At 43.7% G+C, this 144,179-nt stretch overlaps 2 protein-coding genes, 2 long non-coding RNA genes and 1 pseudogene across 5 annotated transcripts in view; 4 read left to right on the forward strand and 1 right to left on the reverse strand.

Moving 5' to 3' along the window:
* Positions 1-2,923: 2,923 nt before the first annotated feature.
* Positions 2,924-7,434, reverse strand: LOC102538839 (uncharacterized). Its single transcript, XR_012067502.1, has 3 exons — positions 7,252-7,434; positions 4,022-4,150; positions 2,924-3,170 (listed from the first exon to the last, which is right to left on the reverse strand). It is a non-coding gene; the product is annotated as an uncharacterized lncRNA (long non-coding RNA).
* Positions 7,435-18,084: 10,650 nt separating this feature from the next.
* On the forward strand, positions 18,085-23,235 carry LOC140691966 (melanocortin-2 receptor accessory protein 2-like). Of its 2 annotated transcripts, XM_072956541.1 has the most exons (4): positions 18,085-18,184; positions 18,528-18,660; positions 19,012-19,064; positions 22,799-23,235. In XM_072956541.1, exons 2-4 carry the CDS (start codon positions 18,603-18,605, stop codon positions 23,186-23,188), a joined length of 501 nt encoding a protein of 166 aa, XP_072812642.1. In that variant the 5' UTR covers positions 18,085-18,184; positions 18,528-18,602; the 3' UTR covers positions 23,189-23,235. The 2 variants fall into 2 exon arrangements, 1 of the variants encoding a protein (XP_072812642.1); XR_012067573.1 differs by lacking the exons at positions 18,085-18,184; positions 19,012-19,064 and adding an exon at positions 21,291-21,403 and having other exon boundaries at positions 18,319-18,660.
* Positions 23,236-36,571: 13,336 nt separating this feature from the next.
* LOC140691971 (uncharacterized) lies at positions 36,572-86,591 on the forward strand. The gene is made up of 5 exons (XR_012067576.1): positions 36,572-36,707; positions 37,226-37,365; positions 61,551-61,775; positions 68,377-68,500; positions 86,126-86,591. It is a non-coding gene; the product is annotated as an uncharacterized lncRNA (long non-coding RNA).
* Positions 86,592-89,163: 2,572 nt separating this feature from the next.
* LOC140691964 (trafficking protein particle complex subunit 9-like) lies at positions 89,164-120,460 on the forward strand (annotated as a pseudogene).
* Positions 120,461-128,720: 8,260 nt separating this feature from the next.
* LOC140691967 (trafficking protein particle complex subunit 9-like) overlaps positions 128,721-144,179 on the forward strand; it is a 26,127-nt gene continuing 10,668 nt past the window's right edge. The window contains exons 1-2 of the mRNA XM_072956542.1: positions 128,721-129,330; positions 137,366-137,514. The gene's annotated coding sequence lies outside the window, so the exon portion shown is untranslated. The remainder of the gene's footprint in view (positions 129,331-137,365; positions 137,515-144,179) is intronic.

Below are 144,179 nucleotides of genomic sequence, written 5' to 3' on the forward strand. Positions count from 1 at the left end.
GTCTAAGGCGAGAAGCCCAAAGGAAAGTTCTGAGGAGGCTGTAAGGTATTTTCATTCACATTAATTAAAAAAAAACAAAAGCTTACCACAGGTGTGCGTGGAAAGGGATTTGTTATAACAAGGGAAGGCACTTGCCAAGGTCTGGCCATAGAGGGCTGGTGGGTTTGCCAGGTTGATGAGGAACCGAGAGGCCGTTAACATCCCCTGGGTCTAAACACTGCCTGAATTCCTCCAGGTGACACCTAAATGCAGTGAGACATGGAACCCTCTCAAGTTGTTAAAATATTCATGGTGAGCCATTCAACTCTCTCCTCATTCTTGGCTACGAAAGCACGATAAACACAGGTGGGAATCTCATTAGCCTGTTGGTTGGTTCACTGTCCATCTGGCGCCCCCTCTTGTAGGAGCCTTTATCACATCACCCGGGGCTGACCCATCTCAGGATTACAGCTGATTTTCCGCAGGTGGCATCACTTGCTGGTGACACGGAGGCATTTTAGCCACCTCCCAAACACTGAGGCTTCTCCTGGGAGGAGCCTGCAGACCCCCAGTCCAGCCTCTGCACAATGATGCTCCTCAGTGTCACTCCCGGCTTGCTGCCCTAGCCTCTAACTCTGGCCAGAACCTCGCTGGATTGTCGATAAATGTCACCCATGCACCACGTCTAAGCTTGGGGTCCAGATGTGACCATGGTTCTTATTTTCTTCCCATCGATGGATTGTTTGATCTTCTTGTAATCGTGTTGGCAGGAAGGCCAGTACCACCCTCTTGAGGCCTCCCCGATCCGCCTGTCTATAACTGTCCTGGCGCCCCAGGGGATCGGGTCTGAAGCCTGGCAGTCAGACACGAGGATGACAGCTGGAGAGACAGGAATCCACTCCTGCTGTGGCTTCTGCTGAGGCTCGATGTGGCCATACAAACGGATCCCACAGGCCCTGACGTCACTTGACTCGCTGCAGGGATGCTCCCACACTGCCCCATTCCCCCCAGAGACCGAGGGCTTTCTGCTTGTTCCCGAAGGCCCCATCCCCGTGGGGGCACTGGGTCCAGTGGAGCGTCCAGCCTGGATCCCCGCCAGCCCGTAGGGCTTTGGTGGGGCCTGGAACATCAACTACGCTCCCCTTAGTGGCCCGTTTATGCTTTCCAGCCAACAGACCTAGGTCATAAGCACTTTAACTCCCCTGAGGGTGTTTTCCTCACTTCAGGGGCAGTGAGGACTGGGTTTCTTCACACTCCAAGTGCCCCCGGTCTGGATGCAGACAGTCTGGCTCTCCCCCAAGTCCTGCAGGTCCCGGCCACACCTGCTGCTGGTCACTGAGTCTGTGCTGTGTTCTCTTCCAGGACAAGAGGTGCACTCTGCCCCCCACCCCGCCCCCACCAGCGGTGGCAGAGGCGGCGGACAGGCAGGTGAGCTGGGGCCTGAGACTGTGCCTGCAAATCAGCGCCCCAGAGGCCGCTGGTGACTAGAGGGACCACGGGGCAGAAGGCAGCATGGGAAGGGAGGAGGAGGAAGGTTCACGATAAGGAGATGTAAGGGGGAATGAATAGCACTGTGAGGACTTCGACCATGAAAGGGAAGAGACAAGACAGTGACATCTGGAGCAGTGTCGGCGTTAAAAGTTGCGGGCTTTATTTTTTTTAATTTTATTAATTACCAATATATATTGACAGATTTCTTATTTTATTAAAGATTATGTGCCATGTCATACAACAGGATATAGTATGTTATTATTTATTAAATAATACATAATAGAAAATATACTAGCATATTATGTTCTGTTTATTTATTAGCAGATAGTATATAATACATATGTAGGTGTTTATATACATAATATATCACTCATGCATCTATATAATATATAACCCATAACAAATAATGTAAGACTATGATTAATATATAATATAACAAGATTACATAACAACAATGATGTAATATTACCCATTGTATGTCTTGGTTCATGACACATTCTCATCATAGGTGCCTGTCAGAGGTATTTATGTATTAAAATTAATATTATAAGACACATTTATGAACATATCACCCAGCATCATAACAGGAATATTGACAGTGACATACTGTGTCCTCTTTCCCTATCCTGCTCTTGGCCTCTTCTCACAGGAAGTAACCAGCATCCTGAATCCTGGCTTACCCTTCCCTTGTGATATTTTCACACACACAATATTTAAGATCAGTTAAAACAAATGAACTGCAGGTACATGCAACGAAATGGATGAATCATACACTCTATGTTAAACTGAAAAAGTAAGCCCTAGAAGGTAGCCTACAGTGTGCTATGCTTTTAACTTTGTATATATATGTCAACTAAACTCACTAAATTAAGAACAACTACAGCTAGAGTGTAGGTGGGAGAGGGACAGATGAAAGGTGGTGAGCAGATTTGCTGCAGGTGAGCGAGTTTCTTTCCAGTAACATGTCATTCTCTCCAAAGCAGGAGGCAAGGCCATCTGCTGGGAGTCAGGGAAGAGACAGAGGGAAGCTTAGACGTGTGCAGAGAGCAGAGAATGTTGACACCACTGAGTGATAAGTGGGGAAATGTGCTCACAAGAGAAATCCTGGAGGATTGCCTGGCAGTGGCAACATGGTGGTCATTGATTTGTAGTCTTAGAAATCTGTGCTGGGAGAGCCTGCTGCCTGCAGGCTCAGAACAAATAGAACTGGGTGAAGCGAGATGGAAGTCGTCCTGGTGAGGAACTGAAAAGATCAAGGGTCAAGCAGAGCTGGAAGGTGGGGAAGTGGAAGTAAGAGGAACGTGGACAGGCAGGAAAGCAGAGGAGTCAGTGCTTGATGCCCCAGTGAGGGTGAAGGAGGGCCAGGGAGGCTGGTGGAGAAGCAGCTGGACGGCTAGAGGTGGGCACTTAAAGGAGACAGGCTGGACCTGGGTGGAGACACGCCCGGGCATGAGCCCGGGGGTAGGATGAATGGGGGGTGGCTGGCTCAGGCTGACGGAGAAGAAGACCCTAAAATGACCATACTGGGTGGTGGAGGGCGAATGAACATTGACGTCTTGATGGTAGGAGGTGAGGCAATACAGAGCTGGTGGTCCAGGTGCTCCTGACTGAGGCAGATGAGCAGGGAGGTCAGGGTGGCAGGCACTGCTAGGAAAGGATCTGGGTTTTCCAGGTGCTCCCAAGAGAGGAAGAGCAATGATCTGAAGGTGGAAAGTTAGCACAAGGAGGTCAACCCAGGCTCCTGATCAAACGGGGGTGTGTGAGGGGGCAAAGCGTCAACTCCAGAGATGGTTACCCAGGAAGCAGGGACCACGGGTGAAGTGAGGGGACACTCAGAGAAGAGAGGGAGAAATGTCTTCTGGGTGTAGAGGGAAGAGAGGCCCCAGGACAAAGGAGCACAGAGGCACAGTGATGTGGATGGACTGGCTCTATGGTGACACTGAAGGGATGGCTGGATCTTTGTCCTGAGGGCTTAGGTTCAGGGGACTACTGGCCTCATGAGGACTCCCCTCTCAGCAACCAGGACAGATTCTCCCGGTTCTGAGAGCTGTGTGGTCACCACTGTTCCCGGAGGGCCTCTGCCTCCATCTTCTCTTATCAGACTTTTCTGCCCAGCCCCCGACTGCCAGCGAGGGAGCCTGGGCCTCGCAGCTGCTTTCCGTGGAGGGACACAAGCTCCTTGGAGAAGCAGGCTGATCTCACTTTTCTCCGTAAACCAGAGCCTAGCAAAGCGCCAGCCCATGTGTGGGCCATGTAGGGGCTCGGATACTTACTAAACTAACTCAAAGCAGTAGAATAGCAGAGCTGGAGGAAGTGACCACTGAGCTCACAGAATTCGCTGCCCACACCCCCATTCTACAGATGAGGAGTCAGAGACCAAGCAGTGAAGCAGCCTTGGCCAAGGTCACTCTGCTCTTAAATGCTGGCCTGTGTCAGGCATGCCAAGTGATGAGCTGCAGTGAAGGCCTGAGAGAGGGCTCTGGGGCCAGACAGCTTGGGTTCAAGTCCCAGCTCTGCCATTATTAGCCGTGTGATTAATGAATGTCCTTACCTTTAAAGTGGAACTCATAGTGGTGTCAACTCATTGGGTTGTCGTGAACACAGCGTTCCTGGAACAGCAGGACAGAGTTCTGTAGGGTTTGCTATTGCTTTGGTTACTATTATTATCACCAAGTGAACCCTGAAATAAAGAACAAATGCAGCAAGAATTTTTATTTTAAAGGATTTTAAAATCCTCTGATGAATGTTTCATTTCATCTATTCAAGTTTGCCCTTGACCCTTACTAACAACTACACAATGGATGACTTTTGAGGCAATCTTGCTTCATGTCTTTAATTCTCACTAACGACACAGGCTATTTAACAGGCAGCAGTTTCTTTTCCAGGAAGAGGGACAAAAAGTTAAAAATGACTCAGTGCCTCCCGGTCCCCAGTGAGTTGGTTGTGACCTGTCAACCCAGCTTTGGGGAAGTGCCCGCTCCCCCTGGGCTCGCTAAGCTGCCCCCCGGACTCCAGGGGGCGCTGTACCCCCACATGAATCCAGTCTCTTGGTTCCTATCTTTGCTTCGGATTCCTCAAGGACTGCCTATGCCCCTCGGCCCCATCTGCCCCACCAGCCTTGGCTGCTGGACTCCAGGACACTATCCTGGGTCTCAACCATCCTCTGTTCCTACGCCCGCCCCACTACTCTACATTTTGTTCTTCAAGTGTGGGCTCCTGTGGCTCGCCACACAGCAGGGGTCTCCCTGTCCTCCACCTAGGGTAACTGCATTGTCCTGCATGGTGTCTAGCGAACCCGTGTGGAGGCAGGAAGAATACAGAACAACAGGTGCTCAGAGGGGCTGCCTTTCCCACTGCAGGGGCCCTAGAGAGCTTTCTTCCGGCTGGTTATTCACAGGCGCTGAAGCTGTGGAATCTCGATCTCACCAATTTAAAGGACATCATCACTAATTACAAAAGCAATCATTTCTTCAGTAGCAAAAGGAGAAAAGACTTTGTGTTCCCCACCTCCAACATTTTTCCCCCACCTTCAGATGTTTCTCATCTCTGGGCAAGGGTACAAAGAAACGCACAGAATATTATTTTTCAATGTTTTTTCCCACACTGAAGATTGCTTTCCCAGAACCGATGAAGGTTAGAATGGTTTAGCTTTCCTGGACTGAGTATTCAGAGGCCTGGGGGGGGAGGAGGGAGGTGAGATAACTCAGCAATATTGAACCTAACAGAGACATTAAAAGGTTCTATTCTAAACAGAAAGGAAGCAGGATGCTATAGAAACAGGAAAACCATAGTTGGAAATGCAATAACGAGTTACAAGGGAATAAACATAAAGATGTAAAAATGAAAAAGGACATCAAAATAAAAAAAGGTGGGAATGGGAGAGGGGAGCAAGAAAATATAGATTTTTTTTCTGTTTTTTCTTTGTTATTCTTAGGATGTGTTGGAGCCTACGTGATTATCAGTCTAAAGGAAATAGATATAGTAATGGGTTGATATATTTGAAGAATAAGGTAACCACAAATCAAAAGCATACAATAGAATCACAAAAAACCCAAAAAGAAATAAACTCAAAATGGCTTAAAGACTTAAATATTAGACAAGACACTATAAACTTCTCACAAGAAAACATAGGCAAAACATTATTTGACATACATCTCAGCAATGTTTTCTGAGGGCAATCTAAGCAACCCAAGCAACAGAAATTAAAGCCAAAATAAATAAATGAGACCTAATTAAACTTATAAACTTTTGCACAGCAATAGAAACCATAAGTAAAACAAAAAGACAACTTACGGAATGGGAGAAAATATTTGCAAAAGATGAGACTGACCATGGCTTAATTTCTAGACTATATAAATAGTTCATACAACTTAATAAGAAAAAAATAAATAACCAAATCGAAAAATGGGCAGAACAACTAAACAAGCAATTCTCCAATGAAGATACACAATGGCCAATAGGCTTATAAAAAAATGCTCAATATCGCTCAATTATCAGAGAGATGCAGCTCCAAACTACAATGTTATCATCTCACACCAGTCAGAATGGCCATCATTCAAAAGTCCACAAGCCATAAATGCCGGAGAGGCTGTGGAGAAAAGGAAACCCTCGTACATTGTTGGTGGGAATGTAGTTTGGTGCAGCCACTGTGGAAAACAGTATGGAGATTCCTCAAAAGACAAAAAAAAAACAAAACAAAACAAACAAAAAAAAGACTTATCACCTAATCCAGCAATCCCACTCCTGGGCATATATCCAGAGGGAACCTTAATTCCAAAAGATACCCGCACCCCAATGTTCACAGGAGCACTGTTTACAGTGGCCAAGACATAGAAGCAAACTAAACGTCTACTGACAGATGACTGGATAAAGATGTGGTATTTAGATATAACAGAGTATTACTCAGTTGTAACAAAAAAGGAAATAAGGTCATTTACAGCAAGTTGGTTGGAACTGGAGATTATCTCACTAAGTGAAATAAGTCAGACAAAGACAAGTATCATATGATATCATTTATATGTGGAATTTTAAAAAAATGATACAAATGAACTTATTTATAAAACAAAAACAGACTCACAGACTTATAAAACAAATTTAGGAGTTTGGGATTAACAGATACAAATTACTATATGTAAAACAGACAAACGACAAGGATTCACTGTAGAACACAGGGAACAATATTCAGTATCTTGCAACCTATAATGGAAAAGAACCTGAAAAAGAATAGACTATGTATATGTACAACTGAATCACTATGCTGTATACCTGAAACTAACAAAACATTGTAAATCAACCACATTTCAATTTAAAAAAATTGATAAGCTCTAAATACCTTTATTCAAAGAAAATCTTGAACTGTTCCCTCTTACAAAACTTAAAATGGGTAGTTTGAGCAGGACCAAATTATACTGGCTGGGCAGTTACATATCTTCTCCAGCACGTGGCCTATGCTACACACACATCGTGTTTTCCTACAGGTAAGAACAGCCCTGACTGCACAGGGAGTGAGTCCTTCTGGGACAAGGCCTATGTGGCAGTGTCCTCCTTGTCACTGCTCCATCTCACTTGGAGGCCAGGGTCTTCAGAGGTGAGGGGACATAGAGCTCCTACACTTCAAATTGACTTCCCGAAAAAACTATGGAAAAACCAAATTCACCTGCAGTGTGGGAAACTTGAGCAGGGCCCCTAAGCAGACCGACAAGCCCAAAGTAAGATGGCCCGATGTTCATTCGGAACCAGAACAACGACCACCTGGCCCCAGTTAAATGACCACCACCTCACCTGCAATGAACTGCTCGTACTCAATGTCAGGGTTGTTTCTGTTGAGACTTGGGAGGTCAAAGGAGTCGGACCAGGGAATCCAGACCTGGTTGATGTTGGGGTTCTGCCAGTGGTAGAGGTGGCCCCAAGGGGATAGCACCAGTACCGGCTCTTCCATCTCCAGCAGGGTCTTCAGGAGTAAGGCAATGTGGATGCAGACGTTCCTACGGAGGCTGAAGCCCTCTGGAGGGTTGAAGTCACACAGAAGGTACCTGGCAGGGAGCAAAGGAGGGCGGGTCTTCAAGGCCAGGCCTCTGCACAGGAATCCCGGCTTAGATAGAACAGATACAAAGGGAATCCCTGCACACCCCATGGCCTAGACTCCAGACACATTCAGCAGCTTCTGGTTTGTAAACTGGAGGCACTGCCCACCCATCTCCATGTGGCCAATTACTTCAAGTCCGGGAGCAGTTGCGGAAGACATCTTGGCATCCGTCTAACACCACTAAGCACCTGACTAGCAACTGAGAACCCGTTCTCCAGGGGCTCTCAAACTTCTTGTTCTACAGAACCCTATACACTCTTAACAATTACTGAGAACTCCAAAAGGCTGCTATTTATGTGAGTTAAATCTATCAATATTTCCTGTGTTAGAAGTTAAATAAGAAGTTAGAAAAAGTGTATGAATTCACTTAAAAATAATAACAATCTACTGTATGTTACCATTAATACTCTTAAACAAAATATAATTCTATTTTTCAAAACAAAAACCATTAGTGAGAAGAATAGCAGTGATTTTAATTTCTGCAAATCTCTTTTGGACTGGTGAGAGCTGAATTCTCCTATCTGCCTCTGCATTCCCTGTTTTGTGATATCACAGGCCAGGTTTTCCCTGGAAAACCCCACAGGAACTTGGGAGAGCAAGAGTGTGCAAAAGGCAGGTGACATCCCGGCGTTTCAATGAAAGTGGTCTTGCACCTCCGGGGCCTTGGATACACTTTCATAACTGCTGCCCTATCCTAGGCGAGACTCTTCTACACAAGAGACAGGCAAGGGTCCTGGATTCTGTAATGAGTTACCGCCACCACACCACTCCCTTCTGTGGGTTTCTCACAACCTCCATTACTGCAGATGAGGATTTAATCCTCAGCTGTGGCCTCTAATCCCAGAAGACTGCTAACTTCAAGAGAGAGGGTCCCATCTACCACCCCTACACCCCGCATAGTTTATTTTGAGTCAAGCCCTAGATAACTGCTTATCGGCACTGACCCTTGTGTCTTATTCCTGAGGTTGACTGAAGGAACCAACATCTGGATGGAACTGAAATTTCCCTGCAGATAAACAAGGCTGATAAACCACCCCATTCCAACATCTGATTCTGGGGCTCTTCAAAACCCGGGTAAGGCCCCGCTTCACCTAAGATAGGACCTCCGCCTGCCTTTCCAGGGGGGTTCTGGGAGGCCGCGGCCACCAAGGGCGACCCAGACTCGCGGCCCCAGCCCCAGGGCCTGAGGGGGAGGAAAGCTTGAGGCTGTGCCCAAGCCCTGCCCCGCCCCGCCCCAACACGCTCCCCAGCACCACAGCCCTCCCCGGGCCACCACCCCAACCCCGATCCCACCCCGGTTCATGTCCAACGGCCCCGCCGACGGCGCGGACGTACGTTTACCGTCTGTGGGACGCCGCCCCAGACAGGATGTCGGCCGCCGACTGACCAGGCCAGAACTAGTCGCCCGGCCGAGCAAGCCGCCATCCCCAGCAGCAAGCACCGCCATGGTCCCTGGCAGCTACACACTTCCGGAGCCCGCTCCCCGCCCCAGAAGCGCACGCCGGTCCGCGCGGAGCGCGGCGGCTGTAACCATGGCAACGCCGCGGGGCCCTCCCCTAGCGCTTGCGTCGTGCGTCCTCCCGAGTCTAGATGTGCGAGAGCAGAACTTGCGGAGCCAATGGGAGGCAGGGCGCGGCCAGGACGGGGGTGGGGGGAGGCTTATGGGACAGCTGGGCTGGGCCGTGGCGGGCGGGGCCGCGCGGAAGTCCTGACCTGCAGGTGGCGCCGGCCGGAGGCTGGGGCGGTGCTGCCACCAGTGGGCGGGGCAGCGGGGCAGCGGGGCAGCGGGGCAGCGGGGCAGCGGGGCAGCGGGGCAGCGGGGCAGCGGGGCAGCGGGGCAGCGGGGCAGCGGGGCAGCGGGGCAGCGGGGCGGGGGCACCCTCACCTGTCCGTGTGTGGGGATCAGCCTGGGCTCCGCGGCCTCCGCTTGCACTGGACGTGGACCCAGGCTACCGGTGGGCAAGATAGAGGACTGAGCCCAGGCACGCACGGCTGGCCAGGTAGGGTACCTGAAGTGCAGATCCGCCAGGCCCGCTGCCGGCCTTGAATACGCGCTGCTAGGCAGTTTCCAAGAAGAGTGGATCTGTCATAAGAGGGGAGGTAGGGCTGGGGTGCCAGATGCCGGGTTGGGTGCAGTCTCACAGGAGAGCCACGGTGAGAGGACGCAGAGTGGCCCCTGTGTTGGCGGAGCTAAGAGTTTGGGGTATAGGGTGGGGGTGGTGTGTGCCTTGCTCTGTGGTCTCCCCAAGAACCCTCACTCCAGAGCAAGGGGCTCTGCTCCCCCCACCCCTCACTGCACTCCCTGCCTTCCCCAGCACCACCAGGGGTGTGGTCATGTCTGGGCAGGGAAGACCCAGGGAAGGGGCTCATTCAGGGGCAGGGGCCACTCTGCAGGGATGCTGGACCTGACAGCGATGTGGTGCTTCGGAACTCCCCTGGGCTGGGTTTCTAACCAGTGGGATGGAAGGGCCTCTCCTTCCTGGGGTGCAATTGGGGGAACTAGATCCATCATGAATGTCAGCCCTGAAAATGGAGGCTGCGCTACATGCATTCCTGGAAAGAAAAATCAGGCCCCTCCAGCACAGGTGACTCACAAAGTCATTCAGCAATTTTCGGGGTCCCCAGTTTAGGCTTTCAATTACAGCTGAGCGGCTCAGGAGGCCAGATCCCTGTCCGTGGCTCCAGGAGTAGGCTTTCTGCTGGGGGACATGATCCTCACAAACACCTGTGTCTTTGTGGGTCACTCCCCTCTGACAAGCTGGGAGGCAGGGTGCAGTTGTGGGAAATCGTGTTTCCATGAGGAGAGGGCCACCAAGTGCTGGGGGCACAGGAGACAGTGAGAAAGAGTCCCACAGCCTTTCTGGAATCAAAAAACTGGCAAATGTGAAAAAGTACATAATTTGTTTTATCGAACAGGCTGCTTATGTACGTTTGGAGGGCCAGGTTCAAGGACCCTGTATCCCTGCAGGACAGTAGCCTCAAGAGAAGAACACACAGAGCAGGAGGAGATGTGGGGTTTCTCCCAGGAATGAGGCGGAACAGGGATTTCTGCAGATTTGCAAGGAGACCCCGACCACTGAGCACGGGCTTACAACCCCACGTGACCCCTGTCGTGTTTGGCTTGGGCTCTGGGTCTGGCCTGATCATGTATTCTTCAAGCTGAGTTCCAGAAACTCAGAGGGTAGACTTAGAGAGGCTGCGTTTGGAACCCGTGTGGAGACGGAGGGTCCTTTATCCTGAGTCCCCTCAGCCTAATCACTGTAGCTGAGTTCCAACACCACCCAGGCCCCCAGGGTGGCCGTGGAGGGAGAGCAAGCCTGGCAGGTGACCCAGGGGTCCCACTGCTGTTCCCCTCCCTTATCTTTGTTCCCTTTCACCCTGGAAGGTGTGATTGTCTCATGTCATGGTGACAAGCCATCTCTCTTCTCTGTCAGGTGGGGTCCCCACCCCCGCTCAGCCTTCTCTCTGCATGGATGCTGAAGGACAAGGCTCACTTGAATTTCTGAGCTTGAGCAGTAAGGTGGAAACAAAGAAACCAATGGAAACAAAGAAACAACTCTTTGTGGCAAAGCTCCCCACCACAGAGAAGCTGCCCTGAGTGGAAGGGAGGGTGTGGGCATGCCCATTTGTTTCCTGTCTCCCAGTGCTCTTCACTTTCTTATTGCAGATCTGCATGGTTACAACAAAATGATCTGCAAAACTGAAAATATTTACTCTCTGCCTTTTACAGAAAAGGGTGACCAGCCTCTGGTTCCCGGTCAAGTGATTGGAGTACCTTTCCAGTTTGGAAACATCTGGGCAGGCCCAGGTTTGCAAAATTCTTTGAGTAGTTACGGAGTTTTGCTTCTAAGCATTTTTACGGCTGTATATATCTGAGCTGAGGTTGTGCTGTATAATTCTGAGCCGGGATTTTCTCAAACTGTTTCTCATTTCTTATACCGGACACCCCTAAATTCCAAGGGGAATGGGATGTTAAGGAAGCCATGGAGTTTAGGAAAAAGATACAGATTTCATTTCCATGTAAGCATCGATGTATCTCCATCCTAGGCAGTATCGGTTCTGTGGTATTGATAGGGGAACTAAATAGCAACTAAATTTATAGAAAATAGTGGGTCATTGGGTACACAAGTTCTTCTTTTCAACATTTTTGTAATGTTTGCAGTTTAAGATGACCATTCCTGAGAAGCAGGCAGCCTCTTAGAATGAAATAGCATTTTCCCTGAACCATACTCAATTTTTATTTCGTAGACAGCAGGAAGGGCAATCACACATCCAACACTTGGGGACCTCAAAGATAAAATGCAACTTTCTGAGAGCACACTCCCCCCGTCTCCCTGTGCTCTTTTCACTGTCCCATTGTCCCTGAAGGCTCTTCCGTATCTTCTGCTCATGACTCCAGTAACTCTTCCTCCTCGTTCCTCAGCTGGTAAGTTTACTTTTCTACTTTGACCAAGCAAACTGAAGCCAACAGAAGAGAATTTTCACCAGCAACTCCCAGCACATCCGCTTGCCTTCTGATGTCTGTGACCTCACTCTCGCTGCCCCACCTCTTATTACAGGTGACATCGAAAGCCAGATCATCCAAAAGTCGCCAGGAGGCCTATCCATCCAATCTTCTCCGGGCTGTCACTCCCACATCCATCCTCTCTGTCACTACCTCATCTATTTTGTTCTCCTGCTAGTTGGCTCCTATCAGTATATAAAAGCCCCTCCTCTTAAAAGAAACAAACAGCACTCTTTGACCCTAATTCACCCCCACCGATTGCCAGCCCATGTCTTTGCAGCAAATCTTTAATGAGTAGTTTAAACTCACTGTCTGCATATTCTCCTGAGCCATCCCCTTTTGCACCCACTCTGGCTTTTCCCCTGATCCCTCGCTCTATGGAAACTGCTCTGTCAAGGCCATCAGTGACCCCACGTTGCTAAATATTGTGGTCAGTTTTTAGTCTTCATCATGCGTGGCCCTTTGGCAGCATTTGACCCAGCTCTGCCATCTCTCCTCCCCCGTGTTCCTGCTTTACTTGGCCTCCAGCCCATCGTTCTGCTTTCGATCCACTGGCTGGTCTTTTGCCAACGTCTCCTCTTTTTTCCAAACATGTACTGTGAATGTGCCCCGGAGTTGGGTCCTGGGTCTCTCCTCTCTCTCTCTGCTATACCTTTGGTGGAAGCAACCAGACTTGGAAATTGACATGCCATGAATTTCTCAATTTGTCCAAAACTCCCTGATTTGCCCTTTCCATTTGGAACTCTCTCCCTGATACTCATATTCTTTTTCTTTCATTCATCTTGCTTTCACATTCATACATATGTTCTACTGTGTAAATTACTTTTCCAAATTTTGAATCAGTCCATACATATCATGTAAAATGCTCAGATCTCTATTATTTCCACTAAGATGCTTATTCTACCTTAGAACCTTTCTGCATTTCTGTATTTATGTCAATAAAGTGAATAGTATTTCTGCAAGCCTTGTAGTTAAACAGTTTGTTGGTTTGGGGCTATTATGTAACATGAAATAATGATACATCAACACAGTCCTTTTTCATTTAATTTTATGTAACACCAAGATGAGGTTTTTGCACTGAAGACTGGTTTTATTGAAATTTTACCTACGTTATGGACAGTAAGTTTATGTGAAAGTGCTCATTCCTCCCCTTTTCTGATATATTTTCCATTTGGCTATTATAACATATACCTTGGCATGAAATAAGTTTCCAAATTCATTCACATAATTAAATTAATACATTTAAATTATATTTTTTAATGTTAAAAAGAAAGAAAACAAAAAACCAGACTCCTCTACCTATTAGCATTTCTGTGGCAATATCTAATAGACTCCTTAACCATGACATTGAAGAACTGAGCTGATTCCAGCCCCTTTCCACCTGCTCAGCCCCATCTTGTCCCATCCCCTGTGGATGGAGAGTACATCCATCCCATTTTCCAGGTCCAGATGTTGGAACCATGTTCTTTCTCTCTCTTTCTCTTACACACACACAGCAAATCCAGCTTGTTAGAAAATTCTGGCTACTCTCTCTTCATTAACCACCTACTCCCTGTTCCCCAACCTCCTAGGAGCCACCTTCAGCCCCTTCTTGGACACCAAATAGCCTCCTTCTTCCATCTTTGCTTTTCTACAATCTCATCCACACAGAGTCAGAGGGAGCCTATAAAAGCATACATTGAGGTGTTGGGTGTAGCTCAGTGATAGAGCGCATGCTTAGCATGCATGAGATCCTGGGTTAAAACCACATCACCTTCACTAAAATAAATAAATTACCCTCCCCCCCAATAAAAACAAAACAAAAGCATAAATTGGACATCACCCATCCCATCAAAACTCACCAAAAGGGTCACCATTTCATTAGGAGCCAAAGTCGTCCCAAATCCTTCCAGGATCCGGCGTGCTCTGCCTCTCCAACCACACTCTCCCCATCATTCTGGGGGCCTCTTGCTCCGGCTCTTCCTTCTTCCTCCGGATCTATTCTGCTTCAAGTTCATTACTCCGTGAGATTTGCCAGGATTGGCTTTTTCCCTCCTGCCTGCCTCCCACCCCACCAGCATCACCTGAGTTTGCTCATATCACTCTTATTTTTCCCCAAACTCTTGCTACCACCAACATGCTGCCTGTTTCCTCTGCTAAAACTCTGAGCCCCCAGTGATGGGGAGTCGTGTCTATTTTGTTGACTAATAAGGCCCAAGACCATTGGGAACGGGTATAGTTACTAGATTCCCATATGTAGTAGGAGCTTATACAGATTTGCTGAATGAATGCAGAGGTCCTGGTCCAATCCGATGGAGCATTTCGGTATCCTGCTCAAAGAATAACTCTCCTTTCCTCCTGAGAGGGGGTGACCACTTCCTTGGTGATCAAAGGCAAGATCTATTTTCTTTATGCTGTTAACCTTAGGCGGGGAGACTGGGGGATCTTCATTTATATTTTAAAATTTGATTCACTCTGCAGTTTGTCTTCTGTCTATGTATCCTTTTGAGAAACCATTTATGAGTGATCATTCTTCCATCAGACTGAACAGGATCCAGGGGGAAGTACTAAGCCTGTCCCATCGGCCATCCTGTGTGTCATGTCCTGTGACCCAGTGGATGCTCAGCACGTAAGTGAACCGACAGGAGTGAATGAAGAGATGGGAGCATCTCATTATTGTGGTGGCTGCACTCTGTCCGATGCCTTGAGGTTTGGGGAACGGTTTACAAGAGCGGATGTGTGAGGGCAGGGCCTCTGTGCTCTTCCTGAGTGCCCTGGCCTTACCCATTCCCCCATCCCCGTCTGGGCAGCCAAGCCCAGGAGCTGGGCCACCGGCCATTGTGCTGATCAATAATCAACCTCACCCAAGTCAGGGGGTAGGAGCGGCCAGCACAACTGGTTGTAGACTCTGGAGTCAGATCCTTGGAGGAATTCCTCACTGAACGATGTTTTGGACCTTTCATTTTTCTCTATAGCCTCCAGCTGAAGAAATAGATAGCCTTAGATACATGAAAGTTGAGGACAACTACTATCCCCATGGAGCCCAGATGGGGCTGGCAGTCTGCTGTTTGTACAGCCGGTGGGCTCGTGTTGCTTTGGGCATCCCTGTGCCTGAATTCCTGCTGTACACTCGGTGGTAAGAACGGGGGTGCCTGGCAGGGAGGGAAGTGGGTCGGGAGACTGCACAGCTGGGGAGACGTTAACCTGGGGTGAGCGGGAGCCTGCTGATGCATGGAATCTCGGCGCAGGGAACTCTCCACACTCAGAGAGGTTCCCACTCCCTCAGGGTTCCTTTGATCAGGGTGCTGGGCTGCCAGCACAGCAGCGTCCCTGTGAGGATCATGGTGCCTTCAGGCAGTGGGAAGTGAGGGGTCCAGTGGCACTTAAATTAACTGTGCTCCCGAAGCCAACCCCCGTGTCTTTCAGCCTGTTTCCTAATCTGCAAAACTGGAATGATGTTAACCATCCAGCAGGTTCGTTGATGGGCTGGGACACACTAGACAGCCAGGAGCTGGAATTCCTCTGTCCCGATTGTTTTCCTTCCTTCCCACTATTTGCTCTCACAAGCTCAGTCTGTCTCTCTCTCATTCACTTGTAACTTTCCCTCCTGCTCTGGTTTCATTTGATTCCCACCCTCCTCCCAATCCCCAGATGAGTGAAATTAATTTCTGTATGTCAGTTCCAAATTCCCGGGAAAGATGCTCTGTCCCCTCTGGATTGGTTGTCCAACCCATCAGTTGCAGCCAGAGGAGTGAGTCCCACTGTGACCAGTGGAGGGGCTCTGCCCAGCCCCCCAGCCATCACTGTGGGAGCACATAGCTCTCCGAGGAGGAGGTACTGGCTATGACTTGGTGTCACTATGTGTGAATTTATGTCTCCTCTTGCCCCACCTTCATCCTCCTAAACAAAGATGAAAATTAAACACTCCCGAGATTTGTGTCTTGGAACACTCAGGGTGGGGGCTAAGAGGGCTGGATTCCCTGCTGAGTGTAAGGGGCTACAGTGAATCCCCAACGAGAGCCTGTAAAGGGAACAGCACCTGCCCCACCGGAAACTTAGGGCGCTGAGTCTGCGTGACATTGAGCCAGGCTTCTGACCACAGCTCAGGGGTCTGGTCCGAACGGTTAGTCTTTGAAACCAACCAGCTTTGGATTCCTCAATCCCTCCCTGTGGTTTTACCTGAACTACCAGCTTCTGTATCTCTGAAGGCAGATGATGAGGACCCTTCACGTAAGCTGTTCGCACAGCCCTGTGCAGGCCTTTGTGCTGCACGGTCTGCCCGGCGAGCTGACCGAGGTTGGTATTTTACTGATCTTAGAAATAGTCTGGTTTCCTGATGCACTGTTTCACTGAACAAGCAACAGAAGCCACCTCTGGCTGATAAAAGCAAAAAAGGGACTTAATTAAAAGATACTGTTAGGGTGCAGGGAGTGGCCCGGACCAGAGCTGACCTGGGGGCCGTAGGAGATGATGGGGAGCCCCAGGCACCAGGCTGGGCAGGGTGATACCGGACCCCCTGCTGCTCCAGCAGGGACCCCCGCTCCTGACACTCCACCTCACTGCAGGTTCATGTCCCGGCAGGGCCAGGTCACACTGAAGCCACCAGCACACACCTCAATGGGGGAGTTGGCCCCGTCTCAGCTGAGAGCGTGCCTGATGTGGGGAGAGGCCCAGTTAGAGGAAGGCAGTTCCCCTACTGTTCCGAGTAAACGTGCAAGTCAGTGCCCATCACTCAGGAGAGCCAGGCTGGTCTGACCTCATTGTGGTGACTAGGCTGTCTGAGTTCACTTATTACTTTTTAGGTCGGAAGGCCCAAGAGGGAGAAGTGGAGGTTCTAGTACTTATTTTATATTTCCCATGTACCAGGTATAGTAAGCAAGCCACTTCAGACAAGGCCCAGAACAAGCACGTAAACAGTCCACGGAGCAAGTCGTGCAGTCAGGCCACTGCAGTCCCGAAAGCCGTGTCCTCATCAGCTCCGTAGTTACCAGTGGAAGTTGTAGGGATTTAGGGGACTGTGTGCTCCTGTGGGGGCTGGGATGTGTGTGTTTAAATCCACATCTTCAGAAACTCGGCTAGAACCACAGCCACTGATTGTCTGCATGGAGGCAGAGGAGGGGAGGCTTCCAGCCTCTGGTCCAGCTTGTGAGGAGCTCAGAAGTTGCTCCTTCTGTCCTGAAAACAATACCAGAGCTGAGGGAGCTGAAAACCCACTGGTCTTCTTAGATCCACAAGAAAACTGAGGGGGAAAGCTTCTCCCAACCCAGAGAGGCAGCCGGGCAGGCTTGGAGAGTCACAGTTCCCAGGGCAGAACCTGCTTTTGTAAGATCCCCGGGGGCAGGCAGATTTAGCAGGTCCCTGAGGCCAGCTGGAGGCTCAGCGTGGGGAAGTCTGAGTGTGACAACTCCAGGGGGCCAGTCAGAGGGGCCCCCTGTTCTTTTTCATGCATTTTACTTCCAGGACCATACCCTGTTCTCAGAGTGAAGATCATAGGAAAACTCCTCATGCTTCCTGCCAGGAAAGGAAAAAATAGCTCTATTGAAATACACCCAGAACATTCTTATCCATTGTGGGGGGTTGTGTTTTGTTTTGTTTTGTTTTTTAATGAGAAGTTATTTTACCGGAGCCTAACATACCTGGGAGAAGGGAAATATCTTCTGTGTCACCCAAATTGGGGTGGGGGGAAAGAGACACACTTGTGGAGGTCACAGCTCAGGGCACAGGCTCAATGAGAACCAATCACAGGACTACAGATGCCGTAATCTTTCCCGCTCCCCCAACACCTTACCTCCATGTCAGTAGGGCCCCTGTGTAATAACAGGAATAAAATTAAAAGAAGTAAATGTCTCAGGAGTGTCTAGGGAAAACCCAAAGACAGCGGGGAGATGAAAACAAGGACACACAGGCGGCTTTAGCCCCTCGCACGAATTGCTGTAGCAAACTACACACAGCCCAGCCTCAGTAGATAAACAGAAATCCTCACAGAAGAAACTATTTATTTTGGTTCTCCTACCCAATGCATTCCATGGTGCATCCTCGCCTAGAATTGCGTGGAAGCAAGTCCATCTCAGAAGGGACATAACTGAAGGGGAAAGGCTTTCCAGACTCTGAAGGGCAAAGAAAGCACCAGCCTGGGTTAGAGAAAGGTGAGGGGTGGGGTAGGGGGTGGGCTGCCTTCTTCCCCAAATAAGGAACCTACCTGAGGCTAGCACAGTGGGAGGGAGGGCCATGGGGTGGAAGTAGCCAGACTTCTTCCTGAGAACTGATAGGATGCCTCCAAGGGAACATTCAGGTGCCCAAACTGGGTCCTGAGGGTGGGAGCCAGTCGGTCTGCCTCAGAGCCCAGGACTGAGTTGGGCACACAGCAGGCTGGTCTTACTTGGCCGGATCCATTTCACTTCTCCGAAGCCCTGTGTAAAACATGAAGCGTGGACCGCCTGCTGAGCACAGCTCTGCCCTCAAGAGCAGTTTCAACTCCTCTCTTCCCAGAGAACAGCATCTCTGAGCCCGTCCTGGGTGACCTCCCAGAGATCACCCTAGTGGCCCAGGCTAGTGACCGGGAACATGTACCTTCCTGCAGCCAACCCCAGACGTCCACTGATGCATCATATACTGGCAAAGAGTGAGTCCCTGTGCATTGGTCTAACAGCAGAGACTCTGCCACAGGCCCAAGAGGTGGTGTGTGGGACATGCTGGGGTGCAGGAGTGTACGCAGTGCAAAGGTGTAAGTGGTGGCAGGGGTGCAGGGGCTGTGGAGGGTGCAGGCAGTTCAGGGGATGCGGGGGTGCAGGCAGTGCAGAAGTGCAGAGAGTGGCAGGGGTGCAGGGAGGTGCTCAGGCACGTGGCCAGGATCAGAAGGCAAGGGCACATCCTGGAAGTCAGCCTGACCCCGGGAGGCTAGTGCAATGGTTTGGGGCGGCGGCAGGTGGGAGGCTGCCCGGGCAAGCCGGTCGATTTCTTCTCTTCCCTGCAGCCTGGACTGGGGGGGCCTTGGCCGCCGGAGATTCGCCAGATGTTGGACTCCAAGTAAGCTTGCTCCTGGGAGGTGGGGCGGTTAGGTCAGCGGGCGGCGGCAGCGGCAGAGGGGCGGAGCGCGGCTGCCCCTGGCGAACTGGTGGAATAGCTGCCTTGTCCCGGCTGCCGGGCCTGGGAGCGGCCTCTGCTGCCCCAGGTCGCCGGACACACCTGTCCCACTCAGCTTGCTGAGTGGGGAGTGGAGGCGGTGTCGTTAAGGTGCGGGGCCCACGTTGGTAGGGGGCCTGCCGCGGGGGAGCCGGTCAATTCGCTCCGCTCTCCCCCGCGGTGGAGTCTAGGAGCGGCCTCCGCTGCCCTAGAGGCGGGACGCCGGCCTCCAGGTGTGCTTGCTCCTGGGAGGCGGCGGCGGCGGCGGCGCCAGGGGGAGGGGGGCCGTTCCAGGGAGCTCTGCTCCATTTCTTCTCTCCCTCGCGGCCTGGCCTGGGGGCGACCTCTGCCGCCGGAGATTTGCCTGAGGTCCGACTCCAGGTGAGCGTGCTCCTGGGAGATGGGTGCGGTGCGGTCAGGGAGCTGGTAAGGTGGTGGCTGCGGGGATAGGGAGGCTGCCCCGGGGTAGCTTGTGGATTAGCTCCATGTCTGCACCTGCAGGCGGCCTCTGCTGCCCCAGGTTCCGGGACACCCCTGTCCCACTTAGCCAACTGTGGGCGGGAGGCAGGGTAGTCAGGGTGCAGGGGTGGCGGGGGTCGGGGGCCTGCAGCGGGGAAGCGGGCCCATTTGCTCCCATCTTCCCCGCGGCTTGTCCTGGGGGCGGTCTCTGTTGCCCTGGGTTACGGGACACGTGTATCCTAGTCAGCCTGACCCCGGGAGGCGGGCGTGGTACTTTGTGGGTGGTGGCAGCAGCGGCAGGTTTTCCCATGAAGCCGGTCCATTTGCTCCCATTTCCCCTCATGGTTTGCCCTGAGGGCGGTCCCTGTTGCCCCAAGTTCGCCGGACGTCCATCTCCAGGTCAGCCTGCTCCCTAGAGGAGGCCACCGTGAGGTCAGGGGCAGGAGCGGTGGCTGATGCGGGGGGATGGGGATGCCTTGGGGAGTTGGTGGATTGGCTCCCGTCTCCCTTATGGCCTGGTGTGGGAGTGGCCTCTCCTGCCCCAGATCAGCAGACACACCTGTCCCATTCAGCCTGCTGGATAGGGGCGCCCTGGGCGGTGCCTTTAAGGTGCGAGGGTGGCGACGGCGGGGGTAGAGGACCTGCAGCGCGGAGCTTGTCAATTAGCTCCCCTCTTCCCCACGGCCAATCCTGGGGGCGTCCTCTGCTGCCCAAGAAGCCGGATGCCCGTCTCCAGGTCAGCTTGCTCCTGGGAGGCGGACGCGATGAGGTCGAGGGGCAGAGGCAGCTGCGACTGCCGGCTGCCCCGCCTAATGGGGCCACTTCTCCTTTCCCCTGACCTGGCCTGGGGACGGCCTCTCCCGCCCAAGATTCGCCTGACACACCACACCAGGTCAGGTTGCTCCTGGGAGGTGGGCGCGGTGAGATCAGGGGGTGGAGAGGAGAGGGATGTTAACTATTTCGAACTGGAGGATAAGCTCCCTTCTCTCTGGAGGCCTGACGTGGGGGCGGCCTCTGCTGCCCATCGTTTCCAGGTCACCCTTCTCAGGGTCATATTGTCCCGGGTGTGCGTTAAGGTGCGGGGGCGGCGGGGTGATGGCCAGGGTATGGAGCCTGCCACTTGGGAGCTAGTGGTTTAGCTCTCATCTCCCCAGCAGCTTGGCCTGGGGGCAGCCTCTGTTGTCCCAGGTCGCAAAGCACAGTTTCCCTGACAGCTTAGCCACCAGAGGTGGGCAGTATGTGCTGAGGGGGCGGAGGCAGCCACCAAGGCAGCGACGGAGGGTGCTGTCCCAGGCCAGCTGGTCTATTTGTTCCCATCTCTACCTTTGCTGCCCTCGTTTCGCAGGACGTCTTCTCCAGTTTATCCTTCTCCTGGGAGGTGGGTGCAGTGCATGCAGCCCAAGGTCTGGGCTCTCCTCTGGGGAGGGGAAGAACTCTCTTGTTCTCCTTTGTCTTTATTCTTCAGCGAAGGGGTTACTTGACCCAATTCTTAATCCTGAGAAAGTGTAGCCTGTGTTACAGAAGAGCTGATGGACAGTGTGGTTTTTATCAGCTGATGCCCAAGGCAGGCAGGAAAGCTATTACTCAGAGCTTCTTAGTGTGGAGTTGGGGGATGGCCCCACTGTCCTCACCATACTTTTTAAAAATGTGTTTCTCCCCTCTTTTTCCTAGGTGACATTTTAGGTTATTGGGTCACAGATTGCTGGCACACTCATCCCTGTTCTCAAACATCTTTTAAACTTGGGTGAAGTGATAAGTAGGGGAAGAAGATGATTTACTGAATGGTAACAATACTTAAATTTGCATTAAAGCTAAATTCTGTCAATCTTTCTCAAATGATTTTCCTCGGATTCAAAATCCATGACCTAGTGAATGTTGTACTCCTGTGTAAATCATTGATCTTCACATCACATTTGTTAAATGGTCAATGAGATTTGTTAAGTAGATTATTCCTGAAAGAAAAAGCTCAGGCTTTTGAGACTTCCTTGTCTGATGTCACCCCGGCAGTCACAGTAGAAGACAGAGCTGATATAAAAAATCCCTCAGCTGCCTGAACTGCAAAGCTTCTGGGATTACTGATCCCTGAAATGCAGGTGACTCTTGGTGATATTCTGGGGGATGGTTTACATGATCAGATTGTTCCAGTCCTGTAAATGGGTTCCGTGGCCCCAGCCCTGGGAGAACTGGTCATAAGGGCCATATCGTGAGGGGTGGGATGGGAAGGCAAGGTGTAAGAGCTGGAATCACTGAGATTCCACACTCGCTAAACACAGACTCCAGAGCCTAATTGTTGTCAGGTTCTGTTCTGGATTTGAGAGTGTGTTCAGACATGATTCTTGCCCTTCAGGAGTCACTGCCTGGGTGGAAGTAACCTTTACACAAATCTGGGAAGGATGGCAATTAAGTAGATGGGCTGTTATGGTTCTCAGTGTGCCCAGGCTCCCTCTTCAGGCACTCGTGGGACTAACGAGAGTCATGTTATTCACTCATTCACTGATTTATTGCCCTTGAATTGATCATTTGTCCCATAGTAAGTGAAACAAGGGATCAGGGACCTGAGTTTTGTCCCCTCTCCTATCACTGATTGTATCTGTCAGTCGGGCGCCCTGCGTATGCATTGTGAAGTGGTGGTATTTCTTGCCCAATGGGGCTGCACTGTCAGTTCTGAGAATCAGGGGAGTCTCGTGGGTAGGACAGCACCCTGACACACATGACACTTCCCCACCCCGTGAGACAGCATTTTCGATGCTCAGGTGACCCGATGTAGACGGCGGTGTTAAACCTGAGCGTGTTTAGTGATCTTGCTGGCTCTGAAAATACAGACTACCGGTCCCTACCTCTGGAGACGCTGAGTGTACCCCAGAATTCTGCATTTTAAGAGGCACTTTAACTAATTCTGATGAAGATGATCTGAGTGTCCCATTGAGAAACAGTGTTGTGCGGTACAGCAATATTGAAGATTCTCAGGGAAAGATGTCTTTTCAGGATGGTCCAAGGGCCCTCACTTGAGACTTTTGCCTTGGGTTTAATTGTATGTGTTCAGAAGTGATGTCTCTCACTTCCAGTGCTTGTAAGCGTGCTCTGTGCAGGGACTTGCACTCAGTAGATGGCAAAAACTATGATTCTTCAGGTCACTGAGCTAGAGTGTGAGCGATCTTTTATTTTGGTTTTCTTTATAGCAATGCAGAGTCTCCCAAGAAGAGATTCAGACTGAACAGCTTTGTGTCAGACTTTGGAAGGCCGCTGGTGCCCAAGGTGTTCTCTGGCAGTGCAATGACGAATCTAGGTCCCTCTTTCACTGCTACGTCATTGAAGTGGACCACTTGGGCAAGGCCAAAGCTGGTATCTCAACCATTGCCCTTGACAGGGATATTCGGCTCCAGGAAGCCATCAGATGCAGCAGGTGGCCAGAGGAGGAGCCGAACAGGCTAATGAAATGTGACATCCCCAACTTCATCAACACGGACCAGAACTCTTCCTTTGGGGAAGATGATCTCCTGTTTTTGGACCCACCAATTGTTCTAGAAGATAAGCCAGTTGCTCAGACCTCACACAAAGACTTGAATTGAGAAACGTGCTTTGTCAAGTGTCTTTCTGAAGATGTGAAGTCTGTCTTTGTATAGCAGGAATTCCCCTTTCACAAAATTGTATGTGTTTGTGTCTGAGAGAGAGAAATGGAGACAGACAGAAAGACGGAGGCAGAAGAGAGCCCCCTCAGAAGAGAGCTGGTTAAGGTGAGATTTGTGCCTTTAAAAAACATTTGGGGTTTTGGGGGGAACAAAGTATTTACACTGTCTCATTCTCCTAGTTGGAGACCTTGGCCCCATACTCATTGTTACCGGCCTTGAACGGGGGTTGCCATGGTACCACTTCCACGCTCTGCCTTTAGCACGTTGCTTTGCCTCTCAGGGCTGCCACCCTTTTAACTGTAAGGAGAGGAGTCTGGAGTAGGTGATCCATCCCAGCTCTGCTGTTTTGCAAATTTCTGATTTCATATTCGGATGAGGCTGGGATACACCCAGAGCAGTATAAACCAGGCCCTACCTCCTGCCTATTGCTGGGGCATCTCTCAGGTCTGTGCCTTCTACTCAACCCTTTACTGAGCCCAGCTTTTGTCAGGAGCCCAAGTGCCTACCGAGATGGCAGGGGACGTCTCTCGTGGTCACGGTGGCCATCGTTTCTATTGGTTGTGCTGAAACAGCTCTTCTGAGATCTCCCGGCCACTATTGCTCAAACCTGAGGACAACCCTGTCATTTCTTTCCTAGGAGGAGGATCAATGCATGGTGCATTTTATGACAATCCTGTCCCCAGGAATGCACGGAAGGTTATCAGCTGAGTGAGGGGAGGTGCCTCTGTGTCCCTTTGTCCCTGTATCTCTGTCTGCTCACAGTGCTCTGCCACCGGCTACTGAACAAGAAAAGTGCTTTTCACCATGATGTGTGTTTTGCAGACGTGTAGGTGATGGTCGTGTGGCTCGTGTGTGGGCTTTGAGCTGGGATGTTGAAGGGCTAACACATACCTCATCAACACGTATTCGAGGTGGCCTGGTGCCACACAGACTTGATTCATGAAGGCATCAAGCCTGCACACCGATTTGGAAACAACTTGCTTTTGATCAGTCACACTGCATGCATGACTCGCTGCTAATCTCTGGGTGGTGTTTTCATTTTAGATTTATTCACCCAGTGTCTTGCTTAAGCTGAAAAATACTTTTATTTCACCACAATATTCTCTGATTCTTTGTTTTCACACATCCAGTTTTTTAATTCCTTTAAAAATTGTTCTGTGTTTATAATGCCTCCTTATTTCTATCATCTCTAGGTTCCCAGTGGCCTGAGCCATGCACCAGATTTTATGTAGGAACTGTAACACCAAAAGGCATCCCCTCGCCATAATATCTTTTGAGGAAAATATTATTCTTGGTTAAGATACTAACATTAAATCGTAGAACAAAGCATGGAACATTTCTTGTAGTTAATACATGTTGATGCAAAAAGAAACTTGATATTTTCATTGAAGAATGTTGATTTTAATAAATTTTACTAATGTGAATATTATTATTCATAATTTAAGTAACCAAATAAAACCACAGTTATTTATTATTAAGATTGAAAACTACTTACACAGTCTCTCATTTAGAAGACTGAAGTGTATTTAAAAGATGGAAAAACACCCATGATGACACCATCTTTTTTATTAACTAAATATCAAGAACTGTGCAGGGTTAAGATTTGACCACCTGCAAGCTGCCAAGTTCGCATGAGGTAGTTTGTGGATGCTGCCAGAAGACAGGACACTCCCCCAGGATCAGAGACAAAGGACTTCCTGCCAGCACAGCAGGCAGCCTGTGGTTCATGTTCATGTTGGTTCCTGGGTTCCTTTCCTATTGCTGTTGTAACAAAGAACCACAGACTCAGTGTCATAAAGTAACACACATCCATTGTCTCACTGTTCTAGGGTGCAGAAGTGCAAAGTCAATGTCAGTGGGCTAAAACCAACGTGTGGCCAAGGCTGCATTCCACACCGAGGCTCTTGGGAGGGATTCATCTTCCTACCTTTCCCAGCTTGCAGAGGTGCTCACACTCCTTGGCCCAGGGCCCTGTGTCACTGTGACTTCTGCTGCCACTTCACATCTCTGTCTCTGACCAATCTGCCTCTCTCCACTAAGGACCTCCTTGATGACGTTTGCTTTCCCACAGTGATCTGCCATCCCAAGGTACTTGACAGTCACACCTGCAGAGTCCCTTTTGCCATGCACAGTGACATATTCCCAGGTTCTAGGGATCAGACCGTGGACATATTGGGGGCCATTATTCTACCAAGTTCTTCCCTTTGGCCCCACTGGTTCTTGTCCATCCCACATGCAGTATGCATCCACCTCATCCCAGCACCCTCCAGGGTCTCATTTACTACACCATCAACTCAAAGTCCAATATGTAGTCTAACTATTATCATCTCAAAGCCTAAATATTTTCATCCTCATTGCCTAAGTCAGGCATGATTGAGACCCTGGGTGTGATCTTCTCTGCTCAAAATCCTGCAATGGCTTCTCATTTCACTCAGTGAAGAAGCGAGAGTCCTTATGGTGACCTTACAGCTTTCCTCCCCCTCCCCAAGCTGAGCTCATCTCTGGTTTTCTCCCTGGCTCACTCCACTCCAGCCACACTGGCCTCCCTGCTGGCCCTTGGGGACATCAGACATGCACCCACAGGCCTGTTGCCCTGGCCGGTCTCTGTCCAACGCATATGCTGAAGTCCTAACCGCCAGGACTACAGAACATGACCCCATTTGGTAATAGGGTTGTTGCAGATGTCATTGGTTAAGAAGAGGTCATTAGGGTGGGCCTTAATCCAGTATGACTTGTGTCCTGATAAAAAGGGGCAATGTGGACACAGAGACATGTGTACATGGGAGATGACGGGATGAGATGTGGAGAGAAGACGGTCGTCTCCCAGCCAAGGAGAAAAGCCTGGACCAGCCTCTCCCTCCCAGCACTCAGGAGGAACCAGCCCTGCTGACACCCTGCCTGCAGACTCCCCGCCCCCAGGGCTGTGAGACCGTGAGCCTCTGTGGTTCACGTCACCCAGCGTGCGGTGCTGTGTTAGAGGGAGCTCAGCAACTAGCACCCCCTTCTCAAGGTCCTCAGTGAGGCTAGCTCTGGCCATCTCATTTTAAACTGGAAACTGCCTTCCCCTTGTCTCTGCCCCAGAAACCCCCTCTCCCGGATCATATTATTTCTATCACCCTCTATAATACCATATATTTCACATGACTGTCACGACTGTAGTTTATGTTCTGCTCTTCCTCAGTCCTACAGGGACAAGGATCCTTATTTGTTCACTGACGGACCTCAGGTGGCTTGAGCAGTACCCGTGGCACAGCAGTCAATACAAATTGGCCGGATGGAAGGAGGGATCGTTCCTTACATTCACAGGTGAGTGAACGAAGATTCCGGGGGATTGAGTGTCTCGCTCAGGCACAGAGCTGGTAAGTGTCAGGCCAAGGTGGGTTTCAGGTACCTATGAACCTGAGGGAGGCTTGAGTGATAACATTTCCATTGATTAGTATTTCTCAGGTGTCTCTTTTTCTGGCTCTAACTTTTGACCTCTTTCTGTTATTCTTCTAAGCTTTCAACCAGTTTTAAGTTTTAATTTTGCTTTGTCTCAGGTAAACAAATGAAATCTGTAAATATTTTAACTCATTATTTATTTCATCTAAATACATTGTGATTAGTGATGATGTTTTATTTCTGGCATCTTGTTTTGTGACTTCTATTTGCTTTGCTCTGCTATTCTCCTGCCTGTTATATACCTTGCAGTCATGGTTAAGAGCATGGCGTCTAGAGACAGCCTATCCGGGCTTGGTTCCCTCCCTTGCTAACCATGTAACCAGGATATGTAATCCGTTTGAGACTCACTTTCTTCGTATACAAAAAGTGGCACTATCCACCTCAAAGACTGTGAGCAGTAAGTGATAAAATAGATGAACTTAGAATAGTGACCGGCCTATTTTGCATTCTTCATTTTGACTCCTTTATTTTTATTCTCTTTTTAAACAATTACTTTAGAGATTTCTGTTGAATTTTAATGAACACCCTAGATATTGAAGATTAAAATGTTACTTAACCCATACATTGAATTTTATATACCAAATGATATCTGTATTTTGTTTCCATAAGTTCTGTTTAGTTCTTTAAAAAATTGATCAGTTTTCTTTTTCATGATGTCCTGATTGTTCATTACGTTATATAAGATTCATTTTATCTTCTAATGATTCAGTCATACTTATTTTATGCTCTCTCTTAGATTGTGTCATAATTTTAGGCTCTGGAATATTAATCATCCTGTGTTTTACAGTTAGCTCTTTCTTCCCTGTGGCACTTATTTCCTTCTGGTTTTAGTTGTGTGTCTGTGTGTGTGTAGAGTTGTGGGAGTTTCTCTATAGTGAGTACAATTTTTTTCCTATGATTGTGCCTTACATCCTGGTTTTTAAAGTTTCCCTAGAGAACAATTTTGTGTTGCTTATCCTAAGGCTCCAGGTGATATGATCAACCTTGAATTATTGTATTTTTTGGTTAGGGAATTCCGGAATCTTAAGTGGAGTATCAATTTGGATTCCACATTCATATAAAGCAGGGGCGTGGAGATTAGATTTTTTTAAGGGAGACTTTGTTTTTCCCTAGAGAACCGGTTGTTTCACCCCTTTCCTGTGTGCACATGTGGAGAACTTTGAGTCTCCCTTTCAGTGAAGAGGCAAGTCTTCCAATACGTCTTATGCAGAGGTTTCTATAAAGGAAGACTCTTCTACATCTGGTATGGACCCTTTTCCCTAAATGGACATTGTATCCCTATTTATGTGCAGATGAAAACCCCTTCCCTCCAGGGTGCGGTGGCATCAGCTCACAAGATTACCATTTTGGCGTTAAGTGTCCTCTTTGTATTGTCACCTGGGAACTTCTCTCTCCACAGTAAGCTCTGTGTTACTTTTGTTGTTGTATTTTATCCGGCATTACTGAAAGTTTTACTTCAAAGGGATCCTAATTAGCTCTGTTTACCTGTTTCCAGAGCTGAAAGCTTCAGTTCTAGAGTATCTGTTTGATTTTTCTTAAAAATACATTCCATTATATTTCTCTGGGGAAAGTCTTGACCCTGTTATCTATTCTCCCATCATTTCCTTATTTTCTTGAATATATTAAAAGTATTTTATAGCCTCTATTGGTAACTCTGATGCTTACATCACCTGGGGGTTTGTATCCATTGTCTAACGTTCCTTATTCTCATTTTATCTATCATATAGTCTTGACATGTTGCATGTCTAGAAATTCTTTATTACATGGCAGACATTGCAAATGAAAAATCCATATCTTATCTTCCGTGAGAGGTTTTCTACCTTCCCGTTAGGCAGACAGGGTGAGGGACTGATCATCTCACTCCAATCAGGCCCTGAGTTGTGTCAGGACAGAAGTGCCTTTTTTCTAAAGACAGCTTTGAGGTATACTTGGCAAAATAATTTTCACACATTTAAAGTGTACAACTTAATATGTTTTAACATAAGTATATCACCAAGAATCCATGACCATATTCAAGACAGTGAACATACCCATCACCCACAAAACTCTTCTCCTGCATTTTGTTGTCCCTCCCTCGCTCCCCATCTATTCCCCTGGAAACCATTGATCTGGTTTCTATCACAACATAGTGGATTGCATTTTTAAGATCATTGTATGAATGGATTCATGCAGTATCTACTCTATGTTGTCTGACTTCTTTCATTTAGTGTAATTATTTTGAGAGTCATCTGTGTTGCTGTATTAATAGCTTATTTTTCTTTTAGCAGAGTATTGCTTAGTTCTGAGTTTTTCCTGAATAGTTTATTGTGAGCAGTGTTTGGATAGACCATCCTTTGTTTCTCCATTTACTTCTTGATGGATGCATGGGTTATTTATAACTTGAGCTATTATAAATGATATTGTAGTGAATATTTGGTTACAAGTCTTTGTATGGACATATGCTTTTCTTTTCTAAAGCATCAGATGAGGAATGTCTGGGTTATGTGGTAGATAGGTGTTTACCTTTTTAAAAGAAACTGTTAAACAGTTTTCCAAAATGGTTGTGCTACTGTAAATTCCTCGTGGTGTGTATCAGTTCTGGTTGCTCTATTTCCTTGCCAGCACTTTGTAAGGTCGGTCTTTCTAGTCGTATACATTCTAGTAGGTATGTGTAGTAGTATCTCACTGTGGTTTTTAAAAACATTTCTCTAATGACTAATGGCATCTTTAATCAGCATCTTTTCATATGCTTATTATCCATCTGGGTATCTTTACTGAAGTGTGTTTTCTGGCCTCATTCATTCATTCAGGTGTTTGCATTATTATTGAGTTTTGAAAACTTTTTATTCTGGATCAGACACAAAGAGAGACATTTACCAGATATATGATCTGCAAATAGCTTCTGTCTATGGCTTGTCTTATCATTTGCTTCGCAGTGTTTAGAAGAGCTTTGAAGAGTCTTCATTTTTGTAATGTTCTATCAGTTACTTTTTAAAATAGATTATACTTCCGGTGTCATAGCAAAAAAATAGTTGCCAAACCCAAGGTCATAAAGCTTATCCCTATGCTTTTTCTCCTAGCTGTTTTATAGTTTTAGATTTCCTATAAAGATCTACAATCCACTTTGAGTTAATTTTTGTATATTTTGTGAACTGTGGATCAAAGTTCATTTTTTTTGCATATAACTATCTAACAATTCCAGCACTACTTGTTGAAAAGATCCTTTTCTCCACTGCATCCTTTTTGAGAATCAATTGTCTATATTTATAAGTGTTGGTTTAGTTCTGAACTTTCTATTCTGTTCCATTATTCTATTTTCCTGTTTTACACCAACACCATACATTCTGATTACTGTAGCTTTATAAAAAAAGTCTGAAAATCAGATAGTGTAAGCCTTCCAACTTTGTTTTTCTTGTTCAAAGTTGTTTTGGATATTTGGGATCCTTTGAATCTTTATGTGAATTTTAGAATCAGTTTTTAAGTTCCTTACATCCTTTTCTGCCAAAATTCCACCCATGTCTTTGGCCATCTCCAAAGCCACATTTTCTGAAGAAGTCTCTCTAGATCCCAGGTGAAAGGAATTTCTCTTTCGTCTGTGCTCCATTCACATTTCATAATATTTGATTACATTTATTCATATTTGGCTGTATGTACTTGTCTGATCTTACCTGCCATATAGTAAACCTCTCAAGATTAGGAATCTTGACTTGGTTCCCTATGTCTGCTGAGAAAACTAGTTCTATGCTTTGCAGGAGTGAGCCCTGTAGTAAGAGGTATCTGCAGCACACATCCAGCTCATTGCTTGCATATTGTCAAGGAATCCTGCAGATTTAGAATTGTTTATTGATTGTTGTCTCCCCAAGACGGCTCAGTCTTTTTTATTTCTATTACTACTCCTGCAGTTTCAAAGAACAATGGGCTAATTATTTTCCAAATATCAAAACGTAGTGTAATTGAGTTGTGATGCAAATTATGAGCTGCTGTGTCTTAAAAACCTGCTTAGTGTTCACAGGCTCCTTCACTCATGGAACTTTTGGGAGAATGACATATCCTTAGAGATAGCACTGCTGACTTTGGCGACCTGAGCAGCAGTATCTGAACTCACTCCTCCTGTATTTCCAGTGTCCCCTCTAGCCCTCCTCCAGCCCTCCATGGGGGGACCTGCAGCTCTGCCCTTGAAAAGCCTGTTGCTTCTCAGGAAGACTTCCCTTTGAAACATAATCATATCCTTCTTGTGGTGACATTCAGTCCAGTGACCTGACAGCAGGGGAAAATGTTTAGTCTGCTCTTAGTAGAGCCTAAACTCTTCCATACTTATTAGAAGCAAATCCAATGAGGAAATTGTGTTGGCATCTAACAAATCAGCATAAATGTCTGATGAGGAAGATCAGCTTCCCCATCCCACTCAGGCGTCATGTTGATGTGACACTCACCTTGGCTAACATTTTCTCCTGTGTGCAACGTAAGTTTCAAGGCATATGAATGGCTTTTTGTTTTTCTTCCTTGGTCTTTCCACATTCACTGTGTCTGGTGAGATTATATGAGTCCTGCTTATTTTCAGCCCAGCGCTTACCCTTTTTAAGGATCACGTGTTTAAAAGGCTAGTGGACAATTGGTTAGAAGATAGAAATCCTTAGATTTTGGTTCTAGAGTTGAATCTTGGTTGGGGTGAATGAAAGTTCCCATTAAAATTTTAAATTCAGTGTTACAAATTTTTAAAAATAGTTAAATATTAGTCAATTTCATTAAACACTTTAGCAGTTATTTAGTTTTAAGCCTGTTTCTGGGGCAATTTTGCAATGATTCCCTCCCTTTATTGATTCCCTCTTTATCAGAATCCTTGAGAGGCCCCTGTCATCACTGTCAGTATCATCATCATCATCATCATGGAACTGATTCCTCTGGAAGATTCTAGGAAAATAAAGAGATGGGTGGGGTTATGTGTAGGTCAGTGTGTGCATATACAATAAGAACAGTTATCAGACATTAGATGCAAGATATCCATTTTATTTGGAGAAGAATGTGGTCATGAATTCCTGATGTGGTGACTGAAGGAAGCAGTGGGAACATGATAGTCAATGGAAAGAAGGACGAAGTGAGTGAAGTGGGGAGCATAGATCCTTGGTTAGGCGATCATCAAATTGGTGTGAATGAGGGTAGAGTGGTGGCAGAATCATATTCCTCCCCCGCCACATGTTAGCCAACTGTGACATGTTACTGTACATGGCAAAAAGGATGACAGATATATTTGGAGAAAAATCTTAGAGGATTTCTGTCTTCTAAATTGTCTATTAGCCTTTTAAACCCATGGTACATTATTAAAGATTAGTGGAGGGCCACAAATAAAAAGGATTCATATAATCTCACCACACATACTGAATGTAGAAAGACTAAGGAAGAAAAACAAAAAGTCATTCATAAGTGCCTTGAACCTTAAATTGCTCATGAGAGGAAATGTCACACAAGGTGAGTGTCACAGCCACATATATAATGCCTGAATGCGAGGGGAGAAGGGGATCCTGAGATGAGACAATAGGTTGAGTAGCCTGGATTGTCCAGGTGGGCCGAATGTAATCACAGGGGTCCTTAAAATGGAGGACATAGCCCAGCTGAGTTTAAAATCAGAGGGAGGTGTAGCCATGGAGCAGTGTTCATAAAGGCTGCTGGCCATGAAATTGGAGGAAGTCATGGGGCACAAGCTAAGGAAGGTGGGTGACCTCTGGAAACTGGAAAGAAAAAACAAAACAAGGAAATATTCTCTTCTAGATCCTCTAGAAGGAAGGAACCCTACTGGTAACTTGAATTTAGCTCAATGAGAACTGTGTTGGATCTCTGACCTCCACAGCCATAAGGTGATAAATCTGTGCTGGTTTAAGCTGTTAAGCTTATGGAAGTTTGTTACAGTGGTAATAGAAAAATAACACAGTGAGTGGTAGTGTAAGGGATTAAAGTTCTAGGCTGGGGTGTGGAGAGGATTCTGACATTTACACCTAAAAAACAACCAGGTTCAGTGGGAAGGTGTTTTAAGGAAGACCTACCTGGTAGGGCTGTTAAGAGGACTGTTTGGTGTGAGGAGAGCATTGGAGTAGAGGAATCAATTAAATCTCTACCAGAAAAATAAGGAATAAAATATAACAGGGCTTCAGTATTAGTGGATGCAGGAATGGAAATGGGCAGAGAGATATAAACATTACTTTGAAATTAGCTACAGGTTTGATGATTGCATGTTGGGGAGAGTTAGCCAATGTGTGGACTGAATGTTTGCATCCCCTCAAAACCCATATGTCGAAACCCCATCTCCCAGGGTGATGGTATTGGGAGGCGGGGCCTTTGGATGGTGATTACTAGGATAAAATGAGGTCATGAGAGTAGAGTCCTCATGAATGGGATTAGTGCCCTTATAAAGGGTCCCAGATTGCTTGCTTCTCTCTGCTCTGGCCCATGAAGATAGTGGGAAGACAGCCATCTTCGAGCCATGAAGGCTATCCTCTCCCAGACACATTGACCTCAGCCTCCAAAACTTAAGGACCATGCTGGTTGTTTAAGCCACCCGACCCATGGTAATTTGTTACAGCATCCCAGACTGACGAAGACAGTGGAGAATGCCTCTGAGTTTGGCACTGATTGCCTGGAGAATGCTGAAACCCAGAGAAGTGGGCAGCACAGACGCTTACTCATTTAACCCTGGCAACACGGTACGAGATAGAGTCTACATATTCCTCGCTATTTAAAAGGGAAGGAAAAAGAGGCACAAATAACAACAACAACAACAGCAATAATTTTTCCAAGATTCACACAGAAACCCCTGGAGGCAGAGTGTGAATTTATACTCAGGCAGGCTGGCCCCAGAGCCCCTGCTCATAACTACTAAGTCAGATCACCTTGCTTATGTGGATCAATTTATTTCAAGTGTGATATGAGGTTACTGTGTCCAGTAACTTATAATTTCAAAATAACTCACTGTAAGGGAATCATTAGTCGCAGGCATTGCAAACCACAGAAAGTTAGACATACAAAAATAACTCGTTAGGGCAAGATAACCAATAATGTTTTTAAATATTATACTTGCTGAACCTTTGCAATAAAATGTGTATTTATAATTCTGTCTGGCTACAGAAAAACTTCATAATCCTGAATGTGGCTGGTGGCTCCCATGGTGGACAGCACGGGCCTAGAGAATTTAAGTGACTTGTCCAGTCTCGCCCAGGAAGCTTGTGGTGGGATCAGAGCTATAGGCTGGGAGTTTTCCTTCCTATCCAACAAGTCCTTCATGGAGGCTTAGAAGCTTCTCCTTTGGTGCCCAGCTGTCTATCCGTACTTATGACATCTTGTCAGGTGACCCAGCCTGCTCCGGAAAAACAGTCAGTAACCACTTCTGCTCTTTTCTGGCCAGGTAATACATTCTAGCAACTTCCATTGACTTCTTGGCATCAGTTCTTACCTGGAAGGGTAGTGCCTAGAGATGCAAATGTGTCCACATGACAGGGTTTTCATAAACATAGCAGGAGTTGTCAAGAGAAGAAAACGTCAGGAAGACGAGTGGAAGCAGGTCATTTAATATACCAAATGGGTACTTTCAATGTATTTTTGTGTTTCCAAGTCCAGACTTGTTCTGTTCGTGCATTACAGGCCAATAAATCGGGAGACCAGGTCTTGGGGCAAGAAATAGCGACTTTAATTTGGAAAGCCAGCTGAGAAGATGGAAGTCTAATGTCCTGGTAAACCATCTCCCCAAGTCAGAATTCAGGCTCTTTTTATATTAAAAAGGGGAAGCAGGAATGCTTGGTTGTTGCAAACTTGGTTTATGAATTCTTTGTTGTTAGAATCTTTTGTTCTTGCAGCTCTTCACCAGGGTCAGATCCGTGTAAACCTCCAACAGACAAATGTTATTTTCTATTCTGTAACTTGTTATCTTTATATGAGTGGGAAAGTGTTAATATCCTTTAAAGTCAGAGCCTTGAGAATAGGGTCTCCTATATAATTCAGGCTCTAGGCAACATTGTTTTACAAAAGGTGCAGAACAAACAAGACTATAACTAGGAAACAGGGCACAGGGTTAAAGTCAAAAGAACAGATCTAATACGGAGTCAGACTTGTTCTTTCTTATTTCAGTAGTGCCATGGAGAAGGCACTTTGGGCAGTTTGTTGTAGGGTCCTGGAGGCTTTCTCTCTCAGCCTCTGGGCGCCTATATTGTAAGCCCTTCATAGCTGTCTGGCCTGCTGGAAAACCACTCCAACTGTTTTGCCCGGAAGATGTGTTCTGTTTATAACTCATCTCTACAGCTTGGAAAACAACTCAAGAAAAACTCAGTTGGTTTTCCACCAGCCCTGGGCAGGGGTGAGGGATAGCATGTTATTATTTTATAAAATAAAAATAAAAATTAAAAAAATAATAAAAATAATAAAAGAAGTCTTAAAACAGCACTGGGCACATAGGAGAGAGTCAATAAATGTTTCCTGGCTTAAATTAAAAGTGATGGCTCAGTGATTCCATGGATGCTGTGTTTGCTGTGCTAGTTACTCCTTTGCTCCATTACAATTTTTTTTTAACTGAAGAAATACATGCATATGGTTAAAAAAATTCAAACAGAGCACAAAAATACACAAGTGAACGAAGTTTTCCCTCATCCTCTGTCCTTTCAGCCCTAACTGGAGATGCCACTGTTTATTTTCCTTTGTGTGCTTTTCCAGATATGCTATGCACAGTCCCACCTATGTATGTAAGTTCCTTAAACTTTTATTTATTTTTAACTTAAAGGGTTTTAAATCCTCAAGTGCCTTCTGCCCGGGTAATAGAAAAGAACAATACTGACTCTATACTAGATCTTTTCCTTTGACTTTAACCATGTGCTCTGCCTCCTAGGCTTCATCTTTCTTGTGAAACAATGTTGCCTAGAGCCTGAAATATACAGGAGAGCCTATTCTGAAGGCTCTGAACTTTAAGGATATTTAACACGTTTTCATTCATAAAAAGATAACAAGTTGCAGAATAGGAAATAATGTTTGTTTTGCTGGAGGTTTACAGAGATTTGACTCAGGCAGATAGCTGCAAGAACAAAGGATTCTAACAAAAGAATTCCTACACCAAGAAGTTTGCTACAACCAAGCACGTAGGAAAGGAGCCTGAATTCTGCCTTGGGGAGATGGGTTTCCAGGACATTAGTTTGCCATCAAGGTCTACAGAAACTTGCTATTCCATGCCCCAACACCTGGTCTCCGAACTTATTGGCCTGTCCTGCAATGAGGAGAATAAATTTGGACTCGGTAACACTCCTATCTACCTAGCAAGATGGGCACTGGAATTGAGGACAGCTAGCTCTCCCACACCCAGGGACCTACTGTGAGCCCTTGATGGTTCCCCTAGGGTGGGGTGTGGTTTACTCAGGAGTAATGGGAACTATGTACCAACACTCAGGCAGTCTGCTCTGTCTGGGGCTCTCATCTTTTACCTGCTGCCCCCTGGCAGCCCAACACCTGGGACATTGGAGCTAAGGCAGAGACCCTGCCAGCCTGTTTCCCAGCGTGTAAAAGGGGAATATGTACTCTTCCCAAGGTAGTTCTGAGCGACAACACTTGCGGGTGCTTGGTTCCCAGAGCAACAGGAAACCCAGCTCTGCGTGGGGGCAACGGGTGTGATCCCCGTAGGGGTTCTGCACAGGCCTTGGCTGGAGAGCTGGACCAGGGAGGTAAAATTTGAGCTGCGGGCCTTGAAAGGTTAGAGTAGGGTACAGACGCAGGACTGCCGCCTCTTTCGGGGTGCCCCCAGAGGTAAAGCTTTTTCTCTCCATCTCGGCTACTCCCCTCCCCCCTCCAGATCCCTCCCTTCTCTCTGCACCTCCTGTCCGTCTCCCTCCACTTTTCCCCTCCTCTCATCCTCCTCCCAACATCTCCCTCCCTCACTTCCCCAGCTTGTCTCACAGAACCCAGAGGATCGCTGGCCGTCCTGCGCATGCGCAGTCGGTGCCAGCTGGACCGCGGGTTGGAAGCTCCAGCTCCGAGCCTGGGATCGGACCCAAAGGCTTCTCAGCTCTGTCGCCAGGTAGGCCTTTGGCTTCTGCCCGGGGCCTGGGCCTCCGGCTGTGGAAGTGCAAGGTGGGGGGCTCACGGGAAAGGTTCAGGCGGCTGCGGGAGGGCGGTCCGCGTATCACAGCCCTCGAGGGCGCGAGTCACTATGCGTTCAGCTAAATTCCTCGGGCCAGGCCCCTCTGCCCGCACCACCTGCCCCGGCGCCCCGGCCACACCTTTCCAGGGCCAGGTGTGCATCTGCCGCCTCTCGACCCAGCCGGGCTCCCCTCAGTCCGCGGCTGGCGTCCCTTTCCCCTCTCCCGCCCAAGAGTCCTCTCCTCCCGGGCTTCCTCTCCTAGGCAGCCTACCCGTCCCCGCCCCTGGGTGGTCTGTGTCCCGGAATGTCGGGGTCTGCGGACCCGGACTGGAGGGAGCAGCTGGGCCTGGGAGTGGCCTCTGAGCGGGGCTGCAGCCCGAGTCCCCAACCCCCCCCCCGTTTTCCCTGCCCTGTCACCCCGGGGCTGCACTCCTCTCCCTTTCCCGCTCCCTCAGGACCAGCTCAGTGGCGTGGGCACTGCTCACCGGGCTGAGAGCCTCAGGCTGTAAATACCGGCTTCTCCTGGTGAAGACGGGAAAAGGGAGCGTCAGTGCTAAGGGAGCTTCCATCTCCTCCCTCAGTGTTTCTGCCACAGGTAAGTTCCTTGAAAACTTTCAGGTGTTATGATGGCGGTGCTTGATGATGTCACGTGTTTTTATAGTGAGGACTGTCGGAGCCAGCCGACAATCGATCAGGTCCAGAAACCTGTGCTGCAGGACTGAGAAAAGGAAAGACGTAACAAAGAGACAGCAAGACAAGACTAAAAGGTGGGGTTGAGAGGGTCTCACTCTAGCCCGCAAGACGCTAGGTCAAGAGTGGACGACGAGTTTATTTCTTGCAGTCAATTTATATGATTTTAACCCATTAGCTCATACATTCCTGCCTGGAGGCAAAGGTATTGTTTTAAGGCGTGTACTAAAACCATTAACTTGTATATTGTTACAGACATCATTATTGTTTACAGTTCTTGTAAAACTAAGATTAAGAGTTCCTGGAACCAAGATGATAAGCTAAGACATTGTTCCTCTAGGCTAACATCGTGACTCGTGTATATTTAGCTCAGGTGATTGTTCTCTAAAAAGATTACTGATTTGTGTGCCGATTGTATCTCTCCCTCTGAAGGTCCTTTGTGACTTAGTAGCTCAAGGGTATTTCCTCAGGCATAGGCGCACCTGGTGCATTCTTTAGTAAAAGGTGTGGCGGGACAGAGATTGTTCTGACTCAATTGACCTTTGAGCCGGGCGCCCCGCACTGTGGGAGTTTAGGCCCAACCTTTGTGCTCAGCAGCCTCAATCTCAGAGCCTGGCGCCCTGCACTTTGGGGTTTTACGCCCAAGTTTTGTGCTCGGCAGCCCTCCGTCATGAGCGGCTCCCCGCAGAGGACGATTACAGTGTTGAAAGCAGGGCTAGGTTCAGTTAAAAATGAGCTGAAGGCATGAGTCTGTGGCAACCTCCAGGCTTCCCTCTACCAGGGTGAAACGTGTGACCATCGATTTTAGAAAGATAGTTACAGTCCCTAACTAGTCCAGCCCAGCTAGTGTGTGTTAACAGGAACAGCACCACCAGAGGCGTTGGAGACCCAGGGACATTGCAGTCCTAAAGAGCTCCTGGCACAGTTTGGTTTGTTTTGGTTTTTTGTTTTTCTTAAATTGTGCGGCAGACTAGTTGTATACAGGGGAAAATAATTATCAAGAAATATTTTTTTCATATAAGAGTTTTATTGTGATATTGTTCACACACTATGAAGTCCATCCATTTAAATGGTACAATTCAGCAGCTTTTAGCATATTCACAGTGGTGCAACAATTATTATTCCAGAACGTTTTCATCACTTCAGAAAGAACAGTGGAAATCAATGACCTATCCACCCTTCCCCAGTGGTGGTTCTAAAGAAGTTTCTTGGCTGTTCCTGACCATAAATTAACTTGTTATATTTCATGAAAAATCTGGTAGGAATTCTAAACAGAATTGCATTGAATCTGTCTATCAAAACAGGAAGAATTAATGCCTTTATGGAGTAAACTTCTTCTACCCATGAATATATCTGAGACCCTATCTTTTCATCTGTCCAGAGCCTGGCCCATGGGAAGTCCTCACTAAATTTTGGGCTTGTGAATGATGAGATTCTATACATTGTTAGTTGCAAATGTAGCCTTTCACAGAACAGAAAAGTAACCTCAGTCAAACCAAGTGACTCTCTGATGGTCAGAAATGGTGACAGTCAGTGCTGGAGTGATCCAGTGGACTTGCTGCTTGCAGACAGACTTCTGCACCACCTACAGCTACAGTGATTACAGTGTTCTTTTATTTTTTTAATGACTTGCTATTATTTTTCTAATTATTTTTTATTGAAGTGTAGTTAACTTACAATGTTAGTTTCAGGTGTACAGCAGAGATTCAGTTGTAAACATATGCATATGTATATACATACATTTTTGATTGCTTTTTGTACAACCCATTACAAGAACTTGAATATAGTTCCCTGTGCTATATAGCAGGTCCTTGTCATTTATTTTATATTTATTAATGTGTATCTGTTAATCCCCCATTTCCTGCCTGCTAACCACAGTTTGTTTCTATGTCCATGAGTCCATTTCTAGCAGCACCGTTTTTCCTAGTTAATATAAGGTGCTTGGCTGCTTTCAGTTTCAGTAATTCCATCTTATCTGTGGGTGTTTTTCTTCTGGTGGGTCTGTATGTGGTTTGCACACGTGGTAATAGAGATCTGTATTTGGGAGAACTCCAGGCCTTGTGTAGTCCCTAGTACAGAGCGCCCACTGACATGATGTTTGACCTGGGAAAAAAGCATAGAAATTGTTGGAATTTCCACTATGCTTGAGACTTCCAGGTTTGTATAACCTCTCTAGCCCACCTTAATGTTGGCTGCACCCATACTGGGTAATTTGTTGGAACTCCATGGTATGGTGATGTAGAGACAGGGCCTTGTATGCTTCTCCTCTTTCCTTTTTCTAACACTCATTCTCCTGGGCCTCCCAGATCCTCCCAGAGCAGTGCCAAGGGCTGGCTTGGTGCTGCACTCAGGCAATATTTGTTAATAAGACCCTTTCCTCATCTTTTTGGAGCCTTTGTTTCCTTCTCTGCACAATGAGACCGTAGACTAGATAAGTCCTTTTCAGTTTCTTTTTAAGCCATGTTTCCTTTGAGAAACAGAAAATGCAAATCTCTCCTCCCATTTCAACCCTTTAGATTTTGATAAGTCCTCCAAGGAGTGACATAGCTCTTTGTGGAAAACTGATGTGATTGTGATTCCAGGTGGCACAGAAAAGACTCTTCAGAGATTTATTGCAGGGAAAGGGCAGGAAAGGGGCAGAATGTCACACTTTCTAGTGTGAGCAAAGGAGCAGGGGATTGGGTTTAAATACGGTATCTGATGTGGCCTCTCTCTAATTTTGCACAATGTGATAAACCTCTCTCCATCAGTTTCTTCATGTGTCAAGTTGGGGTGATAGTATTTTAGGGTTTTTGTGAAACATTATACACATAATCCATTTGTGTCTCGGTAGAATCAAGCCTTGCTAGGGAGTCAGTGATTTATTTAAAAAAAAAAATCTTATCCATAGTACTCTGTGTGTATTTTGAAGTTCCTGGAGGGTGAGTGTTGAAACTGAAGTCCATCGTGGGACAGGTGGCCCATGGTTCTCTGTGCCCCAGATTGCCCCCTCCTCCCCAGTCCTCTTCCCCTCAGTCCAGGATGAAGTTCTCTAGTAGATTTACACAGAGTTCTTGTGGAAATGGCTTTTCATTTTATTGTTTCACCAAGAAGGGCTGCCATCATGATCTCTGTGGTCATGTTTTGGTGACCTGAAGGCTATGCAATTGGGGGACCCTATTTAATAAAAAGAAAAAAAATTACAAATACAAAGTTAGACCTAGGGTCGTGACAGGGGCTCTGGGAAGTGGGGACCATTAGCTTTGTTAGCTTCAGGTGCAGTAGCCTCTGGCCACGGGGACCCATCCTCGTGCTCTGAAGTTGGAGGGACCAGTGGGTTCAGTGGGAAATTTAACTGAGTGTATCTCATGGTCTAGGTATTGTCCTATTTGTGCTGTGTGTTCCTTATTTGAGACAGTGAGCTCATTTAACCTCAATAGCCTCTTTAAAAAATTAGACTTTTAATTTTGTGATATAATGTAGATTCCCATGTAGTTGTAAGAGCTAATATGGAGAGGGCCTATGGACACTTTGCCCAATTTTCCTTAATGGTTCCATCTTGCAAAATTCGGGTACAATTCATTACTGACTCACTAACCCTTTGAGGTTTGTGTTATTGCCCTCATTTCTATTCATGATTAAACTGGGGCTTAGAGAAGCACACAGGCCTGCACAGTTCACCCACATGGTTAGTGTAGAGTCGGGTGAACGTGGGCTTGGGATTTCCAGGCAGAAACATTATGATGGTCTGTGGCAGGGAGCAGCATTCACTTTGCTTGTTTATTCATTCATTCAACATTTATTGAGTAACCTCTGTGTGTCAGATGCTTTTATAGGGTTATCAGATTCTTCAGCAGTACTGAGAATCAGGTAATGTTTTCTTTTTTTTAATCTGAGAAAATTAGCTCTGAGAGGTTATAACCAGCCCCCAAAAGTAATATAGCTCATAAAGGAGGGATAGTAAATTTGTACAGTCCCCCCTTTTTATGCAGGTTGTAACCTAGGCATTTTACATTTGCAAACTTCCGTAATCTAGATATATTCTTGTAAGGCAAGGAATTTTTTCTAATTGAAGTATAGTCAAGTTTACAGTGTTGGGTCAATTGCAAGGTGTTTTTTTTAATTTTGAATTAAAAAATATTTTTTGAGGAGGGTAATTAGGTTTGTTTATTTGTTTCAATTTTTAAAGTGAGGTACTGGGGATTGAACCCAGGACCTCGTACATGCTAAGCACGTGCTCTAACACTGAACTGTACCCTCCTCCCCAAGGCAAGTTTTCTTATCCATTATTCTGCAGCTTAGGAGTTCAAATAAATTAGAGTTGATATCCAGATGTTTTGATCCACTGTGGTTCTTTTCTTTATATTCTGCTTAAAGGGTTGTGGAAAGCAGTTCCTTTGTTCATTTTTTTATTCAGCAGTTTTGAGCACTGACTTTGCATCAGGGTCTTGCTAGGTGCTTGGAGCAAAAACAAGAAATGACCCTGCTCTGCAGGGGCAGGAAGCCTAGACCAAAAGCTGGGTAATGTGATCCGAGCTACGGTAGCCATTTGCATACACTGAGGACAAACTGTACCCCCGGCTTTGCTTGGGCTTCCCTTGCCTTCTGGCTGGTACACACCATGTCACCACAACCCAGAGGGGCCCACAGCCCACAGCAGAGTATGTATCTCGATCACCTCTCCCCTCTCGGCAGGGGCTGCAACATGAGCATCCCTGACTATGTGCAGTGCACTGAGAACGAGCAGATTCTCCTCGTGGTGGTCCAAGTCGTTGGGAGCATCTCAGAAGAGAATTTCTTTCGCATCTATAAGCGAATCTCCTTGGTGAGCCAGATCAGCCCGTGCGGATCCCATTGGGCACTCTGTATCCACTACAGGCACCACTATGCGCCCGAGAATGGGTGGAGAAACTCCCAGACCCACAGCAAACTAGTGGGCCTTGTCACCATTACCGACTGCCACTCGGCCAAGGCCTTCGAGAAGCTCCAAGTGCAGAGGAGCTGTATGGCACCTAATTAATGACTCTCAGCACTTTGTCTTTGTGCTGCATGGGGAAGTAGCCGAGCAGACACGCACTGACCTGGCCTTCAATCTACGAGGACTGCAGGTTGTTGGAGAAGAGGATCGAGGACTTCACTGAATCACTCTTCATCTCGCTCAAGTCCAAGTGGCTGGATAGGGCCCCCAACAAGTCTGGGGACAAGATCCCCCTCCTCTGCACATTGTTTGAGGAGGAGGACTTCATGGGACTGGACACAGACATCAGGTAAGTCTACCTGAAGGCCCGGCTGCCCTGGCTGTGAGCCGGAATGCTTCCGGACATCCAGGAAGGGATCAGCAAAGAAGAGGGCTGTCTTGTAGCCAAGGGTGGAGGGAGGTGCAGCCCGCAGGTTTACAGACATTTAAAAGTGAATCTGCCTTTGATTCAGAGAGATCCTTTTAGGGTTAGTGTGGACACTTACTCCCGCTTTTCAGCCAGGACCCCTGGTGGGACCCTTGGACTTGCTGTCCAATAGAGTAGGCACAGCCACTGATGTTAGGTGTGCTGGGGAGTAGGCTGGTCTGAGCTGACATGTGCTGTAGGTCAAATGCACATCAGACGCTGAGACTTATCTAGTAAAAGGAATGTAATCTATGTTGTTACTTTCTATATTGATTATATGTCAAAATGATAGTATTTTACATACAGTAGAATAAGTGAGATCTGTTCTTAAAATCAGTTTCAAGCAATTGTTTTTTGTTTGTTTGTTTCTTTGTTTACTTTTTAAATATGGCAACTGGGAAACTTTCTTTACATGGATCTCATTTCATTTCTGTTGGGCAGCCTGTCCTGGGACAGTCTCATCCCTTTGCTTATAGATGAGACGCTGAATCCCGAGACGCAGAACGAGGCTCTGGTTGAGCTGCGGGTGGTGCCGGTGTCTCCTGACTCCTAGGCCCAGCACCTGCACGGCTCAGGCCCTCTCTTCATGACCAAAAGCCACCATGCCAGGTTAGGACATCAGAAACACCGCCAGGGACCTCCGAATGAACTCCTTACACAGGGAAAGGCGTGTCACAGGGTATGGGACAGAGCAGGGAAAGGTTCCTCCTCACTTTGTCCCTGTGATTAGGTCAAAGGCCTCACTTGGCCTAGGGTGGAGGGCTTTGGAAGAGTTTGGGTTTTACTAGAACTGACACAGGAGGCAGTGAAGGGTGTCAGCAGGAAGTGACCCTCAGGAAAGGTACTTCTGGTTTTGCTTCTGATATTCTACAGGAAGTAGGGTCGGGACGGGAGACAGCAGGTATGTCTCTCCCTTTGAGACCCACCCCGTCATTCATTTATTCATAACACGAGCACTTCTGAGTGCCTAGGGAAGAGAGGGTGGACCCACATTAGTAAGCAAAATGTATTTGCTTCTTGGGAGCTTAGCAGTGTCAGAAGTTGACTTAGCCTAGAATGTTCTAGGAACAGAGGAAGAAAGTGCGGAGGTTGGAGGGAGGGAAGGCTTCCTTGAGCAATAGTCAAAATGAGCCTGGAGGCAAGTGGGAAGTAGGAGCAAGTCAGGGGGCCCCTGAGGTCACTGGCGACCTGGGTACTGAGGAGAGGCTGGGCGAGCAGGGTCAGGGTCAGGGTCAGAGGTGGGGCTAGAACTCTACCAGGGAGCTTGTGATTGGTTTGAAGTGGGGGTTGATGTAATCAAATTTGTGCTTTGGGAAGGCTGCCCTGGCTCTGTGTGTGTGTGTGTATGTGTGTAGTGGGGAAGAGGGGGATGTTGCCACCAACTGGGGGGGCATTAGAAGACCATTCACAGGCTGGGAGGCTACCAGTGGGCGAGGGGCGTCGGGGTTGCTTGGGGACAGCAGGGGCAGTGTGGATGCCGGATTTCCTTATGGGGAGGGCTTGTTAGCGGGGCCGCCCAAGTGGCACCTTGTGGCTGGAAGAAAATAGATGGAGGCCGCCAGGTGGACTTTCCTCTTCTCTCCTTCCCTGCCTTGTGTGATTATCTTAGCTCAGCCAACATTTGGAACAGAAGAGGTAAGTTCTAGGGTAGCTCAGTACTTTGTTGCTCTCGTTCGAGTGAGATCTGAAAGGACATAAGTTTGTGTTCAGATCTGCATGTTCACTTAGCTAGAAACGTCCCTTCTTTTGGATTTCCATAGGGGTTTTTATTCTTGGTAAAGATTGCTTTCTTGGTGAGAGGAAATTTAATACAGCTGTTGTCTTTCTCAAAAAGAAATCATATCTTTTAAGAAATTTAATTTTCAAAAGAATCGGAATATTTAAAAATGATAAAGTAAGGTTTTGGTGTAGTTTCTTTGGTTTCTGAGTTAATGTGGAGTTAGAGCCTTTGCATTACATAATAGCACATCCCTGTCAGTATTTAAAGAGCCGTTAGTGAGCTCCTCAGACCCCACCTCTCAAAGAATCGTTAAAGTTTGCTCTGAAATAGTGAAGTCATAAAGGCCTTGTTTGCAGAAGCCAAACAGTTGTTTCATACTATGCAGTATAGCTCCTTTATAAAATAATAATAGGATCAACATTAAGAAAGTGGAAGATAATTGATTTTTTTTTTAAAGCTGAAACATAAACTTTCTTGTGCTAATGTTGCAACTGGAAATTTTGAAAAGAAAAATCCTTCTGTAATATCATCTACGTGGAATACATTTATACCTTTCACGTTTGAAAAGTAACTGCGCAGTGGTTTTTGATATCAGGAGCATTCCACCTCAGATACTGGCAGTGACGGTTGCTGGTTTTCAATGGAAGAGCCTAAATTTACCTTCTTAGATTTTTTTTTTTTTGTAGTGAGCGGGTTGTGTAGTGCTTTGCCAGCATGATTTTGGGGTAATTTGGGAGCAGATGTCATGCACCAGCAGTGAGATATTTCCATGCATTTTACTTTCTGGACATCAACAGGGCACATGTGGGGTTTGTACCTGCAGGCTCGGATGCTGCAGGACTCCCTGATCCATCACCGTTATGTCCTGGAGCTGCTCCGGTCAGTGAATGATTTTCTGTGGCTTGGAGGTAAGGTGGTCTGATGCAGATGATCAGATGTGTAGTTAAAGTGCTATTACTTGAAATAAGAAAAACAGAAACATGGTTCTAAAAATACAGCATGAGGGAGGAGAATTGTCTCAGCTGCTTGCAGTGGGGAGTCTTCTCAGGTGACTCCCTTACCGTGATCCCTTCCAATATCCGCCCCAGCCCTGCACGGTAGTCCTGCCGAAGCAAGAAAGCACTTTGCTCAGAAACGCAGTGAATTTCCTTGTGCCTCTGTTGGTTGGCTTTATTTTAAATGCACATATTGCCCTTTGTTTAAATGCCATCCCTGCTACTCACCTCTTACACTCATTTTTCTGGACCTCGTCCATACATAGCTGCTGAATGGATGAACAGAATGAAGTATCTCCATGTAGTGGAACATTATTCAGACGTAAGAGTGAATAAAAAAGAAAAACAAAAATAAAAGGGAAGATGAAAAAGGCCTCCTGCTCTGCGAAGACAGCCCTGACTGCTCAACCCGCCCTTTTCCCTTTGAAACCCAATCACTTATACTCCACTATACTTTTTGATAGTACTTACCACCTTCTAATAAACTTTAACGGTTAAAAAAAAAGAGAGAGAGATGTTGATACCACTTCAACATGGACGAGCCTTGATAACAGCATTTTAAGAGAAAGGAACCAGTCACAAACGGCCACATATTGTTGATTTCAGTGATCTGAAATGCCCAGAATAGGTACATGCAGAGGCAGAGAGCAGGTGATGGTTGCAAGGGGCTGGGTGGAGGGGTGTTAGGGAGTGACTGTTAGTGACAGGGGGTTTCTTCTGGGGTGATGAACTTTTCTGGAACTAGATGGTGGTGAGGGCTGCAAAACCGTGAGTGTGCAGAAGACTGTTGGGCGCTGTCTCTGGGAGTGCCTGTTGTTGGGGCGGCTTTATTTTGTTCTCATCCTGCAATGTGAAGAGACATCTGCTATGGCCGTTCTACTCCTGTGAGTGGTGAGGGTCAGAGACTTTGTAGAGTCATGTTTCTTTTTTCCCCCTTGCTGAGTGTAGGCAAAAAATGTTTAAGCCTGGGAAAGTGCTCCATCTGCAGAAATGTCTTTAAGTTTTGCATGGTGTAAAAATCTTGAGAGCTTTTTAATCGTTGAGGGCAGTCTGTGGGGGGAAATAGCCCGTGACGCCTGAGTGAGACCAGGAAGAACCACGCTTCTTCCCAGACACGGGTGGGGATTTCACCCCTGTTCAGGCAGTGAAGGGCCCAGACACGTGAGCGGAGTTGACACCCGTGAATATTTACGTGTATCCACTGCATCATCTTGGATATTAATTTCAAGCTGAGTCAGTTTGTGGCGGCAGCCTCATCCTACATCAGCAATTTATAGTATCTGCTCTTTGTGGTGAAGACCAGACACACTTGATTATTTAAGTCTCTCTTGAATTGATATCTCAGATTATTTTGTCAAAAGCAAAACAGCAGAAATACAGACATCCTTTAATAAGAATGTGACCTGGAACGGGTGTAGTCTCTATTCCTCAGTGGCCTTATCTGCAGGTGGAGAAGATGATAACAGTGCTTCCCTCAGATAGTGAGGGGGGAGTGAGGAACACAAACGTAGGACTTACACGAGATGCTCATGAATGACCGGATTTAGTGCTCTCGGCCTAGTGAGGCTTCAGGGGCAGAGATGTCAGTACAGAGCAGTCCTAGCCAGAGATCAATCCGCGTTGGCAGCTGTTAGGATCACTATCACCACTGCGGGTTATCAGGCAGTTTTAAGACTTGGTAATATGAATTCATGAATAATGTTAAAAGACTAGACATCTCAGATCCAGTTTACATAGTTCTCAAGATTTCCTCTGAGAAATGGATGTTTTCTTCCCCATCTTAAATCTGAGTTGAGTCTCTAACAAAATTCTGTATTCCTCCATCTTTTTGCTTTAATTCTCCATTTCTTAAAAAAAAGTTTTTAAATGGAGTTATTGGGGACTGAACTGAGGGCCTCATGCATGCTAAGCACATACTCTCCCAAATGAGGTATAATATCCCCCCTGATTTTTTTAAACTTTCTTTCTTAGTATTCAGAGGTTAGAGGCCTCTAATACTTTTTCAGGAGACTTTTCCATGAACCTGTAAATGTATAATTAATGGACAAAACTTGGTTTATTAAAAAAATCAATAGAATATTCTGCAATCCATCCAAAAGGAAATGCTCATTGACTTAAAATGTTTCTCCTTTATGGTGATTTCTACTTTTTTCATCTAGCTTAATTTATAAACAGCCATCCCCATCATCATAATGACCAAACTCGCTGTGAGTGGACACCTACCTAAGGCTAAAATGCCTTCCTCATGTTTTACTTCATAGCAGGTGTTGGAGGGTAGGTATCAGTGTCTCCTTTTTTGCAGCTGAGGGATTGAGAGATGGGCCAGCTTGTCCCAAATCACACGCAGCTGGCGGTGGCTAGCTCGGTGCTGGAATCCAGGCTGCACAGGATGCATTCTCAATTGCTCCTCTAATCAGCCCCCGTTGAGTGGTTTCCCGAACTCCTGTGTGCCCATAAATGACCGAGTTTAGTGATCTCAGCCTGATGAGTTCTTCAAAGGAGAGACACCAGTGAGAATGTGAGACAGAGTGGCATAAATTAAAATTGTACATTTTCACAAAATTTTTATTCTCAGGTAATGACATAAAAGGTATTTTTTTATTTTAGTGCTTTGTAAGCACTAAAAACAAAACATTTAAAATAATTATTGTCCAAAAGAGAAGTGGGCTTTGAAAGTCCAACCGTTGCTAATGATGTTACTTGTTTTTCTCTAGTGGCGCTTATTGACTGAAAAATGTACAAAGACTGAATTGGTTTTATGTAGTCTTAGTATGGAAGAAAATATTGTCAGTGAGTATTGTAAGTAAAATCCTTACTCTTTTCTTTCCTGATGATGAATATGTTAGTTGTTTTCATGGCTTAAGCACATTTTGTCATTTGTGATATTTGAGTAATATCGTTTACCTTGTCTGACTGTGAGAGTTAGACGCCTTGTATACAAAGCACCGTAGAGCTGCTTAATAAAAATGTTGTGTCACAATGACAGATAGTTTAGAAGGATCAACTCTGAATACTAAAGAGGGTGGCTTATTTCTGATGCATATTCAATATGTATATATATGATATATATGAATATGGCTTAAAGTACAAAGGATTCAGTTTTTTTTTGGGCAGTATGAAGTTTTAATGAAATCTGTAACATTCTAGTGAGACAGGGACTAGTTAAATTGCCTTAAGCAGACGAACTTGAAGATTATTTACACAGAATGTGTATTGTTACAACTCAGAATTCATGTTGCCGTGTAACCATCCACTCAGACTTTTAAATTCGTGGGATTCTGACCAGAACCATTAAGTTTAGAAAAATCCACATTGATCATTTTCAGGGAATAAGCTTCTCTATTTTGTGATTAAAGAAAATTTTGATTTTTTTCTGCCCTCTTAACAGGTTTTAAAATATCAAAATTTTGATTTGGCATGTCACTTTTTTAATAGAGGGAATAAAGCTCATGCAGTTTTATTATGTAAATAAATGTTTTTGTATTTCATCAAACTTGTATGATTTCCTGACACTTTGATAAGTATTTAGCAAGATACTTAGATTACCTACTGTTGGAAAAATACAGACGTGACTTTTATGAATGTAGGCGTAGTACAGATCTGTTGGTTTTTGCTACAGTGCAAGACACGAGGCCTAGGAGAGCATTGCTGCGGATTGCCAGGAGGACAGATCCCAGGTCTCAGTCTCCCCTCCTGTAAAATGAAGTGGCTGGACTGTATTCTTCCCTCTTTTAAGATGGGTTTCCATGAGCCTATGTCTTCTGTTTATATTCAGGACTATTAGCAATATCAGATTAAATACTGAATACCCCTCCCTTCCCCCGAATCAAAGTGTAGTATGTGGTACGTAAGCTTTTAGTTACCTGATTCTCGTTTCTTATCCTTCAGGCAATTTTTGTGTTGCATCTTTCCCGGCAACCTGGAAGGTCTTTCTAGCCATAGGTGGCGCTGTTGCACCTTCTTACAGTCTTAATTTTCCTTTTTGTAAAAGAAGGCTTAAACAACGTTGTTTTATTTTGATTTCTTTGCTTAATGCTTTAGAATAGCACAATGACCATTATGTCTGTCTACCTGGAAAAATTATTCTGTTTATATCTTAGTTTTATTCTGTCATCTCGCTGTGAACATTTCAGACTTGCTGTGCAAACAATGGCAAAATCGGACTTTTCTTCCAGTATTAGAAACCAGTGAGCCGGGATTTTATAAAAGAGCTAGAAGTGGCCTCTGGAGCAACTTAAAGATAAAAAGTGTGTTGAGTTCCCTGAGTATAGACCCCGCTGCTGTGTGTTAATTGGTGGGAGGTGATTTGGTACATATACGAAGGTGTGAAGTGTTTTGACTTGGTTTTGTGTGCACGTGCTGCCACTGAGCCACGTGAGCCTGAGTCAGTTCGTTCTGAGTTTTTCCCTCGTCTGTGAGATGGGGATGCTCATATCTGCTTTGTAGAATTGTGAGAAATTGTAATTATGTAAAGTGTTTACCACAGTGGGTATCTCAAGAGGGCTCATAAACTTTAGATGCTGTTTTGTGTGAAGCCATCATTTTATGGTCTTTGGCAAATACTGAGAAGCAGGAAAATAAGAAAAGCTGGTTTTATGATGAAAGATATTTGAGGAGGTTCCATAATTCCTATACCCACAATTTAGCATCAGCAGGGTCAAAACTGTTACACAGTCACCCTGAACCAACGTTAAGCCACAGAATTTTTTGTTACTTCATATATGTTGGGGCTTAAGGGGATCCAATACATATACACATGTTGTCTCTAGCAGCCAAATGAGAGATGACACAAAAGACTAGGCAGGCGATAAATGTCTTCTTTGTTTCTGATGAAGCCACGTTTTCCATGAACTTCAGGGCTGTGGGTAAATGCGTGTCATGATACTATGTCCGAGAAGTAGAGACTTACCCTGTCCCAGGTATCTCTGGGACACAGCGAGCCTTCCCTTGAGAGGATCTGACCCATCATGCACAGGGCTGTTCTGCCATGGAGCTGAGCATCCCGGTTGCTTCCCAATGTGGCCCACACAGGAGGGGAAGGAAGGGTTTCACATGCCCTGCTTGTCTCCCCGGAATCACAACTCACTCTGTTAGTGTGAGGAGGGCTAGCTGTGGGCCAGGGGTCAGGGGTGTGAAGGAAGAAGCACTCTCCATGGCCCAGAGGAGTGGGGAGGAGGCATCCCTTCCTTCAGTTTAAACAGGTGGTGGGATGGAACAGAAGGGTCCACACCAAGAGTTTAAAAAAGGAGAAATAAGGATTTCCTTTGGGACTTAGTCTAGCCAGGAAACACAGAAGATGATTAGAAAGGAGACTTGTAAACCACTGTAATATTAAGTTGACATTTGTTGAGCACTAAAAATGTGCTGCATTCTTTTCTGAGAGTTTTACAGAAATGAATCCTTCAATCTTCTCAACAAGCGAGTAAGGAAGGTTTGATTGTTATCCCAGTTTTACAGTGTGGAAATTGAGGCACACAGAAGGTAAGTAAGTTGGCCAAGGTCACAGAATTAGTAAGTGGCAGGGCTTGTATTTTAACCCTGGCTGTCTGGTTTTGAGGCTCCCAGAATTTGCTTTGGGTGTTTAGATGTATCTGCATCCCTGGATTTCTGTACATCTGTGCATAAATTAGCCCAGAAAGGACAGAGAAAAGAGAGTTACACAGGTGCTCACAGTCGAGTATCGGCCACTGTCCACGAAGAGTGCACCGTGATTAGCGTTAATGGTTTTCCAGGCAGTAGAACTGTTGGTATAACAGAAATTTAGTCCATTGAATTAATCTAGAAACCCTTCCTGCTCTGCTTCTGTCCATGCTTGCCATGTGACTGCCTGCCCGTGATTGGGCCGTTGAGGAGAACATGTACTCATGGTTGAACTCTGATATTGCAGTCTGGTTCATAGTTTCACGTCTTCTGTTACATTAATAAGTTAAGTTTCTGGTTTTCTTGCATCAGTGTCTCATGAGTTTGGTTAATGTGAAACCAGTCCTTGGGAGCCCAGGGGTAATGACGGTATAATTTCTTAGCACGTTGTGGCACTTCTAGCCGTGCAGACCTGACTGGAGGATGTACGCCTTCCTCACTGATTTCCCCCGACAGCAGGGTCCTCTCCCACACCCGGATATGAGGCTGGGAGCTCTCTGAGTAGGCCAGTCAGAGGCCAAGTCCACTAATCAGAAAATAATGAGGTACCTGGAAGTGGGTTTAATAGAAGTAAAGGGCTTCCAGGTAGTCCGATGGGCTGTTCGAGTAATTTGGTGAAAAGCTGTCCACTGTCTGTGGTTGAGCTGCTTCTTTGCTGTTGAAAAGTCTGGATTAGATGAAGGGATTTTAAAAAGCAGAAAGGAGTGATTTCAGGTGGTACATCCACACCAGTGAGAAATGATGGAGGACCGCCTGTGTGAAGCCAAGACAGTCTTACAAACTTCATAAATCAGCTTTAAAAGCTCTTCCATCTGAGTGCACTTCATATGGGGTCCAGTTCATCACTGGTCGTGCTGAGAGGGCAAGTAACTGATGATGGCAGAAAGGACATGGAGTCATCAAAACGGTCTTAGTCATGTTCCCTGTTTAAAGGATGTGGCACAGTGTAATATATTTGAGCTGGTTTTTCACTGAAGAATTTTTAGTGTTTTCTGGGACTCCCCAGTGCCCCAAGGTTCCATGCAGCTGGGAGTTCCCTCAGTGCAGCTCTGTCAGCGCTTGCCCTCGGCTGATGTGTTGTCACGGGGAGCAGGACGGTCAGCGTCGCCGGCTCCTCCGAGCCCCGTCTCCTCATCCGCAGGGCCGGGTTTCTCATCCGTTTCTACTTAGTAGGGTTGCTGAGAATCACACGTGATGGTTATCAGGTGTGATTTGTGGTTGTCTCTGTGATTGGCATATATTCAATATTTGATAGAAACACTTGTTTTTTTATTGTAGTTGTGGCTCCTAGATTGCAGTGGTTTTTAGTCTGCATTTTTTTTATAACTTTACTCATTTTTAAATATGCACTTATTTTTGTTTATTTTTTTGGTGGTACTGGGGACTGAAGCCAGGACATTGTGCATGCTAACCAGGTGGTCTACAAGTGAGTAACACCCACCCTCCTTGTCTGCACTTAAAAATAAATATTGCAATACACAAAAGAGCTCTTAAACACCATCATGGGACCTAGTCTCTGTATACGCAATTGAACACGTATACTATTTCAATAAGAATAAATGTTGTTGGGACATACCTTTCTGAATCTGTTAATGTGCTTAAAAACGATCATAGCTAGCGATAAGCACGAGACTTGGATCCAGTACTTCTTAGGGTCTGTTTTGCCATCATGGGAAATTACATTCTACAGAAAAGGCTAATTGGGTCTCTTTGATATTTGGATGGTTTAGCAGATGATCAAGGCTTTCAAAAGCTGACAGTTTTGTATTTTAAACTAACTACAAAGTTATCTTCTAGAAGTTGGAAGTCCTAAGCTTGTGAAGTGCCCAGTAATCCAGGGGGAATATGTCTGTGTCTGTGTGAACGATTGTGTGTGTGATTTCAGGAAGGAAGAAAGGAGTTCCATATAGACTTCTGATATATTTCTCCTCTTGTTTAAGCTGTAGGCATATATGTACACAAATAAATTGATATTCTTTTGTCATTTGGCATATTGATGGAAATAAGTCGTTCTCATACTTGTTTCAGAAGGGTTGGGAAGCATGAACTTAGAAAATGGTAGGAGAAAGAGGCAAAGAGACACTTCACACTTTATGCAGGATATGAGAAACAGTAGCTTTTCTTTTCTCTTTTCTTCTAAAGCAAACTGGCACTGAATTGTAACATACTATTACTCAGAATTGCTTTTCTAATCAGATACAAGTGCCTCAGGTTTTTCAAGGCAACATGAATGATGAAATGTGTTTTAGCATTTACCTTTAAAAGTAGTTTTATTTTTCAAGTAAAAGGCTATAGCCTGTTTTTTCTTCCAGCGGTACATGAAGTGCTCATTGATCCAGGTTCATGATCTATGTGCTTAGTTTCTTTGGGTTTTTTTTTTTTAAGTTCTTGTTTCATTGTGGTGTGAATGAATGTTTAAAATTTCTGGATTTTGATCTTTAGAACATGCTGATTTATCAGAACTCTTAAAAACCTGATTGTTCTTTGGTCCTTGTTTGGTGGGACACCCTATTGATTACTGTTGTCTGTTAAAGAGAGAAATTCTTCCTCTAGCCTGCAGATCATTAAGTGAATGGTTTGCAGTGTGCCTTTAAATTTCATTGAATGCATTGTACATGATTGTCCAGTGAATTTGGGATTGACTTATAGTAATGATTTTGCTTTGGTTCTGTGGCTTTTGCTCCTCTCCATAAGAGTTTGAATTCTCTGTTGCACTTTGTATACGTGTTCTTCACAGGGGAAGAAATTTTGCATTTTTTACAAGGTGGGCTTTCCTAAACCCTCTGAATGCCTTCTGTAATTGATACAACAATATCTGTTATTGCAGTGCTTAATTATTTCATAAACTAGTTTTTGGCTTAATCAGAAACAATGACAGAGTGATAATAAAAAATAGGAAAGCCTTCCTTCCTTTGAAGAATAGAAATCAGGTGGTCAGGCTCACCCATGCTTTGTGCCTGACACACTTACTCTCATGTCATTGTGTATCATGATTCGGAGATGGAGTTGTTTCAGGTTTATAGATTTTTGTTTTAACATTTGTGTTGAATTCTTTCTCCAGGCTGATGTAATCTGTTGGGTTTGTTGAAAGTGTAGAAGGGAAATAAATGCTATTTTTTGTTTTCAGGAGGCCTGAGTTGCTGATGATAAAGAGTTGAGTGTGGGCTGAGGAAAAAAGTGACACTCCCTCTACTCCCAGCTGAAATTGATGAACAATTAAACCAATTAAGTGTATCGGTATTTGACCAATAAAAGTTAGTAAGACCAAACTGTCTAGTTATGCCCAAAGAAAGTACTGAATTCACCTGCAGAATTAGGTGCTTTACCAAGAAGAAGCAGCTTAGAGCAATCAGAAAAATCAGTCTTATGATGAGATATAAAATGAATATAATATCTTTTATTTCTGAAACTTTTCTACGTTAAGTTGTGTAGAGCTAAAATTAAGTTTCAAGCACCAGGAGTTAAAAGTGTGCATGGTTCTGTAGGATCTTTATTCAGGGATGTGCCTAGACCCTGCTAGAGTGGCTGAAGCTGGCAGGAAAAGGCCCAGAGCCAGGATTTATCACCCTAGGGTGTCCTCCATAATGGTTCCATGTGGGAGCCCATGATTGGGTTAACAAATTTTAACAGACCCCGGCCGCCTGTCAACTTTAAGAATAAAAAAATATACTTAGTAACTGCTTTGCAAGCAGGGGCCTGTGCATCCTCACTCCTGTCTCCTTGCATTAAAAAGCAGAGACAATGCTTCACTTGCGTATTTGAGGTTTTAGATAGCACTCTGCTCATTGAAAAGCAATGACCCAGAACCTCAGGTATAAACGCTGGGCTTGTGTGCAGTTAGATAGTCTATTATCCCCAAAAGAAGGACCTAGCTGGTCTGGTGGTCTGCTTTGTAATTCACGGATGTAAAGAATGTATCTTATTCCCCTCACTCCATGACTTCCCTAAAGATACACTAAGCCTTTGTACTCATGGTGGATTCTACAATCTCTGTCTCATCTCTTCTTTCCCCAAGTTCCTGCTTACTATCACACAACTGTTAATGACTTTTTCCTTTGATTATACACAATAAATATGGGAGCATTTGAGAGGCACGTGGAGTTGGCTCCCTACTCCCTCTCGCTTTGTTGACTTTTTCCACAGATTCTTGAGTAATCATTCCCTGTAGGTAAGACTTCTGCCAGCCAGAACCCACAGTTCCAGGTGAGAAGGATGCAGGCTTTATCTCTCCTACCCAAGGGAGAAAGAGTAGAGAATTGAGATCTGCTCCTCCATGGTCCCTTCCTGCCCCAGGGCCACTCCAGTTCACTTGCAGGTTTCTGGCCTCTGCTCACAGGGTCTCTGTCCCAGGACTGACCGCAGCCTTTTCTTCCCTTGTCAACATTTCCGGTGCCTTTTAGAAGTTGGTCTCTTCTCTGCAATACAACCCTGGCAAATATGATGTTGGTAAGCGTGCTGGTGGGCAGTCACTTGGGGACTGCCAGGAGACATGCTGATTCTCCTGAGTCTCTCATTAGGGGCTACAGAACTGTCGAGCACCGGAGGAAGCCCATTCACGTGATGCCAGCACAGCATTGCATCACTTTCATTTTATTTTTGAATTTTCATTGGAGAAATTATTTGTAGCTAACTGTTCCAGAATTTCGGCTGCCTGCTTTCCTCACCACCATTTCCTTGTTGGCTCTGGTGCTTGTTTTAAGAACCAGGTTTCTTCTCTGGTCATTTCTAGCAGCTGGGCTTGATAAATCTTTGATCTGCATTTGAAACAGAATGCTTCTTCGTGATGTCAAGCTGATTTTCCTATTTTTGAATATTTCGTGTACACTCAGCAACTGTTTCAAGTGAAATGCTCTTGTCCAATTTCAGTTAACCCACATTTGCTGACCTCCTGCTTTCATGCTGAGGGCAGTTTCTTCTTCTTGTAATAAAATTTAGTAATTTGCATTTACTATGGGAAGGTACTGGCCCTAGGTGCTTTTGTCCTTAACAGTTTTAATACAATTCACCCATTAAAATATACAGCGGTTTTTACCCTATGCCTAGAATTGTGCATTGCGGTCAATCTTAGAACAATTTCATCCCCCAACAGGAAGCCCCGTATGCACAAGCAGTCATTCCCGTCTTCCCCATTCTCCCCCAGCCCCAGGCAGACACTATTCTCTCCCTATGGATTTGCCTGTGCTGGACATTTCATGAAAAACGAGTCATTTCATGTAAATGGAACCGATTATTGTGACTGACTTCTTTCACACGGAGTAACGTTTTCAATGTTTGTCCACTTTGTGGCCTGGGTCAGTGCTCTATGCTTTGCTATTGCTGAATTATATTCTACTGTATGGCTGGGCCCCACTGTTTATCCATTCATCAGGTGATAGGCATTTGTGTTGTTTCTGCTTTTTGGCTGTGATGAGTAATGGCACCGTGAATATTCCTGTAGGAGTTTTTATGTGGACATTTGTTTTCAGTTCTCTTCCGTGTGTGACCAGACAGCAGAAATGCTGGGTCATTCATAAACCAAATGTTCAATTCTCTGAGGTCCTGCCAGGCTGTTTTCCAAAGTGGCCACGAAGCGTTACATCCTCACCAGTAAGGGCTGTGATCTCCACTTCCTCTGTGTCCTCATTAGTGCTTGTTACTCTGTTTTTTATTATAACCTATTGTAGTGAGTGTGAAGCGGTTTCTCCTAGTGGTTTTGACTTTATTTCCTTTAAAGCTAAAGATATTGAACATCGTTTGATTGTGCTTATTGGCCATTTGTATATTTTCTTAAAAAATACATTTTCAGATCATTTATTCACTTTTTAATTGAGTTCCTTTTTATTGTTGAATTGTAGGACTTTTTTTTTTGAAGATACAAATTCCTAATCAGATAAATGATTTGAAAAAATTTTCTCTTGTCTGTTGTTTTTTCACTTTCTAGATGGTTTCCTTTGAAGCAAAGTTTTACATTTGGATTAACTCCAATTAATCACTGTTTTCTTTGTTCCTTGTGCTTTTGTGGTAATATTTAAAATCTGAGGTATTTTATTTAAACTTTTATATATAAAATAACTTAATTCTTAGGACCGTTCAAGGAGACGGGTGCTATGGTAGTCCCCAGTCTATGGATAGGAGACTGAGGTGCAGAAAATTTCACTGACATATCAGTGTCACAGCTACCCAGGGCTGTGGGAGTTCAGACCCTCATGTTTTTCCCAGCATCTGTGCTCATCCCCACCATGCTCCACTCCTTCCTGGAATCGTTAATGAATAAGTCTTTCCTTTTTTGATTTCTTGTTTGTTTTCTCATTGGGGACCTCATCTCCTCATTTTTCCTTGCAGAGATCAGTGTAGGCTTATTTTAGGTCTCATGTAGGCAGAAGCATTGCTATCAGTTTACTTCTTTATTACCCACTCTCGAGTGATGATTGTTGCTAGTTGACCTAATCAATTCATGCTTAAGTCTTTCCTGCTCATGACACTAAAAACAGAGTCATGACATACAGAATGCTCAAGGAAGAAAGTACTTGAGTGATTTTATTTTTCTAACCAACCAAACCAATCAAATAAAAACCCCGGTTTTGGCACAGATTATAAGCCCTCCAGAATAGGGTCATTGTCTTCCTTGTGTTTCATTTGTTTGGTCACAGTGTCTGGATAGTGCCTTGCTGTCCAGCAGTTTTGTTAGGATACGGTGCTCGTGAATCATTGTAAGGACAGCATTTTGACAACAGACTGTGTTGTTTATTTCACGAGGGAGAAGATCATATAGAAATACTGCTCAGATCTATTTTAAAATTAAGCTTGGAAGTTTGAGAAGAGTTCAAGGAACCATACAAAGCTGTTTTTTACTAACTTTAGATCTATCTTAGACACATTATGTTTACATAGCAGAGTAACTTATCAACTAGATTTGAGAAGAGGTGTGTATGATTGATTATTTGTTTTAGTTGAAATATTCTACCTGGGATAAAGTAATCAGTGCCCATAAATGAACAAATATGTTTGTATTTCTATGCAACATCGGAGCAGACTTCATATGTTTCTATATAATATATATGACTGTGTGTTTTAATCTGTCTGTCAGTGTTTTTTATAGTTTTTCAACAATGTTGCAACGTTAGAATTCTAAGAAAATCACCCCCGATTCTAGTACAGTTTGTACTGTGTATCCTGTCTTATGCATGGGATTCCACTGTCCCCTCAATGAGGAATTTCCTCTCCTATTGAGTCAGTAGCAGAGTTACAGGAACTGTGACTTCTAGGCCTTAGCTCTCCATGTGTTTGCAGTTGGCTGTCAACCACGATTTTCCCTTTCTTGAGTTTTCATTGTTCAATAAGAATTTTTGAAAATAACTATTAATATGTTGCATTGGTCTCCCTAGAAACTTGATGTGTTTGTACTTTTCAGTTTTCAATTTATGAAAAATGTAAATGCACTCTTGTTTTTAAGTAGTCCTTTTTTACTAGATATTTGTTTAACTCTTTATGGTTAAAATATTTTTTCCCAATGAATGAATCGTTGTGCATGTTTTCAAAGATACATTACTTTTTATTTTTCTTATTGTAACAGTTATATTCATTATGGAGAATTTAGAAAATAAGCATAAACACAATAATAACTTAAAAATGGCCTCTAACCTCACCTGGAGATACAGTTGTAAGGTTTGAAATTGAGAATTACAAGTCCTCTCATCTTGTTCTTCTTTTTCAAGTACAATTTGGTTACTGAGACTGTCGAATTCCCATATGAATTTTAGCAGCAGCTAGTCAGTTTCTGCAGTGGAGCCCGCTGGGATTGTGATCGAGACCACGTTGTATGTATGGATCGCTCTGGGGAGCACTGCCATTCCAAGAGATCTGTCTTCTGATCCAGGAATGTGCGTGGTGTGTCTCTCCAGGAATTTAGGACTTCTTTAATTTTTTTCATCAGTGCTTTGAGTTTACAGAGCATTATTTTACTTTTTTTTCTTTGCCTTTATACTGAGGACAAGTGTGCCAGGTACCGGGATCAGAAGTGTATTTGAGCCCCGCCACTTGCTGCCACCATGGATGCTGCAATCTTGCTTTGCCCTCTGTACAGTCTTGCACAAAATAGGACCCCAGTAACTCTCTCTTGAATGAATGATAATATGATTGTTGAATGACGCTTGAGGGTCCTTGTGATGATGTCTTTTTCCCAGCCTTTCCCCTCTTCTTAACTATGCCCTTTCTCTTCCTTTCCTCCAGCCTGGTTTTCAGCCTGCCTGTGGCATTGATTTTCCCTGTCTGTAGACTCTTCCTTTCACTGGTTCACGATAATGTTACATATGGGCTGTGGAAACTTGGTAGATGTCAAGAAAGAGCAAATCCATTGCATGCTACTATTTTTAGAGTGTGTTATTCTTTTATCGATTGAAATTAAATCAGGCTGACCCCCTGAGCCCTCCCATGAGCTCTTTCTGCCTTCCTACTTGTGATACTGCTCTTGTTGCTGCATGTGCCCTGCCCCCAGCCTTGGTTTTGTAGTAGAGAAAGTCACCCTCAGTGGAGCCCTCTCTTTAAAAGATGAAGAGAACATTTGCTCCTTCTCCCTCATTGGGGACTTGGATGAGGTGAGGTACCAGATAAAGAATGGAGCCCCTCCTCATTCTGACCCCTGCTCTTTCCATTCCTTTCTCCAGGGGAAAAGAGAACAATTCAACAGTATAAAGATTGATTGTGAGCTAATGAGATAGACAAGACAACCGAACATTTATTAAATATCCTTTCATGCCGGAAACAAATGAATTATACACACAAAAAGCACATAAATCACGGTAGTACTGTGGTTACAAACATGGGTCCGAGTTCGAGTCCTGCTCTGGAGTGACCAGCCCTGTGAGTTGGAGAACTGGTAGGTCGGCTTAGCCTCTCCCGGACTTGTTTTCTGTCCTGCAGAGACGGGGCTCGCTAGGCGTCCCTCCCCCGTAGAGGTGCTGAGGGGTGTAAATGATGCGCGTGGGCAGCCCGAGCACAGCTGCTCGTTCCTCATAATTGCAGGATAGAATGTATTTGCGGAGACGGCTTTATGACCGCCCCGTGTAGACTCTCAGTGCTCGAAAGGGATGCCTTGTGGTTTGGAGATGGGATTCTCATTTCTGTAAATACCCAATGATTGTTTTATTGGGCCCTGCATATTTGAATGTATTCTTTAGAAAGTACATATTGTAGATATATTTTTCAAGCATGTGTGTTTTTTTTCTTTTATTGTTTATAGTTCTACCCTCTCATCTCTTGGTGTGACTTTTCATGGAATCCAGGAAACAGCCCTAAGCTACCTGCCTCTTCACACTTCTCTGTGTTGGTTTTCTTCCCTGAATAGAAGAGGGTTTTGCATAGGAAATTTTCTTTATTCCCCTTTTCTTGGAGTCTCTCTGTCTGTCTGCCCATCTCTCACCTGTCCATCTGCCCATTTGTATACCCACTCATTCTTCTGACTTGTTCCAAGAAGCACTTCAGGCAGCATACAGAAGAACAGATACCCAATAAACAGGTGAGTAAATGAGGCCAAGTTCAGACAATGAGGCTAGGAGGCGAACCTGTGTGAGGTTTGCAGGCATGAGACACACGCCTCTGCCCTGTGACTTATAAGATGGACAGCAAGAGTGTGCCTGAGGCTCCCACCAGACACAGGGAAACAGGGTTTGTGGGAGTTGCTCAGTGGCTGTGAAATAAATAACTGGCTTAGGAGAAGCCTAGCCCTTCCAGCTACTAAGGCTTAGGAGAATATTTTGAATGTCTTCCAAAATCAGAGTATTTCATCTTTTATTTTGTCAGATCTCTACATGTAGTTGGTTACATTTTATACCTGGAAATTTCTCCAAAACTCCTTACTACGTGAGTTCCATGGCTCGGGAATGGGGTGATTCTGCTCATTGACGGTGTTTGGACAGAAACAGAAAATGACAGCTTCGAAGGAGCCTGGGATTTGTCAGTTATGTTTTGTCAGTGATGTAGATTTCAGAGAATGCTTTCACAGTTTCTCTCCATCTGAGGCAGCAGCGTGCCCTTTAAGCAGCATCAGGAGCTCTGTGCCACGGGATGGTGGGGGCTGACTGCACTGCCGTCAATACATCTAAGGTAGTCACTACAGGTGTGGTGCTATTGCGTAGTGCATTTCATATTCTTTAATAGAAGGCTTCAACAGGGAGTTAATTAACTGAGTTAATTAACATTTAATAAATATGATGCTTTGTTGAATAGGCAGTTATAGGCAGAATATAAGGTGTGAAGATTTTAAGAACGGCTTCATTACTGAAATTTCAGTAGGGAAGATTCACAGTTTATCTTATTTATGCCTCTCTTTTAAAGTAACAAAGAAACAAGACAGAAGAAGCAGAGGATGATTTCTGTTCTTCCTTTCGGCTTGCAGGTGCCCTCACCTCCAGTGGCATCCAACCAGACACCAGCACTGTCACTGGCCGTGCTCAGAACTACCTCAGCCCTGAAGACACAACTGACAAATAGAAGGAGGCCGCGTCCTGTTACAGCAGGTGCTCTCACTTTGTGGGTCCTTATGTAACTGCGCGGTGTTATTCAGGATCGCCCGTTCCACATTGTGCGACGCTACTGCGGTGTCTCCTAGTTACTTGTTTCTGTAAGTACTCGAGTATTTTCTCCAATGTGTGGTACTAGACATCTAAAAATGCTTTTTTTCAGATGAAAAACAATGTGTTTTAATATAATAAGTCTGAAAAAAGGGGTAAGAGAGGTTATCCTGGTCCCACTACTCAGAGATAATAATTAACACTTTAACATCTATTTTCTGTCCTTTTCGTCAGTGTGTATCACCTCTGTCATAAAAACCAGCGAGCACTCTGTGCCTGTTTACTGTGTGGAGAACTCCATTTTCCATTCGGCTTTTTATATTTTTTCTGCAATATTCTATCTCCCCTGGCATGATTTTTAATGACAAGTATAGAATTCTGTCTTGTGGAGGCATCGTCCATTTTACTTCAGACTTAAATAAACTTTTAAATTCCAAGTATACTTTACTGAAATACTGAAAAGAGAACTGTGGTGGTACTGATAGGCCCCTACATCCCATCCCCTTATTTCCTGAAGGTAAAAGCTGTTGACAATGTGGTGTATATATTTCATGACATTTATGCCTTTGATATATATATATACACATACATACATAGAAACATACATGAATCTGAGAAATCTATGTATATGTGTGTGTGTATATACTTTATTGAAAAATAAGGCCATACTATAAGTTTTCTGCAGCTCGCTTTATTCATTCAGGGGTATATCATAGACGTCCTCCCACTCCAGACTCACCCGGTCCTTTCAGATAGAGTGGAGGGGTCCCCTGATGTGCACGTGTGGTCTCTTGTGCAAGGACACTTTTGGTGGGAGAGTGCTGTGGACAAGGCCCTGGACCATGCTGAAACGCCAGCCCCCTCAGAGCCCACAGCTCTCCGTGATTTACCGCATCGTTGTCTTGATGGTGGACACTTAAGTTTTCTCCATTTTCCACTGTCAGAAAAGATGTTTGACTGGCATCCTTCTTCTGCAAATATTCCTGTGATCTCATATGAGTATTCCTTTAATTAAGGCTTCTGGAAATTTAGTCCCTGGATGTGACATTTACATTCATCACAGGCTCTTTTCAAGTGACTCGAGAAATTCCTTCTCAAGTGGGAAATGAAAAGACGTAGAATTACTTATGTAACCATTTCTCTATCGCTGGATAATGATTTCACTTTAGCTTTTCTTCCCACCTTTGTAAACAGTGCTGTGAAAATATCCTGATGAGTACATCTTTTTGAACTGATTTTTTTTCTAAACGAAACGATTGCTAGAAGTGGAGTTGAGTCTGTGTGTACACACGTTTTTCAGAGTTTACATATCCATTGACATGTTGTCCTCCAAAATGTCGCTCACAGTTTGTTCTCTCACAGATGGATACTAGCTAGAATATCTTTTATAAATATTTGCCAATATGATGAGCAAAAGTGCTTTTTCATTGTTTTAGCTTGCATTTGATGACCAGTGAGGTATTCAGCATTTTTCACTCATTAGCCATCTGACTTTTTAAAAGTGAATGATCCCTTTTGTCCGTTGCACACAGTTAAGTGAGGGAGCTTCTTGTTGCTTTGTGACAGCTCTTTGTATGTCATGAACATTAACCCCTTGTCTTCATCAACATGTACCACGCAGCTTTTTCTTGTCATTTCTTGCCTTTCATTTTGTTCAGTAGGTTTACTTTTGTTGTGGCCCAAAATATACTTAAGATAGTAAATGCCTTCTTTTTGGGTTTTATTTTTGGTATTATTCTTAGAGACACTTTCTTATAATGGTACAAGTCTCTTCTGTAGGTTTTGTAATCTCTAAGGTGGAGATGCTAATAGTGCTTGTTATATTGAGGGGAAGTTGAATTAATATGAGCAAGGGGTTGTATTTGCTGTTGTTAGTCCTTTTTAATATTTACGTCACTAACTGTAAGTTTTCTTGTGGTCATTATGACAGGACTAGAATTTGTTCTTTCCAGGGGATTCTCTGATTGTCCCAGGACAATTATTGAATTCATACTTTGCTCTTTGATTTGAAATCCCACGTGTACAAAATACTTATATACACTAGAGTCTCTTTTTGAGCTCATGGTTTATTTCTGTCAATCTTACTTTCTTACTCCAGCACCATATCTTACATATTGTAAAAATTTATTTAATATCCGACAGTGCAATTTTTTTAATTCTTTTCTTCCATCCCAAATTTTCTGGCTAGTATTATGACTTTATTATTCCAGAAGAATTCTAAAATACTTTGTTCAAGTTAAAAAAAAAACGATAAGGGTTTTCATAGGATTTTTTAGTAAGTTTTGAATTATCTTTAGCAGAACTTTCATCTTTACAAAACTGCTTTCCTCCATGCAATATGTTGATGTCTCTACATTCACATCTCTTACTTTACACCTCAGTACAGTCCTGTAGTTTCTCCATGAAGAACATGGGCTTTACTTTTGAGTTTATTCCAGATTATTGTTTATGTTTTAGTTAATTTTGTAAGTGAAAATTTCTGGCTAATATATTTTTTAACTGTTTAAACTGACACCTAGGAAGGCAGAATTTGTTTGTAAATACTCACTTTGTAACTTGTCATTTAAAATTGTAAGTGTTAAATACTTGTTCCAGAATCCTTTCTTTTCTGTTTTTCAAAATTTGTTTCCAAGATTATCAGAATGGTCATAGCTAAGTAGTATAGGTGGGGAGAAAGATGGAAAGAGGTAGTGTGACCCATGTACAAACTGTGAACAGTTTCATGGTTGCCTTTAGGCTGGAGAGGCCTCAGAAGAGCCCAGATAAGACCAGGGATGCCTTTTTATGCACTTGAAAGCCAGCTTTCCTGCCTTTATGGTGAAGCCTGGTGGGCGTGGCAGGTAGATGAACAAGGTCCGATGGAGGTCATTGGCTGCACAGAGCGCTGTGTCTGTGAGAAGTGGAGACCAGTGCCATAGGAATTCCTTGGTGCCAGGAACACTGCAGGGGAGCTGGGGAACCTGTGTGTTAAGGATTTTCCAGTCCTGGGTGTGAGAAGAGCAGACTCTGCATTCAGATCTGAGTTTGAATTCATCCTCTCTTGTTTACTGGTCCTCTGGCTTTTGTCAAGTTACATACCCTCTTTGAACTCCTGTTTTCTTGTCTCTCAAAATATGAGAATTATGGCCTGCTGCTAGAGTGTTTGATCAGGTTAAAAGATTTGTGTCTGTAACATGTCATGTACTGTCACAAGTTCAGTGAGAAATGGGCTGTCGCCTCTTCTTCTGCAACTCAGTGCTCGACAAGACATCGGGTGAAAGCCAGTCCCTAACTTGTGTGTGATGCAAGTAGGAACAAAATTAATGTGTTTCCTTTAACTAGCAGTATTCTTACTCCTTTGCTTCATTTACTTCTTTCCTCCTTTTCTTTCCACTTTCCCCTCCTCCACCATAAGAACCTGAGACTGTCTCAGAACACTTGATTCAAATTACTTTATAGGTTATCTCATCCTCATGAAATGACAGTAACATAAAAAAATCTGTACAAATCCCAGAATTCATTGTATTTGATTTACACACACACGCTCACGCACACACACACACACACACACAATCAGGCTACCTCCCACTTACTGAGGGAGAAGAACCACTTATTCTGAGTTTTCATTCACTGACCGTGAGAGCAAAGTGTCTTACGCAGACTTTCACTTGGCTTCGTGCATGGTGTTTTTAGTTGGATTTCTGCTTTGTGGCCATAGAATTATTCTCCTAATAGAAGAGAGGAAGTGGAGACATAGACATTCTGCTGAAATACTGGTGTCATCATATTTGAGTTGGGAAGGTCTTAAGACAGCATAGAGTCGTAACTGTATATGGGTAAGAATCCATGATAGTGTAACTTGGACAAGAGCCTGGATCTTCTAGCATTGTGTCCACGTGGGTGAAGAGGCAACTTGGTGGGGAATGGCAGGGATCCTTCTTGCTTGAGTTCCAGGGTCTTGCTAGTTTTCATTGTTCACCTACCTTTAATTTAGGTCCATGTGGCCTCTCATGGGAATGTCACTCTGTCCTGATAAATAGAGTTTCTAATCAGCAAAAAGCTCTGTACCCACTCATATTTCCCAGAGTTTTTTCTGCTGACCTGCTGACATTTTATATAAATGAGACCTAAGAAACTACTGGATATAAAATCCTTTGTGTTATGGTTAGCCCTCAAGTTCCATAGGAATGGGGTGCTGTCTCAGGCTGTCTAAGGCTAGATCTGAATAAAGATATGGTGACAGGCTGTGCTCTGGACCCTCCACAATCAAATGTGATTTCCACCTTAGTTTTTAGAATCAGGCAGATGAGCTCAAATCTTGCCTTTACCAGTTATTAGCTTAGTGACCTTGGGGAAGAAACTGTACTTATTTGTGTACAATTTTCTTTATATGTAAATAAGTTCAGTATTTATGTTAAGGTTTTTGTTTTAGAATTGAATGAGCTAATTCCCTCATTTATACCTAAAATACTGATCGCGTGGTTCTATAATGGTGCCTTGGTTGTTGATTACTAAGGCACTCGGCAGTGAGAAGGGGGGTGGGGGACCCCTGGATTCTAGAGCTTATATTCCAGGATATGCTTGTAAAAGACTGGTTGTGCAGTGAAATTTTAGTAAATATCCATTCCTTTCCTAATCCGCATTGATTGTGTATATATCTTTATACAAATATATGAACAATTTTTTAATGCAATTTAAATCTTTATGTAGAATTTAAAATATGTAGCTGTAACAATAATACGTGAAATAAAATGATTTCACTTTTATTTTCTTTTCAACAAGCAAAACAAAATAAACTAGAAAAGAAAAAACAGTTTTGAAGGAGTAGAAATAACTTTATTTCCGTAGAATCAATTCCCTATGATATGTTTTTTGGTTGTGTTGTTAAACAGCATATAAAATTGATAGGTTGTGACCTATTGGAAATGAGGGAGCAGTGCAGACATACTACCACCAATGCAGTCATTTTGTTACCAAGTCCAAACTCGTTCTACTTACTGCATCACAGGCCAATAAATCAGGAGATGAGGTGTTGGAGCAAACAATAGTGACTTTATTTGAAAAGCTGGCAGACTCAGAAGATGTCATACTGAAATCCTGGAGAACCCTCTTCCCCAAGACAGAATTCAGTCTTCTTTTATACTAAAAAGGGGCGGGGGTGTGGTTGGTTTTTGCAAACTTCTTGCTGTATGAATTGTTTGTCCTTGGAATCCTTTGTTCTTGCAGCTGTCCATGTAGGTCAAATCAGAGTGCCCCTGTAAAACCTCCAAAGAAAAACACAAAGTTTATTCTCTATTTTGCAACGTGCCATCTCTACATAAGTGCAGAAGAGCTAACATCCTTAAAGATCAGAGCCCGGAGAATAGGCTCTCCTGGATATTTCAGGCTAAAGGCAACTTTCTTTTACAAAAGTTGCAGAGCTAGCAAGTCTGAGCCTAGAAAACAGGGCACAGGTTTAAAGCCCAAGGAACACATCTAACATGGAGTCAAATTTGTTCTTTTCTATTACAATTTCTTTTTCCACCTCATAAATAATTTTAGTAAGAAATATGGTCAATTGTTTTTATTTTTGCTTCTTAATAACGGAGAAGTGGTCCAAATACATTTTTGTGATCAGGGATGCTGTGCGGGCCTTCGGGTCACAGCAAACTCTTGTTGGGGGTGGTCGACCCTGCAACATGCCTGATGTCCCGTGAGTGTTGGTGAGGGTCCCCCTAACCAGGGGCTCTCTTCAGGAACCAGCATATGGGCATTGACCTCTGGCGACCTCTTTTTCAGCTGCAGGAAATTTTTTCAGATACTGTGATTGAAAAATCACTCCAGCTGGGGATAATTAGGGACTAAAGGAAGAGGAAAAGGGCTTGGAGTACAGTAGAAGAGAAGGACAGAAGATCAGGGAACCTGGGGGCTTGGCAGCGGGGCCTCCGGAGAAAGAGAAGCAGGGGTGGGGAGGGGTCCGTTTCCAGAACCAACTCCTGCACTTGTCCCCGTGCCAAAGACACACAGAATTTAATTACCCAGGATGCTCTCCTGTCTGGACATCACCCTGGGCAGAACCTTGAGAATTGAAATTAAGGGGTGGGCATCACTCACCTAGGGGGTCACAGAGGACTTAGGTCAAGTCCACAGTGCCTTTTCTGGTCATGTGTCTTCACTTGTCCTTTATCTTTGGATCTGAGGAACAGGAGCAAGGAACTCAGGGAGAGATCCAGAAAGACATCTGAGTGTGTTAGGGAGGACATTCACAGCGACACGGGGACCAAGGACACTTGCAGCAAAGTAAAATGACTTCACAACTATTGCATCAGAGCTGCAGGTGTAACAGAGCCTAAGCCTGGGTCAGAGTGCAGGGGACAAGTGGAAAGAAATGGTAAAATTTCAACTGACAATTGAAATTTTGTTAAATAGCCTGCTACGCTTATTTGTATCACTTGAATGTATGCAGGTGTATTTCTGTGAGGATTTATACGTTCACACAACCCCATCAGCTCCTCTTGCCCACATTGGGGTGGGCTTTCTCAAGCACAGTGCCCCTCCTGCTTGGGTGGGCCACACTTTGGGTCCTCGTCAGGTGCCGGGCTGCTGCAGGGCATTGAGTCCCTGGGGCAAGGCCTGTGAGACACGACAGGAACATCTCTGCGATTGACTGAGAGCCTCCATTTCCCCCTGCAGTGTAAGAATGCCGATGACTCATTTAGAAGCATGCTTCAAAGCTGTCCCTGCCCTTGCCATCCAGAAGCGGAGCCTGAAAGCTTCCAAATTTCTCCAGAATGCGGTTTACTTTCACCTTCGACAGGTGAGTGTATGTCCACTTACAAGTGGAGGAATTACTGCAGTTTTTCTGAAACTTACTCACCACTAGTCCATCTGATTTTCCTGTGCTAGGATTCAGTATGGCATGCTAAAAATTCTGGAGTCAGATCTTGAATGCCTGATGAAGAGGATTATTTATTTTATTTCTTTATATTATAGTATTTTACTTTCAAAATTCAGAGTTTTCTGTTCTTTGAGGAATTTTTTGGGGGGGTTGGAGAATCAACTTTACTCTTACCATCTTTGTGACCTGTTGCTTTATGCCTCTCACCTGTCTTCTGTCACTTGTGAGGCAGTTCCATTTGTGACCCTGTGCGGGTTGTTCATGTTATAAAATATAAAGTCTGTAAAAGTACGGTCCCTTTTACTCGGAAGATATTTTACAAGTACTACTTAAATCTGGGTGTGGTTTTTAGAAGACAGTATGGTTAGAACATGTACTTGCAGGTTGCTAGTGCAAAATCCCCAAATCAATACTCAAGCTCAACATCTAAAATCTTTCTAATCTACCTTGGATTTGTATGAATAAGTGAAGCAGTTTGCTAAGAACACAAGACCAGGTTTAGAATACAGGCTGGTGTTGCTCAGCAGGTACTCCCAAGCTGACGCTCTGCCAGAGGGCGGGGCTGAGTGGAGAGGGCGGGTCCTGCCCTCCCTGAACTGACAGTTTCATGGTAAAGACCTTCACCAGGTGAATACCTGGGAGTTTCTTCTAAGAAGAGTGGGTTTGAAAAGAGCCCTAAAAGCGCGGGACTGACACAATCCCATTTGTCTCAAGTAGGGGAGAGCGGCTGTGGGGCCACTTGGGAGACTCGTGAGTCCATGTGGGCAGTGTTGGTGGCTTCCCCTTGAGCTGTGGGACGGTCAGTGGGTAAAAGTGAACAGATTGAAGGCATGTTTAGATGGTAAAAAGGAAAGGATGAATGCTGTCTGTGAAGGTAGGATGGAGTAAGGCCCAGGTTTCTGGGTGGATTAATCACGTAAATGATTGTCCTGCTGTGCTCTTAGGAGGGAAACTTGCAGAGGGAGTTCTGGAGGAATACTGATGAGTTCAGCTCTGGGTAAAGTGAAAGGCTGTTCGATGTGTGGTCTGGGAGCTCAGGTGAGAGCCAGTAGTGACTAGGGAGAGGGGAGAGAGACTTTCAAATCATTTTGTCTTGTGAACATACAAATCAATATGAGTAATGACACACTTAACACCTCTATATTCTGGATTTAAAACCCAGTAACATTTTGTTATATTGAGTGCAGAGGTTCTTAAATTTTTTAATAGAAATAAAATAAATAAAAACAAAATAGTGGAGTTAATCAACATCTTAGAGTTGATGTGTGTCCTTGTATGTATTTTGATACCTCATCTGTTTATAAGCATAATCTACAAAAGCTTGTGTAGCATAAGAGTTAAAAAGAGGGACGGGGCACACAGTGTTGGGGGTTGAGGCTGATCTTCTTGGGCAAATTTTGTAGCCTCTCTGTGCCTTAGTTGCATCTTCTGTGACTGCCCCCGGGTCCCTCATCACAGCTGATTTCCTAGACTAGATGTTGGGAGGGAGGCTGCTGAAGGGATTAAGAAGTGGCAACTGCTAGAGATACTGAAGAGAGAGAAAAAAACAGATTAAAGCCTATAAACTGAGTACAAATACCCTCAAAAGTGAAAGGATCCCGCAGTGTTTTGAACCACTTAGCGTAAGGGAAACAAAATCACGTGGACCCAATTCTCTTGAGCATGTGAGTATTGTGGGTGGGAGGGTGTCATCAGTAAAGGGTTCAGAAGAGGCCTTTTGGTTTCCCTTGACGTTTCCAGTAAGGATGGGGCACAGAAGCAAAAACCCCCCGCTTCATAGTGGAAGCTGCTGTTTTGTGCGAAACTGACCAAAGGTTGGAAACCAGTCATCAGCGGTGCTGGCAAATGAAGAGACTTCTGGATTGGGTGGGGCACTTGCTGTGACTTCCAGGTGACCTGCTGGCTGGGGGCTGTGAGGCGGGCAGTAGGTTTGCAGGGTGACCCGGGCATAATCCCTGGCTCTGAGGCTGCTGGTCTGACTAGCAGACCTGGGCACACGCAGTCCTAATGGGGCAGCTCGTGATGTGGCCTGGGACACCTGCCATGCTGAGGGGGAGAAGAGGGCTCCCCTGAGTTGGTGTCCCTGCGGAGAGTGGAAACGTCCTCCTGCAGGGGAGGAAGAGCCTCTGAGCAGGGGGCCGGAAGCATAGGCAGGACCAGCCTGAGCACGGAGGGTTTGGGAAACCGGAAGTCATACAGTGGCCCGAGCAGCCTTGTTCCAGAGAGACTGGAGGGAAAAGATGCTGAAAAGTCAGGCTAGGGTCCGACCCTGTGGTGGGTTATGAGTGACAGGAAAGGACTGTTCAGGCAGGCTCAAGAGAATCCTGTGGGCGTCCCAGCTGTTGCGTCCCGCCGGAGGGAGTAGCAGAGTTATAGACTTTGCCGCTTATTAGCTGTGTGACTTTGAGCAATATCACTCCACCTCTCTCTACATATATCTTGATGTATAAAGTGACAGAGTGACAAGCTCGTGTCATCAGAAGGCTTAGTTCAGCTCTGATCCTCTGTGTCCAGTCCTGTCAGTGCTGCCCTGCAAGGTTCTGCAGCGGCTGCTCTTACCCCGAGATGGGAGGGCATAGAGGGACATTGTAGCGCCTGAGGGCAGGAAGAGGTTGCATTAAAAGCAGACGTGTAGCCGCCTGCAGTTGCAGACTTGCAGGCAGTTTGTTTGACGTAGTGGAGAGGACTTTGGAGGCCTTAACATCGTCTTAAAACTTGTTTTCCCTTGGGGCCCGGATTTGCCTTTGCAGATTAACATTGAAGATTTGGGCTTCTGGCAAAGCTGTTTTCAGAGATGGGTATATGTTGCCGATGAAATGAAACACAGACCTGCTGCATTGCCATTTAAGAGTGTGATTAGACCATTTTTCTAAAAATTGAACATGATCGGGACTCCAATCAACAATGTCACGAGTATAATTAGTAGTATAGTTATATACAAGTTTAGGTTTATGATCTCTGCATTTCTCCCATTCTAAATGAGTTAAATCTGCTTCAGAAAATGTAGCGAGACATAAAGAAAGTGATGTAGGAATTGTATCATTAACAAAACCTGACACATTAAATCCTCTAGTAGATACCATAACAGAAAATATAGCAGTGTGTAGCCCTCTATAATTAACTCCCCATGTATTATAAGCATGCTTATGATTTTGATGGTATAAAGGAAGACAAAAAAGATCCTGTCCAAAACATATAGGATCTCCTTCTACTCCTATAACATAACTTCCATTAATAATTTGAGGATCTCTATGACTATGTATATCTTGTATTCCACCGCAATCAGGTGGTGGAAAAAATCTGGAACATTAGTACATACAGGGACCTCAGGATCTCCGCAAGATACTGCACGAACCAAAGGAAGATTGGGAATATAAGCCCAGTAATGTTGAGATACTTCTTGACTCATGCATACCTGGCAGGTAACAATAGCCATTATAGCAAGAAAAAGATTAACAGGATTCAGCGGTTGTCCAGCCCGCTGAAGAGTCTTCTCTGCCTCCTGGGTCAATTTCTTGAGTTGTCCCCACATTGGAGTTTGAGCTTCTCGAGTCGCAAAAGTGAAGGTTGTCTGCATGGAGAGCTCTCGGAATTGTCTTACGAACGGATCTCTCATATTGTCGTTTTATCAAGCGAGTAGGCACCCAAAAAGAAGACTGATCTGTAGAGATAAAAGCATAACCCCGTCCCTGATAACACAATTTTACAGGGATCCAACCCTTATCAGGATCTTTATACCAAGAATCTTGTTTAGGATGCTTGCCCATGAAGTGATCAGAATTTGTATCAAAATGCATTTTTGCCGCAGATCGGTCAGCTGAAGACCAAACATTCAAAAAATTTAGTGTTGAAAGTGTATGAGGTAATATATTAGCAGGGGTTTCACTGTATTCTTTACTCATATCCCCCTTTTTTATTTTTTGCAAATAATCTCCCAAGTTTCGACTGGCCCGTTCAATGATGGCCTGACCTTGACTATTATAATGAATGCCAAAGGTGTGTACAATATGATGTTTAGAGAGGAATTTATGTAATTTTATAGACTGATAAGCAAGAGCATTATCAGTTTTGAGTTCTTTAGGTACACCCATTATTGCAAAACAAGCTAATAGATGAGTGATGACAGTGTCAGCTTTCTCTGATGATAAGGCTGTAGCCCACTGAAAATGAGAAAATGTGTCAACAGTATGATGTACATATTTAAGGCGTCCAAAAGAAGGTACAATAAACACATCCATCTGCCAAATTTCATTAGTAGTACATCCTCGGGGGTTAACACCTGAAGGAAGAAGGGGTAAAGAAAAAGGGGCACAAGAAGGACAGGTCCGAACTATATTTTGAGCTTGCTTTCAAGTTATTGAATGCCTACTGATAAGTCCTCGAGCATTCGTATGATGAGCTTGATGTTCTGCTTCTGCAGCTTGAAGAGGAAATAATAAAGAATCTATTAATTGATTACCTTTAGCTAAAGGAACAGGTAACATAGAGTGAGCTCTTATATGACAGATATATACTGCATGTTGACGTTGAAGCAATACTTGTTGCACCTGGGAAAAAAGTTTATCAATAGAAGTTTTTAAAAACAAGGGAAGATCCACTTCTGGAAGCAAGGAACATGACAATGTTGCATATTTAGAATCAGAAACAATGTTAATAGGTTCTGAAGAAAGTCTTGTAAAGCTAACAAGATTGCCCATAATTCAGCTAGTTGTACAGATGAGAAAGAATGTGCTAAGATTTTTTTTGTCGGCCTTCTGTCCAGTATCCTGCAGAAGTTTTGTTAGCATCTGTAAAAATGATCATACCTGAAACAGGAGCAGGAGAAATCACTTTAGAAATTATAACAGGTGTCTGTCGAAGAAAATGAAAATGTTTAGAATGAGGATAATGATTAGACAATTGTCCAGGAAATTCTGATAAGGCCAAATGCCATTCTTCATTAAATTGAGACTTTTTGAAATCTGCACTTGTGTTAATTGAGTAATAATTTCATTAGGTTCTTTCCCGGTTAATTGAAGAACTCCTGTTCTTCCTTTGGCAATCAATAAAGCAATTTTTTCCAAGTATATACTTAATTTTTTATTAACTCTATTAGGAAGAAAAAGCCATTCGATAATGGCAGCATTTTGAGAGACTACTCCAGTAGGAGTATGAGGAGTACGAAAAATGATCAATTGTATTGGTTTTTGTAAGTCAACATATGATAAATATCCAGTATTAATTTGTTGCTCGACATACATAAGCTCTTCTATATCCTGGGGCGTAAGTGTTCGTGGACTATCGAGAGCTTTGTCTCCTTCTAGAGTTCCAAATAAATGACGTAGCTGATAAGTGGAAATACCAATTGATGGTCTGAGCCAATTAATATCTCCTAATAATTTTTGAAAATCATTAAGGGTTTTTAATTGATCTTTACGAATTTGAATTTTCTGAGGTCTTATACGAGTTCTTTCCAATATAGATCATAAATATGAGTAGGGAAAATCTTCTTGGACCTTTTCAGGTGCCACACACAACCCAAAATTCGACAATGGTATTAAAACATTTTTATAAATCTGTAATTTTGATTCTTTCGTGGGGGCAGCTATCAATAAATCATCCATATAGTGATATAAAAGTTATTGAAGAAATGATTGTTGTACAGGTTCTAAGGCTCGAGCCACAAATTCCTGACATAAAGTAGGACTATTAACCATTCCTTGTGGTAACACAGTCCATTGATAGCTCTTAACACGTTGACTATGATTATATGTAGGAACAGTGAAAGCAAATTTTGCTTTATCTTCTGGTTGTAAAGAAATGGTAAAAAAACAATCTTTTAAATCTATCACCATAACACTCCACCCTTGAGGAATCATAGCAAGAGAGGGGAGACCTAATTGCAGTCCTCCCATAGGTTCTATACATTTATTTACTTCACGTAAGTCTATTAAATGTCTTCACTTTTCAGATTGTTTTTTTTAATAACAAACACAAGAGAATTCCAAAGAGATGTAGAAGGTTCAATGTGACCAACAGATAATTGTTCAGCCATTAATTGTTCTAAAGCCTCGAGCTTAAATGTAGGGAGTGGCCACTGCTCAGTCCATTTAGGTTTTGTAATAATCCGTTTTAAAGGGAGTGCTCGAGGACACTGAGCAGTGGCTATTAGTTTTCCGGCAGAAAAGACAAGGTTACACCCAGTTTTGTCAAAATATCTCTGCCCCAGATATTAATGGGTATATTTACAATGTAAAAAAATGTTGTAATTACAGTTCCCCCTGGTGTTTGGACTGATAATGGAGAAATACTCTTCCATACATTAGAGACAGTTCCAAGTCCAGATAAGGAAAGGGAACATTTTTGTTTTTCCCAATCAGCAGGCCATTGTAATAAAGAAATTACAGAAACATCTGCTCCAGTATCTACAAGACCTTCAAAAGGCTTTTGATTTACTGGTAAGGTAAGAAAAGGGCGAGAATCCTTAATAAGCATTTCCCAATAAATTTCTCTTCCTGTACTACCAAATCCTCCAGTACGTTCTTTACCCGTACTATCAAAAGGAATATAAGGGAGTAGCAACAGTTGGGCAATTCTCTCTCTTGCAATCAAGGAAATAGTTTTAGATGTTTTTACTGCAATAAGAATTTCTCCTCTATAATGAGGGTCAATTATTCCAGGGAAGACAGTTAATCCCCTGAAGGCAGCACTACTTCGGCCAAGAAGGAGACCAAAAGTGCCTTGGAGCATAGGGCCAAATATATTCGTTTTTAATCTATAAATTCCTGTATCAGGAGAGAGAGTTACACATTCGGCAATTGGAAGATCAGCGGCAGCACTACCTTGTGTAGCAGCCTTTTAATCAGAGATAACTAAGTGAGGGCTTTTTGAGGAGAGTCGGGAGTCGTGGATTGAGGTATTGTAGGGTTGATAGTCCTCGGTATTGTTGTAGGGCCCCAAGGACTCAGGCCCTCTGAGAAGTTTCCCTGTTGACGTGGGGGAAGAGGGTTTCCATCTTTGTCATTACGAGATCTACACTCATTGGTCCAATGTTTCCCTTTTCCACATCTACGACAGGGTCCAGAAGGTTGTTACTTAGGTATAACAGGAGAAATTTCTGTAGGCTTATTACGTTTACGACATTCTTTTTGGAAATGCCCTGCTTTTCTGCAATTAAAACAGGTACCCTTTCGTTGGGGTTTTAAAGCAGTCACCATTGCAGTGGCAAACACATTAGCTTGATGTTCAACTCCTCCAATACCTGAACATGCTCGTACGTATTCAGCTATATTTGCTCCCTGTCCCCTTAAGGGATCCAAAATACGTTTACATTCAGAATTAGCATTTTCATATCCTAAGGTTTGTAACAGAATTTGAGATATCTGGTCTTTTCCTATGGCTCTCTCAACTGCCACTATTAAACGAGCCAAAATGTCTGCATATGGCTCAGTAGCTCCCTGCATAATTTTAACAAATGACGGTTGAGAATGACCCGTAGGAACAACTCCTCTCCAAGCTCTCAAAAAAACCTGTCTGACCTGTTGTAAATCTTGATCAGTATATTGAGCCTGAGCTTGTAAAGATCGAAAAGGACCATCTCCCATTAATTTCTCCTCTAATGGTCCAGGAGGCTGTTGCGTCTGATTTATACGAGCCTGTTTTCGAGCTTCCTCCTCCCACCATTGTGAAGTTGCAGCCATTGGGAACCCTCAAGTACAGCTTGCGCAATGGCCTCCCAGTCCATAGGTAAAAGTAACTTAGCCATTCCAACAGTTTCCATCATGGTTAACACAAAAGGGGACTGTGGCCCATATTAAGCCACTGCAGATTTTAAATCCTTAAAAAAATTATATTCCATAGGCATATAATTTATATTTAACATTCCGGGAGGTCCGGGTTGCCGAGTTATTGGAAAAAGCTGTGGAGGATCAATAAAGCCACCAGGTGGCGCTGGAAGAAAATCATCATCATCATCATAAAACATAGTGGCTGGAAAAGTAAAACGTCTATTTTCTCGGCCCACATCCACATTGGACACGTGGGGTTTCTCTATGGGAAAGAGGGAAGCATACGATGTGGTGATAGGATTCACAGGCACGGTAGAGACTTTCCTTGAATCCGTTTTTTCCTGTACTTTATTCATCATTTTGTGAAGCATTTCAGTCATAGTAAAAACTAATTTATCCAATTCTTCATCCCCCTTTTTCGCTCCTTTTTCCCTGTTTCCTTCCTCCTCTTCCTCCTCACTACTAGAAACAGAACAATCACCTGGAGGTTTAGGAGGAGGTTCCGGGGGGGGGGAATATTTCTCTTGGCTTTTCCCTTCTGAAGGTAATGGCACATCCTCATAAGGAGCTTCAACAGGAGGAGAGTTAGCTTCACTATCTGTCTCAAACAATTCTAAAGCTTGTGTTATAGCACTACAAAGCGTCCATAATCGCAAAGACATTACATTTCCTTTCTGATGCTGCTTCTTTAATTCTTTTTGAACCTGTTTCCATTCCCTTAAATTTAATTGAACTTGAGTCTGATGCCGAAACCAATAACAATGCCGTTCAATATGCTCAAACATTTCACTTAACCGCTTTGAAGCAGCTTTAACTCCTACTGATTGTAACAGACCTTGTATCAGGTCCAAATATTGAGTTTCCAAGGAATTAGAATTCCCCATTTTAATCCCGAAAGTCCCCCTTTCTATTTTCCGGGGTGCTTACAGTACCTTTTCGGTTCTGTCGGGCCCCACGTGGGGCGCCACATGTTGCCGATGAAATGAAACACAGACCTGCTGCGTTGCCATTTAAGAGTGTGTTTAGACCATTTTTCTAAAAACTGACCATGATCGGGACTCCAATCAACAATAATGTCACGAGTATAATTAGTAGTATAGTTATATACAAGTTTAGGTTTATAATCTCTGCAGGTATATACATAACATATGGTATAAAATAAAATCCTTTTATTTAATGTGTGGGACTTTGCTGCTGTCGGGAACAGCTATGTTGGCCTGGTCTCCGTGGAGGACAGTAGGGGTCAGCAGAGCGTGCGGGAGGGCAGGCTGACTACCTTGCTTCTGCAGGGGGTTCTCCACAGCAAGGCACTCTGTTGAGTTTACTCTTCTCTAAGTTTGGTCTGAGAAGACAGCAAAGTAATGAGTTCTGGTGGGATTGTATAATGACGGGAAGAAAGAGGAACCTGTAGTTTTCGGGACTAGAACACGCTTTTGGTTCCTGATCCAGTGTGTTCCATTACAGAATTGATGAGTTGTGTCTATTCTGGGACTTGATTGAAATAAACGTTCAGCTTAAAAGTTAAGAGTTATGTTTTATTTGGCGGGAGGACTCGAGACTGGATGAAAGCCTCTCAGATCGCTCTGAGGGACTGCTACAAAGAGGTAGGGAAGGAGCTGGGATATATAGGAGCTTTACAACAAAGACCAGGTAGTTGGAACAATAAAAGATTGCTTGTTATCTAAAGAAATCCAGGTATCTCAAGTTCAAGAATTTAGTGCTTTTCTATGTATGGGAGGAAGCAAACATTTGGACTCAATGAATTCATTCTTTAGACAAGCACTTAGCTATCTAGGGCCAGTTTCCTGTCCTTTTTTATTCTGAGTCTGCTCAGAGGGCACCATTGTGAGTGGCTGCAGAGGCTGGGTTGCAGGCCTGTCCTTGCTGGGGTGTGTTGGCTGCCGCTGATGACTTGGTTTCAGCATTCTTTGTTTACTGACATGGTTGCAGTATTTTCATTCACGTTGTAGTATTTTCGTTCACAGACTGATTATGGATAATCTGCAAACTTGGAAAGCAACCGAGATCGAATTACTGCAGGTACCTTCTACTTTAATAAGCCATGTGCAAACATAAACATGGAGGAAGCATACAAAAGGATTTGGTGATGTAGGGAAGGGTTTCTGCACATTACAGGAAAAGGCAAGGCAGAATTCCTCTCCTTTGTAGGCAGGGTCGTGAGTCCACCTTTCGTTTCTGTAGTGGTTTCTGAGAACAATTTAGGGTAATTAACCAACATTGACAAACGGTGGAACACAATGCATTTAAGAGCTGGCCGGCTGAAAATTGTGTATTGGACAGGTGGATTTCATACGCAAGTGGTCAGGTGGATGGGAGAGAGATGGAGCCCAGACCTGGGCACACATTCAGGTTTAAACCGCCATTTTCTCACCATTGGGCCTTGGACTAGAATGTAACCTCTCTTAACCTGTTGGTGAATCTGTGAAATGGGCATGATAATATTCGTTTCTTCCTGGGATTGTTGTAAGTTGTAAAGAGTATTATAGCACACATGAAGCACTTAACACACTGGCACTTAGCAGTGTTCACTGTGTGCGGCCGCCCCGCTTGGCGTGTGTCAGAGCCGCAAAGGCAGCATTTGTCTGTTGAGGGCGCACTGGTAGCCCCTTGAATTAGTTGTGAATTTTGTGATTTCCTTTAATCCTTGTAACTCTGTGTGCCATGGGCAGTTCTTTTCATGGACAGATGAGGAATCTCAGGGTAAAGAAGACTGTGTAACTTGCCCAAACTCAGACCATAATTTTGGGTACAGGGGCCTCGATTTAGCATGGGCCCTTGGGCCTTCTACCCTCTTCGTTCAGCACTAGAGCCAGATGTGGGGTCGGCTGTCACCCAGCACAGAATATCCTGCAGGCAGCAAGACACATCTGGCCCTGTGCTGCTTGAGCAAAAGCCCCAGAGGGGAGGCAGGTTCTAAAGGGATAAACATAAAAACAGAGGACTGCAAACTGTGATCAGCTCTGAGAAGGAAAGGAACACGCCTCGCCGTGCAGAGCTGGGAGATTTCCCGTCGGGGCTGCTCTGGGGGCGTTCATCTCAGCTAAACAATCTCTGCTGCTGCACCAAGGCAGGAAGGAAGGGCGCGTGTGACCAGCTAGACTGGGCCTCGTTGATCATAATCATTCCCCATTAAGCGGCAGCTCTCACGGGCATTTACCTAGTAAACAGATGCCGGCCATAATCATCACGCATTTTGCTTGGTAGTTTTATTGGCCCCACCTTTGAGATTAGGTAATTGAAACTGGGGAGTTTGCTGCATGCCCATGATCACCTTGGAAATACCCCCACTGCTCTTTCATTTTCATATTCTTTTTAAACATAAGTTACTATAAGATATTAAATACGTTTTCCTGTGCTATACAGTATAAATTTGCTGTTTATTCTATACATAGTCGATATCTGCAAGTCTTGAACTCCCAATTTATTCCTTCCCATACCCTCTCCCCTCTGGTAACAATAGTTTGGTTTCTATGTCTCTGTGTCTGTTTCTGTTCTGTAGATAAATTTATCGTTTTATTTGTTGGTTGTTTTTTTTTTTAGATTCCACATGTGAGCGATCTCATATGGTATTTTTCTTTCTCTTTCTGGCTTACTTCACTTAGAATGTCATTCTCCAGGTCCATTCATGTTGCTGCAAATGGCATTAATTTATTATTTTTTATGGATGAATAGTAGTCTAATGTACAAATATACTACTACCTCTTTTTCCAGTTATCTGTCAGTGGACATTTAGGTTATTTCCATGTCTTGCTATTGTAAATAGTGCTGCTCTGAAAATTGGGTTGTAGGTGTATTTTTGAATTAGGGTTCCTTCTGGATATATGCCCAGGAGTGGGATTGCTGTGTCATATGGGAGGTCAATGTTTTGTCTTTTGAGGAACCTCTATACTGTTTTCCACAATGGCTTCACCAAACTGCATTCTCACCACCCTGTAGGAGCGTTCCCTTTTTCCACAGCCTCTGCAGCATTTATTGTTTGTGAACTTCTGCATGCTGGCTATTCTGACTGGTGAGAGGTGATACTTGATTGCAGTTTTGATTTACATTTCTCTGATAATGATATTGAACATTTTTTCATGTGCCTATTGGCCATTTGTATGTTTTCATTGGAGAAATGTTTGTTTAAGTCTTCTGCCCATTTTTGGATTGAATCGTTTGTTTTTCCTTCTAATCAAGTGTAAAAGCTGTTTACATATTCTGGGAATTAAGCCCTTGTCAGTTTCATTCATTGCAAATATTTTCTTCCATTCCATAGGCTGTCTTTTTGTTTTGCTTACTGTTTCCTTTGCTGTTCAAAAGCTTGTAAGTTTAATTAGATCCCACTTATATATATTTGCTTGTATTTCTATTGCTTGAGTAGACTGCTCTAGGAGAACATTGCTGAGATGTATGTCAGATGAATTGCCTATGGTTTCTTCTAAGAGGTTTATAGCATCTTATCTACATGTTAAAGTCTTTAAGCCATTTTGAATTTATTTTTGTGTATGCTGTGAGGGAGTTGTCTAACTTCATTGATTTACATGCAGCTGTCCAGTTTTCCCTACACCATTTGCTGAAAAGTCTATCTTTACTCTATTGTATGTTCTCACCTCCTATGTCAAAGATTCAAAGACCAAAAGTTTATGGGACTATTCTTGGTAATTTTGTTTATCCATTCATTGATGGATGGATATTGTTTGTAACTTTTGGCTACTCTGAATGATACTGCTATGAATATTGATATACAAGTTTTTGTGAGAATATGTTTTCATTCTTTTGGCTGTAGAGTTGGCCCGCCATATCTGTAGTTTCCACTTCATGGATCTAGATGGCTGATTGTAAAGAGACTCAAACATCCTTGGATTATGGTATCCAGGGTGGGGGGTTCCTGAATCCAACCCCCCGAGGATACTGAAGGATGACTCAATATGTAGGAGTGGAATTGCTGAGCCATATAACTCTAACCTTTTGAGGAAACACCAGACTTCTGCAAAGAAGCTGCACCATTGTCCCTTTCCAATGGCCACATATAAGGTATCTCTTCCTCCTGAACGACAATTGTTATTGTCCATGTTTGATTATAACCATCCTATTGGGTGTAAAATGAGGTTGCATTTTGATATTGATTTGGCTGGTGATGCTGAGCATCTTTTCATATGCTTATTGGTCATTTGTGTATCTATTTAAATCCTTGGCAAATTTAAAAATTGGGTCGATTTTCTTTGTATTGTTCAGTTGTAAGCATTTGCTATGTATCCTGGATACTAGTCTCTTATTAGATATATGCTTTGCAAAATTTTTCTCCTATTCTGCAGATTGTCCTTTCACTTTAGTTTTCTTAAATATTAAAACAATTTCTTTATAGGGGAGGTAATTAGATGTATTGATTTATTTTATTTTTCTTGCTAAGCACGCACTCTATCACTTGAGATAATCCCTTCCTCTGAAATTTCACTTTCTTGATGATGTCCTTTGTAAGAAAAAGGTTTTAATTTTGATGAAGTGCAGTTCATCTGCCTTTATCTTCTATCACTTCTGCTCATGGTATTGTATCTAGGAAACCAAAACCTATCCTAGGACCACAAAGATTTATACTGTGTCTTCTTTTAGAAAGTTTATCGGTTTAGTTTTTATATTTCTGTCTGTGATCCATTTTGAATTAATTTTTATTTGTTATATACAATTTGGGGGTCCAGATTCCAGATTCATTCTTTTGCCTGCAGATACCCAGCTGTCCCTGCACCATTTGTTGAATAGACTATTCTTTCAATGGAGTGTTTTTGGCACTCTTGTGGAAAACTGACTGTAAATGTAAGTTTTTCCCCTCTGGGTTTTTATTGTGTCTCATTGATTTATTTATCCAAACTTATGCCAACACTATACTGACTTGAGTACTATAGCGTTTTAGTAAACTTTAAAGTGAGTCCTCCAACTTTGCTCTACTTTTTAAGGATTCTTTTGGCTGACCTGGGTCCCTTGCACTTTCATATGAATTTTGGGATCAGTTTTTCAATTTTTGCAAAGAAGTCAGCTGGAATTTTGATAGGGATTCCACTGAATTTGTAGATCACTTTGGGGAGTCTTAGCATTTTTAACAATATTGTCTAACATTCCATGAACATGGGATGTCTTCCATATATGTAAAGCTTTTAAATTTTTTTCGGTGATACTTAAAAATGTTCAATGTACAAATCTTGTAAATTTTTGTGAAAAGTATCTCTCATTTTATTTTTAATGCTGTTGTAAATGGAGAGGCTAAGCTTCTTAAGGGTGGGACTATATATAAATTTGTTTATTTCTAGGATTCCTACACAGCAAATACCCTCGGTTTAAAATTGCTACATAAATCTATCCACATCTCTTCCCACCCCTGTGTTATAAGAAACCAAGACCCAAGTTAGGCTACCTGAACACCTATGCGGAAGTGAGAAATGAGACCCTTGGGTGGGGCTTTGTGCAGATGATACTGAGAGCTTATTCAGGTTGGCTTTATCTTAATTTCTTTTAAACAACCCTTTTGGTGTATATAGTCAGATACATTAATAACATGCCCTTTTGATGTGCAGAGGAGCTAAGACCATCATTTTCAAATAATTTCTAGTGACAGTGTTGTACTTGAAACCCAATTTGCATCAATCTTTGAAGATTTATGTTTCAGGAGCTTTGACTAAAGAACACATGTCTTTATTCAATGACAACTAAATGCTCAAGCAACATGTAAGAGTTTGAGCAAAATGCCCCCGCCCCGTAGTGCTGGTTGGCTGCAGCTGAAAATGGAGTCAGCGCTTACCTCTCCCAGTACGCTTCTGCTGATCTGCTCAAAGGGGTTCGTCCAACAGTTTGTCTGTAGTCTGTTGGAAAAAGCCATACAACATTGATTTAAGGTTGCTGGATTGCAATATATTCTTAGTAATATTAAGAAAGCACATATTGAGTGCTTACTGTATGATGGCATTGTCCCTCAGCCTTACATGAATATTATTTCTCTTAAAACCTCACATGTTTCCTTGTTATTCTCACTTTACAGATAAGGAGACAGAGAATTAAGACTTCTCTCTTTTGGGGGGAGCTCATTATCAATGACTTGAAGTTGTAAGGAAAAAGATATTGATTCATCCTGAAAAAACATTTTTTTGAGAGTCAGCAATGAAGAGGGTGACCGCTGAAGAAGGTGATCATTGTTCTAGTGAGATGAGCCCCAGGTTGTACGGAGTCAGCATCCTTGTCCTGGACACGGCCAGTGTAGAGCTGCGTGGTGGGTGAGGCGGAGCGGCCATGCAGGGAATGAGGATGCCGGGCCATTGGGCTGTGCTCAGGCACGGTGGGGCTTTCTGTTAAGGGCAGTGGACCGTCATTGACAGATTTTAAGTAGGGGAGTGGGGTGCTCTCGTAGATCCCTTTTGTCTTGTAGAATGCTTGGAAACATTTAGAAGGCTCGGCAGGAGGTGATGTGATGAGTCAGAGTAGGGTGGCTGTGAGGTGTACCAGCGTTCAATTTTCAAGTGGTTTTCAGTCCCAGGTTTGTGGCTCAGTAGCCATGTCACTTTGGACGACGCACTCAAGGAAGTGAAACAATTTATCTAATCAATTGAAGCAGTGATGTACCCACTTCCCAAGACTGCTGTGGAGATCCAGTGAGATAACGTTTTCACAGTGTGCAGCATGGACCCCAGCACAGAGTCAGTGCTGAGTGAGTGCCAGTGAGTACCTGGTAGGACAGGTGTGGGTGGTGGGACTCAGTGACTGAGGAAATTTGCGCCCTGAAGAATGGGTCCAGTCACATCTGTGAGTGATGGGCCCGAGCTGGGAGAGGCAGGGAGACCTTGCCCCCGACCAGTGGCCCTGAGCAGGACGGCTATGGGAGAAGGACCATGAAGTCAGCTCTTTGCAGGTGGAGTTGGACGTGCCCATGAGACATGTAAGTGCAATGTCACGAGCTCACAGAGGAGGTCTGGGCCCGGGCTATGCATTTTCCTATAATCTCAATCCCTGAGGACGCCGAGGTATTGATCACGGAATGTGAAGACATACTTTACAGGACAAGTGAATAGTAGTATCATCTCTGTCATCAAAGGTCACGTCTCTTTATTCATCACTCACTTTGCTAATTGGGTACTTACAGGGCGGTTCTTCACCGCCCTCCCCTGGGCTCAGGCTCCACAGTAAAGAGCTGGTGAGCCTCCCTCTTTTCTAGAAGAAGACACACTTAGCTGGTAGCCTTCTGTACCTCACCAGACGTAGAATTTTAGTTTGTTGTTTTAATTCTATTTTCTGTTGGCCATCTCCTGACAGGAGAGAAGTTTTACCTCATGGTCATGTTTCAATTAGCTGTTACTAAGAATTGCTGATCTGATCCATAGTGTATGTATTCTATTAACTTTGTAGAGTCCTATCATTTTTCTATCTTTTCCCTTTAATTTTATATGCCACTTCAAGTCTCTATCCTATTTGGGGACTTATTTTTTTTAATTAAATAATGTCTGTTAGCAGTTAAGAAAACAAAAGCAAAGAAAAAATGCACATGATACCTAAATTTAGAAAATATCTAGTGTGTTTCCTGTCTCAGCAATGGAGGGATATAGAAACTCATTAAAACCTTCATTACACAAGTTCCTTAAAATGCTGATTAAGAAATAAAACCTTCCTTCCTCATCTTTCAAGCTGCACAGCTAATTGTCAAGAAAGTGAGGGGAAATACTCAGAAGCCAAGACAAACCAGAAAGGGATTCTGGGAAGTAAGCGAGCCTTAGAATCACTGGGGGGCCGTTTGACTCCTGACCTGGGTTTCAGTTGCCCTGACAGGAGGGCAGGAGGTGAACCCCAGGCCTCTCACAATGGGAGTTGAATGGCTGATCTTATGTAAGGCCAAGCAGATCCTGAGAAGCCTGGTTTTCTAAAGGGTGAACTAGGAAAAAGAAATTCTCAAGGCAGGAAAGTAAGGAAAGTCAATTTTGTTTGAAGTGGGGAAAAATAACAAATCCAAAGTAAGGATGTAATTTAAAGCTGTTCTGGCATGAGGGTGACCACAAACTCCTGGCCGAAAAGCACAGCTCCTCCTGGAATGAGAAGTTGTGTTTTGAATGGATCAGTGAACAGCCATTCCGAGAAAGGCCTCCAGAGTCTTCTGGATCAAGATACTGGACCCAAACACCTCTCTTCCAAGGTCTAATTCAAATAACCAGAAAGGTTTTAAAGGAAAGAAGCCATAATCATAGTTCTATTTATTGACATTACTATATGCTAGGAATTCAGAGGTGACTATGGAGTTGTCTCCTCTTTGATGGACCTTACTTTCTCTTTGGGGAGACAAACTGACATAGTTGGGGAGCTTGGTGGAGGGAGGTGTTAGTCTTTTGCAATTAGCTAGGAAAGGAGATTAAGAAATCAGTGAAGAGTGGGTGAACTTTTTAGCTGAGGACAGTCTTGTTCAGTTGGCTTTTAATTGCAGGCTTGATGAGTTTTCACTGGAGGGAATAGATCTTATGGAGGATGGACTTAGCTCAGGCCTCTTTAGAATGTACAAGTGAACCTGGACAAAGACAAGTCAAATCTGTGCAGATATTGAAGTTCACTTGAACGTGCTCCATCCCTGAGCCAAAGATAGGACAAATATGCAGCACTCCTTGAGGACAGAGGAGTGGTTTTTAAGGTTCCTCAAGAATGAATCCCAGGGAACCGAGATGGCCAGTTGTCAAACTGTGACTTTGCTCTTTGGACAGTGTACCCACCAAGGGTATTGGGCTTTTATAGGTTTCCATTTCTCTTTAATACATGTCAGGTTATGACATCGTGGGCACAAGCATTTGACACCTTGTCGAGGTGACGTTGGGTACCTGCCAAGAAGCGCGGGCACAGCTGCGGATGCATCATACATCTTGCCGCCCTTCCCGTTCGCTGGCTCCGTGATCACAGCAGAGTGGTTCCTTGTTGACCTGTCCGTCTCCTCTGTGACATCATAATCCATGAAAAGACCGGAGCGTATTAACTTGGCTTTGTTAAAGTCAAAGGAACAGATCTAATATGGAGTCAGATTTGTTCATTCCTATTTCAGTAGTGCCATGGAGAAGGCACTTTGGGCAGCTTTTTATAGGGTCCTGGAGGCTTTCTCTCTCAGCCTCTGGGCGCCTCTATTGCAAACCCTTCATAGCTGTCTGGCCTGCTGGAAAACCATTCCGACTGTTTTGCCCTGAAGATGTGTTGTGTTTATAACTCATCCCTACACCTTGGGAAACAACTCAATAAGAACTCAGTGGGTTTTCCACCAACCATGGGCAGGGGTGAGGGATAGCATGTTATAATTTTATAAAGTAATAATAATAATAATAATAATAATAATAATAATAATAATAATAATAATAATAATAAAAAGAATACTTAAATCAGCACTGGGCACATAGGAGAGAGTCAATAAAAGCTTCCTGGCTTAAATCAAAAGTGATGGCTCAGTGATTCCATGGCTGCTGTAATTGCTGTGCTAGTTACTCCTTTGCTCCATTACACTTTTTTTTAACATTTTTTATTGATTCATAATCATTTTACAGTGTTGTGTCAAATTCCAGTGTTCAGCACAATTTTTCAGTCATTCATGGACATATACACACTCATTGTCACATTTTTTTCTCTGTGATTTATCATAACATTTTGTGTATATTTCCCTGTGCTATACAGTGTAATCTTGTTTATCTATTCTACAATTTTGAAACCCCAGTCTATCCCTTCCCACCCTCTACCCCGCCCCCCACCCCGGTAACCACAAGTCTGTATTCTCTGTCCATGAGTCTATTTCTGTCCTGTATTTACGCTTTGTTTTTGTTTGTTTGTTTTTGTTTTTTAGAGTCCACATATGAGCGATCTCATATGGTATTTTTTTTTCTCTTTCTGGCTTACTTCACATTACACTTTCTTTTAACTGAAAAAGTAATACATACATATGGTTGAAAAATTCAAACAGAGCACAAATTTACACAAGTGAAAGAAGTTTTCCCTCACCGTCTGTTCTTTCAGGCCTCCCTGGAGGTGCCACAGTTTACTATCCTTTGTGTGATTTTCCAGATATGCTATGCACATTCCCACCTATGTATGTAAATTCCTTTAAAGTTTTAGTTATATTTAACTTAAAGTGATTTAAATCCTGAAGTGGCTTCTTCCCCGGTAATAGAAAAGAACAAATCTGTCTCCATATTAGATCTGTTCCTTTGAATTTAACCCTGTGCTCTGCCTCCTAGGCTTCATCTTGCTTGTATAAAAATGTTGCCTAGAGCCTGAAATGTACAGGAGAGCCTATTCTAAAGGCTCTGCCCTTTAAGGATATTTAACACTGTTTCACTCATAAAAAGATTACAAGTTGCAGAATAGAAAATAACGTTTGTTTTGTTGGAGGTTTACAGAGATTTGACCCAGGCAGATAGCTGCAAGAACAAAGGATTCTAGCAACAAAGAATTCCTACACCAAGAAGTTTGCTACAACCAAGCACGTAGGAAAGGAGCCTGAATTCTGACTTGGGGAGATGGTTTTCCAGGACATTAGTTTGCCATCAAGGTCTACAGAAACTTGCTATTCCATGCCCCAACACCTGGTCTCCGAACTTATTGGCCTGTCCTGCAATGAGGAGAATGAATTTGGACTCGGTAACACTCCTATCTACCTAGCAACCTGGGCATCAGAACTGAGGACAGCACTCCCACACCCAGGGACCTACTGTGAGCCCTTGATGGTTCCCCTAGGGTGGGCTGTGGTTTACTCAGGAGGGATGCGGACTATGTACCAACAGTCAGGCAGTCTGCTCTGTCTGGGGCTCTGATCTTTTACCTGCTGCCCCTGCCAGCCCAACACCTGGGACATTGGAGCTAAGGCAGAGATCCTGCCCGCCTGTTTCCCAGAGTGTAAAAGGGGAATATGTACTCTTCCCAAGGTAGTTCTGAGCGACAACACTTGCGGGTGCTTGGTTCCCAGAGCAACAGGAAACCCAGCTCTGCATGGGGGCAACGGGTGAGATCCCCATAGAGGTTGTGCACAGGCCTTGGCTGGAGGGCTGGACCAGGGAGGTAAAACTTGAGCTGCGGGCCTTAAAGGGTTAGAGAAGGGTACAGAGGCAGGACTGCCTCCTCCTTTGGGGTGCCCCCAGAGGTAAAGCTTTTCCTCTCCATCTCCGCTACTCCCCTCCCCTCTCCAGATCCCTCCCTTCTCTCTGCACCTCCTGTCCATCTGTCTCCCTCCACTTTTCCCCTCCTCCCCTCCTTCTCCCATCTTCTCCCTTCCTCGCTGCCCCAGCTTTTCTAGCAGAACCAAGAGGGTCGCTGGCCCTCCTGCGCATGCGCAGTCGGTGCCAGCTGGACCGCGGGTTGGAAGCCCCAGCTCCAAGCCGGGGATTGGCCCCAAATGCTCCTCAGCCCTGACGCCCTGTAGGCCTTTGGCTCCTTCCTGTGGCCGGGGCCTCTGGCTGTGGACGTGCAAGGTGGGGTCCCCCGGGAAAGGGGTCAGGCGGCTGCGGGAGGGCGTCCGCGTGTCACAGCCCGCGAGGGCGCGAGTCACCGTGTGTTCAGCTGAATTCCTCGGGCCAGGCCCCTCTGCCCGCGCCACCGGCCACAGCTGCCCAGGGCCAGGTGTGCACCTGCCGCCTCTCGTCCCAGCCGGGCTCCCCTCAGTCCGCGGCTGGCGTCCCCTTCCCCTCTCCCGCCCGCGAGTCCTCTCCTCCCTGGCTTCCTCTCCTTGGCCGCCTACCCGTCCCCGCCCCTGGGCGGGCTGTGTCCGGGGCGGGCTGTTTCTGCGGACCCGGATGGGGGCGGGCGGCTGAGGCTGGGGCTGCCCTCCTCTCCCTTTCCCGCTCCCTGAGTACAAGCTCAGCGGCGTGGGCGCTGCTCCCCGGGCTGAGAGTCTCCAGCTGTAAAGCCCAGCTTCTCCTGGTGGAGTCGGGAAAAGGGATCGCCAGTGCTGAGCGAGCTTCCGTCTCCTCCCTCAGTGTTTCTGCCCCAGGTAAGTACCTTGAACACTTTCAGGTGGTATGATGGCGGTGCTTGTTGATGTCACGTGTTTTTATAGTGAGGAGGATTACAGTGTTGAAAGTAATGCTTTGTTCAGTTAAAAATGAACTGAAGTCATGAGGCTGCGCCATCCTCCTTCCTTCCCTCTCCTAGGGTGAAACGTGTGACCGACGATTTTAGGAATACAGTTACAGTCCCTAACTAGTCCAGCCCAGCTAGTGTGTGTTAACAGGAACAGCACCACCAGAGGCGTTGGAGACCCAGGGACATTGCAGTCCTAAAGAGCTCCTGGCACAGTTTGGTTTGTTTTGGTTTTTTGTTTTTCTTTAATTGTACGGCAGACTAGTTGTATACAGGAGAAAATAATTGTCAAGAAATTTTTTTTCATATAACAGCTTTATTGTGATATTGTTCACACACCATGAAGTCCATCCATTTAAATGGTACAATTCAGCAGCTTTTAGCATATTCGCAGTGGTGCAACCATTATTATTTCAGAATGTTTTCATCACTTCAGAAAGAACAGTGGAAATCAATGACCTATCCACCCTTCCCCAGTGGTGGTTCTAAAGAAGTTTCTTGGCTGTTCCTGATCATAAATTAACTTGTTACATTCCATGAAAAATCTGGTAGGTATTCTAATCAGAATTGCATTGAATCTGTCTATCAAAACAGGAAAAAATATTGTCTTTATGGCTTAAACTTCTTCTACCCATGAATAAATCTGGGACCCTTTATTTTCATCTGTCCAGAGCCTGGCCCATGGGAAGTCATCACTAATTTTTGGGCTTGTGAATGATGAGATTCTATACATCGTTAGTTGCAATTGTTGCCTTTCACAGGGGAGAAAAGTAACCTCTGTGAAGCCAAGTAACTCTGATGGTGAAAAAGAGTTCAGTCAGTGCTGGAGTGATCCAGTGGACTTGGTACTTGCAACCAGAATTCTCCACCACCTACAGCTAAGGGGATTACAGTTTTCTTTTATTTTTTCTTAATGGCGTTGCTTTTATTTTTACTTTTTTTTAAATTATTTTTTATTGAAGTGTAGTCAATTTACAATGTTAGTTTCAGGTGTACAACGGAGATTCAGTTATAAACATATTCATATGTATATACATACGTTTTAGATTGTTTTTAGTACAACTCATTACAAGAAATTGAATACAGTTCCCTGTGCTATATAGTAGGTCCTTGCCATTTATTTTATATTTATTAATGTGTATCTGTTAATCCCCCCTTTCCTGCCTGCTAAACACAGTTTGCTTTCTATGTCTATGAGTCCATTTCTAGCAGCACCGTTTTTCCTAGTAATATATGCTGGTTGGCTGCTTTCAGTTTCAGTAATTCCATCTTCTCTGTGGGCACTTTCCTTCTGGTGGGCCTTTATGTGGTTTGCACACGTGATAGTAGAGATCTGTTTTTGGGAGAACCCCAGGCCTAGTGTCGTCCCTGGTATGGAGCGGCCACTGAGCTGATGCTTGAACTGGGAAAAAAGCATAGTAAATGTTGGAATTTCCACTATGTTTGAGACTTCCAGGTTTCTATAATCTGTTTAGCCCACCTTAATATTGGCTGCACCCATACTGGGTAATTTGGTGGAACTCCATGGTATGGTGGTGTAGAGACAGGGACTTGTATGCTTTTTCTCTTTCCTTTTTCTAACACTCATTCTCCTGGGCCTCCCAGATCCTCCCCAAGAAGTGCCCAGGAATGGTTTGGTGCTGCGCTGAGGCAGTATCTGTTAATAAGGCCCTTTCCTCATCTCTTCTGAGCTTCCGTTTCCTTCTCTGCACAATGAGGGCTTAGACTAGATAAGCGCTTTTCATTTTCTTTTTAAGCCATGTTTCCTTTGAGAAACAGAAAATGCAAATATCTCCTCCCATCCCAACACTTTAGATTTTGATACGTCCTCCAAGGAGTGACATAGCTCTTTGTGGAAAATTGATGTGATTGTGATTCCAGGGGGCACAGAAAAGACTCTTCAGTGATTTATTGCAAGGAGAGGGCAGGAAAGGGTCAGTATGTCACACTTTCTAGTGTGAGCACTGGAGCAGGGGTTTGGGTTTAAATACGGTGACTGACATGACCTCTCTCTAATCTTGTACAATGTGATAAACCTCTCTCCCTCAGTTTCTTAATGTGTCATGTTGAGGTGATAATATTTTAAGGCTTTTGTGAAATATTATACAAATAAGCCATTTGTGTCTCGGTAGAAGCAAGACCTGCTAGGGAGTCAGGGATTTCTTTAAAAAAAAAAATTGACCATACCGCTCTGTGTGTATTTTGAAGTTTCTGGAAAGTGAGGGTTGAGTCTAAAGCCCATCGTGGGACAGGTGGCCCATGGGTCTGTGTGCCCCAGATTGCCCCCTCCTCCCCAGTCCTCTTCCCCTCAGTCCAGGATGAAGTTCCCTAGTAGATTTACACAGAGTTCTTGTGGAAATGGCTTTTCATTAAATTTTTTCACCAAGAAGGGCTGCCATCATGATCTCTATGGTCATGTTTTGGTGACCTGAAGGCTATGCAATTGGGGGATTATATTTAATAAAAAGAACAAAGTTACAAATACAAAATTAGACCTAGGGTGGTGACAGGGGCTCTTGGAAGTGGGGACCATTAGCTTTGTTAGTTTCAGGTGCAGTGGCCTCTGGCCACGAGGACCCATCCTCATGCTCTGAAGTTGGAGGGACCAGTGGGTTCAGTGGGAAATTTAACTGAGTGTATCTCATGGGCTGGGCATTGTCCTATTTGTGCTGTGTGTTCCTTATTTGAGACAGTGAGCTCATTTAACCTCAAAAGCCTCTTTAAAAAATTAGACTTTTAATTTTGTGATGTAATGTAGATTCCCATGTAGTTGTAAGAGCTAATATGGAGAGGGCCTATGGGCACTTTGCCCAATTTTTCTTAATGGTTCCATCTTGCAAGTTTGGGTTACAATTCATTACAGACTCACTAACCCTTTGAGGATTGTGTTATTGCCCTCATTTCTATTCATGATTAATCTGGGGCTTAGAGAAGCACACAGGCCTGCCCAGGTCACCCACATGGTTAATGTAGAGTCGGGTGGAACGTGGGCTTGGGATTTCCAGGCAGTATCATTATGATGGAGTGTGGCAGGGAGCAGCATTCACTTTGCTTGTTTATTCATTCATTCAACAAACTTTTATTGAGTAACCTCAGTGTGTCAGATGCTTTTATAGGGTTATCAGATTCTTCAGCAGTACTGAGAATCAGGTAATATTTTCTTTTTTAATCTGAGAAAATTAGCTCTGAGAAGTTATAACCCCCCCAAAGGTAATATAGCTCATAAAGGAGGGATAGTAATTATGTACAGTCCCCCCTTTCTATGCAGGTGGTACCCTAGGCATTTTACATTTGCAAACTTCCATAATCTAGATATATTCTTGTAAGGCAAGGAATTTTTTTTTATATTGAAACTTTTTATTTCATTTTTTTATTTGATTAGACAGGAAAGAAATTTATTTTTAACATTTTAAAAGCAATTTTATTTTTCAATCAAGTGTTCAGATCTGTGACATTTGAAGAATACTTGTGTATGTATATAGGGAATAGAATGATATTGTCTTTTTTTTTATCATTTTACAGTGTTGTGTCAAATTCCAGTGTTCAGCACAATTTTTCAGTCATTCATGGACATATACACACTCATTGTCACATTTTTTTCTCTGTGATTTATCATAACATTTTGTGTATATTTCCCTGTGCTATACAGTGTAATCTTGTTTATCTATTCGACAATTTTGAAATCCCAGTCTATCCCTTCCCACCCTCTACCCCCCCTCGGTAACCACAAGTCTGTATTCTCTGTCCATGAGTCTATTTCTGTCCTGTATTTATGCTTTGTTTTTGTTTGTTTTTGTTTTTTAGATTCCACATATGAGCGATCTCATATGGTATTTTTCTTTCTCTTTCTGGCTTACTTCACTTAGAATGACATTCTCTAGGAGCATCCATGTTGCTGCAAATGGCATTATGTTGTCGGTTTTTATGGCTGAGTAGTATTCCATTGTATAAATATACCACATCTTCTTTATCCAGTCACCTGTTGATGGACATTTAGGTTGTTTCCATGTTTTGGCTATTGTAAATAGTGCTGCTATGAACATTGGGGTGCAGGTGTCATCCTGAAGTAGATTTCCTTCTGGGTACAAGCCCAGGAGTGGGATTCCTGGGTCATATGGTAAGTCTCTTCCTGGTCTTTTGAGGAATCTCCACACTGTTTTCCATAGTGGCTGCACCAAACTGCATTCCCACCAGCAGTGTAGGAGGGTTCCCCTTTCTCCACGGCCTCTCCAGCATTTGTCATTTTTGGATTTTTGAATGACGGCCATTCTGACTGGTGTGAGGTGATACCTCATTGTAGTTTTGATTTGCATTTCTCTGATAATTAGTGATATTGAACATTTTTTCATGTGCTTTTTGATCATTTGTATGTCTTCCTTGGAGAGTTGCTTGTTTAGATCTTCTGCCCATTTTTGGATTGGGTTGTTTATTTTTTCCTTATTGAGTCGTATGAGCTGCTTATATATTTTGTAGATCAAGCCTTTGTCGGTTTCACTTGCAAAAATTTTCTCCCATTCCCTAGGTTTTCTTCTTGTTTTATTTCTGGTTTCCTTTGCTCTGCAGAAGCTTGTAAGTTTCATTTGGTCCCATTTGTTTATTCTTGCTTTTATTTCTTCTAGGAGAAAATTTTTGAAATGTATGTCAGATAATGTTTTGCCTATGTTTTCCTCTGGGAGGCTTATTGTATCTTGTCTTATGTTTAAGTCTTTGATCCATTTTGAGTTGATTTTTGTATATGGTGTAAGAAGGAATTTTTTTTTAATTGATGTGTAGGCAAGTTTACAGTGTTGTGTCAATTGCAAGGTGTTTTTTGAATTTTGAATTAAAAAATATTTTTTGAGGAGGGTAATTAGGTTTATTTATTTGTTTCATTTTTTAAAATGAGGTACTGGGGATTGAACCCAGGACCTCGTACATGCTAAGCACGTGCTCTAACACTGAACTGTACCCTCCTTCCCAAGGCAAGTTTTCTTATCCATTATTCTGCAGCTTAGGAGTCCAAATAAGTTGGAGTTGAAATCCAGATGTTTTGCTCCCACTGTGGTTCTTTTGTTTATATTCTGCTGAAGAGGATTGGGGAAAGCAGTTCCTTTGTTCATTTCTTTATTCAGCAGTTTTGAGCACTGACTTTGCATCAGGGTCTGGCTAGGTGCTTGGAGCAGAAAACAAGAAATGACCCTTCTCTGCAGGGGCCGGAAGCCTAGAGCAAAAGCTGGGTAATGTGATCCGAGCTACGGTAGCCATGTGCAGACTCTGAGGACAAACTGTACCCCCTGCTTTGCTTGGGCTTCCCTTGCCTTATGGCTGGTACACACCAGATCACCTCAACCCAGATGGGCCTGCAGCCCACAGCACAGTATTTACCTCGATCTCCTCTCTCCTCTCGGCAGGGCCTGCAACATGAGCATCCCTGACTACGTGCAGTGTGCTGAGGACTACAAGACTCTCCCCGTTGTGGTCCAACCCGTTGGGATCACCTCAGAGGAGAATTTCTTTTGCATCTATAAGCGAATCTCCTTGGTGAGCCAGATCAGCCAGTGCGGCTCCCAGTTGGCACTCTGTATCCACTACAGGCACCACTATGTGCCCGAGAATGGGTGGAGATACTTCCAGACGAACCGCAAGGTCGTGGGCCTTGTCACCATTACCGATTGCCTCTTGGCCACGGCCTTCAGTAAGCTCCATGTGCAGAGAGGAGCTGTATGGCACCACGCTTATTGTCTCTCAGCTGTTTGTCTTTGTGCTGCATGGGGAGGCAGCCGAGCAGACACGCACCGACGTGGCCTTCAATCTACGAGGACTGCAGGGTGGTGAAGAGGATTGAAGACTTCACTGAGTCACTCTTCATCTTGCTCAAGTCTAAGTGGCTGGATGGGGCCCCCGAAAATTCTGGGGACAAGATCCCCTTCCTCTGCATCCTGTTTGAGAAGGAGGACTTCATGGGACTGGACACAGACTGAAGGTAAGTTTACATGGCGGCCCGTCCGCCCTGGCTTTGTGCCGGGTTGATTCCCTACAATCAGAAAGGGATCAGCAAGGAAGAGGGCTGTCTTGTAGCCAAGGGTGGAGGGAGGTGCAACCCGCCGGTTTACAGACATTTAAAAGTGAATCCGCCTTTGTTTCAGAGAGATCCTTTTAGGGTTAGTGTGGACACTTCCTCCTGCTTTCCAGCCAGGAACCCTGGTGGGACCCTTGGAGTTGCTGTCCAATAGATTAGCCACAGCCACTGATGCTAGGAGCGCTGGGGAGGAGGCTGGTCTGAGCTGACATGTGCTGTAGGTCAAATGCACATCAGATGCTGAGACTTGTCTAGGAAAAAGAATGTAAGCTATCTTGTTACTTTCTATATTGATTACATGTCAAAATGATAGTATTTTACATACAGTAGAATAAGTAAGATCTGTTCTTAAAATCAGTTTCTAGTATTTGTTTTTTGTTTGTTCGTGTACCGTTTTAAATGTGGCAACTGGGGAACTTTCTTTACATGGCTCTCATTTCATTTCAGTTGGGCAGCCTTTCCTGGGACAGTCTCATCCCTTTGCTTACAGATGAGATGCTGAATCCCGAGACGCAGAACGAGGCTCTGGTTGAGCTGGGGGTGATGCAGGTGTCTCCTTTCTCTCAGGTCCAGCAGCTGCATGGCTCAGGCCCTCTCTTCTTGCCCGACAGCCACCATGCCATGTTAGGACATCAGAAACACTGCCAGGCACTTCCAAATGAACTCCTTTCGCAGGGAAAGTTGTGTCACGGAGTATGGGACAGAACAGGGAAAGATTCCTCCTCACTTTCTCCCTGTGATTAATTCAACAGCCCCACTTTGCCACGGAAGTGCAGACGAGCTCTTCTGGGCTGCCTACACCCCCACCTTCTGCTGTTTCCCCGTGTATCTATCGTGCTTTCCCTCGGGCAGAAGAGGGTGAGATGCCTTTGCCGAGAGGTGGTCCCCCTTTGCTGAGGAGAGTGAGGGAATCTGTGTCCCCCGGCCTATGGCCTCGGACCTTGAGTCCAGAGAGCGCTGATGGCGGTCCCACAGGTGACGGTCGGAGGACCTGGCACGTGCTGCCGTGACTGCTGTGGAGCCAGTGCTGATTCTTGAACTTACCTAAGATCAGGTCCTACTTTCTGTTTGGTGGTCAGTTGGAGGAGAAGAAGCCAGAGAATTGATAAAAAGAAATTCCAGACCAGCCCTTTGAGTGAGAGCCTCAGGGGACCCGAGTCCCACCTGCGTGTGGTGCCTGGCGGGGTCTGGATGAATTTTCAGTTCCTCCCCGTACATGCCTCTATGGCTTAAGGAAGGGGTGACGCATGTCGTGGCCATGATCTGTACTTGTCCTCGCAGGGCCCTGTGATCCACAAGTCCACACTCCCCTTCTGCTACTTGGAGATGAGGTGGCAGGTTTAGGAGATTGGGCACTGCTGAGTGCAGAGCTGCCAGCATCTTGCTACACCGAGGCTGGCTCCATTCAACTCACCTGTGACCTCCTGCTGAGCCCCCAGGCTTTAGTCAAGGTAGGTGTACCGGTGCAACGTAAGCAGGGACCAACTTCTCCCCCTGGACAGACTGGTGGGTGAGCAGTGGAAGCCTGGGTCCCTGCCCCAGCCCCCTGTCCAGTGCCTCCTCTTTTGTCGTATGAGGCACTGGTGACATTTTCCTCAGCAACTGCTTGGCTCTGAGTCTGCAGACCCACCAGAGAATGCCAGCTTGTTTTTGCCTTTTGAATTCTGCCCGTGGGATTTGGCGGAGTAACTGGTTGTGTGCTTACCCCATAGTGGCTGACACTGTCACCATTGTTTATCCAGAACCTCGTGTACCAGGCATGGCTCTCGGCATCAAAATATAGCAGCGCATTAAACATCCTTCCTGTTGGGTCTGTCTGTTTTGCTACAATAAGTGCTCAGACAGCATCTGAACATCAGTGAGATAACGCGGCCAGTGAGCTTGGGTCAAGCACGTTCTCTTCCAGTCACGTTTACTCCAGTGTTGCTTTTACTATTCCACAGTCATTAATTTATGAAACAATGCTTTGGTGCAGGAGCAGAGCCCATTTCTCTCCTGCTACTCTTGGTGGGAGTGAGTAAAACTGTCCAGCCTGAAATGCGACCACATTTTGTAGCTCAAAAGCTGCCTAGATGCATGTAGGTGGAGTTTTGGTTAGGGGCGCTGACCACGGTGGGGTCCCCAGGCAGCGCTGCTCCACTCAGGCCCCTGCCTTCCCTGGAGCAGGAGGTGAGTGTGGGTCTCACCGTCTTCGCATCCCTGGCCTCACACACTGACGTAAATTCTTGTATAGGCTGTCAAAGCCATTTTTGTTCTTGTGTGTTTCTAATTTTCGCTTGTTCCTCTTTTCCTTTTTCTTTTTTCCTTTTTCTCTTGTACTGCCCTGTGAGCATGTTGTTGCATCTGAAAAGGTGGGCTGTGCACACCCTGCATTGGAAATAGCTAGATCGCCCTCCATGCTGTCTCCATCGCTTTAAAAGGCAAAAACTTAACAGCTGCCTTGATCCATGTATTATCCTAGTCATGTTTTTATTTTCTAATTTTTGCAATATTTGCTTTGTTAGCACATCACCCACTGGTGTTTGATACCTGTTAAAATCCTTGATTTGAGGAACCTGTTTGGTCCTCCTTATATTTGGTGACAAATGCGCCCTTATTAAATTTGTTTGATTGTTTTGAAGAAGTGAGATACGAATTGATTTAGGCGGCTGCTGAGGTGTTATTTTCATGGAGTATTTAAACTTGTAAATTCAAAGTCTGCAGCATCTTGCTCGATTCCTGCTTTTCCACAAACGTGCTCGGCATGCGGTTCCTGGCTGTCGATCTGTGACGTGCGTGACGGCGCTGCCTGGCCGGCGGTCACTGGTGAGGAAGTGGCAGGCTCGGAGGTGAGCAGCTGCAGGGGATGCTGTTGGAGGAAGCAGTCACCGTTCTGTTATTTTTTTTTTTTTGCATTCAACTTCCCCATGCCATTTACTTTATTTTACCTTCATAAAGGGGCAGAAGCGGGACTAAAATCCATACCACTCTTTTGTTCCATTTACGAGGTTGTTTTTTCTTAGTATCAGGACAACATGGCCTTCTTCTAAGTAGCTGGCTCACCTGGATCTGGTGGACACAGGGACCACTAAAGGGGACCATGGCTTCCCCTTGGCTTCAGCCAGTGGGCATGCAGAGCCTGGTCTGTGGTTTCACTCAGCAGCCATGCAGGCCTCCCTGCACCGGACTTTACTTTTAACACATGTTGGCAGTAAGTAGCTGACTCGTTGTCTGTAGCAGCTGACGTCCACCATTGATGGCCGTGTCGTTAGTTTGCGGTAGTGAGTGTCCAACACCCCAGTCAGCCATGTAGGAATAAGCTTTGGCCGACCTAGGACCTTGGATTCTCACCCCCAGCCTGTTTCATCTCACCCGGGGGAAGGGTTTGGCCACCACCATCATGCTGACCATGAGGCCTTGTTTCTCCTTTCATGTTGTGGTCCAAATGTCGGCACTTCATCCTTCACTGACTTGGTCTCGCTTGAGACTGGCCAGACTTTCTTAAAGAGTCCATCACATTCTTGGGGGGAACAGAACAGAAGTAAGTGTCGCAAGTAGAAGGAGTCTAGGCTGTCCGGGTTGGCAAATGCAGGCTGGGATCTCTGATGGCTGGGCTGTGTCCTGGACACAGGGCTTTCCCGTGGCTCCCGAAAGCCCAGGGGTCGGAGTGAGAGCAGCCTTGCCTGGGTTCCTCCATCCACATCTGCTCACTGGCAAGTGTGTCTGCTAATTAGGAGCTCCCCCAGACCTCGGGCCCTTCAAAGTTCAGTCCACGGGAGAACCCTGAGTCCCTTCTCCTGGGCCTCCTTTGTGAGAATCCAGTGCCTTCTGAGGTGACCCGTGCCAGGAGATGCCTCCCCCTCGAGGGAGCACCCTTTGGAGGATTGTGACTCACTGCACCATGCTGTGAGCTTGTGGGGTTCCGGCCGTGGTCCCTGCAGAACCAGTCTTGAGATGGGCTTAGCAACGGACATGACAAGACAGGTTCCAGAGCAGGGCTAGGGGGAGGGAACAGGGGAAATTTAATGTGACCTCAAACACCTAGGTGGGTGCTGGAGCTGTTACTATAATGGGGAGCCTGGGAGGTACCTGCCAGAAATCGAATTCCATAGTAAATGGTGGACATGAGGGATTTTTAAGATGCCATTTGTCATCCAAGTTAGGACTTCAAAGAGGCACTCGGGTCTATGAACCTGGGGCTCAGGTGAAGGAGCCGGACTAGAGATACACATTGGGAGTCGTCATTCTTAGCTGGTGTTCACAGCCGTATAGGTGGATGAGCTCATCTCGAGATGTGCAGACTAAGGCTGAGGGGGGACAAGGCTGTGCCTCGGTTGGAGGAAAGCCCAGACCATTCAGCTTTGGTGTGTCAGTCAGCGGCGTTTGGGATTTTCAGAGCAATGCCATTTATCCTTAAGGGGCTAGGGGGTGGGGAGGGCCACCCAGGAAGAAATCTGAAGGGAAGGTTGTGGCCACGCGTGAGCGTCTTGGGACGATGCAGAGGCTGCAGGGTCCGGGAGGGGAGACTCCTCAGAAGCTGGAGTTGGAGTGGGGAGTGGGGAGAAAGTAGTCACACTCACCTGTGAGGGAGGGAGGGAGGCCTAGGGAGTCCCCACCCTACCGGACTTGCTTTCCCATTAACAGAAGGCAATCAGACAGAGGATCTGAGGTGAAAAGGGATGGGCGCTGGGAGGGGAGACAACCTGGAGAATGGTGCTTGGACAGATCTGGAATAGTCTCCCTGAAAACTAGAGTTAAAAAATCTCAGAATCTTAAGAACATTGATTGTGACTGGGGAGGAGACAGTTTTTTTTCTGGCCTCCTAAGGGTAAGGCATGTATCCGGGGACACACAGAAGAATCAGGCAGTCTGTTCCATTGGCTTGAGCCTTACCAGGGGGAACAGAGCAAGTTTAAAGGGGGAGAAGGGCAGCGGTGGGAAACTAGCTGGGCCGCGTGTCAGGTACCAGTTGGCCGCCCTACTTGCGTGTTGCATTCACATCCATGCCTCCCAGGTGGTCGGTGGCAGCCCCCTTTTGCAGATTGGGAAGCCTTCACAGAGGGGTTAAGGAATTGGTCCGTTTAGCGGCTAGTAAATGCTGTAGCAGGATTCAAGCAGGGCCTTGTCAGACATGAAGGGCATGTTTTCTCTACTAATTCCGGTACCTCCCTGTTGTACCTGGAATGGTGAAGGGGGTCAGTTTTGGAGCCTTTCAGAAAAAGTGCGATTCATGTGCCTCAGGACTGTTTCACAAAGCTCAGTGTTCGTTGATGGTTTGGAAGCACCGCAGTGCTTTTCGGCCCATAGAGGTAAGGTCTTACTCCTTTGACGATGACGTGGTTGCAAATGACGTACAGGTGCAAAACCAGACTTAGCAGCTTCTGAAGGGAAACTCTCCAGTTCTCCCTTGATAGGCTTTCTTCCACGGGATGTAACTGTGCTGCAGATTAGGCCTGAGCTTTCCATATGGAGTGAGGGTTTCTTATCCAAAGTTAGCATAAAATGGTCAGATGAAGAAAATCGACGTTGACAGTTTATTTTTGTGTTTCACTAGACAAGATATACTGTCAGTTCATGGCCCATGTAGCGAATGAAACTGAATACAGAACATTGCATTCTTACTTTCTATCTAGAGTTCTCTTACAACATAAGGTTGCCTGCTTTGGAACATCAGCTCCACCACCAGGGTGCCTGTTAGTGTGTTGGTGTGATTGCATTTACACAGTGAATGTAATCTGGGCTTCCTCAGCCGCAAACACTCCAGTGCAGAATCACGGGCTGTAGCCATCTCTTAGCCACGCAAATACTTCTAAAATTATATGATGCCAGAAAAGAAAGAAGAGAGAGAGAGATTGCCTTTATCAAAGTTCCTTTCAATTCTAACTGCAAACTGTTTTTGAGCAGCTCTGGTTTCCTTTGGATATGAATATATACATTTCTTTGCATGTAACCTGGGTTTTGGGCTAGAACACCAATCTCTTGCTGTCCACAAGCCACAAAAATAGTAGCCAAATTGCACTCTTGTGAAATATTTTATTCTTTTTTTCTGAGAAAGGATCCTTGAATTTGGGACTTGGGCGGTGATTTTTGCTTTTTGCTTTTCCCACCCATCTTGTAATCTCTCACTCCTTCCCACATGGCCCCCAAGAGGCCGTGGTCTCAAAGGAGCGGGCAAACACCCAGTTTGTCACCATGCAGTGCTGCTGTAGAGGGAGCCCAGACAAGACCTAAAGGACATTATCAGAGAGGACTTCCTGGAAGAAATGGGCTCTACATTCAGTTGTGAGGACATAGCAAGTGTCAGCCAGGAGAAGGCATCAAGAGGATGGCTCACGTGGCAAGTACAGCCTGGGCAGAGGCCTGGAGGCTTGTGGGGTGGGGACTCGGGGAGAGTGCCTTGTGTGGTCCAGGGTGGAGGGTGCCCTGCTGGGGAGGACACTGGAGATGGCCTAGGGTGGAGGGCTTTGGAAGAGTTTGGGTTTTACTAGAACTGACACAGAAGGCAGTGAAGGGTGTCAGCAGGAAATGACCCACAAGAAAGGTACTTCTGGTTTTGCTTCTGATATTCTACAGGAAGTAGGGTCCGGACGGGCAACAGCAGGTATGTCTCTCCCTTTGAGACCCACCCCGTCATTCATTTATTCATAACACGAGCACTTCTGAGTGTCTAGGGGAGAGAGGGTGGACCCACATTAGTAAGCAAAATGTATTTGCTTCTTGGGAGCTTAGCAGTGTCAGAAGTTGACTTAACCTAGAACGTTCTAGGAAGAGAGGAAAAAAGTGCGGAGGTTGGAGGGATGGAAGGCTTCCTTGAGAAGCAGTCAAAATGAGCCTGGAGGCAAGTGGGAAGTAGGAGCAGGTCAGGGGGCCCCTGAGGTCACTGGGGACCTGGGTACTGAGGTGAAGCTGGGCGAGAAGTGTCGGGGGTGCGGCTAAAACTCCACCTGGGAGCCTCTGAAGGGTTTGAAGTGGGGATTATGTAATCAAATTTGTGCTTTGGGCAGGCTGCCCTGGCTCTGTGTGTGTGTGTGTGTGTGTGTGTGTGTGTAGCAGGGAAGAGGGGGAGGGTGCCACCAACTGGAGGGGTCATTAGAAGACCATTCACAGGCTGGGAGGTGACCCGTGGGAGAGGGGCGTCGGGGCTGCTTGGGAACGGCAGGGGCAGTGTGGATGCCGGATTTCCTTATGGGGAGGGCTTGTTAGCGGGGCCGCCCTAGCGGCGCCTTTTGGCTGGAAGAAAAATGATGGAGGCCGCCAGGTGGACTTTCCTCTTCTCTCCTTCCCTGCCTTGTGTGATTATCTTAGCTCAGCCAACATTTGGAATAGAAGAGCTAAGTTTCAGGGTAGCCCAGGACTTTGTTGAGCTCGTTGCAGTGAGATCTGATAGGATTTAGGTTTGTTCTGCATGTTCACTTTGCTAGAAACGTCCCGTCTTTTGGATTTCCATAGGGGTTTTATTCTTGATAAAAATTGCGTTCTTGGTGAGAGGAAATTTAATACAGCTGTTGTCTTTCTCAAAAAAAACATCTTTTAAGAACATTAATATTCAAAAGAATAGGAATATATAAAAATGATAAAGTAAGGCTTTGGTGTAGTTTCTTTGGTTTCTGAGTTAATGTGCAGTTACAGCCTTTGCATTACTTAATAGCACATCCTTATCAGTATTTAAAGAGCTGTTAGTGAGCGCCCCAGGCCCCACCTCTCAAAGCATCATTAAAGTTTGCTCTGAAATAGTGAGGTCATAAAGGTCTTGATTGCAGAAGCCAAAGAGTTGGTTTATAATATGCAGCATAGCTCCCTTTATAAAATAATAATAGGATCAACATTAAGAAAGTGGAAGATAATTGATTTTTTGAAAGCTGAAACATAAACTTTCTTGTGCTAATGTTGCAACTGGAAATTTTGAAAAGAAAAATCCTTCTGTAATATCATCTACGTGGAATTCATATGTGCCTTTCACGTTTAAAAACTAACTGCGCAGTGGTTTTTGAAGTCAGGAGCATTCCAGCTGAGATACTGACATTGATGGTTGCTGGTTTTCAATGGAAGGGCCTATATTTGCCTTCTTAGCTGTTTTTTGTTTGTTTGTTTGTTTGTTTGTTTGTTTTGTTGTGAGAGGGTTGAGTAGTGCTTTGCCAGCAAGATTTTGAGGCAATTTAGGGGCAGATGTCGTGTACCAGCAGTGAGAAATTTTCATGCATTTTATTTTCTGGACATCAACGGGGCACATGTGGGGTTTGTGCCTGCAGGCTGGAATGCTGCAGGACTCCCTGATCCATCACTGTTATGTCCTGGAGCTGCTCCGGTCAGTGAATGATTTTCTGTGGCTTGGAGGTAAGGTGGTCTGATGTAGATGATCAGATGTGTAGTTAAAGTGCTATTACTTGAAGTAAGAGAAACACAGAAACGTGGCTCTAAAAATACAGGATGAGGGAGGAGAACTGGCTGAGCTGCTTGCAGTGGGGCGTCTTCTCAGGTTACTCCCTCACCGTGATTCCTGCCAATATCCGCCCCATCCCTGCACGGTAGTCCTGCCGAAGCAAGCATTCACTTTGCTCAGAAACTCACTGAATTTCCTTGTGCCTCTGTTTGTTGCCTTTTTTTTTTTAAAGAAAATCTTGCCCTTTGCTTAAATGCCATCCCTGCTACTCACCTCTTACATTCATTCTTCTGGACCTCGTCCATACATAGCTGCTGAATGGATGAACAGAATGTAGTATCTCCATGTAGTGGAACATTATTCAGACGTAAGAGTGAATAAAAAAGAAAAAAAAAACAAAGGGGAATATGAAAAAGGCCACCTGTACTGTGAAGTCCACCCTGACTGCTCAACCCGCCCTTTTCTCTTTGAAACCCAATCCCTTATGCTCCACTCTACTCTTTTTGATAGTACTTACCACCTTCTAATAAATTTTAACGTTTTCAAAAAAAAAAAGAGAGAGAGATGCTGATACCACTTCAACATGGACAAGCCTTGGTAACAGCATTTTAAGTGAAAGGAACCAGACAGAAACGGCCACATATTGTTGATTTCAGTGATCTGAAATGCCCAGAATAGGCACATGCAGAGGTAGAGAGCAGGTGTTGGTTGCAAGGGGCTTGGTGGAGGGGGGATGGGGAGTGACTACTAGTGGACAGGGGGTTCTTTTGGGATGATGGAGTGTTCTGGAAATAGATGGTGGTGAGGGCTGCACAACCGTGAGTGTGCAGAAGACTGCTGAGCGCTGTCTCTGGGAGTGCCTGTTGTTGGGGCGGCTTTATCTTTTTCTCACCCTGCAATGTGAAGAGTCATCTTGTGATGTGGCATTTCTACTCCTGTGAGTGGTGAGGATCAGAGACTTTGCAGAGTCATGTTTCTTTTTTCCCCCTTGCTAAGTGTAGGCAAAATAGGTTTATGCCTGAGAAATTGCTCCATCTGCAGAAATGTCTTTCAGTTTTGCACGGTGTAAAAATCTTGAGAGCTTTTTAATCGTTGAGCACAGTCTGTGGGGGGGAAACAGCCCGTGAAGCCTGAGTGAGACATGGAAGATGCGCGCTTTCCTCCCTGACACGGGTGGGGATTTCACCCCCGTTCAGACAGTGAAGGGCCCAGACCCGTGAGCGGAGTTGACACTCGTGAATATTTACGTGTATCCACTGCATCATCTTGGATATTAATTTCAAGCTGAGTCAGTTTGTGGCGGCAGCCTCATCCTACATCAGGAATTTATAGTATCTGCTCTTTGAGGTGAAGACCAGACAGACTTGATTATTTAACAGCCTCCCTTGAATTGATATCTCAGATTCCTTTGTCAAAAGCAAAACAGCAGAAATACAGACGTCCTTTAATGTCGCTGTGACTTGGAACTGGTTTAGTCTCAGTGCCTCAGTGGCCTTATCTGCGGGTGGGGGAGATGATAACAGTGCTTCCCTCAGAGGGGCTGGTGAGGGGGGAGTGAGAAGCACAAATGTAGGACTTACACGAGATGCTCATGAATGACCGGATTTAGTGCTCTCAGCCTGGTGAGGCCTCAGGGGCAGAGATGTCAGAACAGCAGCCCTAGCCGGAGCTCGATCCGCGTTGGCAGCTGTTACGATCACTATCACCACTGTGGGTTATCAGGTAGTTTTAAGACTTGGTAATATGAATTCGCGAATAATGTTAAAAGACTAGACATCTCAGATCCAGTTTACATAGTTCTCAAGATTTCCTCTTGTTACGGAAATGACAGGCCAGCCGAGAAACAAGCACCACTCGGAGGGTTGGAGTACTCAGATTTATTACGCCGGCGGGCTCAGAGGGGCTTCTGCTCCGAAGCTCTGAGCACCTTCAAGACGTGCACATGAGGTATTATAGGGTTAATTACAAGTATGGGGCTATTAGCCAATAAGGTTGAAACAACAAAAAGCAAGGAATCAGTACACTGGAGCTTATCAATTTGGAACAGATCACGTTACTGACGCTAGTTGAGCTTGGATTTACGAGTTAGCTTGTTAGCCCAGTAAACTGACACTAAACTTTATATTTACAAGTTAGCCCAGCAGAACTTATATCAGTAAAACGACACTTATCACACTTAGATTTGTGACTGAGCTCGTTAGACCAATAGACTGACACTAAACTTCAGATTTATGAGTTAGCCCAGGAGAACTCAGATCAGTTATCCGACACTTGTTACACTTAGATTTGTGACTTAGCTTGTTAGCCCAGCTGGGCTTTTCCTTCACACTCTGAGAAATAGATGTTTTTTCCCCATCTTAATTCTGAGTTGAGTCTCTAACAAAATTCTGTATTCCTCCATCTTTTTGCTTTAATTCTCCATTTCTTAAAAAAAATTTTTTTAAATGGTGTTATTGGGGACTGAACTGAGGGCCTCATGCATGCTAAGCACATACTCTCCCAAATGAGGTAAAATCTCCCCCCCGATTTTTTTTTAAACTTTACTTTCTTAATATTCAGAGGTTAGAGGCCTCTAATTCTTTTTCTGGAGACTTGTCCATGAACCTGTAAATCTATAATTAATGGACAAAACTTGGTTTATTAAAAAAATCAATAGAATATTCTGCAATCCATCCAAAAGGAAATGCTCATTGACTTAAAATGTTTCTCCTTTATGGTGATTTCTCCTGTTTGGTCTAGCTTAATTTATTAACAGCCATCCTCATCATCATAATGACCAAACTCACTGTAAGTGGTCACCTACCTAAGGCTAAAATACCTTCCTCAAGTTTTACTTCATAGCAGGTGTTGGAGGGTAGGTATCAGTGTCTCCTTTTTTGCAGCTGAGGGATTGAGAGATGGGCCAGCTTGTCCCAAATCACACGCAGCTGGCGGTGGCTAGCTCGGTGCTGGAATCCAGACTGCACAGGATGCATTCTCAATTGCTCCTCTAATCAGCCCCCGTTGAGTTGTTTCCCGAACTCCTGTGAGCCCATAAATGACCGATTTTAGTGATCTCAGCCTGATGAGGTCTTCAAAGGAGAGACACCTGTGAAATTGTGAGACAGAGTGGCATAAATTAAAATTGTACATTTTCACAAATGTTTTATTTTCAGTTAGTGACTTAAAAATTTAGTATTTTTTTTAAATTTAGTGCTCTAAGCACTAAAAACAAAACATTAAAAGTAATTATAGTGCAAAAGAGAAGTGGGCTTTGAAAATCCAACCATTGCTAATGATGTTACTTGTTTTTCTCTAGTGGCCCTTATTGTCAAATACTTACAAAGACTGAATTGGTTTTATGTAGTCTTAGTATGGAAGAAAAGATTGTCAGTGAATATTGTAAGTAAAATCCTTACTCGTTTGTTTCCTGATGATGAATATGTTAGTTGTTTTCATGGCTTAAGTACATTTCCTCGTTTGTGAAATTTGAGTAATATCGTTTACCTTGTCTGACTGTGAGAGTTAGACACCTTGTATACAAAGCACCGTAGAGCTGCTTAATAAAAATGTGCTGTCACAATGACTGATACTTTAGAAGGATCAACTCTGAATACTAAAGAGGGTGGCTTATTTCTGATGCATATTCAATATGTATATATATGATATATATGAAAATGGTTTAAAGAAACAAGGATTCTATTTTTAGTGCAGTATGAAATTTTAATGAAATCTGTATCATTCTAGTGAGACAGGGACTAGTTACATTGCCTTAAGCAGATGACCTTGAAGGTTATTTACTCAGCATATGTATTGTTACAACTCAGAATTCACGTTGCCGTGTAACCATCCACTCAGACATTTAAATTCGTCTGACTCTGAACAGATCCATTAAGTTTAGAAAAATCCACATTGATCATTTTCAGGGAGTAAGCTTCTCTATATTGTGATTAAAGAAAATTTTGATATTTTTCCTGCACTCTTAACAGGTTTAAAATATCAAAACATTGATTTGACGTGTCACTTTCTTAATAGATAGAATAAAGCTCATGCTGTTGTATTATGTAAATAAATGTTTTTGTATTTCATCAAACTTGTATGATTTCCTGGCTCTTTGAGAAGTATTTTGCAAGATACTTAGATAACCTGCTGTTGGAAAAATACAGACGTGACTTTTATGAATGTAGGCGTAGTACAGATCTGTTGGTTTTTGCTACAGTGCAAGACACGAGGCCTAGGAGAGCATTGCTGCGGATTGCCAGGAGGACAGATCCCAGGTCTCAGTCTCCCCTCCTGTAAAATGAAGTTTCTGGACTGTATTCTTCCCTCTTTTAAGACGAGTTTCCATGAGCCTATGACTTCTGTTTATATCCAGGACTATTAGCAATATCAGATTAAATACTGTATACCCCTCCCTTCCCCCGAATCAAAGTGTAGTATGTGGTACGTAAGCTTTTAGTTACCTGATTCTCGTTTCTGATCCTACAGGCAATTTTTGTGTTGCATCTTTCCCGGCAACCTGGAAGGTCTTTTTAGCCATAGGTGGCACAGATGCACCTTCTTACAGTCTTAATTTTCCTGTTTGTCAAAGAAGGCTTAAACAACGTGATTTTATTTTGATTACTTTGCTTAACGCTTCAGAATAGCACAATGTCCATTGTGTCTCTTTACCTGGAAAAATTATTCTGCTTATAACTTTGTTTTATTCTGTCATCTCGCTGTGAACATTTCAGACTTGCTGTGCAAACAGTGGCAAATTCTGACTTTGCTTCCAGTGTTAGAAACCAGTGAGCCAGGATTTTAAAAAAGAGCTAGAAGCGGCCTCTGGAACACCTTAAAGGTGAAAAGTGCATTGAGTTCCCTGAGTATTGACCCCGCAGCTGTGTGTTAATTGGTGGGAGGTGATTTGGTACATATACGAAGGTGTGAAGTGTTTTGACTTGGTTTTGTGTGCACGTGCTGCCACTGAGCCACGTGAGCCTGAGTCAGTTCGTTCTGAGTTTTTCCCTCGTCTGTGAGATGGGGACGCTTGTATCTGCTTTGTAGAATTGTGAGAATTAGAAATTATGTAAAGTGTTTCCCACAGTGTGTATGTCAAGAGGGCTCTTAAACTTTAGCTGCCGTTTTGTGTGAAGCCATCATTTGATGGTCTTTGGCAATTACTAAGAAACAGGAAAATAAGAAAAGCTGGTTTTATGATGAAAGATATTTGAGGAGGTTCCATAGTTCCTATACCCATAATTAAGCATCAGCAGAGTCAGAACAGTTACACAGCCGCCCTGAACCAACGTTAAGCCACAGAATTTTTTGTTACTTCATACATGTTGGGGCTTAAGGGCATCTAATACTTACACACATGTTGTCTCCAGCAGCCAACTGAGAGATGACACAAAAGACTAGACAGGCGATAAATGTCTTCATTGTTACTGATGAAGCCACGTTCTCCATGAACTTCAGGGCTCTGGGAAAATGCGTGTCATGATTCTGTGTCCCAGGAGTAGAGACTCACCCTGTCGCAGGTATCTCTGGGCCACAGCGAGCCTTCCCTTGAGAGGATGTGCCCCATCATGCACAGGGCTGTCCTGCCATGGAGCTGAGCATCCCGGTTGCTTCCCAAGGGTGGCCAACACTGGAGGGAAAGGAAGGGTTTCACATGCCCTGCTTGTCTCCCCAGAATCACAACTCACTCTGTTAGTGTGAGGAGGGATAGCTGTGGGCCAGGGGTCAGGGGTGTGAAGGAAGAAGCACTCTCCATGGCCCAGAGGAGTGGGGAGGAGGCATCCCCTCCTTCAGTTTAAACAGGTGGTGGGATAGAACAGAAGGCTGCTCCCCAAGAGTTTATAAAAGGAGAAATAAGGATTTCCTTTGGGACTTAGTCTAGCCGGGAAACAGAGAGGATGATTAGAAGGGAGACTTGTAAATCACTTTAATATTAAGTTGACGTATGTTGAGCACCAAAAATGTGCTACATTCTTCTCTGAGAGTTTTACAGAAATGAATCCTTCAATCTTCTCAACAAGCGAGTAAGGAAGGTTTGATTGTTATCCCAGTTTTACAGTGTGGAAATTGAGGCACACAGAGGGTAAGTAATTTGGCCAAGGTCAAAAAACTAGTAAGTGGCAGAGCTGGTATTTTAACCCTGGCTGTCTGGTTTTGAGGCTCACAGAGATGAGCTTTGGTTGTTTAGAGGTACCTGCATGCCTTGATCTCTGTACCTCTGTGCATCAGTTAGCCCAGAAAGGCAGAGAAAGGAGAGTTACACAGGTGCTCTCAGTCGAGTATCGGCCACTGTCCACGAAGAGTGCACCGTGATTAGCGTTAATTGTTTTCCAGGCAGTAGAACTTTTCGTATAACAGAAATTTAGTCCATTGAGTTAATCTAGAAACCCTTCCTGCTCTGCTTCTTTCCATGCTTGCTATGTGACTGCCTGCCCGTGATTAGGCCGTTGAGAAAATGTACTCATGGTTGAACTCTGATATTGCAGCCTGGTTCATAGTTTCACGTCTTCTGTTACATTAATAAGTTAAGTTTCTAGTTTTCTTGCATCAGTGTCTCATGGGTTTGGTTAATGTGAAACCAGTCCATGGGAGCCCAGGGGTGCTGACTGCATAATTTTTGAGCACGTTGTGGCACTTCTACCCATGCAGTCCTGACTGGAGTATGTCCGCCTTCCGCACTGATTTCCCCCAACAGCAGGGTCCTATCCCACACCCGGATCTGAGGCTGGGAGCTCTCTGAGTAGGCCACTCAGAGGCCAAGTCCACTAATCAGAAAATGATGAAGTACCTGAAAGTGGGTTTAATAGAAGAAAAGGGCTTCCAGGAAGTCTGATGGGCTGTTCAAGTCCATTTGGTGAGAAGCTGTCCATTGTCTGTGGTTGAGGTGCTGCTTTGCTGTTGAAAAGTCTGGAGTAGATGAAGGGACTTTAAAAAGCAGAAAGGAGTGATTTCAGGTGGTACATCCACACTGGTGAGAAGTGATGGATGACCGTCTGTGTGAGGCATAGACAGAGTCCTACAAACTTCATAAAACAACTTTAAAAGCTCTTCCATCTGAGTGCAGTTCATATGGGGTCCAGTTTATCACTGGTTGCGCTGAGCGGGCAAGTAACTGATGATGACAGAAAGGACACGGAGGCATCAAAACGGTCTCAGTCATGTTCCCTGTTTAAAGGATGTGGCACAGTGTAATATATTTGAGCTGGTTTTTCACTGAACAATTTTTAGTGTTTTCTGGGACTCCCCAGTGCCCCAAGGTTCCATGCAGCTGGGAGTCCCCTCTGTGCAGCTCCGTCAGCGCTTGCCCTGGGCTGACGCGGTGTCCCGGGGAGCAGGACGGTCAGCGTCCCCGGCTACTCCGAGCCCCGTCTCCTCATCCGCAGGGCCGGGTTTCTCATCCATGTCTACTTAGTAGGGTTGCTGAGAATCACACGTGATGGTTATCAGGTGTGATTTCTGGTTGTCTCTGTGATTGGCATATAGTCAATATTTGATAGAAACACTTTTTTTTTTATTGTAATTGTGGCTTTTATATTGCAGTGGTTTTTAGTCTGTATTTTTTATAACTTTATTCTTATTTTTAAATATGCCCTTATTTTTATTTATTTTTTGGAAGTACTGGGGACTGAAGCCAGGACATTGTGCATGCTAAACAGGTGCTCTACAACTGAGTAATAGCCACTCTCCTTGTCTGCACTTAAAAATACATATTGCAATACACAAAAGAGCTCTTAAACACCATCATGGGACCTAGTCTCTGTATAGGCAATTGAACACGTATACTATTTCAATAAGAATAAATGTTGTTGGGACATACATTTCTGAATCTGTTAATGTGCTTAAAAACGATCATAGCTAGTGATAAACACGAGACTTGGATCCAGTACTTCTTAGGGTCTGTTTTGCCATCATGGGAAATTACATTCTACAGAAAAGACTAATTGGGTCTCTTTGATATTTGGATGGTTTAGCAGATGATCAAGGCTTTCAAAAGCTGACAGTTTTGTATTTTAAACTAACTACAAAGTTATCTTCTAGAAGTTGGAAGTCCTAAGCTTGTGAAGTGCCCAGTAATCCAGGGGGTATGTGTCTGTGTCTGTGTGAACGTTTGTGTGTGTGATTTCAGGAAGGTAGAAATAAGTTCCATATATACTTCTGATACCTTTCTCTTCCAGTTCAAGGTATAGGCATATATTTACAAAAATAAATTGATTTTCTTTTGTCATTTGGCATATTGGTGGGAATAAGTGGTTCTCATACTTGTTTCTGAAGTGTTGTGGAGCATGAGCTTAGAAAACGGGAGGAGAAAGAGGCAAGGAGGCACTTCACACTTTATGCAGGATATGAGAAACAGGAAACAGTAGCTTTTCTTTTCTCTTTTCTTCTAAAGCAAACTGGCACTGAAATGTAACATACTATTACTCAGAATTGCTTTTCTAATCAGATACAAGGGCCTCAGGTTTTTCAAGGCAACATGAATGATGAAATGTGTTTTAGCATTTATCTTTAAAAGTAGTTTTATTTTTCAAGTAAAAGGCTATAACCTATTCTTTCTTCCAGTGGTACATGAAGTGCTCATTGATCCAGGTACATGATCTATGTGCTTAGTTTCTTTGGGTTTTTTGTTTTTTTAAGTGCTTGTTTCATTGTGGTGAACATTATGGTGAAACATTATGAATGTTTAAAATTTTTGGATTTTGATCTTTAGAACATGTTGATTTGTCAGAACTTTTAAAAACCTGATTGTTCTTTGGTCGTAGTTTGGTGGGGCACCCTATTGGTTTCTGCTGTCTGTTAAAGAGTGAAATTGTTCCTCTAGCCTGCAGATCATTAAGTGAATGTTTTGCAGTGTGCTTTAAAATTCATTGAATGCATTGAGCATGTTTGTCCAGTGAATTTTGAATTCACTCATAGTATTACTTTGCTTTGGTTCTGTGGCTTTTGCTCCTCTCCTCAAGAATTTGAATTCTCTGTTGCATTTTGTATACGTGTTCTTAACAGGGGAAGATATTTTGCATTTTTTACAGAGGTGGCTTTTCCCATCCCCTCTGAATGTCTTCTGTAATTGATACAACAAAAATCTGTTATTGCAGTGCTAAATTATTTCATAAACTATTTTTTGGCTTAATCAGAAACAATGACAAAGAGTGGTAATAAAAAATACGAAATCCTTCCTTCCTTTGAAGAATATCAATCAGGTGGTTAGGCTCACGCATGCTTTGTGCCTGACACACTTATTCTCATGTCATTGTGTATCATGAATCGGAGATGGAAATACTTCAGGTTTATAGATTTTTGTTTTAACATTTGTGTTGAATTCTTTCTTCAGGCTGATGTTTTGTGTTGGGTTTGTGGAAAGTGTAGAAGAAGGGAAACAAATGCTTTGTCTTGTTTTCAGGAGGCCTGAGTTGCTGATGATAAAAGAATTGAGGGTGGGCTGAGGAAAAGAGTGACACTCCCTCTCCTCCCAGCTGAAATTGATGAACAATGAAATCAATTAAGTGTATCGGTATTTGACCAATAGAATTTAGCGAGACCAAACTGGCTAGTTATGCACAGTGGAAAGTATTGAATTCAGCTGCAGAATTAAGTGCTTTACCAAGTAGCAGCAGCTTAGAGCAATGAGAAAAATCAGTCCTATGATGAGCTATAAAAATTATATAATATCTTTTATTTCTGAAACTTTTCTACTTTAAGTTGTGTAGAGCTAAAATTAAGTTTCAAGCACCAGGAGTTAAGAATGTGGGTGGTTCTGTGGGATCGTTATTCAGGGATGTGCCTAGACCCTGCTAGAGTGGCTCTGCTGGCAGGAAATGACCCAAAACCAGGATTTGTCATCCCAGTGTTTTCTCCATAATGATTCCATTTGGGAGCCCTTGATTGGGTTAACAAATTGTAACAGACCCCAGCCGCATGTCAACTTTAAGAAGAAAAAATATGCTTAGTAACTGCTTTGCAAGCAGGGGCCTGTGCATCCTCACTCCTGTCTCCTTGCCTTAAAGAGCAGAGACAATGCTTTGCTTGCATAGTTGAGGTTTTAGATAGCACTCTGCTCATTGCAAAGCAAGGACCCAGGACCTCAGCTATAAAAGCTGGGCTTGTGTGCTGTTAGATAGTCTGTTACCCCCACAACAAGGACCTGGCTGGTCTGGTTGTCTGCTTTGTAATTCACATACCTAAAGAATGTATTTTGTTCCTCTCACCCCATGACTTCCCTAAAGATACACTAAGACTATGCACTCCTGGTGGATTCTACAATCTCTGTCTCATACAGACTTTGCCCAAGTTCCTGCTTACTATCACACAACTGTTAATGACTATTTCCTTTGATTAAACACAATAAATATGGGAGAATTTGAGAGGCTCGTGGAGTAGGCTCCCTACTCCCTATCGATTTCTGGACTTTTTCCACTGTCTTGAATAATCATTCCGTGTCGGTAAGATTTCTGCCAGCCAGAACCCAGAGTTCCAGGTGAGAAGGATGCAGTTTTATCTCTCCTACCGGAGGGAGAGAGAGAACATAATTGAGATCTGCTTCCTTGTGGTTCACCTGCAGCCTTCTGGCCTCTGCTCACAGGGCCTCTATCCCAGGACTGACCACAGCCTTTTCTTCCCTTGTCAACTTTTCCTGTGCCTTTCAGAAGTTGGTCTCTTCTTTACAATTCAACCCTGGCAGATGTGATGGTGGTCAGCGTGCTGGTGGGCAGTCACTTGGGGCTCCCAGGAGCCATGCTGATTCTCCTGAGTCTCTCATTCGGGATTACAGAACTGTCGAGCACCGGAGGAAGCCCATTCACGCGAGGTCAACACCGCATTGCATCACTTTCATTTTATTTTTGAATTTTCAGTGGAGAAATTTCTTATAGCAAACTGTTCCAGATTTTCGTTCACCTGCTTTCCTCACCACCATTTCCTTGTTGGCTCTGGTGCTTGTTTGAAGAAACAGGTTTCTTCTCTGGTCATTTCTAGCAGCTGGGATTACCGAATCCTTGATCTTCATTTGAAGCAGAATGCTTCTTCGTGATGTCAAGCTGATTTTCCTATTTGTGAATATTTCTTGTACACTCAGCAACTGTTTCAAGTGAAATGCTCTTATCCAATTTCGGTTAACTCACATTTGCTGATCTCCTGCTTTCATGCTGAGGGCAGTTTTTCTTCCTGTAATAAAAGCTCGCAATTTGCATTTACTATGGGAAGGTACTGGCCCGAGGTGGCTTTTGTTCTTAACAGTTTTAATACAATTCACCCATTAACATATACAGCTGTACAGCGGTTTTTACCCTATGCCGAGAATTGTGCATCCCAGTGAATCTTAGAACATTTTCATCCCCCCAACAGGAAGCCCCGTACGCATAAGCAGTCTTTCCCATTTTCCCCATCCTCCCCCAGCCCCAAGGAGCCACTCTTCTCTCTCTGTGGATTTGCCTGTGTTGGACATTTCATATAAACCCAGTCATTTCAAGTAAATGGAACCGTCTATTGTGACTGACTTCTTTCACACTGAGTAACGTTTTCAATTTTTGTCCACGTTGCGGCCTGGGTCAGTACTCTATGCTTTGCCATTGCTGAATTATATTCCACTGTATGGCTGGGACCCACTGTTTACCCATTCATCAGGTGATAGGCATTTTTTTTGTTTCTGCTTTTTGGCTCTAATGAATAATGGCGCCGTGAATATTCCTGTAGGAGTTTTTATGTGGACATTTCTTTTCAGTTCTCTTATGTGTGTGCCCAGAGAGCAGAATTGCTGGGTCATCCAGAAACCAAACATTTCACTCTCTGAGGCCCTGCCAGGCTGTTTTCCAAAGTGGCCACGCTGTGTTACGTCCTCACCAGCAAGGGCTGCGAGCTCCAATTAGTCTGTGTCTTCATTACTGCTTGTTACACTTTTTTAATTATAACCTATTGTAGTGAGTGTGAAGCGGTTTCTCCTAGTGGTTTTGACTTTATTTCCCTTAAAGCTAAAGATATTGAACATCGTTTGATTGTGCTTATTGGCCATTTGTATATTTTCCTTGAAAAATACCTTTTCAGATCCATTATTCACTTTTTAATTGAGTTGCCTTTCTATTGTTGAGTTGTAGGAGTTTTTTTCTTATTTGGAGATACAAATTCCTAATCAGATAAATGATTTGAAAAAATTTTCTCCTGTGTGTTTTTTTTCACTTTCTGTATGGTGTCCTTTGAAGCAAAGTTTTAAATTTTCATGAACTCCAATTTATCTCTGTTTTCTTTGTTCCTTGTGCTTTTGGGGTAATATTTAAAATCCGAGGTATTTTATTTAAACTTTTATATATAAAATAACTTAATTCTTAGGACCGTTCTAGGAGATGGGTGCTGTTGTTCTTCCCAGTCTGTGGATAGGAGACTGAGATGCAGAAAATTTCACTGACATATCAGTGTTACAGCTACCCAGTGTTGTGGGAGTTCAGACCCTCATGTTTGTCCCGAGCATCTGTGCTCTTCCCCTCCATGCTCCACTCCTTCCTGGAATCGTTAATGAAAAAGTCTTTCCTTTTTTGATTTCTTGTTAGTTTGTTTTCTCATTGGGGACCGCATCACCTCATTTTCCTTGCAGAGGTCAGTGTAGCTTTATTTTAGGTCTCATGTAGGCAGAAGCATTGCTATCAGTTAACTTCTTTATTACTCACCCTCGAGTGATGATTGTTGCTAGTTGACCCAATCAATTCATGCTTAAGTCTCTCCTGCTCATGACACTAAAAACAGTCATGACTTACAGAATGCTCAAAGAAGAAAGTACCTGATTGATTTCATTTTGCTACCCAATCAAACCAATCAAATAAAAACCCCGATGTTGACACAGATTATAAGCCCTCCAGAATATGGTCACTGTCTTCTTTGTGTTTCATTTGTTTGGTCACAGTGTCTGGATAGTGCCTTGCTGTCCAGCAGTTTTGTTAGGATACGGTGCTCGTGAATCATTGTAAGGACAGTATTTGGACAACAGACTGTGTTGTTCATTTCACGAGGGAAAAGAGCATATAGAAATACTGCTCAGTTCTATTTTAAAATTAAGCTTGGAATTTTGAGAAGAGTTCAAGAAACCACACAAAGCTCTTTTTCACTAACTTTAGATCTATCTTATACACATTATGGTTACATAGCAGAGTAACTTATCAACTAAATTTGACAAGAAGAGTGTATTATTGATTATTTGTTTTAGTTGAAATATTCTACCTGGGATAAAGTAATCAGTGCCCATAAATGAACAAATATGTTTGTATTTCTATGCAACATGGGAGCAGACTTCATATGTTTCTATATAATATATATGACTGTGTGTTTTAATCTGTCTGTCAGTGTTTTTATACTTTTTCAGCAATGTTGTAACTTTAGAATTCTTCTAAGAAAATCACCCCCGATTCTAGTGCAGTTTGTACAGTGTATCCTCTCTTATGCATGGGATTCCACTGTCCCCTCAGTGAGGAATTTCCTCTCCTATTGAGTCAGTAGCAGAGTTAAAGGAACTGTGATTTCTAGGCCTTTGCTCTCCATGTGTTTGCAGTTGGCTGTCAATCACAGTTTTCCCTTTCTTGAGTTTTCATTGTTAAATTAGAATTATGGAAATAACTATTAATATGTTGCATCGGTCTCCCTAGAAACTTGATGTGTTTGTGCTTTTCAGTTTTCAATTTATGAAAAATTTAAACGCACTTTTTTTTAAGTAGTCCTTTCTCACTAGATATTTGTTTAACTCTTTATAGTTAAAATATTTTTTTCCCAATGAATGAATCGGTGTGCATGTTTTAAAAGGTACGTTACTTTTTAGTTTTCATATTGTAACAGTTATATTCATTGTAGAGAATTTGGAAAATAAGGATAAAAACAATAATAACTTAAAGATGGCCTCTAACCTCACCTGGAGATACAGTTGTAAGGTTTGATATTGAGAATTACAGGTCCTCTCATGTTGTTCTTCTTCTTCAAGTATGTTTTTGTCACTTAGACCCTCGAATTCCCATATGAATTGTAGCAGCAAGCTGTCAGTTTCTGCAGAGGAGCCTGCTGGGATTGTGATCGAGACCACGTTGAATGTATGGATCGCTCTGGGGAGCACTGCCATTTCAAGAGCGCTGTCTTCTGATCCAGGAATGTGCGTGGTGTGTCTGTCCAGGTATTTAGGTCTTCTTTAATTTTTTTCAGCAATGCGTTGAGTTTACAGAGTATTATTTTACTTTTTTTTCTTTGCCTTTATACTGAGGACAAGTGTGCAAGGTACCGGGATCAGAAGTGTATTTGAGCCCCGCCACTTGCTGCCACCATGGACGCTGTGCTCTTGCTTTGCCCTCTGTAAAATCTTCCACAAAATAAGACCTCAGTAACTCTGTCTTGAATGAATGATTATATGATTGTTGGATGATGCTTGAGAGTCCTTGTGATGATGTCTTTTTCTCAGCCTTTCCCCTCTTCTTAACTATGCCCTTTCTCTTCCTTTCCTCCAGCCTGGTTTTCAGCCTGCCTGTGGCATTGATTTTCCCTGTCTGTAGACTCTTCCTTTCACTGGTACATGATAATGTTACATGGGGGCTGTGGAAACTTGCTAGATATCAAGAAAGAGCAAATCCATTGCATGCTAGTATTTTTAGACTGTGGTATTTTTTATCGATTGAAATTAAATGAGTCACACCACCGGAGCCCTCCCGTGAGCTCTTTTCGCCTTCCTACAGGTGATACTGCTCTTGTTGCTGCATGTGCCCTGTCCCCAGCCTTGGTTTTGGAATTGAGAAAGTCACCCTCAGTGGAGCCCTCTCTTTAAAAGATGAAGAGAACATTTGCTCCTTCTCCCTCGTTGGGGACTTGGATGAGATGAGGTACCAGATAAAGAATGGAGCCCCTCCTCATTCTGACCCCTGCTCTTCCCATTCCTTTGTCCAGGGGAAAAGAGTACAATTGAACAGTATAAAGATTGATTGTGAGCTAATGAGATAGACAAGACAACCGAACATTAATTAAATATCCTTTCATGCCGGAAACAAATGAATTATACACACAAAAAGCACATAAATCACGGTAGTACTGTGGTTACAAACATGGTTCCGAGTTCGAGTCCTGCTCTGGAGTGACCAGCCCTGTGAGTTGGAGAACTGGTAGGTCGGCTTAGCCTCTCCCGGACTTGTTTTCTGTCCTGCAGAGACGGGGCTCGCTAGGCGTCCCTCCCCCGTAGAGGTGCTGAGGGGTGTAAATGATGCGCGTGGGCAGCCCGATCACAGCTGCTCGTTCCTCATAAGTGCAGGATAGAATGGATTTGCGGAGACGGCTTTATGACCGCCCCGTGTAGACTCTCAGTGCTCCAAAGGGATGCCTTGTGGTTTGGAGGTGGGATTCCCACTTCTGTAAATACCCAAGGATTGTGTTATTTGGCCCTGCTTATTTGAATGTATTCTTTAGTAAGTACATATTGTAGATATATTTTTCAAGCATGCATGCTTTTTTCTTTTATTATTTATATTTCTACCCTCTCGTCTCTTGGTGTGACATTTCATGGAATCCAAGAAACAGTCCTAAGCTACCTGCCTCTTCACACTTCTCCATGGTGGTTTTCTTCCCAGACTAGAAGAGGGTTTTGCATAGGAAATTTTCTTTGTTCCCCTTTTCTTGGAGTCTCTCTGTCTGTCTGCCCATCTCTCACCTGTCCATCTGTCCATTTCTCTACCCACTCGTTCTTCTGACTTGTTCCAAGAAGCATTTCAGGCAGCTTAGAGAAGAACAGATACCAAATAAACAGGTGAGAAAATAGGGCCAAGTTCAGACAGTGAGGCTAGGAGGCGAGCCTGTTTGAGGGTTGCAGATGTGAGACACACACCTCTGCCCTGTCATTTATAAGATGGACAGCAAGAGTGTGCCCGAGGCTCCCACCAGACACAGGGTAACAGAGTTTATGGGAAATGCTCACTGGCTGTGAAATAAATAAGTGGCTTAGGAGAAGCCCAGTCTTTCCTGCTACTAAGGCTTAGGAGAATATTTTGACTGTCTTCCAAAATCAGAGTATTTCATCGTTTCTTTTGTCAGAGTTCTATGTATAGTTGGTTACATTCTATATCTGGAAATTTCTCCAAAACTGCTTCCCACGTGAGTCCCATGGCTCAGGAATGGGGTGGTTCTGCTCATTGACCGGGGTTGGCCAGAAACAGAAAATGACAGCCTCAAAGGAGCCTGCTATTTCTCAGTTATGTTTTGTCAGTGCTGTACATTTCAGAGAATGCTTTCACAGTTTCTCTCCATCTGAGGCGGCAGCGTGCTCTTACCAGCATCAGGAGCTCAGGGTCACGGGATGGTGGGGGCTGACTGCACTGCTGTCAAGACAGCTAAGGTAGTCACTGCAGGCGTGGTGCTTTTACGTAGTGCATTTCATATTCTTTAATAGAAGGTTTCAACAGGGAGTTAATTGAGTTAATTAACATTTAATAAATATGATGCTGTTTTGAAAAGACAGGTATAGGCAGAATATAAGCTGTGTAGACTTTAAAAATGGTTTCATTTCTGAAATTTTAGTAGGGAAGATTCACAGTTTATCTTATTTATGCCTCTCTTATAAAGTAACAAAGAAACAAGACAGAAAAAGCAGAGGATGATTTCTGTTCTTCGTCTCGGCTTGCAGGTGCCCCTACCTCCAGTGGCATCCATCCAGACACCAGCAGTGACACTGGCCGTGCTCAGAACTGCCTCAGCCCTGAAGACACAACTGACAAATAGAAGGGGACCGCGTCCTGTTACAGCAGGTGCTCTCCCTTTGTGGGTCCTTACGTAACTGCGCGGTGTTATTCAGGATCGCCCGTTCCACATTGTGCGACGCTACTGCGGTGTCTCCTAGTTACTTGTTTCTGTAAGTACTCGTGTATTTTCTCCAATGTGTGGTACTAGACATCTAAAAATGCTTTTTTTCAGATGAAAAGCAATGTGTTTTTAATATAATAAGTCTGAAAAAAGGGGTAAGAGAGGCTATCCTGGTCCCACTACTCAGAGATAATAATTAACACTTTAACGTCTATTTTTGTCCTTTTCGTCAGTGTGTATCACCTCTGTCATAAAAGCCAGCGAGCACTCTGTGCCTGTTTACTGTGTGGAGAACTCCATTTTCCATTCGGCTTTTTATATGTTTTCTGCAATATTCTATCTCCCCTGGCATGATTTTTAATGACCAGTATAGAATTCTGTCTTGTGGAGGCATCGTCCATTTTACTTCAGACTAAAATAAACTTTTAAATTCCTAGTATACTTTACTGAAATACTGAAAAGAGAACCGTGGTGGTACCGAAAGTCCCCTACCTCCCTTCCCCTTATTTCCTGAAGGTAAAAGCTGTTGACAATGTGTATATATTTCATGACCTTTATGCCTAAGACATATATATATACACATACATACATATGTACATACATACACGTATATGAGAAATCTATATATATGTGTGTGTTTATATGCTTTATTGAAAATTAAGGCCTTACTATATGTTTTCTGCAGCTCGCTTTATTCACTCAGGGGTATATCACAGACGTCCTCCCACTCCAGATTCACCCGGTCCTTTCAGATACAGTGGAGGGGTCTCCTGATGTGCAGGTGTGGTCTCTTGGGCAAGGACACCTTTGGTGGGAGAGTGCTGTGGACAAGGCCCTGGACCATGCCGAAACACCGGCCCCCTCAGAGCCCACAGCTCGCCGTGATTTACTGCATAATTTTCTTGATGGTGGACACTTAAGTTTTCTCCATTTTCCACTGTCAGTAATGATGTTTGACTGGCATCCTTCTTGTACAAACATTCCTGTAATCTTGTATGAGTATTCCTTTAGTTAAGGCTTCCTGAAATTTAGTCCCTGGATGTGACATTTACATTCATCACAGGCTCCTTTCAAGAGACTCTAGAAATTCCTTCTCTAGTGGGGAATGAATAGATGTAGAATAATTTCTGTAACCAGTTCTATATCGCTGGATATGATTTCACTTCAGCTTTTCTTCCCAGCATTGTAAAAAGTGCTGTGTAAATGCCCTGATGAATACATCTTTTTGAACTGATTTTTTTTCTAAACGAAACGATTCCTTGAAGCTGAGTTGAGTCTGTGTGTACACACGTTTTTCAGTGTTTATATATCCATTGACATGTCGTCCTCCAAAATGTCGCTCAAAATTTGTTCTCTCACAGATGGATACTAGCTAGAATATCTTTTATAAATATTTGCCAATATGATGAGCAAAAGTGCTTTTTCATTGTTTTAGCTTGCATTTGATGACCAGTGAGGTATTCAGTATTTTTCACTCATTAGCCATCTGACTTTTTAAAAGTGAATGATCCCTTTTGTCCGTTGCACACAGTTAAGTGAGGGAGCTTCTTGTTGCTTTGTGACAGCTCTTTGTATGTCATGAACATTAACCCCTTGTCTTCATCAACATGTATCACAGAGATTTTCTTGTCATTTCTTGCCTTTCATTTTGTTCAGTAGGTTTATTTTTGTTGTGGCCCAACATATTCTTAAGATATTAAATGTCTTCCTTTTGTGTTTTAACTTTGGTATTATTCTTAGAAATACTTTCTTATAATGGTACAAATCTCTTCTGCAGGTTTTTAAATCTCTAAGATGGAGAAGATAATGGTAATTGTTCTAGTGAAGAGAAGTTGAAGTAATATGAGCAAAGGGTTGTATTTGCTCTTATTAGTACTTTCTAATATTTACATCACTATCTGTAATTTTTCTTGTGGTCATTATGACAGGAATAGAATTTGTTCTTTGCAGGGGATTCTCTGATTGTCCCAGAACAATTATTGAATTCATGCTTTGCTCTTTGATTTGAAATCCCACGTGTACAAAATACTTATGAACACTAGAGTCTCTTTTTGAGCTCATGGTATATTTCTGTAAATCTTTCTTTCTTATTCCAGCTCTATATCTTACATATTGTAAAAATTTATTTAATATTCGACAGTGCAATGTTTTTTCATCCTTTTCTTCCATCCCAAATTTTCTTGGCTAGTATTATGACTTTATTATTCCTGAAGAATTCTAAAATAATTTGCTCAAGTTAAAAAAAAAACAGGTAAGAGTTTTCATGGGATTTTTTAGTAAGTTTTGAATTATCTTTAGGGGAACTTACGTCTTTACAAAACTGCTTTCCTCCATGCAATATGTTGATGTCCATACATTCACCCCTCTTAATTTACCCCTCAGTACAGTCCTGTAGTTTTCTCCATGTAGAACATGGGCATTAATTTTGAGTTTATTCCAGATTGTTGTTGAGGATTTTGTTAATTTTTTAAGGGGGAATTTTTTGTATTACATTTTTTAACTGTTTAAACTGACACCTAGGAAGGCAGATTCGGTTTGTAAATACTCACTTTGTAACTTGTCATTTAAAATTGTAATTATTAAGTACTTGTTCCAGAATGCTTTCTTTTCTGTTTTTAAAAGTTTGTTTCCAAGATTATCAAAATGGTCATAGCTAAGTAGTACACGTGGGGAGACAGATGGAGAGAGGTAGTGTGGTTCATGTACAAACTGTGAGCAGTTTCATGGCTGCCTTTAGGCTGGAGAAGCCACAGAAGAGTCCAGGAAAGACCAGGGATAGCTTTGTATGCACTTGAAAGCCAGCTTTCCTGCCTTTATGGAGAAGCCTGGTGCGCGTGGCAGGTAGATGATCAAGGTCCCATGGAGGTCATTGGCTGGATACAGCACTGTGTCTGTGAGAAGTGGAGACCAGTGCCATGGGAAATGCTTGGTGCCAGGAACACTGCAGGGGAGCTGGGTAGCCTATGCGTTAAGGATTTTCCAGTCCTGGGAGTTGGAAGTTCAGACTCTGCATTCAGATCTGAGTTTGAATTCATCCTCTCTTGTTTACTGGTCCTCAGACTTTTGCCAAGTTATATACCCTCTTTGAACTCCTGTTTTCTTGTCTCTCAAAATAGGAGAATTACGGCCTGCTGCTAGAGTGTTTGATCAGGGTAAATGATTTGTGTCTGTAACATGCCACGTACAGTCACAAGCTCAGTGAGAAATGGGCTGTCGCCTCTTCTTCTGCAACTCAGTGCTTGACAAGGCATGGGAGAAAGCCAGTCCCTAATTTGTGTGTGATGCAAGAAGGAACAAAATTAATGTCTTGCCTATCCCTAGCAGTATTCTTACTCCTTAGCTTCATTTACTTCTTTCCTCCTTTCCTTTCCCCTTTCCCCTCCTCCACCAAAAGAGCCTGAGACTCTCTGAGAACACTAGATTCAAATCACTTTAAAGGTTGTCTCATCCTCATGAAATGATACTAACATAAAAAAAATCTGTACACATCCCAGAATTCATTGTATTTGATTTACACACACACGCGTGCACGCACACACACGCACACACACACACAATCAGAGTACCTCCCACTTGCTGAGGGAGGAGGGCCACTTTTTCTGAGTTTTCATTCAGTGAGCGTGAGAACAAAGTCTCTTATGTAGACATTCACCCGGCTTCGTGCATGGTGTTTTCAATTGGATTTCTGCTTTGTGGCCATAGACATATTCCCCTAATAGAACACAGTAAGTGAAGACATAGACATTTTGCTGAGATATTGGTGTCATCATATTTGAGTTGGAATGGGCTTGAGACAGCAGAGTCATAACTTTTTATGGGTGAGAATCCATTAAAGTGTAACTTGGACAAAGACCTGGGTCTTCTGCCATCGTGTCCAAGCAGATGAAGAGGCGAATGGTTGTGGGATGGCAGGGATCCTTCTTGATTGGGTTCCAGGGTCTTGCTAGTTTTCATTGCTCAGCTGCCTTTAGTTTATATCCATGTGGCCTCTCATGGAATGGTCACTCTGTCCTTATAGACTGAGTTTCTAATCAGCAAAAAGCTCTGGATCCACTCATACTTCTCAGAGTTTTTCTGCTGACCTGCTGACACTTTATATAAATGAGACCTAAGAAACTACCGGATATAAAATCCTTACTGTTATCACTTGCCCTCGATTTCCATAGGAATGGGGTGCTGTCTCAGGCTGTCTAAGGCTATATTTGAACAATGATAGGGTGTTAGGCTGTGCTACTGGACCCTCCACAGTCGAATGGGATTTCCACCTTAGTTTTTAGAATCAGGCAGACGCTTTCAAATCTTGCCTTTACCAGTTACTAGCTTTGTGACCTTGGGGAAGAAACTGCACTTATTTGTGTCCAATTTTCTTTATATGTAAATAGGTTCAGTATTTATTTTAATGTTTTTGTTATAGAATTGAATGAGCTAATTCCCTCATTTATACCTAAAATACTGATCGTGTGGTTCAATGGTGGTGCCTTGGTAGTTGATTACTAAGGAACTCGGCAGTGAGAATAGGGGTGGGGGACCTCTGGATCATAGAGCTTATATTCCAGGATATGCTTGTAAAAGACTGGATGTGCAGTGGATTTTTAGTAAATATCTATTCCTTTCCTAATCCGCATTGATTGTTTATAAATCTTTATACTGATATATGAACAATTTTTATTGCAATTTAAATCTCTTTGTAGTATTTAATATATGTAGCTATAACAAAAATACGTGAAATAAAATGATTTGATTTTTTTTCAATAAGCAAAACAAAAAAATAGAAAAGAAAAAAGTTTTGAAAGAGTAGAAATAATTTTATTTCCGTGGAATCAATTCCCAAGATATGTTTTTTGGTTGTGTTGTTAAACAGCAAATAAAATTGATAGGTTGTGACATAATGGAAATGAGGAAACAGTGGAGACATACTACCTCCAATACAGTCATTTTGTTATCAAGTCCAATCTCGTTCTGCTTACTGCATGACAGGCCAATAAATCTGGAGATGAGCTGTTGGAACAAGGAATAGTGACTTTATTTGAAAAGCTGGCAGACCCAGAAGATGGCATACTGATATCCTGGGGAACCCTCTTCCCCAAGTCAGAATTCCGGCTCCTTTTATACTAAAAAGAGGCAGTGGTGTGGTTGGTTGTTGCAAACTTCTTGCTGTACGAATTGTTTGTCCTTGGAATCCTTTGTTCTTGCAGCTGTCCATGTGGATCAAATCATGGTGCCCCTGAAAAACCTCCAAAAAAAAAAAGAAAGTTTATTCCCTGTTTTACAACTTGTCATCCCTATATAAGTGCAGAAGAGCTAACAGTCTTAAAGTTCAGAGCCCGGAGAATAGGCTCTCCTGGATATTTCAGGCTAAAGGCAACTTTCTTTTACAAAAGGTGCAGAGCTAGCAAGTCTGAGCCTAGAAAACAGGGCACACGGTTAAAGCCCAAGGAACACTTCTAACATGGAGTCAAATTTGTTCTTTTCTATTACAATTTCTTTTTCCACCTCATAAATAATTTTAGTAAGAAACATGAACAATTTTTTTATTTTTGGTTCTTAATAACGGATAAGTGGGCCAACTACATTTTTGTGATCAGGGATGCTGTTCGGGCCTTGGGGTCAAAGCAAACTCTTGTTGGGGGTGGTCAAACCTGCAACATGTCTGATGCCCCGTAAGTGTTGGTGAGGGTCCCTCTAACCAGGGGCTGCCTTCAGGAACCAGCATATGGGCATTGACCTCTGGAGACCTCTTTTTCAGCTACAGGAAATTTTTTCAGATACTGTGATTGAAAAATCATTCCAGCTGGGGATAATTAGGGAATAAAGGAAGAGGAAAAGGGCTTGGTGTAGAGTAGAAGAGAGGGACAGAAGATCAGAGAGCCTGGGGAATAGGCAGCTGGGCCTCGGGAAAGAGAGGAGTAGAGGTGGGGAGGGGCACGACCCTGGAACCAGCTCCTGCACCGTCCCCGCACCCAAGCCACACAGCTTTTAATTGGCCCAGGACGCTCTCCTGTCTGGATGTCACCCTGGGCAGAACCATGAGAATCGAATGTAAGGGGTGGGCAGCACTCACATAGGGGTCACTGAGGACTTTGATCAAGTCCACAGTGCCTTTTCTGATCATGTGTCTTCCCTTGCCCTTTATCTTAGGATCTGAAAAGCAGGAGCAAGGAACTCAGGGAGAGATCCAGGAAGACATCTGACTGTGTAAGAGACGACAGTCACAGCGACACGGGGAACGAAGACACTTGCAGCAAAGTAAAATAACTTCACAACTATTGCATCAGAGCTGCAGGTGTGAGAGAGCCTAAGCCTGTCTCAGAGTGCAGGGGACAAACGAAAAGGAATGATAAAATTACCACTGACCATTGAAATTTTATTAAATAGCCTGCTCCTGTTAATTGTATCAATTGATTATGTGTAGGTGTATTTCTGTGAGCATTTATATGTTCAAACAACCCCACCAGCCCCTCTTGCCCACATCGGGGATGGGCTTTCTCAAGCACAGTGCCCCACCTGCTTGGGTGGGCCAGGCTGCGGGTCCTCGCCTGGGGCCGGGCTGCTGCTGGGCATTGAGTCCCCGAGGCCCGGCCTGTGAGACACGGCCCCAAAGCTCTTGACTGAGGGCCTCCTTTTCCTCCTGCAGCGTAAGAATGCTGGTGACTCAGTTAGAAGCATGCTTCGAAGCTGCCCGTGTCCTTGCCATCCAGAAGCAGAGCCTGGAAGCTTCCAAATTTCTCCAGAATGCGGTTTACTTTCACCTTCGACAGGTGAGTGTATGTCCACTTAGAAGTGGAGGAATTACTGCAGTTTTTCTGAAACTTACTCACCACTAGTCCATCTGATTTTCCTGTGCTAGGATTCAGTATGACATGCTAAAAATTCTGGAGTCAGATCTTGAATCCCTGATGAAGAGGATTATTTATTTTATTTCTTTATATGATAGTATTTTACTTTCAAAATTCAGAGTTTTCTGTTCTTTGAGGAATTTTTTCGGGGGTTGGAGAAACAACTTTGCTCTTACCATCTTTGTGACCTGTTTCTATATGCCTCTCACATGTCTTGTCACTTGTGAGGCAGTTCCATTTGTGACCCTGTGCGGGTTGTTCATGTTATAAAATATAAAGTCTGTAAAAGTACAGTCCCTCTTACTCCGAAGATATTCCACAAATACTACTTAAATCTGGGTATGGTTTTAAGCATACAGAATCATTAGAACATGTACTTGCAGGTTGCTAGTGCAAAATCCCCAAATCAATAGTCTAGCTCAACATCTAAAATCTTTCTAATCTTCCTTGGATTTGTGTACATAAGTGAAGCAGTTTGCCAAGAACTCAAGACCAGGTTTAGAAAACAGGCTGGTGTAGCTCAGCAGGTCCTCAGAAGCTGATGCTCTGCCAGAGGGCGGGGCCGAGGGGAGAGGGCGTGTCCTGCCCTCCCTGAGCTGACAGTTTCATGGTAAAGACCTTCACCAGGTGAAGAACTGGGAGTTTCTTCTAAGAAGAGTGGGTTTGAAAAGAGTCCTAAAAGCACGGGAGTGACACAATCCCATTTGTCTCAAGTAGGGGAGAGCGGCTGTGGGGCCACTTGGGAGACTCGTGAGTCCAGGTGGGCAGTGTTGGTGGCTTCCACTTGAGCTGTGGGACGGTCAGTGGGTAAAAGTGAACGGAATGAAGGCATGTTTAGATGGTAAAAAGGAAAGGATGAATGCTGTCTGTGAAGGTAGGATGGAGTAAGGCCCAGGTTTCTATGTGGATTAATGAGGTAAATGATTGTCATGCTGTACTCTGAGGAGGGAAACTGCAGAGGGAGTTCCGGGGGGGAACTAAAGAGTTCAGCTCTGGGTAAAGTGAAAGGCTGTTCGATGTGTGATCTGGGAGCTCTGGTGAGAGCCAGTAGTGTGTAGGGGGAGAGGAGAGAGACTTTCAAATCATTTTGTCTTGTGAACATACAAATAAGTATGAGTAATGACAGACTTAACACCTCTATATTCTGGATTTAAAGCCCTGTAAACTTTTGCTATATTGACTGCAGAGGTTCTTAATTTTTTTTAATAGAAATAAAATAAATGGAAACTAAATAGTGTATTTAATGAACATCTAAGAGTTGATGTTTGTCCTTGTATGTATTTTGATACCTCATCTGTTTATAAACATAATCTACAAAAAGTTAGCTTGCTTAGCATAAGAGTTAAAAAGAGGGACGGGGCACACAATGTTGGGGGTTGAGGCTGATCTTCTTGGGCAAATTTTGTAGGCTTTCTGTGCCTTAGTTGCATCTTCTGTGACTGCCCCCGGGCCCCTCATCACAGCTGATTTCCTAGACTAGATGTTGGGAGGGAGGCTGCTGAAAGGAGTAAGAAGTGGCAACTGTTAGGGATACTGAAGAGAGAGACAAAAACAGATTAAGCCGATAAACTGAGTACAAATACCCTCAAAAGAGAAAGAATCCTGCAGTGTTTTGAGCCCCTTAGCATAAGGGAAACAAGATCAAGTGGACCCAAACTGTTGAGAATGTGAGTATTGTGGGTGGGAGGGTGTCATCAGAAAATGGTTGAGAAAAGGCCTTTTGGTTTCCCTTGACGTTTCCAGTAAGGATGGGACGCAGAAGCGAAAGCCCCCCCTCTTCACAGCGGAAGCTGCTGTTTTGTGCGAAACTGACCAAAGTTTGGAAACCAGTCATCAGTGGTGCTGGCAAATGAAGAGACTTCTGGATTGGGTGGGGCACTTGCTGTGACTTCCAGGTGACCTGCTGGCTGGGGGCTGTGAGGCGGACAGTAGGTTTGCAGGGTGGCCCGGGCATGATCCCTGGCTCTAAGGCTGCTGGTCTGATTAGCAGACCTTGGCACCCACAGTCCTAATGGGGCAGCTCGTGATGTGGCCTGGGACACCTGCCATGCTGAGGGGGAGAAGAGGGCTCCCCTGAGTTGGTGTCCCTGCGGAGAGTGGAAACATCCTCCTGCAGGGGAGGAAGATCCTCTGTACAGGTGGCCGAATGCATAGGCAAGACCAGCCTGAGCACGGAGGGTTTGGGGAGCTGGAAGTCATACAGTGGCCCGAACAGCCTTGTTCCTGAGAGACTGGAGGGAAAAGATGCTGAAAAAGGCAGGCTAGTGTCTGACCCTGTGGTGGGTTATGAGTGACAGGAAAGGACTGGTCAGGCAGGCACAAGAGAACCCTGTGGGCGTCCCAACTGGAGCGTCTCGCTGGAGGGAGTAGCAGAGTTATAAACTTTTCAACTTATTAGCTGTGTGACTTTGAGCAATATCACCCCACTTCTCTCTCTATATATCTTGATGTGTAAAGTGACAGAGTGACCAGCTCGTGTCATCAGAAGGCTTAGTTTAGCTCTGATCCTCTGTGTCCAGTCCTGTCAGTGCTGCCCTGCAAGGTTCTGCAGCGGCTGCACTTACCCTGAGATGGGAGGGTGTAGAGGGACATTGTAGCACACGAGGACAGGAAGGGACTGCTTTAAAAGCAGACATGTAGCCTGCTGAAGCTGCAGACCTGCAGGCAGTTTGGTTGATGGTCGTGGAGAGGACTTTGGAGGCCTTAGCGTCGCCTTAAGACTTGTTTTCCCTTGGGGACCGGATTTGCCTTTGCAGAATAATATTGAAGATTTGGGCTTCTGGCAAAGCTGTTTTCAGAGATGGGTATATACGTAACATATCGTATAAAACAAAATGATTTATTTAACTTGTGGGACTTTGCAGCTGTTGGGAACAGCTCTGTTGGCCTGGTCTCCACGGAGGACACTAGGGGTCAGCAGAGCGTGCGTTAGGGCAGGCAGCCCGCAGTGCTGCTGCGGGGGGTTCTCCCCAGTAGGGCGCTCTGCTGAGTTGACTCTTCTCTGAGTTTGGATGCCAGATGAGCAGACAGCAAAGTAATGAGTTCTGGTGGGATTATATAATGACAGGTAGAAAGAGGAACCCGTAGTTTTTGGGACTAGAACACGCTTCTGGTTCCTGAACCCGTGTGTTCCATGACAGAATTGATGAGTTTTGTCTATTCTGGGATTTGATTGAAATAAACGTTCAGCCTAAAAGTTAAGAGTTATGTTTTATTTGGCGGGAAGACTCGAGCCGGGATGACAGCCTCTCAGATCACTCTGAGGGACTACTCCCAAGGTGTATGGGAGGATCTAGGATATATAGGAGCTTTACAACAAAGACCAGGTAGTTGGAACAATAAAACATTGCTTGTTATCTAAAGAAATTCATGTGTCTCAGGTTCAAGAATTTAGTGCTTTTCTATGTATGGGAGGAAGCAAACATTTTGGTCATTGAATTCCTTCCTTCGACAAGCACCTAGCTATCTAGGGCCAGTGTCCTGTCGTTTCTTATTCTGAGTCCGCTCAGAGGGCACCACTGTGAGTGGCTAAGAGGTTGGGCTGCAGGCATGTCCTCGCTGGAGGGTGGCAGCAGCCGCTGATGACTTGGTTTCAGCATTCTTTGTTTACTTACATGGTTGCAGTATTGTCATTCACATTGTAGTACTTTCATTCACAGTGCTCCCCCTTGGTCCTAAATTCGACCAATATTTTGAGAGACATTTCATGACCTATTTTGTCCCACGGTGCTAGGATGGCTCATTCCTAGTTCAGGTGAAGAATCTTCTGAACTGCCATTCAAGGTGTTAGGTGTTTTTATCAGGCCCTGTTCATACTAAAAGTTCTCTGGATCTCCTGTCTTACTAGTGTATTATGATCCAGGAAATGTTCACCCTTCGTTGGTCATTCCCATACCTAGAATCACACTATAACAATTATTTTATGCAGGGCTATAAATTTTATCTATTTCTTCAAGATGTTTAGCCATCATCAATCTTGTAGGCCTAGTTACACATAGGGAAATGTAACAGACAACAATTTTATAAAATAGACAGGATATAAGTAATACAGCTTGTAACGTTAATAAAGTCACGAGTAAGAATTTAATAGCCGAGAAGTTATATTTTTGGGTTAAAATTTTTCTTGTGTTTCTAATTGAGTTTGAGTTACCTTATGAGAAATTTCATATTTATGGGCAGGGTCAGAGCAGGTATTATTTGGCCAGGTGAGGTCACCCACCTTGTAAGATCAACAGTGGCCTAAAGAGAACTATAATTTCCTTTTTAGAATAACGTTTCTGAGGGCTATCTAGTTAGAGCCTTTGAGTAGGGAAACCCACCAAAGTAACACAGAAGTACTAGACATAGGTAATTTACCATAAAGTTAACAATAGGTGTTGTTCATAATCAAAGGTAGGAGAAATTATCAAAGTAATTGGTATACAGGCGTGGTCCGGTGTCTTGGGTCAGCTGTCTACGTCAGATGTCGTCTTCTTCTCATCCTGGCCTGGTAGCTTTTACTCCATTTGGGCATTATTTTAAGGTGAGCAGTGCTCTATAGGCCAGTGCACTGTAGGGTCTGTTTCTGATAGGAAATGAATCTGAAAGTCCGTTTCCTTCAGCCTTGGTTTTTATGGTCTAGTTAAGAGTACCTGATAAAGGGTCCTTCCATTCAGGATGGAGACAGTTCTTTAAGTCATGCCTGTTCCAGTATGTATAATCCCCTGGCTGCAGGTCATGGGGCATTGGAACTTTACCCAAGGATAGATTACTGAGCTTCAGAAACAAACCTAGAGTATCCTTTTCATAATTCAATTAAACTTTACAGCAATGTGACATAACAGCAAGGAATGATCTGGGAAGTGCCTTAGTAAATATAGACCTCAATTAACAAAACTAGAATTTAATATCCACTAAAATATAATCTTTTTTCTCTCTAAAGTTACCCTCATTTTTCTCAAATATAGCCAAATGAAGATTAACTTGTTTACAAGTTAAGTCTGATTATTTGATCATATAGGCTTTTTTAAATTGGCTGTGTTGGAACTTTTAATAAGGAGTCTCAGGGTAGAATGTTAATAAGATTTCCTAAGGCCAAGAAAGCCACGTCAAGGGCTTGTCATGGGTTTCTGCCTTACAGATTTAGGTAAATCCTTTTCTCTTTAAAATCCTTAAAATACCTTGAGATTCCTATATCTGTTAGGGGATGATCTTCCTCATTTGTCTGATAGAGCCACTGGGGACCTAAGAGTTTTTAGTCTCTTGAGGGATCAGATAGAGAGAAAAGATAACTGTTCCAAGTCGGATTACATAGGTATAATTTATCAAATTGCTGTGAATCATAACTAGCTTAAGGAGAATAGTTTCTTTATGTCTGGGAAACAGGTTAAAAGCCAGGAGTATTTCAGACAAAATCAAAAATTATAACCATATTCGCCAGTTTACTCAGTCCCATGTAATTAATTCATTTAATCAGAGTTTTCATTAGACCTTTAAAATTTCATACCCAGTTTAGTTCAGTGTTATAGTTTGAAATTTATTAGAAATCAGTAAATTTCCTTGAAGAGAAAGCATTTTGCAAAACCATCAGAAGAAAACAATTAACTGTCTATAAATGACAAAAGATTTAAAATCATGGTTAAACACAGTTACACTATAATCAATAAAGAAACCTGATCACTACAACCAGAATTATGACTGGTAACATTTCAGATATACCAGAATTTTAGGGAGTCCATATAATTTCTAGAATATCTATGTTAATAATATTTTCTCATACAATATTACCTAGGAAGATTTATTATTCAGTTGACAATACCATGTTATTTAACATACCAAATGAAACTTACTAGTTTAAAATCTCTCTTTGGGATGTTTCGGGGGCCCTCTGTAGCATCCCAAACTTAACTGGAGACTAAAAGAACTTTAATTGGAAATTGATATTTGGGTAGCTTGTTAAAAGATTTGAGATCACTTGGTCAGATAAACTTATAGTTCACTGTAAAGAAGTACTTATTCATTAACAAGAAAATCCTTCAAAGGTAAAGGCAGAACAGATCAGTTAAGTGGTATAAGAAGTTTTACAATTTGTTACTGAAAGTGGATTAACATTTTAAGAAAATTTTGTCCTCTTAACAGTGAAAAAACCAAATCTAGTCTTGTACCAGCTTGCTTCTAAGATTCATTTACTTTGCCCAAGTTCATTGTAAACTTAGCCAATTCCGACCACGTACAAAACTCTTTCCTCAGGGTTCCTCTTCCACAAGCCTTCCACAGTTTCTATACTCATATTAGTGTGTCCCTTATTTTCTCTTCCATTCAGAAGTAACCAGCTTCAGGAGAAAGTCACTATTTTTCCTTAACAAAATATAATTCCATTCTTATATCTTCCTTTACACATTTCTCTTACTTTCCTAGGATTCTGAGATCATTCCCTTAATAATAGAGACTATTTCAGGGTGGCACCAACCATTTATTAATATTTCTAAACACCTTTAGTTTCTCTGTAAGAAGTTACATGTTAAGTAATTCATATTTCAATCTTATTTTATCTGAAAATGGCATAGCTATTTAGTAAAATCCTGTCAGTTAACTTAATTTAGCACATCTCTAGAATTTAAAGGTACCAATCATTTAGAGATTATCTTAAGCATACATTTTAAAAATATATTTTAAAAATGAACCCAAGGCTCTCATCTCATTTGCATTTAATTTACTTAAAATTTTACCACACCACATTTCTATTATTTTTTTCTTGACAAATCTGCAACAGATATAACAGGATCTTATTTGACTTTCATTAAACCTAGGTACAGTAAAGGTATTATAGTTAATATTGATGACTTTAAAGATGTTTATATTAATTAGAACGTACTTAAACTGAACAATATCAAATATTATCTTAATATTGAATACTTTCCAGTTCACGTGAAGCTGAAATTCAATTTGGTCAGTTTTTATTTTAAAAATACTTCATTTGTAATCTTATTTTTTATGCCAATTAAGCAGAGCTCTTTGACTTTGATTTTTTTTTTTTAGCTGTAGAAATATCTCACGTCTATAATGTGCATGTAGGCTTGTAAAACGACAAAAGCTAGAGATCTCATAGCTTCACTTTGAAACTTACTTATAAGATAGGTATAATAATAGCTGGAGTAAGCTGAATTTGCTTGCTCAAATCACTAAGGCTTACTATTTATGAAACAGACATTTAAGATTTCTTGACAAAGTCTGAAGGACCCGTCAGAGTTCTGAGTTCTAAAATGCCAAAAATTTCTTGGCCTTAAGTTTTATCTCATTGAGCTAATTAGGCTCAGTCCTAGGTCACTGTTTGGTGAATTTACATTTCTGATCTGCAAGACAAAGACACACGCTTCCAGTTCCCCAGAGAACTGCTCTGTCACCCAGTCCCAATTGTATATCCTTAATTTGCTTTTTTGTATCAGTGAGAAGAGCTGTAAACAAAGAATTCCATGTTTTAAAATTTTAAGGTTAACCTTATCATGTCTTCCAAAGCTTGCATAACGCATTTAGTAAGGTCTCTTTTCCTTGAGTTATAAGTTAAACCCAGGGTAAACCTCTTATTATATGTTTTTATTAGCCACTGAATATTAGTTTTTAGTTTTACGTTATACTGGACGGCTCATGTAACTCTATTGGTTTCCTTTATTTGTACAATTAATATTTTCTGAGGGACAGATATGGGCCCAGCCTTATAATACCAAGAAGGGAAGCGTTTTTCCATTGAAACATATCTATCCCACAACACAATTAAGCAGAAAGTTTATATAAAGCCCATTTAAATATACCAATTTTAGAAACTTTTATCTCAATTTTATTAAATCTTATACCTTTAATTTTTATATTTATTAGGTTTAATCAGTAATTCCTATTTCTAGAAGGAGTGCCAGATGCTTTTTTGTGTGTGTGTGTGTTTGTGCATTGTATCTAATTTTATAGAAAAGTCTCTAGGATCCCCAAGTTTGAGCCAAAGTGCTTAGGGCCTTCTCAATTTTTAATTTGACTATTTGGTCTGTTGTTCCAATCATTGATCAAGTATTTCAGTCTATATATATATATAAATATATATATTTATATATATATTTATATATATATTTATATTTTAGCCCTATAAATACATATATTTTAAACTGTGTTAAATAAAACGGACTTGTTTGAACTTTAATGTTGGGGGCAGTAGGTGATCCCTTTGGCCCTTTTTCTTAACTTTACGTAGTGTAGTATCAAAACCTAGTATCTAAATCCAAAAATGTCCATTTTATTTATCTCATTCAAAATAACCATTTAAAAATATTTATCCATTTGGGATAAGCCCCTTATCTTTTTTTCCGACATTTTTACAATCGTTTTTCCAATTATCAGCCTAATTAACATTAATTATTCTAAGTTTTTATTAGCATCTCTAAAACCATTGATAGGAAAGGAAAAACACAAATGTAGCATTTCAAACCAGTTTTTTTTTTTTAACTAAGTTCTTAGGTTAACCATTAAATATATTCTTCTACCTTTAAACTTGATTTTAATAGGTACCAATAAAACAGCTGTTTATAATGAGAGCTCTTTCAACTTTCACCAATTTAAAAGTTTTTCCAAATTAAAGGATCCATCATATGGCCATCAATTTATATATATGTAGATCGTGATTTTAAACCAGTAAGATGAAGATGCATTTCCACATGAGAGTGGGGGTGTTGCCTAAATAAAATTCAAAAGTTTACTCTCCAAAAGCTAGAGGCCTTTGTGGCCCAGGCTGATGCAACAAAGGTTAAGATGGCAAAATGTCTGAAAATTAGTACTACAAAAGGATTGTTGAGAATCCCAATTTATTTGCGTGGCCACCATATGTACACAATACTTGTACCTTTTGCATGGCAGAGTCCAAGTTTTCCTTTAAAAAAAGGAAACACATATATACATACATACACACATATAAAACACTCGGAGAAAGATAAAATGTTTACAATTCAAAGACACAGGAAGAGAAATCCAAGTTCCCCCTAAAGGGGATTTCGTTTTTATAAGTTCAGAATTCCAAAAACTGTTTTTATCAGGCCTGGTTAGTTACTTTCAGAGTGAGATTTTTTTTTCTAATTCCCAAATAATGTTGTAAGTCTTGTACGTATATAAACCTGGCTGGGGTATTAGTTGGAGGCTGGCAATGTGTTATTTCTTTTTCTTTTCTTTACTTTTTTTTTTTTTTTTAAAGTTCTATTTCCCATTGTAAGGTCGGGTTCTCAGAATAAAATTGCTAGTAAGATTTCCCACAGGGACAACTCTATGGCATGAAGTCTTTGCCCCTACCATTCCTGCAAGTTTCTCTGTCACGGAAGAAAGCTGTTACCAGCCAGGAGGAGGGTCCCATTTTTGGAGTTGAAAGGTTCCTCATAAGAGTTTTACTTTTATCCCGAAAAATTCAATGGAGGTAACCAAAGTGAGGAAAACATTAGACCAGCCTCTTACCTAACCACTCAGTCCTGAAGCCAGTGTCTTTCAACTTGGACCCGCTCAGGACGTCTCCACTGGGTGAGTATTTTCCTGGTATGTTTCCACCAGCCCCACTTCGGACGTCTATTCAAGGTGGCTATTTCCCGTTATGTTTCAACCAGGCCCCACCCAGTATGACCCCACTAGGTGGGTAATTCCCCCAGTACCTTTCACCTGGAGGGCCAGGTACCTGGAAACACCGCCAAATAAATCTCAGGATCATCAACCAATATGGGAGATCCTAGAACCAGGAGAGACTCACCCAGGTTCATCTGGACTCCCCGAGGAGGCGGATGGGCACAAAGGGCCACTGCTGGTACCAAGGCTCCGGTTACTCGGGGAGTTCAGGTAGAGAGAAATCTGCTCTGGGTCCCTTTATGGTTTCCAAAACTGTTGACTGAAATACACGTGCAGCCTAAAAGTTAAGAGTTATGTTTTATTTGGCAGGAGGACTGAAGGCCAGATGACATCCTCTCAGATCGCCCTGAGGGACTGCTCCCAAGAGGTTGAGGAGGAGCTAGGATATATAGGAGCTTTACAACAAAGACCAGGAAGTTGGAACAATAAAAGATTGCTTCTTATCTAAAGAAAGCCAGGTATCTCAAGTTCAAGAATTTAGTGCTTTTCTATGTATGGGAGGAAGCAAACATTTGGACTCTGAATTCATTCTTTAGACAAGCACCTAGCTATCTAGGGCCAGTATCCTGTCCCTTCTTATTCTGAGTCTGCTCAGAGGGCACCATGGTGAGTGGCTGCAGAGGCTGGGCTGCAGGCCTGTCCTTGCTGGGGTGTGTTGGCAGCCGCTGATGACTTGGTTTCAGCATTCTTTGTTTACTGACATGGTTGCAATATTTTCATTCACATTGTAGTTTTTTAGCTCACAGACTGATTATGGATAATCTGCAACCTTGGAAGGCAGCCGAGATCGAATTACTGCAGGTTCCTTCTACTTCAATAAGCCGTTTGCAAACATAAACATGGAGGAAGCAGACATTTGGATTTAGTGGTGTAGGGAAGGGTTTCTGCACATTACAGGAGAAGGCATGGCAGAATTCCTCTTTGTGGGCAGGGACGTGAGTCCACCTTTCTTTTCTGTAGTGGTTTCTGAGAACAGTTAATGGTAATTAACCAACATTGACAAACGGTGGCACACATTGCATATAAGAGCTGGCCGGCTGCAAACTTGTGTATTGGACAGGTGGATTTCATAGGCAAGTGGTCAGGTGGATGGGAGAGAGATGGAGCCCAGGCCTGGGCCCAGATTCATTTTTAAATCACCATTTCCTCACCATAGGGCCTTGGACTAGTATGTAACCTCTCTTAACTTGTTAGTGAATCTGTGAAATGGGCATGATAATATTCGTTTTTTCCTGGGATTGTTGTAAGTTGTAAAGAGTATTATAGCACACGTGAAGCACTTAACACACTGGCACTTAGCAGTGTTCACTGTGTGCGGCTTTCCCGCTTGGCGTGTGTCAGAGCCGTAAAGGCAGCATTTGTCTGTTGAGGATGCACTGGTAGCCCCTTGAATAGTTTGTGAATTTGGTGATTTCCTTTAATCCTTGTAACTCTGTGTGCCATGGGCAGTTCTTTTCATGGACAGATGAGGAATCTCAGGGTAAAGAAGACTGTATAATTTGCCTCAACTCAGACCATAATTTTGGGTGCAGGGCCTCAGTTCAGCATGGGCCCCTGTGCTTTCTGCCCTCTCCATTCAGCACCAGAGCGCGATGTGGGTTCGGCTGTCTCCCAGCCCAGAATATCCAGCAGGCAGCAAGACACACCTGGCCCTGTGCTGCTTGAGCAAAAACTCTGGAGGGGAGGCAGTTACAAAAGGGATAAACATAAAAACAGAAGACTGCAAATTGTGATCAGCTCTGAGAAGGAAAGGAACACGCCTCGCCGTGCAGAGCTGGGAGATTTCCCGTCGGGGCTGCTCTGGGGGCGTTCATCTCAGCTAAACAAGCTCCGCTCCTGCACCAAGGCAGGAAGGCAGGGCAGGTGTGACCAGGTAGACTGGGCCTCGTTGATCATACTCATTCCCCATTAACGGCAGCTGTCACGGGCACTTAGCTAGTAAACAGATGTCGGCCACAATCATCACGCACCTTGCTTGGTAGTTTTATTGGCCCCACCTTTGAGATGAGGTCATTGAAACTGGGGAGTTTGTTGCATGCCCGTGGTTACCTTGGAAATACGGCCATTGGTCTTTCAACTTAGACTGTTTTGGCTGTCATGCCCCAACCCTGTGAATGGCATCGTGTAGCTTCTCCCAAGTGGCCCAAATGACTGACATTGATTCTCTTAATTCGTAGGAAATGGTATGTGACAATAGGAGAAAAAGGAAGTAAGAAATTATTTGGAAAAATTGAAAAAAATCCAATTCTTCCCCAGCTGGGGGAGCGTACCCTGTGTCACTCACCCCCCTCACTGCCTGGCACCTCCTCCCTGCCGACTCCGTGTTCAGAAGCCACTCTGAGCCTTTGAAGAACATTTTGCCTCATGACACTATTGACTAGGACCTGCCTCCTCTCTGTCCCTGGTTTACACTCTCTTCAAAGCCATTTCAATTTTATGCAGGCTTCTCGGCTCAGATGTAAGAATAACGTCTTTAAACTTCTTGATGCAGCTCCTTAATGAAGACCTTGCAAAGGAAACCTAGCCAAAGCTTGGGAGGTATGCAGATAGTGACTGTAACCTCAGCACTTTTTGATGTTCAGAATCAGAGGGGTGGGAGACTTAGGAAAGGCTTTTTAAGGTAGAAAGGGGAAAGTGAAAGGACGAAGGCTGTGTGAGACTGAAACATCTCCGTCTCAGCCAGCAAGGCACCTGAGTTCAGGATGGTGAGAGGAGAGTGCAGAGTTCTGACAAAGAAAAAATGGTGGGATGGGAGGGAGGACAGTTAGGTTCTTTACTGGGGAAGGAAAAATTGGGCTGAGCATTTCCTGGTTGAACAAGAGGATTGTGACATGATGTGCTTGTATTTTGGAGAGAAGGGTTTTGTGGGGACAGGCCTAGGGAGAACGCTCTCTGGATGGGGAGTCAGCACAACAAGGAACCACAGACAACCGGGCCGACCCCAGCGCCCCTGCTGGGGGAGAGGCTGCCCGCCAATTCGAGCCCTGGGGGCTGCTTCGGTCCCTTAGCTGGGGCCTCAGAGCTCCCTTTACAACCCAGTCCTGTTGATACAAGAAAAAATAAGTGGAGCATGAGAAGGGCTGTGTCCCAGGCTTTGGTTGGGCCCCTGGGATTTGCCTCGGCAGATGTTGGTCCTAGGCTTCGTGCAGGAAAGAATTCAAGAGCAAGCCAGTGTTGGGTAAAGGTAGATTTATTCAGAGAGCTACATTGAACGGCAAGAGAAACACCACGAGGTGTGGGGGTTTGATGCTCAGATTAAAAGTAGGTACCCAATCCACAGACAGTGTGTGGGCCTTCTCCGAAGAGGGAGAGACAGGGGTGACCGCGAGGCTGCGCTGTGTTGCTGGTTTTCCTGGGCTTGGTGGTTTCATATGCTCTTAAGTAGAAGGACCAGCCTAAGGGCAAGGGGATGGAATTCCCAGGGAGTTGGCCATTTCCCACCCTTTGACCTTTTGTGGCTAGTCTTGGGACTGCCATTGTGCCTGGGGGAGTGTTATTCACCATGTTACTATTACAATGGGTGTATAATGAAGCTCAAGATCTGCTAGAAGTTAAATCTCTTCATCCTTAGCCTCAAGGCCTATTGGGGGTTGAATCATTCACCATTTTGGTGTTAATTGCTGTGGCCTTCCTTGAATGGCTGTGCTTTGCCCCCTTCCATCCTGTCTCACTGTGATGACATAGAGAGAGCAAAGGTCTGACCCTGCCTGTGCTCCTGCATTTAACAGGGAGAGGTGTGGGGTGGGCTGAGGATGACTCTGTGTGGTGAGAAGAATGTTTCAGATTTTCGCACGTGGGACATGGGGACCTTCCAGCAGCCACCTCAGATATATCTCACGGGCATTATCGCTTGTGTCACTCATCTTTTTCTATTTTTCTTTTTTTTTAAGTATTTATTCTAAATTTAATATCAGGTTTTTTAGGAAAGAAATTTCTCTTTATCTTTTCGTTGAGGCTCTTGTGGGGGGGGTAGGTAATTAGGTGTATTTATCTGTTAGTGAAGGCCCTGGGGCTTGACCCCAGGACCCCGTGCACGCTAAGCACACGCCCTATCACTGAGCTCTACCACCCGCCCCGTCATCTTTTTCTTTTTGCTCTAGCTGCCAGGAATCTTACAGCTGAATTTCTAGTCGGCCTTTAACACTTACCCTGACTTCATGGCATCCGTTTTTATGACTTTACCTCCCCCTGGTTTCATTTAAGTATTGAATCTCCATTTTCTCTTCACTCTCACCTTTGTCTTTTTGTTGTTACTGTTGTTAAGCTGTGTTTAAAAAATGTTAAATTTCTCTTTTAGCAGGAGGCTGAAAGTAAATATATATGTAAACAATCTTATCACACTTAAATGCATTTATACATTCTAAGCTGTTTAGTAGTTACTTAAAAACTGAATTGAATACTAAAGTGATACAATTTTTAAATTATTTTTTAGTTTTTTATCACGGTATAGCTGATTTACAATATGATATAAGCTTCTGGTGTACAATAGATGCTCCATTTATAGTTATTGTAAAACATTGGCTGTATTCCCTGTGTTGTGAGATACATCCCTGTAGCGTGTTTACGTTACATGTAGCAGTTTGTATAAGAAAGTTGGGTACCGCAGAGTTTGGGGCGTGGCTGTATCTGACCCAGGTTCTCGGTTCCCCTGCCTGTCAGAGCCCAGGCCCTCACTCTTGTCTGCAGGGGAGTGAGTGGAGGCAGCTCTCATCAGCGCTGGCACCACCCTCTGAGTAACAGTGACAGCAGTGACTGTGGACATGCAAAGTGTTGTTCCAGGACCTTTACATGCATTTCTTCATTTATTATTTAAAGTCCTCCTGTGAGGAATCGTTTTATGTTTTTAATGAATAGTACACTTTATTTTTATTTTGATAGACCAAACTTCCGGAAAAGTTACAGGAGTAGTACAATGAACACTTAGATACACTTCACCTAAAAGGGCAGTATTTGTCCGTTTGTGTCTGGCTTATTTTAGCATACATTTTGAAGGATCATCCATGTTGTAGCCTGAAACATTAATTTATTCTTTTGGTTTAATAATATCTTTTTTCTTTTTTTTTGTTTTTGGTGTATTTAAAAATAGTTTCATTGAAGTCTAGTCAGTTTATAATGTTGCATCAGTTTCTTGTTTACAGCACAACACTTCAGTTCTATAGGAACATACATGTATTCATTTTCATAATCTTTTTCAACATAAGTTACTAAAAGTTAGTAAATATATTTCCCTGTGCTATACAGTATAAGCTTGCTGTTTATTCTATACATAGTCAGTATCTGCAAATCTTGAACTCCCAATGTATCCCTTCCGACACCCTCTCACCTCTGGTAACCATAGATTGCATTCTATGTCTCTGTGCCTGTTTCTTTTCTGTAGATGTTTGTCTTGTTTAGTTTTGTTTTGTTTTCTTTCTTTTAGATTCCACATAAGAGCGATCTCATATGGTAATTTTCTTTCTCTTTCTGGCTTAATTCTCTTAGAATGACATTCTCCAGGTCCATTCATGTTGCTGCAAATGGCATTATTTTATTATTTTTTATGGCTGAGTAGTAGTCTGTGGTATATTTATACTACAACCTCTTTATCCAGTCATCTGTCATTGGACATTTAGGTTGTTTCCATGTCTTGGCTATTGTAAATAGTGCTGCTGTGAACATTGGCGTGCAGGTGTCTTTTTGAATTAGGGTTCCCTCTGGATATATGCCCAGGAGTGGGATTGCTGTGTCATATGGGAAGTCAATTTTTTGTCTTTTGCGGAATCTCCATACTGTTTTCCACAATGGCTCCACCAAACTGCCTTCCCAGCACAGTGTAGAGGGTTCCATATTCTTCACAGCCTCTCCAGCATTTATTGTTTGTGAACTTCTGAATGATGGCTATTCTGACTTGTGTGAGGTGATACTTGATTGTAGTTTTGATTTGCATTTCTCTGATAGTGATATTGAGTATTTTTTCATGTGCCTATTGGCCATTTGTATGTTTTCATTGGAGAAAGGTTTGTTTAGATCTTCTGCCCATTTTTGGATTGAATGGTTTGTTTTTCTGTCTTATCAAGTGTAAAAGCTGTTCATATATTCTGGGAATTAAGCCCTTGTCAGTCTCATTCATTGCAAATATTTTCTCCCATTCCATAGGTTGTCTTTTTGTTTTGCTTACTGTTTCCTTTGCTGTGCAAAACTTGTAAGTTTAATTAGATCCCACATATATTTTTGCTTGTATTTCTATTGCTTGTGTAGACTGCTCTAGGAGAACATTGCTGAGATGTATGTCAGATGTTTTGCCTGTTTTCTTCTAAGAGGTTTAAAGTGTCTTGCCTACATGTTTAAATCTTTAAGGCATTTGAGTTTATTTTTGTGTATGCTGTGAGGGAGTAGTCTAACTTCATTGATTTATATGCAGCTGTCCAGTTTTCCCTACACCATTTGCTGAAGAGGCTATCTTTACTCCATTGTATTTTCTCAACTCCTTTGTCAAAGATTCAATGACCAATAGTTTGTGGGACTATTCTTGATCATCTTCTTTATCCATTCATTGATGGATGGATATTGTTTGTAACTTTTGGCTACTCTGAATGATACTGCTATGAATATTGATGTGCAAGTTTTTGTGAGAATATGTTTTCATTCTGTTGGCTGTAAAGTTGGCCCACCATATCTGTAGATTCCACTTCATGGATCCAGATGGCTGATTGTAAAGGGACTCGAACATCCTTGGATTATGGGATCCAGGGTGGTGGGTTCCTGAAACCAACCCCCCGAGGACACTGAGGGATGACACTATATGTAGGAGTGGAATTGCTGAGCCATATGATAACTCTAGCCTTTTGAGGAAACACCAGACTTTTCCAAAGAAGCTGCACCGTTGTCCCTTTCCACTGGCTGCATATGAGGGATCCCATTTCCCTGCCTCCTGTCGGACACTTGTTATTGCCCATGTTTTGATTATAAACATCCTAGTGGGTGTAAGATGAGATCTCATTTTGATTTCGATTTGGCTAGTGATGCTGAGCATCTTTTCATATGCTTATTGGCCAATTGTGTATCTATTTAAATCCTTGGCAAATTTAAAAATTGGGTCATTTTCTTTGTATTGTTCAGTTGTAAGCATTTGTTTTATATCCTG

The sequence above is a fragment of the Vicugna pacos genome, chromosome X (genome assembly GCF_048564905.1).
Source record: "Vicugna pacos chromosome X, VicPac4, whole genome shotgun sequence".
Classification (NCBI taxonomy): domain Eukaryota; kingdom Metazoa; phylum Chordata; class Mammalia; order Artiodactyla; family Camelidae; genus Vicugna; species Vicugna pacos.

Coding starts and splice junctions, on each gene's coding strand:
- LOC140691966 (XM_072956541.1), top strand. CDS start 18,603: ATGTACCTTCCTGCAGCCAACCCCAGACGTCCACTGATGCATCATATA. Junction 18,661..19,011: donor GCATCATATACTGGCAAAGA/GTGAGTCCCTGT, acceptor TCTTCCCTGCAG/CCTGGACTGGGGGGGCCTTG. Junction 19,065..22,798: donor CGCCAGATGTTGGACTCCAA/GTAAGCTTGCTC, acceptor TTTTCTTTATAG/CAATGCAGAGTCTCCCAAGA.